Here is a 115157-nt window from a genome sequence, read left to right as displayed (position 1 = left end):
CAACAGACCTTCCCAATGTCCGCCCCTCGCCCGTTCTGGCAGGCGGGGCAGTAATGTTCCAGCGATTAACTCTGTTTCTCTCTGCGCAGCTCTGGAAGTTTCAATGAGATCCCTCCCCTCATCCGTCTAAACTCCATCAAGTCCAGACCCAAAGTCTTCAGATGTTCTTACGTACAAATACCAATGAACAATTGTTACTAAATGAAAGACAGACACTAGAAGAATTTGATGTGAATCTACTTTGTGATCTATTTTTGAAGACATTCTTCAAGAGGAGAAACCATTTCTCTCACGCAGTCAGGTTCCTGTGAAATTTTCAGGATGACCCTGATCCGTGTAACCTCCTGCAGCCCTGCAACCCCCTAAGATTTCTTTGCTCCTCCAGTTGTGCCCTCTTGCACATTCCTGATTTTTATCCGAGTCTGCAGTTTCAGCTGCCGGGAAGTCTGATACTTCCTCCCTCAAACATTCCTCCTCCTTTCACACACTCTTTCAACCCTGCTACCTTCACCAAGCTTGGCAGCACGGTGGCACAGTGGTTAGCACTGCTGCCTCACAGCGCCAGTGACCCGGGTTTGATTCCGGCCTCGACTCACTGTCTGTGTGGAGTCTGCATGTTCTCCCCGTGTTTGCGTGGGTTTCCCCTGGGTGGTCCGGTTTCCTTGCACAGTCCAAAGATGTGCAGGTTAGGTCGATTGGCCATGCTAAATTGCCCCTTGGTGTCAGGGCGATTAACAGGGCGAATGCACAGGGTTATGGGGATAGGGCCCAGGTGGGATTGTGGTCAGTGCAGGTTCAATGGGCTGAATGACCTCCTTCTACACTGTAGGGTTTCTATGATTCTTGCCATCTGTCTTAGCAAATCCTTAACTTTTTTTCAATTCCTGCATTGGGTGTACACGTTGCTGGCAAGGCCAGCATCTGCTGCCCAACCTTAGTTGCCCTTGAACTGAGTGTCTTGCTGGACCATTTCAGAGGGCAGTGAAGAGTCAACCACATTACCATGGATCTGGAGTCACACATAGACCAGACCAGGTAAAGGTTCAAATCCCACAATGGCAGCTGGTAGAATTTAAGTTCAATTCATAAATATGAAATTAAAAGCTAGTCTCAGTAATGCTGACCATGAAACCATTGTCAACTATCATTAAACCCTTCCAGTTCACTACTTTCCTTCAGGGAAGGAAAGGTGACTACAGCTTTAAAAACACTCAAGAGGGTCAACTCAAATCAGCTTGCTTAATTGGCACCCCATTTTCCACCTTAAACATTGACTCCCTCCACCACCTTGGCTAACAAAACAAGTTAAAGATTGCACTAGATTGCAAAAAGTGACTCATAAGGTTGGCAAAAAATTGATACATACAAGGGGAGGCAGAGTGATCTTAGCAAAAAATTTCTAAGTCCAAACGAAGGTGAAAACGGGAAAGTTTCACATTCGTTTTTTTCGGCAAGATTACCAACCGAATCTTACACACTCAGTGCAATAAAAAAACCTCAATCTGATTTCTGCCAGTAAGGGGAGTGGGCAGTGCCTAAATCGCTCGAAAGTCGGCTGACAGCAGTACAGGGAGCCATCGCGCATGTGCAAGTTACTGTGCTCTTGACAGCAGCAGAGGCCTGTCACTACCTCTGCTGCTATAGCCAGCCTCTGTGGCCCAGCACCTCCATTGCACCCCCTGCACTACAATGGAGCTCATGGCCCCCTCCTCCCCTCCCCTCACCCGGAACGATAAAACCGGATATCCAGTGCTGGTAAGATCGCGAGAGACAAGAAACTGGGCACCAACCTGGTTTCTCAGCTCTCTTGCAATTTTACTGGCTCACCCCACCCATCAGCCCTTAAGGCACAATGGTAAGATTTCCCCATAGGGCTGGAATTCTCCCATCTGGGACTAAGTTATCTTTCAAAATTCTATAGACTCGGGAAAGATTCTTGCACACAGGATAGTAGCAAATGTAAGAAGGGAGAGAGAAAATAGAGAACTGCAGACCTTTAAGTTTGACATGATTAAGGAGAGAAATGTTCGAAACCATTATAAAGGACATGCTAACTGGGCACTTGGAGAATATTGATATGATTTGATTGATATGATGCGATGATATATTAAGGATGTGATAAACGGACATTTAAAAAGAACGGTAAAATTGGGTAGTGACCACATGGATTTATGAAAGGGAAATCATGCTTGACAAACCTGGTGGAGTATTTTGAGGATGATGCCTGGAGCATTGATAAAGGAGAATCAGTGGATATAGTGTATTTGGGTGTTCAGAATCCTTTGACAAGGTCCTCCACTCTAGAGGTTTGTAAATTAGAACACATGGAATTGGGGCTAAAGGATTAGCATGGATTGAGAATTGGTTAATGGGTAGAAACTAGCGCTGGAATTTTCTGACTGTTCACTCCAGTGGGATTTTCCCATCCCGTTACAGTGAGTGGAGGCTTGTCACCAAAATCTCCGTCTTCGCTGCAGAGGGAGTGTAGCATGAGTGAGCGGCAAGATTGTGTTTTAGGAGTAAACAGGCCATTCTCAGAGTGGCAGGGAGTGAGCAGTGGGATACTGCAAGAGTCAGTGCTGGGGCTACAGCTGAGCCCAGTCTACGTAAATAATTTAGATGTGGGGAACCACATGGATTATTTCCACATTTACTGATGAGGAATTGTGAGGAAGGTTCAAGGAGGCTTCAGGGGGAGTTGAGCGGACAAGGTGAGTGGGCAGGAACATGACAGATGGAATATAATGTGAAGAAGTGTGAAGGACGGCATGGTGGCACAGTGGTTATCACTGCTGCCTCACAGCGCCAGAGACCTGAGTTCAACTCCTGGCTTGGGTCACTGTCTATACAGAGATTGCATGTTCTCCCCGTGTCTGTGTGGGTTTCCTCCGATGCTTTGGTTTCCTCCCACAGTCCGAAAGATGAGCTGGTTAGGTGCATTGGCCGTGCTAAATTCTCCCTCAGTGTACCCGAATAGGCGCCGGAGTGTGGGATTTTCACAGTAGCTTCATTGCAGTGTTAATGTAAGCCTACTTGTGACACAAATAAATAAACTTTACAAAAGTAATTGATTTTTGTCATCAAAAGCAGGCATGCAGGTGCAGGAAGCAATTAAGAAGATATGTTGGCCTTCATCAAAAGGGATTCACATACAGGAGTAACTATATCTTGCTCAGCTGTATAGAACCTTGGTGAGACCACACCCGGTTAGCACTGCTACCTCTCAACACCAGGGACCAGGGTTCGAGTCCTGGCCTGGGTCACTGTCTGCGCGGAGTGTGCACGTTCTCCCTGTAATTTCATTGCAGTGTCTGCGTAGGTTTCCTTTGGGTGCTCCGGTTTCCTCCCACACTCTGAAAGACGTGCTGGTTAAGTGTATTAGCCGTGTTAAATTCTCCCTCGGTGTACCCGAATAGCACTGGAATGTGTGGCGAATCGGGGATTTTCACAGTAACTTCATTGCAGCGTTAATGTAAACCTACTTGTACCACTAATAAATAAACTTAAACTTTACCCTCCACTGCTCTTGACTCCCTTTGTGATCATAAATCTGTTAACTCAGCCTTCAATATATTCAATGACCCAGCCTCCACTGCTCTCTGAGAAAGTGAATTCCGCACAACAAACACTTATAGATTTCTCTTCATCTCTATCTTCAATAGGAGACCCTCAAAATTTTAAACTGCACCCTCCCAGCTCGAGGCTCCCCCGCAAGGGGAAACACCCTTTCAGCATTCCAAATGATTAACAAACTTCTGCTCAGAAGAGAAACCGTACATACAAAATGTACACCGGATGTCACACAATTACTTGTGGCATCTAGCAATGGACCCTTTCCCATGGCGGCGCAGTGGTTAGCACTGCGGCCTCACAGGGTCTGGAACTTGGATTCGATTCCTGGCTTGGGTCATTGTCTGTGCGGAGGGTGCACATTCTCCCCGTGTCGGCATGGGTTTCCTCCGGGTGCTCCGGTTTCCTTCCACAGTCTGAAAGACGTGCTGGTTAGGGTGCAATGGCCATGCTAAGTTCTCCCTCAGTGTACCCGAACAGGCGTCGGATTGAGGCGACTAGGGGATTTTCGCAGTAATTTCACTGCAGTCTCAATGCAAGCCTACTTGTGACACTAATAAATAAATAAACTTTAAACTTTGTGTGTGGTTTAACAATTCATTTGCACGCATTCAGGAAAATACAAAAGCAGAAACAATCATTAAAAGAAATACAAAACGCAGTCCAGGTTTATTTGAAAATTTTAATCAAATAATTTAGCATTCTTTTTTTTTCAATTTAGTAAATCAAAGTATACTAGTAATATAAAACACACTAACACAGCTGTTGGAGGGTGCATTTTGCAATTCAATGTCCATTCGAGGGAAAGTCTCTATTGACTGCACTTGCTGGTTCCTACAGTTACAAGATTTCGGCCTCAGCCCAGCTTCAAGGAGCAGTTCCAAGGCTTTGGCTATGCATTAGCAGCTTCCTGGGGTTGGCAGGGCTGGGGGCGGGGGGGGTGGGGGTGGGGGGAGGTGCAAGTGTCAGCTTCATCCCAGGATTATTTCATTCAATAATTTACTCAAGAAGAATCCAAGTTGCGTCCCCAAAAGGGTTGTTAGTCTTTTTGTTTTCAAAAGGAAGCGTACTGTGTACTCCAGAAACATCCGCTGAAGTAGCTGCGTGTGAAGGTCTCGAACATTAAGAAGTGCCGCCCTTATTTGCCTTTTCATTAACAGCAAATCACTGCGGATGCTGGAATCTGAAACAAAAATGGAAAATGCTGGAAAATTCTCGGCAGGTCCGACGGCATCTGTGGAGAGAGAATAGAACCAACGTAACAGAGTCAGGACATAGCACACTACAGTGCAGAAAGAGGCCCTTCGGCCCATCGAGTCTGCACCAAACACAATCCCAGGACGACCCAGGCTCTGATGAAGAGGCATCCAGACCTGAGATGTTGGCTCTGATTTTACCGGCACGCCCACCCCGAAATGGGGGTGGGTGAGAATGGCATTCTCCATTGGCCTTGGGCACGATCTTACGAGCCTTGGGCAACCGTGCTGGTTAAATATCCCCATTGGCTCTGTTCCCTCTCCGCAGATGCTGTCAGACTGACTGAGAATTTTCCAGCATTTTCCCACCTTTTCTTTCATGTTTGATTGTTCTCCTTTCCCTTTAATATTCCTGGCATCGTAGGGTTCTTTGCCTCAGCCTCTGAGAACAAGGAGCTCAACATGTAGATGATTAAAACTCAGCATTAGTGGAAACTAAATCAAACACAGAAAGATCAAAACTCAATTCCAGCTGGGGTGTAATGTTTCTACCAAGTGCAAAAGAAAAATACCCAGCGAACTGTGCCTGATGCCATCGTGTAGGATTTGCCCCTCTCTGCCACTTTGCAGGTTACTCAGTAATACCCAGTGGCTGTCCCCTGTGGTATCACAGTTGGAAGCTCACAGTGCATTAGATGGTCATCACATGAAGTAACATTCATTCAAGCTCATGAGTTGAAAGGAAAGGCTGACTGAGAGAAAAGCACTAACGCTTTGCAAAGAAAGTAATGGAAAATGATGATCAAAGTTAAAGTGAAAGTTTTTATAACTGTACTAAAAGGAGAATGTGGACCCATTAAAGGTGCAGGAAAGACTGGTAGGCTTACATTAACACTGCAATGAAGTTACAGTGAAAATCCCCAACTCGCCACACTCTGGCGCCTGTTCGGGTACACTGAGGGGGAATTCAGCATGGCCAATGCACCTAACCAGCAGGTCTTTCGGACTGTGGGAGGATACTGAAGCACTCGGAGTGAACCCACTCAGGCATGGGGAGAACGTGCATACTCCACTCAGACAGTGACTCAAAGTTGGAATTGAACCCAGGTCCCTGGAGCTGTGAGGCAGCAGTAATAACCACTGTACCACCCATTAGCACCAGACGCCATCTAGACAGAGCGGACTCACAAGAAGGGAAAAACTGAGTGTTCCACAGCTCTAACTCCCCAACCCATCCTTCCTCCTTTCCTTGCCACCCAATACGGTACATGGGAAACTAACCGCTGTTGGAATAAGCTGTGTGGATCTGCAAACGAGTCACAGTTCTGTAAAGCAAAAAGGTCCAAAAGAAGCAATCACTTTTCAGTTGTCTAACCCTGCACTTTGGGAACTTCCTGAACCTTTAACCTTCACGACCCTCCTTAAAACCTATCTCTCTAACCAATCATTCTGCTCACCTATCCAAACTTGGTGTCACATTTTGATTGGTTAAGTGCTGATGGATGTTTTTTCTAACTTAAAGGCTCTATATAAATGCAAATTGTTGCTGGGGCAGAGAATGGGATTTTCCGTGCTCGCCGCAAGACTGGAAAATCCCACCTGAGATCAACGGCACTTTTGCATGGTCCTGTCCCGCCTACTTCGATTCCTGCGGCAGGCGGGACAGGAGAATTCCATTCCGATTGTTCAACTGGGGAGGGTGTGAATGTTGAATCCAATCCTTGCTTTATTGAATGTCTGTCCATCTGTATGTTTTAGCGTGGATTAACTGGATGGCAATCAGATGGAGGGAATCTGCAATGTCTATTCGCCTCCTTCCTCATCCAGGGACACAAAGGCCCTCAGCAATACCCAAGCACCTCCCTCGCTCAAATTACTTCACGTAGTGTTAGATCAAAGATCAAATCTGGGAGTACATTTTAGTGATTTTGTACAACACCAGACTGTACTCACTGGGCTACTGAGGGTAACAGGGGGCAGATTGCTATAGTCTGTGGTTTAGTGCAATGATTCTTACATTGAGCAGTTGCTGTAGAACATAGCAGGAATAGGGAGGCAAAGGAGTGATATTTATACCAATGCCCAACTTAAAAGACGGGGGGAGGCAGTGGTGCAGTGGTACCGTCACTGGGTTGGTGAGTCAGGGGAATGGGAACTGGGTTCAAATCCCAACCCGGCAGATGATGCAACTTAAATTCAATTAAAAATCTGGAATTAAAAGTCAATTGATGAACATGAACACACCTGGTTCGGTAGTGCCCTGTAGGGAAGGAAATCTGCTGTCCTTACCTGGTCTGGCCTACATGTGACTCCAGAGCCACAGCAATGTGACTGACTCTTAGTTGCCCTCAGGGATGGGCAATAAATGCTGACCCAGCCGGTGACGCCAGCACCCCGTGAATGAACAAAAAAAAAGTATTTACTCTTGAGAAGTGTAATTCAGCTCCTCATTGTTTGATAACTTTTCTAGCTGGTCAAATGCCTCCAAGTTTTAAAAAAAACTTGCATTAGCTTGTTCTCATTTACATTCCATCGTTCCTATCAATTCCATACCAGCAGAGAGGCCGCAACAAGCAAGATGACCAGAGGCCAGTGAGTGTATGATTTTACACATCATAGGACCATACAGTGCAGAAGAGGCCCTTTGGCCCATCGAGTCCACACCGACCCACACCAGAACTCCCACCTAATCCCCATCTGCCAGGACTTGGCCCACAGCCTTGGTTGTGACATTATGCATCACTGTGTACGCTGTAGAGTGCATGGAATCTGGTGGAAACCCATCGCCAATTATTTCCCATTTTAAGGGAGGGATGACTGCATCATGCCACACAAATATTGTTGTCCTTTTCTTGCCCTCCAAAACTACTGAGCAAGCCACTCAGTTGTTCTCACCAGCGACTCCTCAAGGGCAATTAGGGATAGGCAATAAATGCTGGTCTGGCCCAGATCATACAAAGGAATAAAGATTTTTTAAAATTTGGCGGTAGATTATTGGAAGACAAATATCTGGGGAGGGGTTGAAATAAATGAAAATGATTCTTTTCCAGTTATTTTCTCAATTAACAAACAAGTGCAATGCTGGCATTTCATCACAGGGTTCAATGGAGGTTAATAACTTCACACAATCCAATCACCTTCATTAGCCTCCAGCCTTATAACTCACACCCAGGTATTGAGTTGCCCTAATGCTATGAAATGCTGCAAGGTCTCTGCTGGTTACAATGTTGGAAGAATGGAGCTGAAAGAATGCTACAATCCTTCAGCAATAACACACCCCAACTGGACAACTCAATCCCATTTCTCTTGTGAGATAAAAGCAAAGCTCTGTGGATGCTGGAACCTGAAACAAAAACAGAAAATGTTGAAAAATCTTAGCAGGGTCTGACAGTGTCTGTGGGGAGAGAATAGAGCCAGCATGTCAAGTCTAGATGACTGTAATAAGTCCTCAGAGGCAGACGTCCCTTTACCAAAATCCCTTTATTTGCAAGTCTGACAGCAGCACACAGCTTTGACAAAAGGTCATCTAGACTCGAAACATCAGCTCTTTTCCTTCCTTACAGATGCTGCCAGACCTGCTGAGATTTTCCAGCATTTTCTCTCTTGGATTCAGGTTCCAGCATCCGCAGTAATTTGCTTTTACCCACTGAAAGTGGCACTATTGCTGGTTATTTTACTGTCCAGCCAGTTACCTTGAAGATGGTTATTTCAAAGTGCCTGCCTAAGCCTGAAGCAGTTTGGTCTTTTCCTTCCCAATTTCTTCCCCATTGGAGAGTGATTGACTCTTCATTTCGGAGCATTTCCACGGTCGACTCGTGAACAATGCCCAGGTGCCCAGTTTGCATTTTTATTTACACGAGGGAAGTGAGTATCGCTGACGTGGTCAGCATTTATTCTCCATCCCTAGATGACCCAAGAGGTGGTGGTGGTGGTGTGTTCTGATGTGAAGCAACTTGCAGGGCTCCACTAGGGGGCAGTTAAGAGTCTACCAAACTGGTGTGAGACTTCTATTCATTCATGGGACATGGGGATCATTGGCTGGCCAGCGTTTATTGCCCATCCCTAGTTGCCCTCAAATTGCTAGGCCATTTCAGAGGGCAGTCAACCACATTGCTGTGGTTCTGGAGTCGTATGTTGGGTAGGCTGGGTAAGGATGGCAGATTTCCTTCCCTAAGGGACATAATGAACCAAATGGATTTTTCCCACTATCTAAGAACAAAGAAAATTACCGCATAGGAACAAGTCTACAGCGACCATGCTTGTCAACAATGGTTTCATAGTCATCAATAGATTCTTAATTCTAGATGTTGTTTATTGAATTCAGATTGAACCATCTACCATCAGCCATGATCTTATTGAATGGCGGGGCAGGCTCGAAGGGCTAGATGGCCTACTCCCGCTCCTATTTCTTATGTTCTTATGATTTGAACCCGGATCCCCAGAACAATAACAATGTATCTGGACTAAAAGTCCAGTGATAATACCACTAGGCCATCACCTTCCCATTGAACATGTAGGCCAGAATGGGTAGGATGGCAAGTTTCCTTCCCCGAAGGGCATTACTTTACAACACTGTGACTTCTTCAAGGTGCTTTTTGCTGATATCACTATATCAGCATATCTGCTCACTGATGTTCAATGGTCCCACCAGGGATGTTGGGGACTGGGAGCAAAACAGGAAGCAATATATCAGTTGAAACTCCTCCTCAACTCAAACCTACAGTTACGTGTTTCTGACTGGGGGACTCACTGAGCAGCAGTCAGGGGGCAAGACACTGGGGGCAGAATTTTCCCATGCCGCCTGCCACGAGAATCATAGAGGACGGGACACTAACCATGCAAAGGTCCACTGACCTCGGGCAGGATTTTGGGGCGAGCATGGGAAATCCCACCCTGGGTGTCTTTCCCCACTTGAACCTTGGACTTTGAGGGGCAATTATGGTCAGCTACCCCAATCCCAGCTCTGATTGGCTGCTGTGAGGGAAACCTAGAACCTTCTTGACCTGTACGATTGAGTTACCCCATGGATAATTTCACTGGGCCATCTGCCTTTGAAGGGAAGTTTACCGTGTCAGGCAAAATTAATCCTAAAATCAAAATCGCACAAAATTCAAAATTGGATTTTTTTTTAATAAAAGGAGCTTAAGTTCCAATAGGCAACGTTGATGAAAGAACCTTAAGCACTGTGACTCCAGTAATAATATTGCCATTCTTAATATGGGTTGGGTGAAATGTTAGTTCACCAATAGGATGACGTAAATATTGATCTACCATTTCAGATGGTAACTGAAGCCCAACTGGGGTACACTCCGCCATCAACTAAAGGAAGCATTAAAGTAATGCCTAAATCTTCAAATCAAATTTTGTCACTGAATTTCAACCGAGGTAGGAGAGAATTGTCATTATCCAACATGATAGAGACATAGAAACAGACAAAGGCATCGCAGCGGGAGACTGACAATGAAACACTTAAAGAAGGGTGACAGTTCCACGCTTACTCATGCCATCCCACTGCCTAGAAAGGAGAAGGGATCCGAAAGTGTGGAGTTAGAAGTTGTTGAAAAGGGTCGAATTAACGTCAGCCAAAAGAAACCAACTGATGCATCTGCAACCACCGTTTTGGAAATCCAGGCTGGAAATGTTCACGGCACAAAGGGGCCTTTTCCCTTCACATATATATATATAAATATATATACCTGCCCCCCCTCCCTCCCTCCCTCCCTCCCCCGGCCACCGCCTCCTTCCTTCACAGAAACATATTTGTAGTGTTGTATCAAGGTGGGGTTACCCCTCAGTCAAGTGTGCACCCAGGTAAATACATTCAGCAATCAGAAGGAAAGGCTGGCTGCGTGCAACCCGCCTCCACGGACTGGCTAAGGACATTCTAGATGTTAAGCTCCTCGGTTGACGACAGCCCTGCAACCAAACATGACAAAGTTGCAGATCTGCTCGAATACCTGCACGTTTTTCCCACTCGTATTTCCATGATCCAATCCCTCCTTCACAGATCCTTCCTGGGTTTTTTTTTTCAAGTCTTCCGTTAAGAACCGCCTCAGGCAAAAAAAAATTATACTTTTTTTTTGGTTTCTCATAGCGACGCTGACTGTTAATATATGTACACACACGCACTCACTCACACACACATATATATATATATTTAAATTAGTACACTTCTCCCTGCATATCACTTGCTTGATAGTTCCTATTCTGATGAGCACAGATCTAACCCATCATTCATGCCACTTAATTAACTGAACCTACCCCTTGCTGCTTAAACCCATAACTGGATCCCAGTTCCCTCAGTAAAAATCGCTTCTTAAAAACGTTTTCTGGTACATGTCATTTTGGTTTAAACTGCCCCACGCAAAAGCGAGTGGGACAAAACTCCTTTTTTAAAAAAAATAGAATCGAATTGTTCACGCTTTTGTCTTCTGCCTGATTAGGTTCAGGGGCTCTGCTGGCATCAACAGCAGGCATTCAGGTCACAGCGGGGATCTCCTGCTCCTCGGCTCCACGCTCTCTGCGCCTCGGAAGACGCTTCTTCGCCCTGGGGCGGTAACGTTGCTCTCTCGGCGAGTGCTCCGCCTCGCCACACGGCAACGAACCACCATCGCTATCCCTCGATGGGAATGGGTTCAATCGTCCAATTCTCCCCATGTAAACAAAGTGCCACCTGAGGGCACAGGTACGAAGTTGGGGGAGGGTGGGGAGTGGGGGGGGGGGGGGGGCAGGGAAGGTGGGAGGTGAGGGGAGGAGGGAAGGACAAAAATAAAGAAACCCACTAAGACAACCTTGAAGAAAGCGAAACTTAAATAGATCCAGGTCTCGGTCCCAGTGCAAGCAGGGACTTACAAAACTATTTTACTGACCCGTTCCTTCTCAGCGGGAACGGTGGCCCAACAAGAAGGCCTTGGCTCTATTCCAAACATCAAACGTCGGCACCACCCTCACCGTTCTCTCAACTTGGGGTTCACCTGATAAGAGACTTCATCTGACAAACATTTCAAAAAACTCACTCTCGTTCTCCCCGTCCCGTTATTTACAAAGAGATAAACTTTTGCCCGCGGACGTCAATTCCTCGACTGTGGTGACCGCAAGGGGCGCGCAGGACGCAAGGCGGGCACCCCATCCTTCCCGTGTCAGTTATATCACTGTCTATTTACAGTAACGGTGCCATAACACGCACATACACACGCGCGCACGCGCGCACACACCCACACACGCACACACACACACACAAAACACAAGAGAGATTGAACCACAGCTGCAGCCTTCCAATGCAGCATCTGATCAGTCTGAGCAGCAGCGAACGGCAGCGTTAGGCCCAGAAGTGTCGAAGACTTTCTTCAGCCCGAAATAAACCACAGCTTCATTCCTTTTCTTCCAAGGTGCTCATGTCCCGTCACTCTGCCTCTGTAAAGGGAAGGGGAGGGGGACAAAAAAAAGACATCGTTAGAGACCTTCCACAAAGCATGCGTGAACGTTAGAATCATTATAGAGCAGGAGGAGGCCATTCGGCCCATCGAGCCTGCACCAACAACAGGCCCTATCCCCACCTATTTATTCTGCTGGTCCCCCTGACACTAAGCGGCACTTTAGCATGGCCAATTCATCTAACCTGTACATCTTTGGGTGCTGACTGCTACCTGACGTTTGACCAAGATTGCCAGTGTAGCCAAACGGGCCATCTAAGACTACATTTTATAAAGCACTCTGGGACAATTGGGCAAGAAACTAAACCGACAGGCTGCAGTTTAAAGACAGACAAACAGGCTGCAACCCTGATGAGTGAATAAACAGGATATGCATCATCTCCAGGATGAAAGGGATTTTACAGTCACACTGGCTTGTTTCATCTCCAGGATGAAAGAGACTTTCTGGTCACACTGGGTTGTGTACCAGACATAAGGGCACCGTGAACCCTTAGTTAGGAGGAAGGTATGTGACCTATGTGCCTCCAACACCTACAGACCTGGCCGCTGGAGACACACCCAGAGATCGGTGTGGTGGCACCTGATTGGACTCTTATCGTAAGAAGTCTGACAACACCAGGTTTAAGTTGTCAGACTTCTTACTGTGTTTACCCCAGCCCAATGCCGGCATCTCCACATCATGGGCTCCTATCGATCAGGGGGATCAAGTCCTGATCGATTGATTGGCAATGGCCAAAAAGGGGTGTGAAACAAAATGGGGTATAAAGGGTGCTTCACAACCAGGAATCTCTCTCCCTCTCTCTGACCCCACCAACGAGCTACAACAGGAGCAAGAGGAGAGCCATCACACCCGAGAAAGAAGGAAGAGAGACCAGAGCCAGACCAAAGGACCAGGCCGTGCAGGCGACTACCGAGACCAGCGCACAGATAAAGGCCAAAATCTGCTTGGGTACTTGCCAGTCACACAAAGTTAAGTCAAGGTCTTGTATTGGATTTGAATTCTAGTATTTTCTGTAAGATAACTTATTGTTGGGCGGGTGGGTGATTATTGATTATGTGGGATTAAATAAATATTGGTTGTACTAGCAAGACGTCTACTCGTAGTTATTTGTCCACCGTATAAGGGTTAAAACAGACTGTGCGGCAGGCAACACAAGGAACTACAAAACGTCGTGAATGTAGCCCAATCCATCAGGCAAACCAGCCTCCCATCCATTGACTCTGTCTGCACTTCCCGCTGCCTCAACAAAGCAGCCGGTATAATTAAGGACCCCACGCACCCCAGACAATCTCTCTTCCACTTTCTTCCGTTGGGAAAAAGATACAAAAGTCCAAGGTCACATACCAACCGGTTCAAGAATAGCTTCTTCCCTGCTGCTGTCAGACTTTTGAATGGACCTACCTCGCATTAAGTTGATCTTTCTCTACACCCTAGCTATGACTGTAACACTACATCTGCACTCTCACGTTTCCTTTTCTATGAACAGTATGTTTTGTCTGTAAAGCGTGCAAGAAACAATACTTTTCACTGTATGTTAATACATGTGACAATAACGAATCAAATCAATTCAAATTGGTGACTGAAAATGGATTTCTATTAACAGAATGCTCAATGTCTGCTCTAGATGGTCAAAGTCATAGAATCATAAATCCCCTGCAGTGTAGAAGCTGGCCTTTCGGTCCATCCAGTCCGCACTGACTCTCTAACGGAGCATCCCACCCAGATCCTAGTCCTGTAACCCCACATATTAACCCAGCGAATCTCCCTTAGCCTGCACATCTTGGGACACTAAGGGGCCAATCCATCTAACCCACATGTCTTTGGACTGTGGGAGGAAACCAGGGGGAACATGCAAAGTCCACACAGACAGTAACCCAAGGCCGGAATTGAACCTGGGTCCCTGGCGCTGAGGCAGCAGTTGTAACCAGTATACCACCGTGCTCCCCATGTCCAATGGGCAGGTAGAATGAATGCATAATGGGGATATAAAATGGTCAATGAAGGATTGCCAACTTTTCTGGATTTGTCCGGAGTCTCCAGAAGTTGAAGATTATTCTCCAGAGCAACTTCAGGGAGAAAAGCCTTGGTGAGATGTTTTTAATTGGATTTTTCCATTCTTTTTGGAAATGCATTACTTGCAAAAATATTGGGGAACTGAAAACCTGGTTCGACTAACTGACAAACGTCTTATCAGTTAACTGAGACCAGCTCCCATCAGCATGAGACTGTCAAGGATGGATCTGTCACATGGTGGCGGGGGGGGGTTGGTTGGGGGCAGGAGGTCATGTGATGAAATCTTCAGGGAGGTGGAGAATCAGGGGTTGGCAACTCCGCGCCAATGGCAGGGTGGCTTGCCCGACATATTTTTGCTACATTTCTAAGCACAGGATAAAGGTGAATATTATCAATAATGGGGAGGTATAGATCCATTCCTCAGGCCCAATAGTCATTCCGTTTCTGCATATAAATATCCATTACTTATTTAGCCATGGGCTTTTTCTTGATCTCTGGTGTTTAAGTGGCAAAGCTAAGCAAAAGGTTTATTTATTAGTGTCACAAGTAGGCTTACATTAACATTGCAATGACGTTACTGTGAAAATCCCCTAGTTGCCACACTCTGGCACCTGTTCATGCACACAGAGGGAGAATTTAACAGGGCCAATGCACCTAACCAGCACATCTTTCAGACTGTGGGAGGAAACTGGGAGCACCTGGAGGAAATTCACGCAGACATGGGGAGAACGTACAGACTTGCACAGATAGTGACCCAAGCCGGGAATCGAACCCGGGTTCCTGGCACCGTGAGGCAGCAGTGCTAACCACTGTGCCACCCTCACGTAAAAGCACTGGGATCCACCACTCACAGCCCAAGGAGCAAGTTCTGCTTCTTAACTGCGGAAGGGCAGAGTTAACCCACTTCCCCAGACCATGAACAAGAGAAAGCAGTGCAGTGAAACATGACTTCTTGTACTTAGCTTTCAATGCTTCTTTAGTAGAGACCTTTGGAGCTGGTCTCTAGTCTGGTTGTGGCCTGCGAAACTTATTCATTTATTAGTCACAAGTAAGGCTTACGTCAACACTGCAATGAAGTCACTATGAATTTCCCCTGGTCACCACATTCCAGCGCCTGTTTGGGTCAATGCACCTAACCAGCACATCTTTCAGAATGTGGGAGGAAACCGGGGCACTCGGAGGAAACTCACACAGACACGGGGAGGACTTCACACAGACAGTGACCAAGCTGGGAATCAAACCCGGATCCCTGGCACTGCGAGGCACTGTGCCATCATGCGTGCTGCCTGTGTCGGAGGCAGTATTTTGCAAGCTGCATTGCTGCAACAGTCTTCCGGCACCCTATAGTTCGTGGACATTCTTCATGTCTAAGCCTCGTATTTCTGGGGCCAATGCATAGACTAACCAAGACACACACTGAGCTCACCAATGTGTCATTCCCAACAGGGGTCACTGGGTGGCAATCAAGAGTACGAACTAGGGATTACTTATCCCTAAGCACAGTCCACAGATACAGAAGTCAGCTGCAGGCACTTTCCATCATCTCATATGGGACGTGTTGGCTTAGCTGAAATTAGGGACCGAATCTATAGGGTTTTGTATTGACATAATCACAGCTCAGTTTGGAGGCGGCACAGTGGTTAGTACTGCCGTTTCACAGTGCCAGAACCTGGGTTCGATTTCTGGCGTGGGTCACTGTCTGTGTGGAGTTTGTACATTGTCCTCGTGTCTGCGTGGGTTTCCTCCGGGTGCTCCGGTTTCCTCCCACAGTCCAAAGATGCGCGGGTTAGGTTGATTGGCCATACTAAATTGCCCCTTAGTGTCCTGGGATGTGTAGGTTAGAGGGATTAGCGGGTAAAATGTGTAGGGATATGGGGATAGGGCCTGGGTTGGATTGTGGTCAGCGCAGACTCGATGGGCTGAAGGGCCTGTTTCTGCACTGTAGGGTTCTAGGGTTCTATGTTTAAGTCTCTTAAAAGACCCCAGCGAGTTCGCCTCCACCACAAGATTGCTGTCTTACAAACTTGACGGGCCAAATGGCCTCCTTCTGCACTGTGGGGATCCCATAATTCAGGGTGTTATTTTTGCTCTTGATACATCAAAGGTTTACAGGGGTGAGGAAAATATTTCTAGCAGTTTTTAAAAACGTTTCCATAGACACAGTTAATTGTACAGACAATCTGCTAGGAGAGCTCTGCAGTGTCCAGGAATGGAGGACTGGTTTACACTGAGGGGCCCAGCAGGAATAATCAGAGGGACAATTACATTGTCATCATTTGTTACAAAAAAATGGAGGAAAGATACTGTTGGATCGATAGTCAATAATCATCCAATCAGGTAATCATAGAATCCCTATTGAGCAGAAGGAGGCCAATTGGCTCAATGAGCCTACACTAACAACCATCCCATCCAGGCCCTTTCCCCATGACCCCATCTATTTACCCCGCTAATCCCCATGACACTAAGGGGTAATTTAGCATGGCCAATCCGCCTAACCTGCACATCTTTGGAATGCGGGAGGAAACTGGAAGACCCGGAGGAAACCCACGCAGGCACGGGGAGAACACGCAGACTCCGCACAGACAGTCACCCAAGATGGGAATCAAACCCGGGTCCCTGACGCAGTGCTAACCATTGTGCCACTGTGCTGCCCTAATGGTGTCCACTTTTGTGACTGGCTTGGCAAATGTTGTGCGATGTGGCAGCTGACCAATGGTAGGAGCATTGGGGTGGGGTGGGAGGGGGGGGGGGGGGGGGGAAGGTCATGTGATCACACCCCTAGCCATCCTCCCTTCAAAAATGGCAAACCATGTGGACAATCCTTGTCACGTTCATGCTCAGGATTGCACCCACAAGACAAGTCTTCTTGTAGGTGCTGACAGGAACACTACAAAAATATTTAGAGAGGTGCACATCATTTGTTGCAGCTCTGTGTGAAGTGGGCACCGTTCTGAGTAATCACATTGATTCACAACCCACAATGTAGAAGCTACACAACTGAGTGTGTCCATCCACTTACAGTCTAAGTACAAATGATACGAGACACACAGTCCTTCCTGTAACTAGGAATTATTCTTATATGTACCATCATGTCAGACACTAGGGGAGGCTGTGGCATAGCGGCACGTCACTAGACTAGTATCCCAGAGATCCAGGGTAACGCCTCCGGGGACCCAGTTTCGAAACCCACCATGGCAGATGGTGAAATTTGAAATCAATAAAAAATCTGGAATTAAAACTCTAATGATGACCATGGAGTATGGGTGCATTGGCCATGCTAAATTCTCCCTCAGTGTACCCAAACAGGTGGCTGAGTTTCACAATAACTTCACTGCAGTTTTAATATAAGCCTAATTGTGACACAAATAAATAAACTTAAAAAAACCCAGAAAACTTGGAGGTGATTGCGACCCTACATATAAAATGCAGCGCCTAGATCCCTTGAATTGAATTAACCATGTTTGATAGACAATATAATCTACATAATTCATTTTTTATTCTTCAATGAGATGTAGACATCACTGACTGGGACAGCATTTATTGCCCATCCGCATCCGTGAGGGGACATTATAAGAATCAATCACATTGCTATGGGTCTGGAGTCACATGTAGGCCAGACCAAGTAAAGGCCGCAGATTTCCTTCCCTAAGGGCACTAGTGGATCAGATGCATTTTTAGGACAGTTGACAATGGTTCCATAGGATCACTTAATATCATAGAGTCTCTACAATGCAGGAGGCCATTCGGCCTATCACATCTGCACCGACAACAATCCCACCAGGCCCTATCCCCGCAAACCATCACATTTAACTTACCCCGCTAATCTCCCTAATCCTGGGACACTAAGGGGCAATTTAGCATGGCCAATCAACCTAACCCTCACATCTTTGGACTGTGGGAGAAAAATCGAGCACCCGGAGGAAACCCATGCAGACACGGGGAGATTGTGCAGATTCCACACAGACAGTGACTCAAGACAGGAATCGAACCCAGGTTCCTGGCACTGTGAGATAGCAGTGCTAACCACTGTGCCACCATGCTGCCCATTGGCACTGCTGCTAAAAATAAACTTATTGTCCATCTCTTAGCTGGTCAGAGCAGCTAATGGAATCTTCTTGAACAGAGGTTGTTTTTACAACTGCAGAGTTCACTATTTCACAATGAATTGCATGGTGGGAACCAATGAGGACTGACATCACATCTAATTCCTGCATTGCAACAGTGACAACACTTCGAAAGTATTTCATGGAATTTAAAACGTGTTTAAGATGGTTGGTGACCATAAAAGCCACTATAAATACTTTCTAAAGATTCATTCTCAGGATGTGGCAAGGCTGCCACTCATTGCCCATCCCCGAGTTGCCCTTGAGACTTTGATGGCAAGCCGCCTTCTCAAGCCACCGCAGATCATGAGGCACAGTGGCTCAGTGGTTAGCACTGCTGCCTCACTGCACCAGGGTCCCAGGTTCAATTCCGGCCTCGGGTCACTGTCTGTGTGGAGTTTACATGCTCTCTGCGTGTGTTTCCTCCAGCTGCTCCGGTTTCCACCCACAGTCCAAAAGACATGCTAGTTAAGTGGATTGGCCATGCTGAATTGCCCAGTGGCGCCCCAAGGTGTGTAGGTTAGACGGATTAGCTGGTAATGTGTGTGGGGGTTCGGGGAATAGGATGGGGAAAAGGGTCTGGACAAGAGAGTCGATATGGACCGAATGGTCTCTTCTGCATTAAGGGATTCTATGATATATACTAAATATAAGCCACCATTTGCAGGACTGCAAAGCACTGAGACTATTTGGATATTCCGTCAAACAGCCAGCAAAGACAAGAGGGTGAAATGGCCTCCAAATACTGTAAGATTCTGTGTGTAGTGTGGGATTGTCTAGCTGAATTAAAGGGATGTGCATTGCACACGCAAGATTTTGATGCATTCATTGGACAATTAGCATGTTCTGGCTTCACCGTTCTCCTCTGCAGCACTACAGACAAAATGTGTGGTAGTCTGAGCATTTGAATCTAGTTTAAAGTGTCTGGGACTGTAAGTATGCAGCCTGTAGTGTGACCCGAAAGCTGCCAGATTGTCAAATAAAACCCCAAGCTGGTTCACTGATGCCCCTCAGGGACAGAAACATCGCAATCTTACTTGGTGTGGCATAGAGACGCCAGTCACACTGGGTGGGATTTTACAGCCTCGCTCGGCACAGTGGTTAGCACTGCTGCCTCACAGCGCCAGGGACCCAGGTTCAATTCCAGCCTCGGGTCTCTGTCTGTGTGTTCTCCCCGTGTCTGCGTGGGTTTCCTCGCGGTGCTCCGGTTCCTTCCCACAGTCCAAAAATGTGTGGATTAGATGTACGGATCGGCCACGTTAAATTGGTCCTTAGGGTCAGGGGGATTAGCAGGGTAAAACGTGTGGGGTTACAGGGATAGAGTCTGTGGTAGGTACAGACTCAGTGGGCCAAATGGCCTCCTTCTGTACTGTAGGGATTCTATGATTCTATGACCTGAGGCCGGAAAATCCCGCCCAACGTCAACGGACCTTCCCACTGTCCGCTCCTCAGCCGCTCCGATTCCCATGGCGGGCGGGGCGGTCGAATTCTGGCGACTGTGCCAGCTATAATCAACCCATGAATGCGAAGATTGTGGGTTCAAGGCCCTCCCTCAACATCTGAAAACAGAAATCTAAAATGATACTTCAGTGCACTGCTGGGGGGGAGGTGGGCTTACATTTTTACAAGGTCCTATCTTTCAGATGGGACATTAAACTGGGGTGTCGGCTGGATGTAAACGGCGCTAATTCAAGGAACGGGGTGGCGGGGGGGGGGGGTTACCCCCAGAGCCCGGGTAAAATATCTATCCCGCAATCGACACTCCAAAGATGTGCAGGTTAGGTTGACTGGCCGTGCAAAATTGCCTCTTAGTGTCAGCAGATGAGCAGGGTAAACACGTGGGGTTACAGGGATAGGACCTGGGTGGGATTGTTGTGGGTGCAGACTCGATGGGCCGAATGGCACTCTCAGGGATTCTATGAAACAGAAATAGGCTGGAAAAGCTCAGCAGGCCTGGCAGTTCTAGTGAAGAGAGAAGCAGAGTAAATGCTTGTGAATCTGGATGACCCTTCTGTGGACCTTCCCATGCCCGCCAGACCTGCTGACCTTTTCCAGCCTTTGCTGTTTTCATTTCAGATTTCCAGCATCTGCGGTATTGTGCTTTTTTGACAGAAAACGGATCATCCGGTCAGGACCACGTTCCTGGTTATGGGAGCTTACTGTGTCCAAAGCAAGTGGCACAGTGGTTAGCACTGCTGCCTCACAGCGCCAGGGACCTGGGTCGATTCCCGGCTTGGGTCAGTGTGTGTCCTGAGTCTGCACATTCTCCCCGTGTCTGCGTGGGTTTTCTCCGGGTGCTCTGGTTTCCTCCCACAGTCCAAAGATGTGTGTGTTAGGTTGATTGGCCACGCTAAGTTGCCTCTTAGTGTCAGGGGGACTAGCTAGGGTAAATGATTGGGGGGGGTTATGGGTATAGGGACTGGGTAGGACTGTCATCAGTGCAGACTTAATGGGCTGAATGGCTTCCTTCTGCACTGATTCTATGATTTTAAGTGTTTTTGCTACATGACAACAGTTACATTCAAAAGCGTTTCATTGGCTTTGGGGTTTGGGATACTCAAGGGACGTGAAAGGCACTATATAAATGCCCATTTTTTAACTCAGTTCCACCCCAGTGTGGCTGTCTCCTGCCTGCCTGGCATGACCCTCAGTTGTATTATCATCTTTCAGGGCAACTAGGGAGAGCTAATAATCAGCCAGTCTTGCCCACATCCCATGGACTCTCTATTGATCTCTTGCTGGAGTGTGCTGTTTTTTAAATTCATTCGTGGGACATGGATGTCACTGGCTGGCCAGCACTTATTGCCCATCCTTTGGAGGCCAGTTGAGAGTCAACCACACTGCTGTGGCTCTGGAGTCACATGTAGGCCAGCTCAGGTAATGACGGCAGATTTCTTTCCCTACCAGGATGTTGCCTGGTCTGGAGGGCATTAGCTATGAGGAGAGGTTGGAGAAACTTGGTTTGTTCTCACTGGAATGGCAGAGGTTGAGGAGCGACCTAACAGAAGTCTACAAGATTACGAGGGGTGTGGACAGAGTGGACAGCCAGAAGCTTTTTCCCAGGGTGGAAAAGTCAATTACTAGGGGGCATAGGTTTAAGGTGTGAGGGGCAAGGTTTAAAGGGGATGTACGAGGCAGGTGTTTTTACACAGGGGGTGGTGGGTGCCTGGAACTCCCAACTGGGGGAGGTAGTGGAAGCAGAAACGATAGTGGCTTTTAAGGGGTTTCTTGACAAATATACGACTAGGATGGGAATAGAAGGATACAGCTCCTGGAAGAGCAGGGGGTTTTAGTTCAGTTGGGCAGCATGGTGGGTACAGGGTTGGAGGGCCAATGGGTCTGTTCCTGAGCTGTAATTTTCTTTGTTCTAAAGGACATTAGTGAACCAGATGGGTTTTCCCACAACAGACAATGGTTTCATGCTTTTAAGTAGATCCTTAATTCTGGATATGGAATATCCATTGTGGATCTTGTGGGGGGGCACGGCCCACAGCCTCACAGTGCCAGGGACCCAGGTTCGATTCCCGGCTTGGGTCATTGCCTGCGCGGAGTCTGCACGTTCTCCCAGTGTAAGTGTGGGTTTCCTCCGGGTGCTCCAGTTTCCACCCCCATGCTGGTTAGGTGCATTGGCTGCGCTAAATTCTCCCTCAGTGTACCCGAACATGCGCTGGAGTGTGGCGACCAGGGGATTTACATAGTAGCTTCATTGCAGTGTTAATATAAGCCTACTTGTGACACGAATAAGATAAACTTTAAACTGAAGGATAACGTGTCAACCAGTCCCAAAGGGAACCTGGTGAAGAAAGAATTGTTAACATTTGCTTAATTAATCTCGCAAAAGGATTTCTCCCTTTTAAACCCCACCGTCAACTTTGAGACCGATAGCCAATGTGTGGACCGTGCGTTAAGGCCTCTTCAAATCAGTTTAGTTTTGCTATAACTCAGTGCACTCCTCACCAGAGATGTTCTCTGTGTCAAACTCATTCAGTTCCACTTGGCCCTCCCGCGAGGGGATGTCCCAGTTATCACTGTTGTCCGTCACATCAGAGTAGACCTCCTCCGTCGCAAAGCGTTGGCCGCCCTTGGCCTTCTCCGCCCGCTCGCTCTCGCCGTTGGTCGACTGCTGGTCCTCGTTGCTGAAGTCCGACATGTACATGGCGTCCTCGGTCTGCTTCTCGGCAAACCAGTCCCTCACCTGCTCGTAGCCCATGCAGGACTTCTCGCAGAGGCGGTCCAGGTCCTCCTCGTGCAGCATGCGGTGCTGGGTGTAGTACTCGAACAGCACCATCTTGCCGCTCTTCTTGGACGGCGCCCGCTTGAGCCGGTAGTTCTCCAGCGGCACGTCGGTGATGAGGCTGTTGCTGCCGGAGCGGATGGCGTAGATGCCCTTCTTGTAGTCGTCGTACCACTTGAGCTGCCCGTTCTTCAGGGCGTAGCGGGCGTCGCCGAACCAGCGCACCACCTCGGTCCTGGGCAACCGCGACTTGATGGCCAACTCGTCGTACTCTTCAACGGTTGGCCACTGTGTCCGCATGAACTGCAGCTTCATCAGGTGGAGCTGGTGGACCGTCTTCTTGTTCTGCCCCTTGTATCTGACGGTGGTTGGGGACACGCCCGGGGAGGCTGAGCTAAGGTTCAGCTTGCCGGCCTGTAGGGCCTTGGGCTGGATGCACAGCTTGGAGCCGTCCTTCAGGCAGATCTTCAGGGGGCTGACCTTCAGCCGCTCCTGGGGGGGGGCCAGCCTCCTCATGTCCACCGAGCTGCTGTCGCTGGGCGTCCCCTCGCCGTCCGACTCCTCGCCCTCGTCCTCCTCCTCCTCCCCCTCCTCCTCCTCCTCGCCCCCGTCCCCGGAGTCGCCCTCCTCCCGGGGCTCCGGCTCCCCCAGCCTGGCCTTGCGCCGCTCGGCGAACCACAGGTCGATCTCCCGCCGGGTCATCTTGGTGTGGGCGCGCAGGCGGTCCACCTCCTCCTCGGGCGGGAAGGGGCTGCGGGCGAAGCTGCGCTCCAGCGCCCCCAGCTGCTCGGCGGACTTGCCCCGGAACTTGGGCGGGGTGAAGTCGCAGCTGGTCTGCCACTGGCGGCGGGGCTGGGGCGGGGGCTGGGCGGCGGCGGGGGAGGGCAGCCCTTCCTCCGGGGCCAGCTCGGCGGGGACGGCGGAGGGGGGGGCGCCGCCGCCGCCATTGTCCGGGGGCTGGTGGCACTTGAGGTTCTTGTAGTTGTAGCGCCGGTCGCTGAACCACTTGCGGATTTCCTTGCCCTGGAGTCCGGTCACCCTGACCAGCCTCTCCACCTCCCCGTGCTCCGGGAACTGAGCCCGCAGGAAGCTTTGCTTCAGCGCCGCCAGCTGCTCCTTGCTCTTCTTGTACTTGTAGGTGCCCAGCTCGGAGATCAGGGGGGAGGCAGCCGGCTGGCCGGAGGAGCTGACCGCCGGCGGCCCGGCCGAAGGGGCGGCCAGGATCTTGAGGCCCGGCACCACCGCCGTCGGCCCCCCCGTCCTCTGCGCCTGGTACTTGGGGGCGCTCGGCTGCCTGGCCACGGTGGCCAGGCTGACCGCCAGCGGGGCCCCCTTCGCCACCCCCGCCGGCTGGCTGACCACGATGCTGGCGCCCGTCGTCAAGAGCTGGCAGGGGAAGTTGGCCTGCAGGACGTGCTGCCCGCCCCCGTTGGTGCTGCCGCCGCTGCCGCTGCCCGGGGCGGGCAGCACCGCGATGGTGGGCTGCGGCACGCTCTGGATGATGGTGTTGAACATGTTCTTGCGGGCGTCCTCGATCTCCTCGGGGGTCCAGCTGATGCCGTGCTTGAGCCGCTGGGCGGTGAACCAGATCTTGAGCTGCTCCTCCGGGTACTTGGTCACCACGGTCAGCCAGCACAGCTCGGCCTTGCTGGGGTAGGGGAACTTGCTGAAGGAGTTGTTGAGGAAGCTGTTGGAGTCCATGGCGGCGTGGTAGGAGGGGATGCTGCTCAGGGGGATCATGACCTTGGGGAGGAGGCTGGAGCTGTTGCCCGAGGCTGCCCGCTGGATCAGGGGGACCATCTGGGTCACGCCCGCCTGCAGCACTGGCACAGACACCACCGCCTTGCCGTTCACGGTTTGGGAAGGGGTGGTCAACCCGTTGGCCGACAGGACCTCGGCGCCCTCCGGTCTTTTGGCCACCTCGTCCGCTTCGTCGCTGGCCTCCTCCCTCCCTGCGTGAGAGACGGTGATCCTCTTGCCTTCTGGCTTGGCCTTTAGCATCTTCATGATGGGTGTCTTGCTGATGGAGATCTCCGACTGCGTCTCCTCCTCCTCGCCGTTCTCCCTGCTGTCGTTGCCCTTGGCCTCGGAGACACTCTGCTCCGTCACCGTCTGGCTGTTCTTCTTGATGACGCTGACTTTCAGGTTGTTCTCGTTGGGGTGGCTTAAGGTGTTGTGCACCGTCAGCGACTCCTGGCTCTTGGCGCTAAAGTTGCACTCGACACACACGTACAGTTGGTCCACGCTGGTCTCGGAGTGCTCTGACTCTATGTGTACAGTAAAGGCGTGGAAATCCTGACTCGTGTAGCTGCAGTACTTGCACTCAAACCCGCCGCGCTCCGCCACATCGTTGCTGATCACGGTGAACGCCTCCTCACCAGCTGGCGGGTCCTCAGCGGGAAAAGCTTGCCGAGACGCCTCGTCGTCGTCGTGGTACTCCGGGGGGATGTCCCTGTCTGCGTCGTGCACGGCCAGGGTTTTGGCGGGTATCATACAAGGAGTGGTGGACTTTCTCTTGCTGGCCATGTTGATTGGCAATGCTTTGTGAAGAGGGAAGTGGGGCACAGGTCCTTAGCCACAAAGCACAAACCCCACCCCCCTGTTCACAGCCTTTCTCTCGCCATTAAGCTGGTGTCGCCTTCAGTCTCCCAAACGTAAGGTACTTGGAACCGCTCGAGGAGGCCCCGCCTGCAAGATACAATCAAGAAAGAAAAGTTAGATGTGCAGAAAGTTTACCAATTTTAAAATTTACATTTTACCAATGAAATCTTTATATTAAGTTATAACTTACATTAAGTTGATCTTTCTCTATACCCTAGCTATGACTGTAACACTATAGAATCCCTACAGTGCAGAAGGAGGCCATTTGACCCATCGAATCTGCCCCAACCACAACCCCACCCAAGCCCTGAACACGTAACCCCCCACATATTTACCCTGCTAATCCTCCTGACACGAAGGCTTTTCATGGCCAATCAACCTAACTGCACATCTTTGGACTGTGGGAGGAAACCGGAGCACCTGGAGGAAACCCATGCAGACACGGGGAGAACATACAAGCTCCGCACAGACAGTCAGCCAAGCCAGGAATCGAACCCGGCACTGTGAGGCAGCAGTGCTAACTACTGTGCCACCGAGCCCTCTCTATGAATGGTATGCTTTGTCTGTATTACATACAAGAAAAATACTTCTCACTGTATCTCAGGACATGTGACAATAATAAATCAAATCAAAATCAAAAATACTAAGCTCTTCACTTTCCTCTTGCTTTTTGCAAAGGAGAGTTGGTGTGAAGGGGTCTGTGTAAAATATTCAGTGTTGCCAGTGGATTATATTGACACCAATGCACTATTTGAAAAATCAATATGTGTTAATGTATCATACCAAATTTCATTCATTCATCATCTTAATTCACTCCCCAAATAATAGACCTGTAACAAGTCATAGAAACAGAGAAAACAGAAGCAGGAATAGGCCATTTGGCCCTTCGAGCCTGCTCCACCATTCATTTTGATCATGGCTGATCATCAAACTCAATATCTCGCTCTACCTTTCCCCCTCTTAGCCCTTGGTCCCTCCAACCCTAAGAGTCATCCTTGGTTCAATAATAGAACATTGACACTGGCTGACTCATTTTCCTACATTACACTAGGTGACTACTATTCAAGAGTACCAAACTGGCTCAAAGCGCTTGGGGACATCTTTGGGGCTTATTTCTAAAGACTCCAATACAGCTCAAAATACTTTTTTCAGAGCCCCAGGGTGGAATTTTCCCACTCTGCCTGCCAAGGGAATGGTCTAGATGTCCTCCTTGCCCTTGGGGGGGGAGTGGGGGCAGCTGGAAAATCCTGTCCCCAAACTCAATCCAAATTCGGGAGCAGAAAATTAGAAATTGGGAGTGACAACTGTATCCCACATTGCATTTCAAGTGGCAATCTCCTGTGGGTATTATGCTACTGAAATCTTCACACGTGACCAAAAGTCTTCAGTTTAGGCTGTGTGAAAATGGTCTGTGCGCAAGCGCATGCAGGAAATTCCCCTATAATATGTTCTCGGAGGGAGGCAGAAGTCCCTTCACCAAAATCCCTTCATTTACAAATCCGACAACAGCGTACCGAGTGCTCTCAGTCAGCGGCCTACACTCGGAGTGCCAGAGGAACTGACACGCCTGGATCAGTACAAAGCAAGAGGCTCCCTGACTGGCCCATTAATTTGGCCCTCAACCAGGGAGTTCGTATCCTAACAGGCCCATCTCGATCACCTGATTAAAGTCATTACAATCTCAAAAAGTCAATATGTGCCCTTTCTCCTGAGGAAGATGTCCCTCACACCAAGAAGAGACCATGAAGCAAAAGTAGATACTGGCCTTCTATAGCTCTGCTGTCCACCAATGGAGCTACTCCATCAACTAAGGGAGCATTTAATGATGTAACACCGAGACGACAGGGGGAGCTCTTCATGGCGGGCCACACACATGATGTGGGGCCACTTAGTGACACATGGAGGACAGAGGATGTGACAAATGAATAAAAAAAAGCAAATCCACCAAAGAAAAGATTAGATTATGATGAATTTGGATCTATAATTGCCAAAATACTTAACCAGGGACGGCACGGTAGCATGGTGGCATAGTGGTTAGCATTGTTGCCTTATAGCGGAAGGACCTGAGTTCGATTCCTGGTTTGGTCACTGTCTGTGTGGAGTTTGCATGTTCTCCCCGTGTCTGTGTGGGTTTCCTCCTGTTTCCTCCCACTGTCCACAGATTTGCGGGTTAGGTGCATTGGCCATGCTAAACTGCCCCTTAGGGTCCTGGGATGCATAGGTTAGAGGGATTAATGGGGTAAATATGTGGGGTTATGGGGATGTGTCCTGGGTGGGATTGTGGTTGGTGTAGACTCCATGGGACGACTGGCCTCCTTCTGCACTGTAGGGATTCTATGATTCATTAGAAGTTCTCCTCATGTCAAGTCTGAGTCTGTTGTAAACTTAGGGATAGATATTGCTATGATTGGTCAACAAATATTATTTCATGCAGCCACCAGACTGTAGATGGTAATCGAGTTAGTCTACTGTCTTCTTTTGCCAAGTTCCAACGCAATTTCAGATGTCCAAAAGCCAATCAGAAATGTTGGCTCCCAACACGTCTGGAAGATACTGTGGGCATAAAATTGTGGGGTCAATATAGACATGACGTTGGCTGTACACTGCTGGTGAGGGCAGTGAGGACTGGAGTTCTCATAGTGCGCCTGAACCTCCCCATACTTTCCTCTTTCCCCATTGCAGAGGAGGCATGGTGGCACAGTGGTTAGCACTGCTGCCTCACAGCACCAGGGACCCAGGTTCGATTCCTGGCGTGGGTCACTGTCTGTGTGGCGTTTGCACATTCTCCCCGTGTCTGCGTGGGTTTCCTCTGGGTGCTCCAGTTTCCTCTCTCGGTCCGAAGATATGTGGGTTAGGTGGATTGGCCATGCTAACTTACCCCTTAATGACGGGGTACCACCAGGGTAAATACATGGTGTTATGGGGATAGCGCTTGGGTGGGTTTGTGGTAGGCACAGGTTCGATGGGCTGAATGGCCTCCCCTAAGGATTCTATGATTCAGAGGTGACTGAGTTAATTGCAGCACAGTGCCTGAGAACTATAAGGGGGAGGCGCTGACCTAGTGCTATTATCACTAAACTATTAATCCAGAAACTCAGCTAATGTTCTGGGGACTCAGTTTGAAACCCGACACAGCAGATGGTGGAATTCGAATTCAATAAAAAAATGTCTAGAATTAATAACCTACTAACAATCATTGTCGATTGTCAGAAAAAACCATCCTGGTTCACTATTGCCCCTTTTGGGAAGGAAATCTGCTGTCTTTACTTGGTATGGTCCACACATGACTCCAGAGCTACAGCAATGTGGTTGACCCTCAATTGCCCTCTGAACAAGGGCAACTAGGGACGGGCAATAAATGCTGTCCAGCCAACGTCGCCCGTGTCCCATAAATGAATAAAAAAATTGTGCACATCTTGTAATAGAATTAGAATTCTACAACATGGTCATTCGGCCAAGTGAGTCTGCACCAACCACAATCCCACCAAGGCTCTATCCCCACGTATTTATCCAGCTAGTCCCCCAACACTAAGGAGCAGTTTAGCATGGCCAATCCACCTAATCCGCACACCTTTGGACTGTTGGAAGAAACCGGAACACCTGGAAGAAACCCACACAGACATGGGGAGAATGTGGAAACTCCACACAGACAGTGACCCAAGCCAGGAATCAAACCCAGGCCCCTGGTGCTGTGAGGCAGCGGTGTTAACAACGGTGCTATACATCCTCACAGGAGTGAAAGAACCTCTCCTCCTGCCTTACAATGCACCCACTGATGTTAGCTACACGTTGCATTGCTCCACTGTCTTATTCATTCTTTAACCGTTGAGGTTATGAATCATAATCTCTTTTGTTAAACTCTCTAACTCCAGGATTGATCTGAAGCAAGTAACTCACAATTTGGCTGTGGAACACTGCACACATTTATTAGTGTTCTAAATAACCAAAAAGGGGCTTCCATTCAACTTTTCATTAATGCTCATTATCCAGCCTTTGGCTACACTAAGATTAAGATGCAGACCTGTGCATTGTATTATATAGGTGTAAGTCGCTATTGCTTTGGAGCGTAACATGAGACATGGAAAAATACACTGTCATTTTTACTCCTGGTGTTATATTACTTCCCTCGCCAGCTCAGCTTTGCTAAACTGATCAAAGGCGCTAATACATCTGAAAATTGGGCTAGGATAAACAAACAAACAAACAAGTGGTTCAATAACAGGCTCCTTTTAAAAGAGGAAACTAAGAATGGTCACATTTCAAAATTTATCTATTTGGTCTGAAAGGAACATGCTGCTATGGGGTTGAATATGGTTCAAAATGGGTTAATTGCCTGAACACCAGATGTTATTTGGGATGTTGCTCAGTATAAATGAGCTGGAATGCCAGTTGTGCCTGAATTACACTGCTCACACATCACATTTGCTTTGAGACGATGGGGAAAAGCCAACGACTCAAAGGGTCGGCCACCTGCCATGTTGAATGGATGCACGTTCCAAGCTACCTTGCTAAGCCACCATCACTTTTTTTAATATTCAACCATGAGGCATGGGTGCCACTGGCTGGCCTGCATTTATTGCCCATCTCTAGTTGCCTTTGACTTTGTAGCGATTGATACAACTCTGTGGCTCTCATGGAAACATAGAAGATAGGAGCAGGAGGAGACCATTCGGCCCTTTGAGTCTGCTCCGCCATTCATTACCATCATGGCTGATCATCCAACTCAACAGCCTAATCCTGCTTTCTCCCCATAGCCTTTGATCCCAATTGTCCTAGCACTACATCTAGCCGAGTCTTGAATACATTCAATGTTTTGGCATCAACTACTTCCTGTGGTAATGAATTCCACAGGTTTCACCACTCTGGGTGAAGAAGTACATCCTTACCTCTGTCCTACAAGGCCTACCCCAAATCCTCAAAGTGTATCTCTGGTTCTGGACTCCCCCACTATCGGGAACATCCTTCCTGTGTCTACCATGTCTGGTCCTGTTAGAATTTTGTAAGTCTGTATGAGATCCCCCCTCATGAGGGCAGTTGAGAGTCACCCACATTGCTGTGGCCTTGGAGTCACATGTAGACCAGGCCAGGTAGATTTCCTTCCCTAAAGGACATGAGCGAACCAGATGGTATTTCTGACAATCGGCAATGGTTTCACGGTCATCGGTAGACTCTTAATTCCAGATATCTTTAAAAATTGAATTCAAATTCCATCAGTGGTGGGATTCGAACCCGGGTCCCCAGAACATTAGCTGGATTAACAGCCTAGCAATAATACTACGAGGCCATCGCCTTCCCGTCGCCAGGGATTTTCCTCATTCAAAGCGGATTGACTGACAGCTTGGCAAGACAATCCTCTGCACAGGGAGGGCAAGGGCCTTGTAAGGCTCTCCCCAAATCGCCCAACCAGGCGAGTCAATGGGCTACGTTACGCACCTCGTTACGGTAAGATGATGATCTGACTTCATTGAAAACGGTGTGCTAATCATTCATGTTCTACAGAAAGAGCTTGCTTTCTTTGCGCTACATGCAAAATGAATCAGTTCATCGCTTCACAATTGGTCTGGTCTCGCTGGAGTGCTCACTGGTTCATGTTTTTAATGAAATGAGAAACACACACGGTATTGCATGAGGGATCACAGAGGCCGCTGCGCACAACGAGAGGGTCTTTGTTGTTAATAATCCCTGGATCAGGCTGTCCACCTGGATATTGAGCAGTAATGGGTATATTCCTGAACCTTGGGTGGCATGGTGGTCAACACTGCTGCCTCATAGCGCCAGGGACCCGGGTTCAATTCCCGGCTTGGGTCACTGTCTGTGCGGAGTCTACACGTTCTCCCCTGCATCTGCGTGGGTTTCCTCCGGGTGCTCCGGTTTCCTCCCACAGTGCTGGTTAGGTGCACTGGCCATGCTAAATTCTCCCTCAGTGTACCCGAACAGGTGTTGGATGTGGTGACTAGGGGATTTTCACAGTAACTTCATTGCAGTGTTAATGCAAACCTCCTTGTGACAAATAAACTTTAACTTTTCAATGACAGGTAAGGTCCCTAGCTGAGCTAGGGACCACCCAGCAAAGGTTAAAGGTTTGCATATGACACATATGGAAAAAGACTACATGAAAAGAGAGAATAGCAGATACCACAGCAAAACAAAAAGTACCCAACTTTTTTTATTCTTTGGCAGGATGCAGGCATTGCTGGCTAGACAAGCATTCATTGCCCCTCCCTAATTGCCCCTCAGATAGTGGTGGTGAGCTGCCTTCTCGAACCCCTGTGGCTCATGTGGTTTAGGTACACCCACAGTGCTGTTAGGGGAGGGAGTTCCAGCAGTTTGGCTCATTGACTGAAGGAATGGCGATATATTTCCAAGTCAGGATGGTGAGTGGTTTGGAGGGGAACTTGCAGGTGGTGGCTTTCTCATCTGTCTGCCACCCTTATCCTTCTAGGTGATAGGGGTCATGGGTTTGGTTGGTGCTGTCAAAGGAACATTGGTGCATTACTGCAGTGCATCTTGTAGATGGTACACATTATTGCCAGTGTGTGTTGGTAGTGGAGGGGTTGCCACCCAAACCAGCAGCTTTGTTGTGGACGGTGTCAGAGTTCTTGAGTATTGTTGGAGCTGCACTCATCCAGGCAAGTTGAGTTTATTCCATCACTCTCCTGATTTGTGCCTTGTAGATTGTGGATAGGCTTTGGGGAAGTCAGGAGGTGAGTTACTCACTGCAGAATTCCCAGTCTCTGACCTGCACTTAGGATCATCGAAGAATCATAAAATCACAGAACCCCTCCAGCGGAGAAAGAGGTCATTCGGCCCATCAAGTCTGCACTGACAACTATCCCACCCAGGCCCTATACCCGCAACCCCACACATTCATTCCGCTAATCTCCCTGATGCTAAAGAGCATCTTAGCATGGCCAATCAACCTAACCTGCACATCTTCCGACTGCGGGAGGAAACTGAAGCACCCGGAGAAGACCCACACAGACACGAGGAGAATGTGCAGACTCCACACAGACAGTGACCTGAGCTGGGAATCGAACCCAGGTCCCTGTCGCAGTGAGGCAGCAGTGCTAACCACTGTGCCAACGCGCCACCCCAGCATTTTGACTCAGTGACAGTGGGGCTATGGGTTAGGAACTGGCTCTGTTGGAGAGCCAGTGCAGACTTGAGGGGCCGAGCGGTCTCCTTCTGTACTGTGGGAAATCAATGATGCCGATTCTAGTGTGTCTGTTGCCTGGCTGTTCTATGGGAGAATCACGTTTTTGGGCCAAGTGAACAAGAAATTCGTACTGTTACAAATTAATGCATAATGCAGTTCCAGGGGCCAAAGTGCAGGAATGGAAGGATCCCTCAAAGCCCAATGTGAAGCTATCTACACCATCTGCATTCAAAAGTCTGACTGGCAGCAGAAACTGACGGTGGTCTAAAAGGTCATAATGACCACATAAACTAGACCTATCACCAAATCGAAAAGCACTTTGGGCTGGCTGCCACTATTCCTACAAGCTATGGTTCTGTGGCCCCAGACATATGGCACCAATCCAGTTCACCATGGCTAGCCAACAATTTTTAATTTATTTGGGCCTTTTCAGACGACTCCAGCCGCAAATCCTGGTCAAATCCCCCTCTTAAAAGAGTGAGCTTCATCATCAAGGCCCATTTTTTAAAAAAAATCAAAAACATATGGGATCCGTTGAAAAGAAACATAAGTTTAAGTTCATTTATTAGTGTCACAAATAGGCTTACATTAACACTGCAAAGAAGTTACTGTGAAATTCCCCTCGTAGCCTCAATCTGGGCCTGTTCGGGCACGCTGAGGGAGAATTTAGCACGACCAATGCACCTAAACAGTACGTCTTTCACACTGTGAGAGGAACCTGGAGGAAACCCACGCAGACTTGGGGAGAACATGCAGACTCCGCACAGACAGTGACCCAAGCCGGGAATCGAACCTGGGTCCCTGGATACTGTGAGTCAGCAGCGCTAACCACTGCGCCACCCCTTCAGAGAGACAGCAGGCAGCATAGGTATGTATGACGGGCTGATAGGCCTCCATACACGCTGTAAGAATTCCACAATGAACATGAGACCCACTGACGAGACTTATGGAAATCGCTCGGTCCACAGAATGTCCTGGATTGGTCTGGGGAGAGGGGGTAATATTGTGGCGATCGGAATTTCCCTGAGCATCGTTCCCTCAATGATCCTGTGTAGTTTTTATGGCTCTCTGCTGCGAGACAACGGCTGTGGGAGTGGAGGCGGGGACGGGGGGGTGGGGTGCATGGGGCAGGTGCCCAGGTGGGAAGGTGCCCAGTCTCGATGCTCCATCCATCACATGGTTACAGGCAGCTGGAGCTCTGACAAAGGGTCACCCTGACTCGCAACGTTGGCTCCGTTCTCTCCCCACAGCTGCCGTCAGGCCTGCTGAGATCTTCCAGCATTTTCTGTTTCAGATTCCAGCGTCCGCAGCATTTTGCTTTTGGCGGACGGGCTCATTTGTCCTCTAGTGTCCCCTGCTACGCCCGCAAGGCTGCCGGACTAGTGAGTCCCTTCAGCAGAAATTTACAGGAAAACGTTACGCTGGGGAACACAATCCCATTTTATCTCCCTTCTCCTTTGTCTGTGCCTTGAGATTTTTTGCTTGCTTACTGCTGCTGACATCATTAGGTTACTGAACCTGACACAGAGAGAGAGAGAGGACAGTGCTCACAACCAGCTCTGTCGCATTCCAGTTAACTGCTTAAGGCCCAAAGATTCTGATAACAGAATCAGCAGTCCCTGATGAAGGAGCAGTGCTCCAAAAGCTTGTGATTCCAAATACACCTGTTAGGACTTTAACCAGGTGTTGTGGGACTTCTTACCGTGCCCATTTTAAGATGAAACCTTCCGACAAAAACAAAAATCGGCGCTTATTCTGTGCACATTCGTTTCGGCTAAAAGCTCTCATTCTTAAAAAGTCCCTCAGAATTGTGAAAATGCTTATCTACCATGCCTCCCGCCTTGGGCAGCAAGCTGGCACAGTAGTTAACACCGCTGCCTCATACTGCCAGGGACCTGGGTTCGATTCCAGGCTAGGGTCGCTGGCTGTGTGGAGTTTGCACCTTCTCCCCATGTCTGCATGGGTTTCCTCCCACACTCCAACAGACATTCTGATTAGGTGCATTGTCCATGTTAAATTCTCCCTCAGTGTACCCATACTGGCGCTGGAGTGTAGCGACTAGGGGATTTTCACAGGAACTTCATCGCAGTGTGAATGTAAGCCTACTTGTCACACGACGAAATAAACTAAACTAAACTTTATGATCTGCTTTTTTTCTATTCTGTCTCCCCCACCATCTCACACCCCAGGGCACCTCAGTATCGTGGCAGGAGAAGATTGTGCTCCGAGGGAGGATTTCTCCATGGAATCTGCCTGCTTACTGGCCTTTCGTTGGAACTGTTGGAAGGGATGGGGGTGTGAGTGTAGTGTGCGTGTGTATCTGTGTGTGTGCGTATGTGTATATCTGTGTGTGTGTATCTGTGTGTGTGTGCGTGTATATCTGTGCATGTGTGTATCTATGTGTGCGTGCACATGTGTATGTGCATGTGTGTATCTGTGTATCTATGTGCATGCATGTGTGTATCTGTGTGTATGTGCATGTGTGTGTGCATCTGTGTGTGTGTGCATGTGTGTGTGTGTGCATGCGTGTGTGTGTATCTGTGTGTATGTGCATGTGTATGTGTGCTTGCATGTGTGTGTGTGCATGCGTGTGTGTGTATCTGTGTGTATGTGCATGTGTATGTGTGCTTGCATGTGTGTGTGCTGGGGTGGGGGGGGTGAATGAATCTACTCAAGAGCTGACAATTAGACAGGCAAGAATCCATTGCGGCTGCCCCCCTGGCTCCAGTCAGCGCTGCGTTCGATACACAGGGGCACCCCCACCCTCTCGCCCTCTCAGCCCTTCAGTCTCTTCACAACCATGGAGCAGCATGACACACACACAAACCAGATTGGCTAAGGTTACCAATGCTGCTTGAAAGCATCGCTGGAGGTTTCATCATTGACCTCCCACCTCCAGCCATCCCGACCTGTCAAACAGCGTTTCCTTCACCATCTCCAGTGAGTGTCTGGAACAAGGTGCCAGAGGCAGTAGCAGAGGCGGGGACAATTTTGTCTTTTAGAAAGCATGTAGACAGTTGCATGGGTAAGGCTGGTATAGAGGGATATGGGCCAAATGCGGGCAATTGGGACGAGCTTAGTGGTGAAAGCTGGGTGGCATGGACAAGTTGGGCCAAAGGGCCTATTTCCATGCTGTAAACCTCCATGACTCTATCTCTTAATATTATAAGAACTAAATGCTCTAAAAAAATGACGTAAAAAAATAATTGGCACACAATTATTTTCTTTATTGGCCCTGACTTGCCTTTCACAGTTGCTTGTAGTAATGTTTGGGGGATTAATTTTAATTCTGAGAGACTCATAGGCAATCCTGGAAGGTTGACAACTCTGCAGTTTTGTTTATTAACTCAAGGGATGTCACTGGTTGGAGCAGCATTTGTTGCTCATCCGCAATTGCCCTTGAACTGAGTGGCTTGCTCAGCCATTTCAGAGGGCATTTTAAGAATCAACCACATTGCTGTGGGTCTGGCGTCACATGTAGGCCAGACCAGGTAAGGATGGCAGATTTCCTTCCCTGAAGGGAATTAGTGAACCTGATAGACTTTTACAATGATCAACGGTGGTTTCATGATCATCGTTAGGTTTTCAATTCCAGATTTTGGTGGATTCAAATTTCACCATCTGCCGTAGAAAAATCATACAAACCCTACAGTACAGAAGGAGGCCATCGAGTCTGCACCGACCACAATCTCACCCAGGCCCTATCCCAATACCCATACATATTTAACCCACTAATCCTCTAACCTATGCATCTATGGCCAATTTAGCATGGCCAGTCAATCTAACCAGCACATCTTTGGACTGTGGGAGGAAACCAGAGCATCCGGAGGAAACCCACGCAAACATGAGGAGAATGTGCAAACTCCACACAGACAGTGACCCAAGCCGGGAATTGAACCCAGGTCCCTGGAGCTGTGAAGCAGCAGGGCTAACCACTGTGCTACCGTGCTGGGATTCAAACCTGGGTTCCCAGAAAATTGCCCAGGGTCTCTGAATTGCCAGCCCAGTGACAATACCACTACACAACCGCCTCGCCACCTCAGCCCATCTGCAATAATGATGGCCTGGGGCACCACTCTGTTGTGTGCCAGTTATTTGGGTAGTCAAGACAGGAAATTTCCAAGTTGGAATTCCAACGCCCTCCTCGATATTGTGTGGTGTACGTACGTCTGTGTGTGTGTTTTGTGTGCATGCGCTTGTATGTTGTGTGCATGTGCATGTTGTGTGCATATGCATGTGCATGTGTTATGCATGTGTTTATCAAAGTTCATTGGATAGTGGGTGGGGAAGGCAGAGATTTACCCAATTCTGCTCATCCTACTCTTTCCAAACTACCAGCAAGGATTCAGCCTTTCACAACAAAACCACATATATGTGTACATTAATAAATATGTTCTGCTTACTTGTCAAAGGTGGTCTACATAAAACTGGATTGAAACACAAGTCTCCCTTTGTTACACGTCGGTTTAGTGTGGAACCCTCAGCCAGGCTTATTTTGGAGTATAGTTGTTGGAGCTACCCCGGGGAGATATTGCTTCTATTCATGAAGTCTGCCAAATAAACCATTTAATTGCTGCGTTTGATATGCTGTCTCCAACACTGAATACAAAAGAGTTTTAGGTGGATTAAAAAAAAATGCGGTTACAATTTTGTTTTAAATCTTCCTGCAGATGAGAGAGGGTGTGTCAGCTGTGGTCTACTCAGAGAGACAAGGTGAGTGAGCTTAAGCCACAGACTGCCTTGGGACATCAGATTAAAAAGCCAAATGATGCGCTGTTTGGAGCTGCCAACAACAGACTACTTACTTTCTTCTCCACACGAATGAACCACTGCACTCAAATGTTTTTTAAAAAAAAAGTGCTGGGTGATGGCTGCCCCTGGGAACCAGAGCAATTTTCTGCCTTTGGATCCAATCTGACCGACTCCAGCCAAACACTCGGCGGATCCCAGCAGAACTCTTCATGGACCAAACCCACTCATCAGCAACAGCTTGCATCGACTGAGATATACACAGGAGAAACCCCTCCCAACGTGCTTCACAGGGGGGACTGGCAAACAGAACATAACAAGCAAACATAAGGGCCGGTGACCTGAGGTTTGCTCAGCGGTTTTTGAGGAGTTCAGAGAGCGCTTGTGAGAAATGAAGCTGCGGCTGCACTCCCTTTATCGTTATCTGACAAAACCCTTTGTTAATGTTTTGTTTGCACTTCAGTCCCACGCTCCTGATCTATGGGTACCTTGTACACACTGGTGGTGGTGGTTGGGGGTGGGGGGGTGGGTGTTGGGGAGACTTCCTCATGAACTTGCTCCTGGACCAGGCCATTACCACCGTAAACAGGTCCAGGCAGTGGGTCCGACCCAACTGTCCACCCCTCTCCCGTGGCTATATTCACAGCTGGGTGCCACTGCAGGGGGAGCATGCGGTGTGCGAGAGCGCCATTAATGCCTTCTGTGTCCATTGGGCACTGCAGGGGCTTGGGGTGTATTACTGACCTCTTTAATCAGATTGTGGCTTTCAATGTTCAATGTTGCCTTTACGCTTTGCCTTTTGTGTCAGTCGGAACTCCTTAAGGGGCTGCCCCTTTGTCCCTGAGATAACTTGATTTAATTCATTTGATTTCCAAAAGACATTGCCAACTGAAGGAAAGGGATGCTGGAGTAATGGAAATCATGGATGTGTAAAAGTCCAGAATTGGGGAAGGCGCAGAGATCTTGGTGAAGGGTCCATTTTGCTCCCACTGTATTGAGGGGATTAGAATGGCAGGAGCATTTCATCATTGCCTGCATTTCCAATATTTCCCCATGTACACTGCGAGCTCCATATACTGCAACTCTAGTGAAATGAAATCCTGGAGGTTTTACCTCATGTCCCTCCTGCATTAAGTGCTCCACCTCCAAGCTCTTGCCATTGGTTGTCTAACACACTAATCTACACCAATTGGAAAGCAAACAGATTTTTCCGGATCCTAATTGGATGACTACATCTGCCAGTTAACACAAGCCTTTCCCTATCGCCAATGTTTTTAGAACTAATAAATTAAAAAACATGTTTTCCCACAACCCTGTAATCCTATTTCCCTCCCTCAGCACCATCCTGGACATTAATCTTTACAGGATTGTTAAAACACACATTCAGCCCATCATATCTACATTGGCTCTCCAAATAAACAACTCGCTGAGTGCCTTTCTTCTGCTTCTCTCTGTAAGGGTGGCATGGTGGTTGGCATTGCTGCCTCACAACACCAGGGACCCAGCTTCTATTCTGGTCTTGGGTAGTTGTCTCTGTTCTCCCCGTGTCCGTGTGGGTTTCCTCCGGGTGCTCCGGTTTCCTCCCACACTCCAAAGATGTGTCAGTTAGGTTGATTGGCCATGCTAAATTGTCCCTTAGAGTCAGGGGGATTAACAGGATAAACGCATGGGGTTATGAGGAAAGGGACTGGGTCGTATTGTGGTCGGTGCAGACTCGATGGGCTGAATGACCTCCTTCTGCACTTTAGGGATTCTATGATCTGAATGGCCTGCTAGGCCATTGAGGAGGGCATTTAAGAGTGAACCACATTGCTATGAATGTGGGGTCACATATAGGCCAGGCAGGGCAAGAATGGCAGTTTCCTTCCCCAAATTAGTGAACCGGATGGGTTTTTACAACAATTGACAATGGTTTCACGATCATCATTAAGACTTTTAATTCCAGATTTGTCTTTTATTGATCTGTCATGGTGGGATTTGGAGCCAAGATTCAGTCTGGGTCCAAATCCCACTGGATTACTGGTCCAGAGACAACATCCACTCAGCAATCAGGAAGTTCTTTCATTCATTCAGGGGACATGGGCATCACTGGTTGAGCCAGCATTTATTGCCCATCCCTGAGACAGTTAAGAGTCAATCATATTGCTGTAGCTCTGGAGTCACATGTAGGCCAGACCAGGTGAGGACAGCAGATTTCCTTCCCTAAAGGATATTAGTTAATCGGATGGGTTTTTCCAACAATCGACAATGGTTTCATGGTCATCAGTAGATTCTTAATTTTTGTTGAACTCAAATTGCATCAGCTGCCGTGGCGGGATTGGGAGAGTGATCCTGTGTTACAAATGGTGGACAAAATTCCCAATCCAAGTTTGCAACTCTGTCCACCCTTTTCACTGAACAAATGATTATTGTTACCTGCTGCGTATAGACCAGCAGGGACTGATTGGGCCGAACAGCCTTTTCCTTTGCCCTGTATCTGAAGCAAACGTTACAACGTGGGAAGGAGTCAACTCATATTACAATCCTTTCAACCTGGGTTGGATCCAGTTTATTTCTATGGGTCCAACAGTCTCTGCAAGCAGCAATGGTTCTGCTTGAAGTGACTGAGGGCAGCTTTATGCCAGATTTCCCATGAGAGTTGACACACCTGCCTGGTTGGAAGATTGATGGGAGGACAGGCTGAGGCATGTGCGTGAGTCAGGGAGATATGGGAACGTTCTTTCCCATGGGAACATCAAAGAGTGCTCGTGAGGTTGGTAGGGACAATGTTGGAGCGAGGTAGAGGGGGAGATTTATCCTACATCTGACCTATTCTACACTTGACCGTGGAGTGGCTGATGACAACACTGGGTACAAAAATAATGTTCTGTTTCAGGCTACTAGACGCTCTCACTTTGCCAAGTGCAGTTAAGGTTATTGTCCTTAACCTGATGTTTATAATGAATAAGTGGACAGGCACGTGAATAAACAAAAGGAGCAAGAGCAGAGGAAAAGCAGTAACGTGACTCAGTTTTGCTCACAGACAGAAAGGCTTCTCGCTTGGTTCTGCACTGAGCCAAGAGGCTCAGGGTTCATGTCCCACCCATTGACCTGAGCACAAAAATTCAAACTGATACTCCCAGTGCAGTACTGAGGGAATGCTGCACTGCCAGAGATGTCATCTTACAGAGGAGATGTTAATATGAGGCCCTATCTTCCTGCTGGAGTGGACATAAACATTGTACTATCTTCAGGAAGAACAGGAACAGATCCCTGGGGTGCCCACTATGTATCCCTCGATGGCGATGGCCGAGCGGTATTAGTGCTGGACTATTAATGCAGAAACTCAGCTAACGTCCCAGGGATCCAGGTTTGAATCCCACCACAGCAGATGATGCAATTTGAATTCAATAAAAATATCTAGAATTAAGAATCTACTGATGACCATTGTCGGAAAAACCCATCCGGTTCACCAATGTCCTTTAGGGAAGGAAATCTGCCGTCCTTACCTGGTCTGGCCTACATGTGATTCCAGAGTCACAGCAACGTGACTGACTCACAACTGCCCTCTGACCAAGGGCATCTAAGAATGGGCAACAAATGCTGGCCAGCCAATGGCACCCATGTTCCATGGACGAATACAAGAAAAAAAAAATCACAAAAGCAGGTTGTTATCACAGTGATGTTTGTGGGATCTTGCTGTGCACCTACTGGCTGCTATGTTTCCTACATTATAACAGGAACTACCCTTAAAAAAAAGTACTTAATTGGCTGCAATGTGCTTTGAGGGGCCTGCACTTAACTCCTGCTGCTGATTGCGGGGTTGTACGTGCTCATTTACCCCACAGTCGCTCTTAACATCATCCCGTTTAGTTTGTGTCTGAGGATGGCTGACTGGCAGTTGTACACAGACTGATTCACTGCGACTGACACGGTATCTGTGCATGTGCGAGGACTGCTCCCCCTAGTGTTGCGGCACCAAGAAACACAGCCTTCTTTCTGTTTTTTAAAAATAGCCTTCAATAAAAAAAATACTTGCAAAAGGCTGCTGAGGCCTTCAGAGAATCTCTACAGTGCAGGAAGAGGCCATTCAGCCCATCTGGGGGGGGTTGCAATGGAACAGTGCCAGGGATCCAAGTTCAATTCCTGGCTTGGGTCATTGTCTGTACGGAGCCCGTACATCTTCCCCCTGTAGGCGTGGGTTTCCTCCGGGTGCTCTGGTTACCTCCCATAGTCCAAAAGACGGGTTGGTTAGGTGCACTGGTCATGCTAAATTGTCCCTTAGTGTATCCGAACAGGCACCGGAGTGCAGCCGCTAGGGGGTTTTCACAGTAGTTTCAGTGCAGTGTTAACGTAAGCCAACTTGTGACTAATAAAGAAAACTTTAAAAAAAAAACTTTGTTAATGGTTAGTCATGGAAATTGTGCCAGAAAGCAGGAATCCATGAAAACTGACCTCCGAACCACAGGCTCGACCTGAGTTTCGAATCTTATAGCTTTGGATCCAAGGGTCATTTCTGGGTCCCTCGCAGTACAGCAGTGAGGTCTGGAGAGTTGGGAAGGGGTGCAGGGGAGGGGGTGTGGATGTACTCAAAAGGCATTGTGGATACAAGACCAGCAGAACAAATGGCACCAGAGCCAGGTCCTGCCGCACTAGAGAGGGCGGACCCGAGGGACATCACGAGGATGAGGCAGCTCTGGCTCAGCAAGGAGCTAATTACTGAGATGTGCCAACAGCCTCACGGCCGAACAACAGACGGAGGCCAGATCAGCAGCACAATTCTGCTGAATGCCACTGCAATGGGAACATAGTAGAAAGAGTCAAGAGCTTCAAGTTTTGAGGTGTGCAGGTCACCAACAACCCGTCGCCCCCATGCTGACAGCATAGTTAAGAAAACCCTTCTACTTTCCTCAGAAGATGAAGGAAATTTAGCATGTCAGCTATGTGTCACCAACTTTTACAGATGCACCATAGAAAGCATTCTTTCTGGTTGTATTGCAGCTTGGTATGGGCTCCTGCTCTGCCCAAGACTGCAAGGAACTACAAAAGGTCGTGAATGTAGCCCAATCCATCATGCATATCAACCTCCCATCCCAGTCTACACTTCCTGCTTCCTCAGAATGGCAGCCAGCATAATTAAGGACCCCACGCATCCCAAACATTCTCTCTTCCACCTTCCTCCGTTGGGAAAAAGATACAAAAGTCTGAGGTGACGTACCAACCAACTTAAGAACAGCTTCTTCCCTGCTGCTGTCAGACTTTTGAATGGGCTTACCTTGCATTAAGTTGATCATTCTCTACACCCTAGCTATGACTGAAGCACTACATTCTGCACTCTCTCATTTCCTTCTCTATGAATGGTATGCTTTGTCTGTCTAGCACGCAAGAAACAATACTTTTCACTGTATGTTAACACGTGACAATAATAAATCAAATCAAAATCAAAATCATTCGTCTGGTGCAAGTTAATTACTGTTTCTGCATCCAGAGCAAATGTTCAGAGTCAGATGTCCTCCCTGGGGTAAAGATTTAGGGTGGCACAATGTCACAGATAAAGTTCATTTACTAGTCACAAGTAAGGCTTACATCACCATTGCAAAGAAGTTAGTGAAATTCCCCTAGTCATCATAGTCCGGTGCCTGTTCGGATTAATGCACCTAACCAGCACGTCTTTCAGACTGTGGGAGGAAAGCGGAGCACCCGGAGGAAACCCACGTAGGCATGGGGAGAATGTGCAAACTTCACAGAGACAGTGACCCAAGCCAGGATTCGAACTCAGGTCCCTGGTGCTGTGAGGCAGCAGTGCTCACCACTGTGCCACCATGCTGCCTAACTGAGAATGGAAAAAGAAATACAAATGCTGGAAATCAGAAAAACAATAAATGCTGCAAAAACAGTCCAAAAGACGTGCTGGTTAGGTGCACTGGGTCATGCTAAATTTTCCCTCTGCGTACCTGAACAGAGGGTGGCGACTGGGATTTTTAACAGCAACTTCATTGCAGCATTCGTCTAAGCCTACTTGTGACACTAACAAATAAACTAAAAAAAAACTGGAGGCAAGAACATAATAAACTTGCTGATGACACAGCATTTCGTGTTGAATTAGAACAGGCTTGATAAAATATCCGAGGCCAAGTAAAATCCAGAAGCTTAACAACACGAATCGAGTGCGACTGTCCAAAAAAAATAAAGATCTGTAGTCAGAAAGATTACATTAGAAGAAACTAGAGTGAAGATTGATTTGGATGGCGCCACACTGGATGGAACAAGTGTCTCTTTAGGACAAATGAAAACAGAAGATGGTCGATGAAATTAGGAGAAACATAGAGCTAGCCAGAAGTAATTTTGTAAAGATGAAGGATATGTCAACACCAAGAAACCTCAAGCCTGTTATAAGGAGAAATTCATAAAAGATGCCACACTCTATCCACATTCCTGTCAGCCTCTGAAACCTGGGCAATAAACGAAGATCTGTCGGGGCTTCTGAAAACGGAAGATGAGCGCTTAAAAATTCCAGACACCGACCAGAGGTGACTGAAATCACAAGAGCATAAAGAACTCTAGAAAGCGACATCCAGAAAAACAAAGAGTATTTTGGCCATTTGATCAGAGCTGAAAAGCTCCAGAGATTGTTTCTGGAGGACAAAGTGGTGGGCAGCGGGAAGAGGTGATGACCGAGGCATAGTTAGGTGATGGATGTCACGGAACGATTGCAGAGGAGCTATAGTGTACGTGTGAGGACAGAGCAAAACAGACAAGTGTGACACACGGTGACAGCAGATCTCTTGGTAAGAGTAGCTGCAAACAGGGCAGGACAGGAGGAGGTGTAACCTTAGAATCACTACAGTGCAGAAGGAAGCCATTCGGCCCATCAAGTCTGCACTGACCACAATCCCACCCAGGCCCTATTCCAGTAGTGCCACGTATTTATCCAGCTGATACCCCTGACACTAGGGACAATCTAGCATGGTCAATCAACCTAACCCGCACATCTTTGGACTGAGAGAGGAAACTGGAGCGCCCGGAGGAAACCCACGCAGACATGGGGAGAATGTGTAAACTCCATACAGTGACCTGAGGCCGGAAATGAACCCGGGACCCTGGCACTGTAAGGCAGCAGTGCTAACCACTGTGTCACCGCACAGCCCCTTGTACCTGATCACTGCTGGTGATAAATCAAAGAACTTTAGCATCTTACAGTGCAGAAAAAGACCATTCGGCCCATCGAGTCTGCACTGACTCTCCAACGCAGCATCTGACCCAGGCCCAGCCCTGCTCTATTTCCATAACACTGTGTATTTACCATGGCTAATCCACCTAACCTGCACATCTTTGAGCGCTAAGAGGCAATTCAGCATGGCCAATCCACTTAACCTGCAAATCTTTGGAATGTGAGCACTCAGAGGAAACTGGTGAACCCGGAGGAAACCCACACTGACACGGGGAGAATGTGCAAACTCCGCACAGTCAGTGACTTGAGGCCAGAATCGAACCCAGGTCCCTGGCGCTGTAAGGCAGCAGTGCTAACCACTGTGCCACCATACTGCCCCAGACCCAGGAAATCAGACCCTGTGAGGCAATAATGGAAGAGTTAATGGGAACCTCTGCTCATTCTTCAATAGTCGTATGGTGTGTTTTTAAATTATTCATTGCCCCATCATTGTATATTTCTTGATAAATGGCTGTATCTGGGCTGATGCTTATTAATGCAAGATTGTCAGTGCATGTAGTGGTGGTTAGTGTTCTTGCCAATAGCTCTTCTGTGCTGAAGGCCACCAAGTTCTCTTCACTCTGTGAAGACAGAAGACAGGATACGTTAAGTTCACAGACAACTTGTCCTTAGACTTAATTTGTCTAATTCTACGGTTCCTAAGTGTACAACCAGCGTGTAAGCACACATTGATGCAAAGAGATACAAATCACAGAATACATAATTTGCATGTCATTTACAAGACTGATCCTCTAATCTTTTCAGGACAATTATCTTTGAGAGCCCCCCCTCCCCATTAGAATCATAAAATGTTATAACATAGATGGAGATCATTCGGCCTGTCATATTCGTGCTGGCAACGACGACTCAAGCTAGTCCCACTCTCCCGCTTTTACCCTGAAAATTTATCTTCAGATAATCATTCAATTCCCTTTCGAAAGCCACGGCTGAATGTGCCTCCACTACACTCTCAAGCAGCGCATTCCAGATCCTAACCGTTTACTGTGTTTAAAAAAAAAGATTTTCCTCATGCCACCTTCAGTTCTTTTGCCATTCACCTTAAACCATCACCTTCTTGCGCCAGTGGGAGGTTTCTCTTTATCTACCCCGTCCATCCCACTCACGATTTTAAATCCCCCTACCAACCCTCTCTTTGCGAACGATAACAACCCCAACTTTGCAGAAAGAACAAATGAGTCACATTTTATTCCCATTTCTGCCCTTTGTTCTTGAAATATACCAGCAATGTGGCTGAAGACTGGATTATATTAAAGGCATAATCAACGTTCCTTTGTAGTTGTTGGGTCAAAACCCTGGAATTGCCTCCCTAACGGCATTGTGGGTCAACCCACAGCAGATGGGCTGCAACAATTCAAGAAGGCAGCTCACTACCACTTTCTCAAGGGCAGCTAGGGATGGGCAATAAATGCTGGCCAGCCAGCGACACACATGTCCCACGAATGAATTAAAAAAATAAATCATTCTTGCAATATAATTCTCTGCAGCTATTATGTGTAATGTCATTTGCATTAATTTGCTCTTTAACTTGTCCAATTCCCTCGCGAACACCTCCTGACATTTCTCCGTGTATGCAGTGTTTCTTATATTTATGGCTAACTTTCCTTTTAACTTCCCCACATAGATCATCCATTTTCACCTTTTTCTGCAGGCTCTGCATGTTAAAAGATTCTGTTAACATCGCAAGACTTCACCACCACCCCCCCCCACCCCCCACCCCCATTGCCCCCGGGTACACCTTTCATCCACATGTCAAGACAGGGTAATATTCTCACCTTCACGTGATCCATTTTTTTCCAAGTCATGATGGTTCTTCGAGGCTCCTTTCCAGATTCCTGAGAGTGGTGGGTCATGCTGACCTTGTTAGTGATGTATTGCTACCTGCCGTCTCCAGGAGCAACTTCCACATTTTAAAATCCTACTTCAGTTCATTCCACACACAGGGCAAATGAAAATTTATTTCCTTTGGATAGACGCTAAAAGATCAATCAAGAAAGAGAGCTTTCTTTATTTTTTTTTTGGTTGCAAAAACAATGAACAAACGAAGGCAGGGTTGCTGCTAACTGCCTCTGTTCCACCCTGAGAATGTCACTCTGTCAAAATGTTGTCCAACAGGCTCCCCGAGACCCACTCGATGAAACGAGCTTTTATAAGAACATAAGAAATAGGAGCAGGAGTAGGCCATCTAGCCCTTCGAGCCTGCCCCGCCATTCAATAAGATCATGGCTGATCTGAAGTGGATCAGCTCCACCTTCCTGCTCTCTCCCCATAACCCTTAATTCCCTTGTCTATCAGAAACCTATCTACCCATGACTTAAATATACTTAGTGAGGCAGCCTCCACCCCTTCAACAGGCAGAGAATTCCAGAGATTCACCACCCTTTGAGTGAAGAAGTTCCTCCTCAACTCTGATCTAAACTGCGCCCCCCCTTATCTTGAGGCTGTGCCCTCGAGTCCTGCTATCCTTTCTAAGCGGGAAGAATCTCTCTACCTCTACCCTATCCATCCCCTTCATTATCTTATACGTCTCTATAAGATCCCCCCTCATCCTTCTAAACTCCAACAAGTACAGACCCAGTCTATTTAGTCTCTCTTCACAGTCCAACCCCCTCATCTCCGGTATCAACCTAGTGAACCTCCTCTGCACTCCCTCCAAGGCCAATATATCCTTGCGCAAGTGCGGCGACCAAAACTGCACTCAGTACTCCAGCTGCGGCCTCACCAGTGCCCTGTACAGTTGCAGCAAGACCTCCCTGCTTTTATATTCTATCCCTCGCTATAAAGGCCAACATTCCATTCGCCTTCCTGACCACCTGCAAACTAGGTTTTTGCGACTCATGCACAAAGACCCACAGGTCCCTCTGCACCGTAGCATGCTGCAGCTTTTCACCTTTTAAATAATAATCCCTCCTACTATTATTTCTGCCAAACTGGATAACCTCACACTTGCTAACATTATACTCCATCTGCCAGGTCCTCGCCCACTCGCTCAGCCTATACAGATCCCATATTTCCTATACTGTCCTCACTAGTTTTTCCAAATCAGCCATGGGTCACTGCCTATGTGGAGTCTGCACGTTCTCCTTGTGTCTACGTGGGTTTCCCCCAGTTGCTCCGATTTCCTCCCACAGCCCAAAGATGTACAAATTGAGTGGAATAGCCATGCTAAATTGTCCCAAGCTGTGAAGGTTAGGTGGTTTAGCAGAGTAAATGTATGGAGTTACAGGGGTAGGGCCTTATTGAGGCGCTCTGTTTTGAGGATGAGTGCAGACTCGATGGGCCGAATGTCCTCCCTTCTGCACTGCAGAGATTCTATAAGCTTGAATCATAAAATCCCTACAGTTCAGGAGGAGGCATTTTGGCCCATTGTGCCTGCACCGACAACAATCCCACCCAGGCCCCAAACCCCATGTATTTACCTTACAATTAATCCAGAAACTCAGCTAATGTTCCGTGGACCTGGATTCGAATCCCACCACGGCAGATGGTGGAATTCGAATTCAATAAAAAAAATCTGGAATTAAGAATCGACTGATGACCATGAAACCATTGTCAATTGTCTGAAAAGCCCATCCGGTTCACTAACATCCTTACTATCCCCATGTATTTACTCTGCCAGTCCCCCTGACACTAAGGGGTAATTTAGTATAGCCACTCAACCTACCCTGCACACGTTTGGAGTGCGGGAGGAAATCGAAGCACCCGGAGGAAACCCACGCAGACACGGGGAGAACATGCAAACTCCACACAGATAGTGATCCAAGGCCAGAATTGAACCTGTGTCCCTGGCGCTGTGAGGCAGCAGCGCTAACCACTGTGCCACCATTGCCCCACTCATTAGGTATTTGAACTTTGTAATAGTACTTGTGGCATGAGTGGGTGACATCCTGTTGTAAATGATTGCGTTCAGCAAGACTATGCTTAATATTTCTTCTTTTTTGGGGGGCAGGAGGGGGTGGGGGGCGGGGAAAGACACATAAAACTAAGAATAACATTTATTCCTTAATGTGGAGGCAGGGATAATTTGGGAGGATGGAGATTAAGGAATTAGAAAAAATGTTTTAATTCATTTGCGGGATATGGGTGCTGCTGGCTGGCCAGCATTTATTGCCCATCCCTAGTTGCCCTTGTTCAGAGGGCAGTTGAGAATTAACCACAATGCTGTGGCTCTGTGGACACACGTAGGCCAGACCAGGTAAGGATGGCGGATTTCCTTCCCTGAAAGACATTAGTGAATCCGATGGGTTTTTCCAACAATGGTTTCATGGTCATCAGTAGATTCTTAATTCCAGATTTTTTTTTAATGGAATTCAAATTTCACCATCTGCCGTGGCAGGATTCGAACCTGGGTCCCCAGAACATTTGCTGAGTATCTGGATTGATAGTCCAGCAGTACCACTAGACTATTGCTTCCCCAGTGAGCATGTTCATCGTAGTAGTTAACCTTAAAATTGGTATAGGCCTCTCCTCCTCTCAAACCTTTATTTGGGTGGTATAGTGGCACAGTGGTTAGCACTGCTGCCTCACAGCACCAAGCTCCCAGGTTCAATTCCTGGTTTGGGTCATTGTCTGCGTGGAAATTGCACATTCTCCCCATGTCTGTGTGGGTTTCGTCCGGGTGCTTCGCTTTCCTCCCACAGTCTGAAAGATGTGCTGGTTAGGTGCATTGACCCGAACAGGCGCCGGAGCATGGCGGTTAGGGGAATTTCACAGTAACTTCATTGCAGCGCTAATGTAAGCCTTTCTTATGACTAATAAATAAACTTTAAACCAAGTTGTGAAGGATGTAAAGGCCAAGCCCTGGTTTATAGCAGTGGCTCTCAAAGTGCGCTCCCTGAGTTTCCCCCAATGTGGTCCACAGACTGGTCCAAATGCAAATCACAGACACGCAATGCCACGATTGGGGCAGTGGAGAATGGGCCGGACCCCTCATCCCCACCACTCACACAATATTGCACAGGAGCGCCCCCCTGTATGTGTGGCATGAGTCGGCATTACCACAAACTACAACGTCATTTTCGGCAAGATTTATGTTACTATTCACTTTGCTTGACTAACAAAAATGGAATAAATATTAGCTTCTCAGAAGCAGTATACTGCGATGATTTTATAATACTTAATTGAACAGTTGCAATTTCTATTATTAATGTTAAATAAAATTAAAACATCTACACATTTGTCTCTGGCATGAATTAACAATTTACTCATTGTTAGCAAAATAATGCACAGAAATTTATTGCATTTAGTAGTGCAAAACACAGAAGGATATTTATTGGTTCCACATGTGTTTACACAATAGCCATTCTTCCCACCAATTCCAAGGGGATTTTTTTTTTGCGGGTGGCAAGAGTGGTGTATAACTCGTGGATGGTCAGCAGATGACATATTTTGAGAACCACTGCTTCACAGCAATTAAAATTCTTTGGATTAAGTACTCCGCTGATTAAGAACTCCTCTGACAGCAGAGCAGCAGGGTGGATGTTGCAATAGGGCCTAAAGCCTTGAAATATAGAAAATAGATGGTAGCCATTATGTGGAGATGCTGGCGTTAGACTGGGGTGGGCACAGCAAGATGTCTCGCAACACCAGGTTAAAATCCAACAGCTTTACTTGGAAGCATGAGCTTTCAGAGTCACGAGCATCAGGACTCACCTGATGAAGGAGTGGTAGTTATAGGACGGATGTCAGGGGTAGGTTCTTTACCCAGAGGGTGGTGAGGGATTGGAATGCCCTACCTGCTGCAGTTGTAAATGCGCCTAGTTTGGGGGCGTTTAAGAGATCCGTGGATAGGTTTATGGATGGAAAGGGTTTGGTTTAGATTAGAGAGTCATTGCTTTTTAACTGGTCGGCGCAACATCGTGGGCCGAAGGGCCTGTTCTGCGCTGTAATGTTCTATGTTCTAACACTCCAAAAGCTCATGATTGCAAATAAACCTGTTGGACTTTAGCCTGATGTGAGACTTCTTAGTAAAAAAATAGGAGTAGACCATTCGGCCCTTCGAGTCTGCTCCGTCATTCATTTTGATCATGGCTGATCATCAAATTCAATATCCTGATTCCCCCCTTCCCCCATATCCCTTTCGCCCCAAGAGCTATATCTTCGTGAAATTGCACAAAGTTTTGACCTCAACTGCTTTCTGTGGGAGTGAATTCCACACATTCACCACTCACCACTTGGGCGGCACAGCAGCGCAGTGGTTAGCACTGTTGCTTCACAGTGTCAGGGACCAGGGATCGATTCCCAGCTTGGGTCACTGCCTGTGTGGAGTTTGCACATTCTCCTCGTGCCTGCGAGGGCTTGCTCTGGTTTCCTGAAAGGTGTGCTGGTTAGGCCCCAACCAGGCGCTAGATTGCGGCGACTAGGGGAATTTCACAGTAACTTCATTGCATTGTTAATATACGCCTTACTTGTGACAAATCAATAAACTTTAACTCTCTGGGTGAGGAAATTTCTTCTCACCTCAGTCCCAAAAGGTTTACCCTCTTATCCTCAAACTATGACCCCTAGTTCTGGATTTCCCCACCATTGGGAACATTCTTTCTGAATCTAATCCTGCCAGAATTTTATCAGATTTCTAGGAGATCCTCTTTCACTTTTCTAAACTCCAGTGAATATAATTCTAACCAACTTAGTCTCTCCTCTTATGACAGGCCTGCCATTCCAGAAATCAGCCTGTAATTCTTCACTGCTCTCCCTCTGTAGCAAGGACATCCTTCCTCAGATAAAGACACCAAAAAGGCACACAATATTCCAGGTGTGGCCTCACCAACGCCCTGTACAACTGCAAAGCCCTTGAACCAAGATTATAGCCCCGTGCGCTACAACGAGTAGTGCAAAAAAAAAAGCAGGCAAGATGTTTTCAAAAAGGCAGAAGAATTATCTAACACAAAAAGCACACATCTGCCAGCTTTCCATGTTAACTGGAGCCAGCAGCAACTTACATCACATCACAACGTAGTAAAGAAAGGTCAGTAACAACCTCCCGGAGGCTACTCATGGCTGCTTCAGTAGGTTTGAAACTGTTTTTCTGGACACTGGAGATGAAGCGATAAGGAAATAAATTATGAGCAAAGAGCTGGAGGAGTGTATTCGTGGATGGTGCCTGGAATTTACCACCAGTGAGCCAAGAGTGAATTTACTGGCGACACACAGTGACCTGGCAACTCCTGCACAATTCATCAGTCAGCCCATCCCCGCGAAATACAATGCGAATGGTCTCCCCTGGATCCACACCTCCGTCCCCCCCCAGACTGCAGAGAGAGGGAGAGTGTGTGTGTGTGTGTGTGTGTGTGTGTGTCTCGGGAGATGGAGAAATAGAGTGTGAAAGATGTATGTGGATAGAGAGAGACAGGAAGTGTGTTTGTGAGAAAGAGTGAGTGCAGATAGGGAGAGAGAGAGAGAGAGAGAGAGAGAGGGAAAGGGTGTATGTGGACAGAAAGAGACAGAACGTGTGTTTGTGAGCAAGAGTGAGTGCAGATAGGGAGAGAGAGAGAGAGAGAGGGAAAGGGTGTATGTGGATAGAGAGGGACAGAATGTGTGTTTGTGAGAAAGAGTGAGTGCAGATAGGGAGAGAGAGAGAGAGAGAGAGGGAAAGGGTGTATGTGGATAGAGAGAGACAGAATGTGTGTTTGAGAGAAAGAGTGAGTGTGTATGGTGGGGAATGTGAGGGGAGAGAGAGACTGTGTGTGTGTGTCTGTGTGTGTGTGTGTGTGTGTGTCAGGAGATGGAGAAATAGAGTGTGAAAGATGTATGTGGACAGAGAGAGACAGAATTTTGTGAGAAAGAGTGAGTGTGTATGGTGGGGAATGTGAGGGGAGAGACAGACTGTGTGTGCGCGTGTGTGTCGGGAGATGGACGAAGAAATAGAGTGTGAAAGGTGTATGTGGACAGAGAGAGAGAGAGAAGGTGTGTTTGTGAGAAAGAGAGAGTGCGGATAGGGGGTGAATAGAAAGAGAGGGAGAGAGAGAAAGAAAGAAAGAAAGGGTATTTGTGGTCAGAGACAGAATGTGTGTTTGTGAGAAAAAGCAAGTATGCATGGAGGTGGGGAGGGAGGGAGAGAGGGTATATGGAGAGAGCGAGAGAGAGAAAGAGGGGCCAAAATACTACCGTCCCACCCACCATGGGAATCAGAGCGGGTGAGGGGCGAACTATGGAAAGGTCCCTTGTCCTTGGGCGGGATTTTCTGGCTTCAGGACGAGCGAGGCCATAAAATCCCATCCAGAATGTATGTTTGTGAGAAACAGTGAGTGCATAAGGGGTGGGGGTGGTGGGAGAGGAGGAGGAGGAGGAGGAGAGAGACTGAGAGAGAGGGAGAGAGAGAGAGAGAGAGAGAGGGTGTATGCGTACAGAGAGAGAGAGAGACAGAAGGCGGAATTTTCCCAGCAGGCCCGCCCGAGGCTCGTAAGATCGTGGCCAAGGCCAACACAGAATGCCGTTTTGCGAGCCTCGCCTGTCCCGACTCCAGGGCGGACACACTGGTAAAATCAGGGCCAGAATGTACGTTTGTGAGAAAGAGTGTGTATGGCAAGGGTGGGGGGAGGGGGGAGGAAAAAAGAGGGGAGGGGGGAGAAAAAAAGAGGGGAGGGGGAAAAAAAGGGGAGGGGGGAGAAAAAAAAGAGGGGAGGGGGGAGAAAAAAAGAGGGGAGGGGGGAGAAAAAAAAGAGGGGAGGGGGAGAAAAAAAGAGGGGAGGGGGGAAAAAAGAGAGGGGAGGGGGGAAAAAAGAGAGGGGAGGGGGGAAAAAAGAGAGGGGAGGGGGGAAAAAAGAGAGGGGAGGGGGGAAAAAAGAGAGGGGAGGGGGGAAAAAAGAGAGGGGAGGGAGGAAAAAAGAGAGGGGAGGGGGGAAAAAAGAGAGGGGAGGGGGGAAAAAAGAGAGGGGAGGGGGGAAAAAAGAGAGGGGAGGGGGGAAAAAGAGGGGAGGAGGAAAAAAGAGGGGAGGAGAGAAAAGAGGGGAGGAGAGCGAGAGAGAGAGAGAGAGAGAGAGGGTTAAAAAAGAAGTGTGTCTGGAGATAAGCAAGAGAGAGTGTGGGAAGAGCGAGAGAAAATGTGTGTGTATTGTGTGGAAGAGAAAAAGAGAGAGTGTGCTAGGAGAGAGCTAGATGGACAAGGAAAGCAAATGCAAACACGTAATAGCACTTGCAGGATTCTGAGCCAGAGACAGAGAGAGAGTGAAAGAGGAAAAGACAAGAGAGATAAAGCAGGAGAAACAAAATGGAAAGAAAGAGAAGGCCATGGAAGGGAAGATAGATCAGAGGGAGACGGGGACAGGTGCACCCTTGTTTTTATGCTTTAAAAAAGATTGAATTATTTAATGAATGCATTCAACAAATTAAACAAGGCAGCAAACTCAGCGCAAACAAAAGTGAATTTCAGGCCATTTGGGTGAAGAAACTTCCAATTAGGCAATAGGCTGCATGTGCAAAAATCAGGAAAATCTGCAACTCAAAAATCATCTCTAAAAGCCCACCCTGCATCAATCCATTCGACCAATCCTCAAACGTGACAGATGAGTATTCAACATGCTCAGAGCACTGGCATGTTATAAAAACTGCAATGTGTCTGCAACGCTCAGAGACTAGCCATCTATAGCTAACACCACGCTGAGCAAATCTCCAACTTTGGTTGGAATTTCAGTGCGGAGCACCCACCCCCCTCTCTGCTGGTTACAAGTTCAATGCTCGGGTGGCTGGCGTTTTGTCTAAAATTGCGGAGGAAATGTATCCACGGTAGGCCAAGATTTTTAAAAAAATCACAGGGTCCCTTTGATACTGAGATGACAGAGAACAGGGAGATGTGTATTAACCAGTGCTCAAGAAATAAAATAAACCAAAAGTTGTTTTTTGCGCTGTAACGGACTGAATGGATGCAATTTTCTGAGCACAGTCATCTTGCAGTTTTGCAACTGGGCAGATGTTTTGCCCATGTTCTGCAGCTGATTGTGAATTTGCCTCTGTAAACCTACAATGGATTCGGGGTAGGGGGATGGGGTTACAAAAGTGGATTATAGATTCTTTCGACATTTGCATGTGCTCAATTCAAAAGTTCCTTCGTTCAAAATGGTCCAACCCTGTTGACACTAAATTTGCAATTCTGCCATCTTATTTACATTGAATTCAAATAATTGGATATTCTAAGCTCAGTAGCGAATTGTTAATAATGGATGGTGTGCACACACACACACACACGCACACGGATGTGCCTGTACTTGTCTCTTTCTGTCACGCTTGGCCATCCTCTGTGCTCTTGGTCGATAACCCGGGGTCCGGGCTGCGAGCCTACCAACCTCTCGCTCCCTTTTCAAAGGGAGTGCCTGCCATTCAGAATGCTCGTCGAAGACGCTACATGCCTGAACTCACTCCCTCGAGGCTGACAAGCCACTCTGGCACAGCTCAGTTCACGTGAGACGCTCTGCTGAGGCCCCAGAGTTGGAGAGGAAACTTCAGTCACAGAACCACCCCTCCCCCTCCCCCAGCTCCCTGCCTCGGAGACTGAGAAACACCAGCCCCCTACAACTAAAAATGCAGAGGCACCCCTCCTCCACCGCCCCCCACCTCCAGACTTCAAGCAACCCCTCCCCCAACACAAAGACATAACGAACCCACTTCCCCACCGACATGATACGACCCCTCCCTCCCGACCAGCACCCACTTTCCCCTCTTCAGCTCAAATAGAAAAGTAAAAAAAAAGGTTTAAGAAATGCATATAAATGTTTTCAAAAAGAGAAATCAACATTAGTAAATGCTTGCTGACATGTCTTAGCCATTCATTATCATTATTATAGCAGTGCAACAAAACGAACTCAATCCTCAAAGCTAATTGTGGCTTTTTTTAAGACGACTTATGGTCTCTCAAAGGCATGCGTGGGGTACGCACACCAAACTGTTGTGGTATTGAGCTATTCAGACACGGTGAGGTGCCCCAAGTCCGATCTCCGATCGTACAGGCCTTTAATTCTGGGAAGCATTGGCATTTCCTTGCCTGTTTATTTCCGAAGCAATGACTGAACAAATTGCTTTAAGTATTTTTTTTTAAGTCATTTTTGTCCCTGGTCCGGTCGGTGCAGAGTTGGCTGGTCTCAGGCAGGCAGCCTTGACAGATGGGCCTCACCGTTAGGCCAGTGGGGGATATCTGTTCTCACAGAGTGCTGATCTGATTGTAACTTTAGCCCAAGCACATGGTTAAAAAGAAAGAAAGAAAGAAAGAGAAGGGAGTACAGGGAGGGAGAGAAAGAGAAAAAAAAATCATGTGGGGAGACAACAGTGAAGCATTATCATCACCTCAGCGAAAAAAAAGGCAGGCCCAGGAACGAAATATATATATAAAAAAAAATCAGCCATTTCCAGTTGCCATTAGCTAGAAAGTGCACTGGGTATTGGGCAGAATAAGGATAGTAAATGGTCCCCCCCATCACTAACATACTCCTCCCCCACCACCACCCCCCCCCCCAACTCCCCCCTCACCCCACCCCCACAAGACAATTAGTTCGCTGGCACTCTGCGTCTCTAGGCTCCAGTACCATGGCCAATCAGTCGCCAAGGAAACGGGGCCCAGCAGGAGAGGCAGCACCTTCAGGAGAGAAGGCGAGATATCTGGAGCATGTCGGGGAGGGGATTTTCGTTTTTAATTTTAAAATAACACACTTGATTCGTAAATACTGCGAAATAAACCAGTGCAAAAATTCAATAAGACTTCCAATAATTACAAACAGTGCAAAAAAAAACTAGTCATATTTACAATACTTCACCGTGTTCCATTACACTCATTTCAGTTCAGTTCTTCAACAAACTATATACATTCGTCACATTTCACTGTGCGCTGTTTTTACAGATAAGCGCACAGTTACACAGTCCGACGGTTTTTTTTAGACAGTTATTGGCCCCTCGGTCTGCCTTGGTTGAAAGGTTTTAAAACGGCGGTGAGCACAAAGGAAACTCGAATGCCATCGCAGGGCTCTTCACCTCAAATCAGGACTTTCTGTCCTTTTCTGAGCAGGAAAAGGGAAACTCATTTCCCGTGGCAGAAAACCACACATCATTCTTACGGGCAATGGATTGGTCGGTCCTTTAGATTAGCTTCCCAGTTCTAGAATTCTGAATTGGGTCGTTAACCAGAGCTTGTTCGAGGGAATTAAAAAAAAAAAGGTAATCTGAAACAGGAACAGCCGACAGCTGAGTTGGCACCAGCTGCAGTCGGGAGAAAACCATTTAAACCATCACCGCCCAGCAGAGTACAGGCCTTTAATTCTGAGGAAGCATTGACATTTCCTTGCCTGTTTGTTTCTGAAGCAACGATTGAACAAGTTGCTTGAAGTATTATTTTTAAAACCGCTTTTGTCCCTTGTGGTAGTGTACAACGATAAAATTAAAAGGGGGCTAGCTGTTACTGGAACATGGGAACAGAACAGAAGCAGACAGGTCTGTATTGAAATAGTGCAATTCACAACCACTGGAAGTCACAAAGCAAGAACAGTTTCTTCCCTGCTGCCATCAGACTTTTGAACGGACCTACCATACATTAAGCTGATCTTTCTCTGACTGGGACACCACATTCTGCTCCCTCTCCCTTCCTTCTTCCCCAGCGAAAGGTTAAATGATTCTTTAAACTTGACTATAAGCTAATAAGAGGTTAGGTTTCACAGTAAGATAATTAAACAGGTAACCATGATTTAAAACATACATGTTGATGCTTTAAGTGTATTTTAAATATTGTATGTGCTCTACGATCGGTGTATTTTCAGGGTGGCACAGTGGTTAGCACTGCTGCCTCACAGCGCCAGGGACCCAGGTTCGATTCCTGGCTCAGGTCTGTGTGGAGTCTACACATTCTCCCCATGTCTGCGTGGGTTTCCTCCCACAGTCCAAAAGACATGCTGGTTAGGTGCATTGGCCATGCTAAATTTCCTCTGAGTGTGGTGACTAGAGGATTTTCACAGTAACTTCATTGCCGTGTTAATGCAAACCTATTTGTGACTAATAAATAATTCCTGTACTCAACGTCCTGACTGATGAAGGCTGGCATGCTATATGCCTTCCTGACCACCTTGATGAGTTGCCATCTTCAGGAAACTGTGGATCTGCATGCCTAGATCCCTCTGTATGCTAATATTTCTAAAGGCTCGACCATTTAATGTATACTTTCCTTCTGCAGTAGACCTTCCAAATCACATCACCGCACATTTGTCCATCTAAATTCCATCTGCCATCTTTCGGCCCAGGTCTCCAGCCGATTTATATCCTGCTGTATCCTCTGACAATCCTCCTCACTATCCACTATTCCCCCAATTTTTGTATCCTCTGAAAATTTACTAATCAGACTACCTACATTTTCCGCCAAATCATTTATATATGTTACAAACAACAGAGGCCCCAGCACTGACCCTTGTGGCACACCGCTTTTCACAGACCTCCAGTTAGAAAAATGCCCTTCCACTGCTAGTCTCTGCTTTCTGTGCTGATGTTGGAAATTTCTAACCAGTTAATAAGGTTTTTAGATAGTAAACCTTCAAGCATTGACGGAAATACAGCAAAGAGTTAAATAATTCTTTAAACTCGATTATAAGCTAATAAGAGGATAGGTTTCACACGTGAAAGCAGTAAGAGAATTAAACAGGTAATCATGACTTAAAACAGATACGTTGATGTTTTAAATGCATTTTAAGTATTGTATGAATCATTGTTTACTTTAACCAAAGGCAAGTTACTGCAAGGTGTGATGGTAAAGGCGAATAGTTCAGAACCAAAACCCTGGGAACCCCACAGTGAGCAAACTTCATGTCAGAAAGTTTCTTATGCGGGAACACGTTGCAACATTTATGAGTAGAGGCATTCATTGGCTAGACTCAGAATGGAAATGTGCCCAGACGCAGGATCACCTGTCTACCCAGTTTGGCAATGATCTGGTGGGAACATTCACTTTGACCCCTATAATGAGCTTCTAGAGTAACCAAAACTTTAGCCAAGATGGGAGTTAGCAGCTGGATTTAATAGACAAAAGAAATATCATTATGCTGGATGATGAGATGCAATTGGCTGAGGTGCATGACAGGTATTATTATTTGATATGTGTACATTAAAGATGATCGATTTTAAGCTCATGCAAGGCAGGAACGATTGAGAAGAAAACCTACAATTGATCTGCTTAGAATTGTAAAGATCAGATCTGTTCGGCTGCTGCACCTGAGAACTGACTCGACCCTCTGATGATCTCCTAGCTGGTTAATTAAAGTTACATCTTTGGTTCAGAAACACTGGCTTCAGGAGTCTCACATTGTCTGAGTTTTCCTGACAGGAATGGTCACCTTGGGTACCCCACCAAGGTTTTTTGGCGATGAGCGATGGGATAGAGTCACAAGACTCTGACAGCTGGATGCGTCTCCTGAAGGTGAGTATTTTTACATCAGCACTCAAATTAGTTAGAAGGAGAAAGGTGTCAAGTTGTCGGATCCGAGAGTTGACCTATCCGAACATATATTTGGGGTTGCAAAGGCAGTGTTGCTGAGTAAAAGAAACCACACTTAAAGTGGAGGGGGGGAGATCACGGAATTTCACTAGCTGTGAATGGAGCCGAGAGAGAGTGTCGCGCAGTAGGGATAAGCCATAAATTGGTGGGACGCACTTAATCCGAAAGACCAGGGACGGAATCCCAGTACGGTTCGCCAAGCAGAGCTAAAAACTTCACAATTAGAACGTAGGGCTAAGACCACTCGGAGGGGTGGGCAATGATCAGCTGAGGCATTCAAAATTGCCCAGTAAGGGTGGGAGAGATAAAGCATTAGAAGTTAAGTTTTGCATTAAAAGAGAAAAACTCAGTGAGAAGTCATCAGCAGAGATGAATGAGGAAAGAGATGGTTGTTATCGTTCTCAGCAGGGACCGAGGGCTCCAACTTAGAGAAATTCCCAGAAAGGAGTCAGAAGAATCGTAAAGAAAAAATTGAATATAATCAGACAGAGGGGCAGCCAAAATTAAGATAGACAATGAAATTGGTATAAAAAGAGGGAGAGCATTTGTACAGTCTACAGTGCACACAACTGAAACCATATCCCATTGAGCAATCCAGTAATAACCAGAGCGTACAGATGGGTGAACGATCCAGTGGAACAGGGGATCATCATGGCTGTTGTAACCACGTTAATGAGAACGATGCCCAAATCAGTTTTGTATCCATCTTACCAGCTCACCTCGGAGCCCATTTGACTTCACCTTCTGTGCCAGCCTGCCACAAGGAACCTTATCGAAGGCTTTGCGAAAGTCCACGTATACAACATCCACTGCCCTGGTAAATTTTTCTTGTCACTTCCTCAGAGAACTCAATCAAGTTTGTGAGGCATGACCTCTGCTTCACAAACCATGCTGCCTATCACTAATAAGCCTATGTGCTTCCTGATGCGAGTACATCCTGTCCCTACGAATCTTCTCCAATAATTTCTCCACTAGATACAAGGCTCACAAATCTGTACTTTCCCGGATTGTCTCTTCTGTCCTTCTTAAAAAGAGAGGAATAATGTACGCTACTCTCCAATCCTCTGGTACCTTACCTGTGACTAAACAGAATACAAAGATTTTGACCAAGGCCTCAGCAGTTTTTTCCCTCGTTTCCCTCAGTATTCTGGGAAAGATCCTATCTGGCCCTGGGGACTTGTCCACCATAATGCTTTTCAAAATCTCCAATACCTCCTCCCTTTTTATCTCAACATGTCCCAGAATGTCAACATCCTCCTTTCTACACTCACCATCCATCACATCCTTCTCCTTTGTGAATACTGACGCAAAGTATTCGTTAAGGACCTCACCCACCTCATCTGGCTCCACACACAAATTCCCTCCACTGTCTTCGAGTGGGCCTACCCTTTAGCTATCCTCTTCCTCCTTATATACGTATAAGAAGCCTTGGGATTCTCCTTAATCCTGCCTGACAAGGACATTTCATAGCCCCTTTTTGATTGGCAGAGCGGGCTCGTGGGGCCAAATGGCCAACTTCCTGCTTCTATTTCTCATGTAGAACAGCAACATGCTGGGATACAGCATGGTCAAGTGTCAGCAAGCTGTTTAAATACACAAGATAACCAAGTCCGGTTACAGCTGCCCCATCTGTAAGTGCACACAAAGAGCGAGAGAGCAGCCAGCCACACCTGCATGCATGCAGGCAGTTATTTTCTAGAAAACCAGTTGGTGAAGGATAAAACTCAGTCTTTCATTTATTTACAGAGTGAAACCTTACAAGCACTGACCTCCTAACCACACCACAGTTTCCAGAAGTGTTGCTTTGTACGTGCTCAAATGAAACCCCAATTAATGCTTTTCACTTTCAGACACAATTGATATACAATGAACACAGAAAGCACACACACAGAACAGGCAGACAACACATGCTTGCATGCATTTACAAATGGACAATTCCACAAAGGATCTCCGGATAATGGCCAGGAATGATCACATGGGCAGCATGATGGCACAGAGGTTAGCATTGCAACCTCAAAGCACCAGGGACCAGGGTTTAATTCCGACTTTGGGTATCCACGTTCTCCCTCTGTCTGCATGGGTTTCTTCTGGGTGCTCCTGTTTCCTCCCACGGTCCAAGGATTAGGGTGGCACGGTGGCACACTGGTTAGCACTGCTGCTTCACAGCACCAGGGACCCAGGTTCAATTCCAGCCCCAGGTCACTGTCTGTGTGGAGTTTGCACATTCTCCCTGTGTCTGCATGGGTTTCTTCCAAATGCTCCGGATTTCCTCCCATACTCCAAAGATGTGCGGGTTAGGTTGACTGGCTATGATAAATTGCCCTTGACGTCCGGGGATTAACAAGGTAAATATGTGGGGTTATGGGAATACGGCTTGTGGTCGGTGCAGACTTGATTGGCTGAATGAATCCCCATAGTGCAGAAGGAGGCCAATGATTCTATCTGCAGACTAGGCAGCTTGGCCATGCTAAATCGCCCCTTAGTATCAGGGGGATTAGCAGGGTAAATACATGGGGTTATGGAGATAGAGACTAGGTAGGATCGTTGTTGGTATAGGCTCAATGGGCTGAATGGCCTCCTTCTGCACTGTAGGGATTCTATGATTCTCCTTGATTCAAGCTCATTGCAATTGATTGCTGTTACCTTGCTTACTGCCTCTGCTGATCAAAGCAAACCTCAAGAGTTCCTGGTCTGTTTAGTATTGATGCACAGACTGGGACCCATCAGTCTGTCATGAGAGACAGCCACTCTCTGCTTTCACACACTAGCGACATGCTGAGAATTTAAAAAAAACTCTAACCAAATGTACATTATAGGAATTGTAAAGCAAAGTTAAAAATAAAAAGTAGGACAGCTCCCTTGATAAGGGAGTATAAAAGCTCAACACTGCAGACAGGGTTTAATTCCCTCTCTACAGGGGAAGGTTCATCTCAGTGAGGGTAATGTATTAGGCTTCTGTGCCACAGGCTAAAATGGAAACAAATTTCCACCAGAATTCCCAGCTCCGACCCCCAACTGTGTGCCACCCTCCTGCACCCACCTCCCACCCCCCCAGGAGCTAATTCAGCTGGGACGCCTCTCTAGAAAAGGGCCAGCCATTAGTTACTACTGAGGTTCAGAGCTCAAGAATAGAGCGGCTACTCGATGGGGCCCCGTTCTTGGGCAAACAATACCAACTTGCCCTTAAACAGCATGTTAGTGACATCTCACAAGACGCTGGGCAGGAGCGTCAGACAGGAATACGGTCGCCAGGCCACAATAGGAGACTCCTCAAAGCCAGAAGCTCGCTTGTGGAAATGGCTCCAGGGAGGAACTTCCAGAGTCGAGGGTCAAAACTGTTGAAGCTACAGTCACTGATGGTGGGACGGAAGAAGTTGGGGGTGCACAAAGAGCCAGAAGTGGGGGGACGGTATAGTTTTTGAAGTGTTGCAGAAGTGGAAGACACCATTCAATACAATGGCAGAGCCCAAGTAGGCCTCAGCGCGCTCAGGCGCTATTGCGCCAAGCACCCCGATCTCCTACTGAACCGGGAGAGCTTCCACCCCCACCCCATGGACACTGGGCCCCCCAGCCTCCTCCCCCGCCAATCAACGGCATTGTCAAACCCCCCCACTTTGCTCCCCCCCTCCCCACCAACCCCTACACAGGTTGCCTGCATCAGGGCATCAGAACCCCCCCAATGAGTTCCCTGGCAGTCCCCCATGGCAATCCATCATGGCACCCATGCCTTTCATCTCCTAGCACAATCCCCCCCCCCCGCCAAGCTCCCCCACTTTTGAGTAAGTCCCCCTGTCATTCTGCATAACCACCCCGCCCCACGCCTGCTGCCCGCACTATTGTCCTGACTTGCTGTGTTGATTGACTGGTGCAGCAAGCAACGTACAAAGTAGGTGGTAACATCCACAGTTTCCCTGAATGAGGGCACCAGCTTAATTCCCCAAGTGATCCAAGCCACGCTGCTCCACTGATGTGGAACGCCCAGCATGGGCAACACCCACGGTCACGGCAGCTGAATGCGATGATATCACGTTGGGCCGAAAGTCTACACAAGCTTCCGACTGCCAGACCACGCAGAGCAAATGAGGTTAGAAGAATATAATCCAATATTCGGGCCCAACAGACACACAGTGATAAATAAACAAACATATTGGTTAGAATTATGCAGCCGTTTTGACTGTTTATATTATACATTATATATTCCAAGTGCTAGGAAAAACTCAAGCATGTTTGGCAGCTCCTGTGGAGAGAAAAACAGAGTTAACATTCTGAGTCTGATATGATTCTTCTTCATTATTGAACATACATCTCCTTTCCTCCAGCAGATCTGCTGTGGCACTATCCACTGTGACAACTCCGGCATCTGCCCTTTTATCTCTTTCATACATCCCTCTGATTTGTATTTATTTTTCCTCAACCCCTATAATCCCTTTCTGTAACACCTTTCCTGACATGCCCATGCAAGATCTCCAATCACACTCTCTCAGATCTGTCTGTGCTTAGCCCACTCTCTCTCTCGTCATATCTCAAGACTCTCCCCTCTCGCTGTGATGTCTTCCACCCATCTTCCTCTCACCAATGTCTTACCCAAGTCACTCACTGTGTCACCAATCTCAGACTGCATACACTCTGGTCTTTCTATTTGCAAAGTCCTCTGCCTAATATTTTACTCATGAGGGGATCTGGGCATGCAGCTACACAAGTTTCCTAAATGTGGCTACACAAGTGGCCAAGGTGATTAAAGAGACATATAAACATGCTTGCCTTCATCGGAGCATTGAATACAACAGTTGCGAAATCATGTTGCAGCTATGTAAAACCTTGGTTAGCCTGCATTTGGAGTATTGCGTGCAGTTCTAGTCACCACATTACCACGAGGACATGGAAGCTTTGGAGAGAGCGCAAGGAAGGTTCACTAGGATGTTACTGGGTCTCGAGGGCGTTGGCTATGAGGAGAGGTTGATTACACCACAATTGTTTTCACCAGAGAGGGGAGACCTGATAGAGGTCTACAAAATTATGAGAGACGTAGACAGGGTGGATAGTCAAAGGTTTTTTCCAAGAATGGAAGTGTCAATTACAAGGGGGCACAGGTTCAAGGTAAGAGGGGGAAGTGCGAGGGAGGTTTTTCCACGCAGAGTGTGGGGGGGGGGGGGAGGGGTGCCTGGAAAGCGCTGCCAGAGAAGGTGGTGGAAGCAGGCACATTAGCAACATTTAAGAGGCATCTCGATGGGGACATGAATAGGGAGGGAATAGAGGGATATGGACTGAGTAAAGGCAGAAGTTTTTTTAAGTTTAGTTAGGGCATCATGATCGGCACCGGCTTGGAAGGCCGAATGGCCTGTTCCTGTGCAGTATTTTTCCTTGTTCTTTATTTGTCTACTTTCCCCAGCTTTCTCCCCAGTGGTGCTATCTTCCCATTGCAGTCTCTTCACAACAGCTTGTAATTCAATAGCACCATTAATACACAAAAATACGGCACTTCACAGGAGATTAAGAAAGCAAAATTGACACTGAACCATGAGGAGATGCCAGACTAGAAGTAAAATACTGCAGATTTTAGAATCTGAGATAAAAAAATGCTGGAAAGATTCTGTCTCTTTTACCATGCTTATTTTCTCTCCCACTCTCCACAAACCTGCTGAGGGTTTCCAGCATTTTCTGCTTTTGTTGAGGAGATAAACTTTATTTATTGGTGTCACAAGTAAGCTTACATTAACTCAGCAATGAAGTTACTGTGAAAATCCCCTAGTCGCCACATTCCGGCGCCTGTTCGGGTACACTGAGGGAGAATTTAGCACGGGCGGCATGGTGGCACATTGGTTGGCACTGTTGCCTCACAGTGCCCAGGGCCTGGTTCGATTCCCAGCTTGGGTCACTGTCTGTGTGGAGTCTGCACATTTCCCCACCCCCCCCACATCTGTGTTAGTTTCCTCCGGGTGCTCCAGTTTCCTCCCACACTCCAAAGATGTGCGGGTTAGGTGCATTGTCCATGCTAAATTGCCCCTTGGTGTCCTGGGATGTATAGGTTAGAGGGTTAGCAGGGTAAATATGTGGGGTTACAGGGATGGGTCCTGGGTAGGGTTGTTGTCAGTGCAGACTTGATGGCCTGAATGGCCTCTTTCTGCACTGCAGGGATGCTACGATTCAATCCACCTAACCAGCATGTCTTTCGACTGAGAGAGGAAACTGGAGGACTCGAAGGAAACTCACGCAAACATGGGGAGGCGAAAAACTGCAGCAGGCGACGGTGCAGAGGGACCTCGGGGTCCTTGTGCGAGTCGCAAAAACCCAGCCTGCAGGTGCAGCAGGTGGTCAGGAAGGCGAATGGGATGCTGGCCTTCATAGCGAGGGGGATTGAATATAAAAGTAGGGAGGTTCACCACCCTTTGAGTGAAGAAGTTCCTCCTCAACTCCATTCTAAACCACCCCCCCCCCCTTTATCTTGAGGCTGTGCCCCCTAGTCCTACTGTCCTTTCTGAGCAGGAAGAGTCTCTCCACCTCTATCCTATCCATCCCATTCATCATCTTCTCTGTCTCAATGAGATCCCCCCTCATTCTTCTAAACTCTAACGAGTACAAGCCTAGTTTATTCAGCCTCTCCTCATAGCAGGCTGCCTCGCTAAATATTTTTAAGACGCGGGTTGATGGGTTTTTAATAAGAGAGGGGATTAAGGGTTATGGGGAGAGGGCGGGAATGTGGAACTGAGCCACGACAGATCAGCCATGATCTTATTGAATAGTGGGGCAGGCTCGAAGGGCTAGATGGCCTACTCCTGCTCCTATTTCTTATGCGCAGATTCTGCACAGGTAGTGACCCAAGCCAGGAATTGAACTGGGATCTCTGGCACTGTGAGGCAGCTGTGTTAACCACTACACCACTCCCTAGATAATAGGATAGCTGAGAAATGCTTGGTATGTTTTAACGAGTGTCTTAAAGGAAGTGAGAGAGGCGGCTACAGAGGGAGTGGCACTGAGTTTTGACAGTTGGAGGCATGGTCACAAATGGCGGAGCAAAAAAAAAGCTCAAGAGGCCCGAATTGAGGAGAGTTGTGGGGCTGGAAGAGATTAAAGAGACAGGGAGGGACAGAGAGATGGAGAGGTTTGAAAACCGGGATAAGAATTGTAAAACTGAGGCATTGCTTAACTGCGAAACCGTTATATGTCAACGAGCACAGGGGTGATGGGTCAAAGAGGTCTTGATATGAATGAAGACATCAGCTTTGGATGACCTCAGGTTTTACAGACTGTCGGATGGAAGAGGCTCGCCAGAAACGCACTGGAAATCCAGAGGTTAACAAAAGAACTGGATGAGGGTTTCAGCAGTAGAAGAGCTGAGGCAGGGGGCGAGTCAGCTGATGCCACCCCAGAGTAAGCAGGCCTTGTGGCACAGTGGGAGCACCCCTACTGCTGGGTCAGAAACTCCAGGTTCGGGTCCAACACCAGGACTTGTTGGCCACGGAGGAAACAGTCAACGCAATTCAACTGGCTGGTGTTCAGAAATCCTTCCCCCACTATTCCCCAGAGTGAAACAGTATGGGTGTAAAGATATGTGAACAACAACAGTGTATCTCTGTCCTCTTAATCTCCCTCTCACTGTGGTCCTACCACAGGAAATGGACAGGAAGAAGTGGCCAAGAGTGGTGGAAGAAACCCGATTCAGAAAGCCGGTACGACTGAATGAAGAATAAGATGAGAATTAAGGTGGCAAGCAAGTGGGCAGAGCTAGGGGTCAGGAATGATGACTCCAGCAAATGAGGCAGTTAGAGGGTACCTATGGTGGGAGGTGGAGTCAGGAAGAGTTGAGCAGCAAGGCAGGCTCAACTAGAGGCAACGCATCAGAACAGTGCAGGCACAAAGATTGACCAGGCAGGCAAGTCTTTGGATTGATAAGAGAGACATTGGCCACCACAGAAAGGTAAAAGAGCCAGATAAGCTTCAAGTCCAGTATGACTGGTCGCTGAATGAAACCTTGAGTAGTCAGCAGGGCCAGAACAAGCAGCCAGGAGAAAGGAGGATGCTCAAGTAGGGTAGGCCAAGGACAGGGTTGGCGTGCAGCCAATATTAGGAGGCCTGGTGAGAAGCAAAATGGACCAGATCACAAGCATAGTGCCACCTGGTGCTTGGAGGTCTGCACTGGAATTTGAGTAAGGGTCACAGTGCTCATTACAACACAACTTTTATTTATGTAATGCCTTCAACACAGTAAAGCCTACCTCCACAGGTGAAACTACCGTAAATCACAGAAGCAAAAGGGAAAACAAATGGCCTGGTGAAATCGGAAAAGTTGAGAATTTTAATACAGCCAAATTTACAACAACCAACACATTGCACAGGCAAGAGCACTCACTGAATTTCACCAACATGCCCTGTTTGACCACTCGGGGTTTCATCATATGAGGCTGTTTTTAATTAAGAGCCGACATAAAAAAAAGCCTCGTCAGTTTGGACAAAGGGATTCATCCAAAACATTTCCCCTTTCACCCACTGGCCACCTCCAGCATTTTTTGGTTTTCCTTCAGATTTCCAGCATTTGTGAGTTTTGCCTTTGCTCTAAACATACCGCGGTGAAGTGGTTTTTCTGTTCACTCGACTGTCTGCGAATCAGCCAGACAGGATTTAGCCCAAAACCGGTTCTGTTTGAAAATCAGCTTCCTCGCCGGACGATTCCACTAACCATTCACAGATGGAGGGTGGATTTGCGAGCATTGCTGCCACTAACTGAGGTTAACGTGCGGCAGAGAATGGAGTTAAAGAGCGAGAAGGGTAGAACCCAGTATGATGTGTTCGAGCATTAGAAGCAGGCGGATAAATGCAATCACCTCCCCTCGCCCCCAAGTCATCCGACTCTACAACAATGACAGACAGGAAAAGAGCCACACAACTATAATGCTTTCTACAACATTCTCCCCGTGTCTGCGTGGGTTTCCTCCGGGCGCTCTGGTTTCTTCCCACAGTCCAAAGATGTGCAGGTGGCCATGCTAAATTGCCCCTTAGTGTCGGGGGTTTAACAAGGTAAATGTGTGGGGTTACGGGAATAGGGACTGGGTGGGATGTGGGGATCAGTGCAGACTTGATGGGCTGAATGGCCTCCTTCTGCATTACTCTGCAAACACAAGACATGCTCTCTGTCCCATGTAACCTCCTTGGAAGAAATAAATAAATAAAAACACGTATGTATTTTGTTTTTAATTCTGGGGTGAGATTGAAGCTTCGTTCCTTTGCCCGGCTAAGTTCTCAGTCTGTGCAGAAGTGTGGTGGATGGTTGTAGGGTCAATAAGCACAGGCCAAGCATCTTCCGTGGCTTTCCAAGAAAGATAATGAAGAAAAAGTGGAAGTTTACAGACCCAAACTTCCTTCTTAAAAACGCCAAAGAAAAGGTTAACCACGTTCCAGACTATACTGTATTATTTTTTAAACATTGCTCGTAGACCAGACAGAGAGAAAATAAGGCTCTACCAATGACACAGTCCAACTTGGACTTACTAACTTAAAACAGAACACAACCCAGACAGTCTCATATGCATGACTCAATCAACCCCAGCGTAAAATCTCAGCCTGTCCCCAAGTTCACCGTGGCTAGTTTTCATTTTCACAGATCAAAACTATTTTAATTGGACATCCTGTGGGTGTGAATTAAGTTCAAAACTTGAATCTGGACAACATATAGCCTCGGGAAGGCAATGGCCTTAATCCAGGAACTCAGCTAATGTTCTGGGGACCCGGGTTCAAATCCCACCAGAGCAGATGGTGGAATCTGAATTCAATAAAAAAACAATACCATTGGTCGGGAAAACCCATCTGGTTCACTAATGATTTGATTTGATTAATTATTGTCACACGTATTAACATACAGTGAAAAGTATTGTTTCTTGCACGCTTCATAAAGAAGAAAAGGAGAGAGCGTGCAGAATGTAGTGCTACAGTCATAGCTAGGGTGCAGAGAAAGATCAACTTAATGCAAGTCCATTTAAAAGTCTGACAGCAGCAGGGAAGAAGCTGTTCTTGAGTCGATTGGTACAGGATCTCAGACTGTTGTATCTTTTTCCCGAAGGAAGGAGGTGGAAGAAAGAATGTCTGGGGTGCGTGGGGTCCTTAATTATGCTGGCTGCTTTGCCAAGGCAGCAGGAAGCGTAGACAGAGTCAATGGATGGGAGGCAGGTTTGCGTGATGAATTGTCACTATCTTTTGAAATTCCTTGCAGTCTTGAGCAGAGCAGGAGCCATACCAAGCTGTGATACAACCAGAAAGAATGCTTTCTGTGGTGCATCTGTAAAAGTTGGTGAGAGCTGTAGCTGACATGTCAAATTTCCTTAGTCTTCCGAGAAAGTAGAGGCATTGGTGGGCTTTCTTAACTCCAGTGTCAGCATGGGGGGACCAGGACATGTTGTTGGTAATCTGGACACCTAAAAACCTGAAGCTCGTGACCCTTTCTACTTTGTCCCCATTGATGTAAACAGGGGCATGTTCTCCTTTATGCTTCTTGAAGTCGATGACAATCTCTTTTTGGAATTTCCTTTAGGGAAGGAAATCTGCTGTCCTTACCTGATCTACATGTGACTCCAGAGCCACAGCATTGTGGTTGACCCTCAACTGCCCTCTGAATAAGGGCAACGAGAGGGGGACAATAAATGCTGGCCAGCCAGCGATGCCCATGTCCCACGAATGAATAAAAAGATAAATCAGGCAGTGATCACGTTATACGGGTGGGGAAGTGGTTGAATGGGTAACAAATGCACAATTCCGATGATCACCTAGACTGAGTTTGATTGCCTGACGGGGTGGGGGAAGGATTTTTCAGATGTATTTTGCCCTTTATTGGCCCTGGAATTTTTTTTTTTCCTCTCTCTCACCCAGGGGATGACATGACTGTGGTGGAGGTGACAATAGGAGCAGCATCTAGTGCTGATGCTCCTGAACGTGGTGCAGGGTTAATGAACCAGTTAGTCTTTGATCTGCCCATCATTTTCACAGGTTTGTATTTCCCTCCAAGCACATTTACAAGTTGGATATTATGTCAATGGAGAAGCACGTCGCTCCTTGCAAAAATGCAGCAGTGGTATTTGCAGAGAGTAGCAAAATAGAACGCAGTCCAGAGCTATAGTCGCACTGGTGAGGTGAAAAGAATGCCTCGTTCTGACCCTTTTTCCCTCCGGCTTGTGCAATATGTGCTCTTCCTCCACAGCATTGGGCCTACTTCTGCTCCAAGTTCCATGCTCCAAATGAATGGGGGTCAAGGGTTATGGGATGGGCGGGTCAGAGGGCAACAGACAGGGCAGTGGGGTTGAGGCCACAATCTGATCAGCCATTACACTCCAGATGGTGATGCAGGCTCGAAGATCTCAATGGCCTATACCTGAGCCGAACTTTCCAATCGCTTGCTTTGCCTGCTCCCATTAGGCTATTGAGTTGGATGATCAGCCATGATGGTGATGAACGGCGGAGCAGGTTCGAATAGCCTCCTCCTATCTTCTATGTCTTTATGATGTAGAAATTCTTAATTCAGCACAGCTGCCTAGCTGACCAAGGACAACTGCCCCATTTCACCCTGTCAATTCTTTAAATCAAAATTTAGGCCTCTACTTTCCCCCCCTCAACCATCCAATAAAATAGTTGGAGTAGACCATTTAGCCAATTCAGTGGTTGGTCATCTACCTCACGTCCATTTTCCTGCCCTATTCCAGCGACCACCAACCACACTCCCCCTCCCCCCCCCCCCCCCCCACCACCACTCCCCCAGAGTTTGAGTGCCCAAAAATCTACTGATCTAAATATACTCATTGACTGAGCATCCACAGCACACTAGGGTGTGGAATTCCAAAACAAATTTGCAACACGAGCGGTACGGTGGTTAGCACTGCTGTCTCACAGCAACAGGGATCCAGGTTCGATTCCTGGCTTGAGTCATGAGTGTGGAATTTGTACGTTCTCCCTGTGTCTGCGTGGGTTTTCTCTGGGTGCTCTGGCTTCCTCCCACAGTGCAAAGATGTGCGGGTTCGGTGGATTGGCCATGCTAAATTGCCCCTTAGTATCAGGGGGACTAGCTAGGGTAAATGCATGGGGTCACGGGGATCGGGCCTGGGTGGGATTGTGGTTGGTGCAGACTCGATGAACCCGAGTGGCCTTGTTCTGCACTGTAGGGATTCGAATACAGTGAACAAATTTCTCATCATCCCCATCCTGAAAGCCTGACCTCTTATTCGGACACTGTGACGGTCACGTCCTGGGACTTTCCAAACCAGGAAATCAGTCTCTCAGCATCTACCCTGTCAATGTTTCAAAGAGGCCACCTCTCATTCTTCTGAGCTCCAAAAGAATATAAAAAACATACTCTTCCACTGGCTCTCAGAGATTTGGGGGGGCAGGGGGGGGTCCAAAATGGAAATCAAGCGCATTTGTTTTTTTTTCACCCCGAGACAGTTTCCGCCAATCGCTGAATCAGATTCTGGTGTCAATGTGTGCAGAGCTGTCAAGAAGACGACATCAAAAATGCACGTCGCTTCTCAAGTTAGTTCCGTGGTTCGATCACCATCTCGGTGGGCTTTCACAGAGACGTCCACTTCACAAGACTCTTGTCTTCACAAAACCGCAACACGTCACTTTTCAAGAGAGCTTGACTGGCAACAGGAAATAATGATTCTATTAATAACAGCCTTTGACAGGCACAGTGAGACACTGTCTGTTCCCCTTTGTGTTTCCTATGAAGTCCAGGCTTCCCCATTCTGCTCCTTCCTGGTGCATAGCAAAACACTGTCCAGGGACAACAATCCACTTGTTCTGATTTAGGATTTGGCAGGTAGGGTTGAAACTGTTCAAAACTTTGCTTCTTATCGTAAGCAGGTGGTTCGAAAGATCCATCAGTTAGCAGTTTGGGGATCAAAAGTTATGGGGAGAAAGGAGGATTAGGCTATTGAGTTGGATGATCAACCATGACTGTAATGAATGGTGGAGCAGACTCGAAGGGCCAAATGGCCTCCTCTTGCTCCTATGTGGCAACGTGTTTTAGTTAGGGTCTTCTCACGACCACATTCTTGTCCGGGTACTCTCAGAAAGGCGACGTGTGATGCCTGCTGGGAAGCCTGAGGCCCTCAACATTCAATGGACACTGGAGTGACTGAAGTGCATCACAACAAGGAACGGACTCACTCAAGAAAGGACTCACCGACTGCGATGTGTCCTTTCTTTTTGTTTTATCATTCGTCATCTGTGCCCCCCTTTAAAAAGAGGCACCTTTTTTAAAAATTTAATTTCAACTGATGTCACCTTCGAGCTGACTGTTGTGAGGAGGTATCTGAGAGGCACAGCAGCCACTGCAAAAATATTACCCTTTACATAGAAACACAGAAGATAGGAGACCATCTGGCCCTTCAAGGCTGCTCCGCCACTCATCACGATCACAGCTGATTGTCCAACTCAATAGCCTAACCTTGCTTTCTCCCCATAACCATTCGCCCCCAAGTGCTATATCCAGCTGCCTCTTGAATACATTCAATGTTTTGGCATCCACTATTTCCTGTGGTAATGAATTCCACAGGCTCACCCCTCTTTGGGTGAAGAAATGTCTCCTCATCTCCATCCTAAATGGTCTACCCTGAATCCTCAGACTGTGACCACCAGTTTTGGACTCCCCCACTATCGGGAACCTCCTCCCTGAATCTACTCTGTCTAGTCCTGTCTAGAATTTTATAAGTCTCTATGCGATTCCCCCCTTATTCATCTCAACTAAAGCAAAAACAATCCTTACCTAGTCAGTCAATCTCTCCTCATACATCAGTCCCGCTATCCCCGGAATCAGCCTGGTAAACCTTCGCTGCACTCCCTCTAGAGCAAAAACATCCTTCCTTAGAAAAGGAGACCAAAACTGCACACAATACTCTAGGCGTGGCTTCACTGAGGCCCTGTAAACAATTGAGGAACATCAGTGCACTGGAATTTCCTTTCAGAATATTAGTTAAAGTTTATTTATCAGTGTCACAAGTAGGCTTACATTAATACTGCAATGAAGTTACTGTGAAAATCCCCTCCTCGCCTGTTTGGTTACACTGAGGGAGAACTTAGCACGGCCAGTGCACCCAGCCAGCATGTCTTTTGGGCTGCCAAAGGAAAACAGAGCACCCGGAGGAAACCCATGCAGACACGGGGAGGATGTGCAGACTCCACCCAGACAGTGACCCAAGCCGGAAATCGAACCCGGGTCCCTGGCGCAGTGAAGCAGCAGTGCTAACCACCGCGCCACCGTCAATATGATAAATACGAATCAATTCAACTGAACACAGTTCCCTTGAATAGAACATTGAGTATTTAATGAGCTATGTTGAACCGTTTACTTAGAATTCTGGGTGATTCACATTCGCTTTCATTTAATCTCAACAGAACCACAATAGGGACTTTATGTCAGGCATCAAGCATTGGGTGAAGCTTAATTATTTTGATTTTGAATCTTAACTTTCACTTTTTCTTCTACATTATCTATTCACAGGATTTGGGCCACATAGGCAGAGCCATTCTCATCGCTTGATAAATTGCTGGTGGATCCCATTAAAACCACTGTCGCTACCTTAATGTCAAGGTCGGTCACTCTCACTTCCCCTCTGGAATTCAGCTCCTTTTCCCATGTTTGGACCCTGGTTGTAAAGTGTTTGGGGTCTACCAGCCCTGGGAGAACCTCAACCGAGTAGGTTATTGCTGATGATCAGGAACGGTCAGGATGGAGCAGTAATTGACAAATTTGCTGCTTCCTTTGCACTCCTGAACACACCTGGGCAATTTTACACTTTGTTGAGTGGATGCCAGTGCTGGAATGGATTGGCTGATGGCACAAGTTAGTTCTGGGGCAGAGGTCTTCAGTAGCACAGCCAAGATGTGCTTGGGCCTACAGAGTTTCTTGCATTCAACGTGGTCATGAGAAGTGAACTGAAGACCAGGACCTTTGATGTTGGGGACCTCAGGAGGAAGCCAAGATGGATCAGCAGCTATGATTACAAACATTTCTTCATTGTCTTTTGCACTTGCATCATAATTGAAGATGGGATTATTCAAGGTATCATTTCTCAGCCTTTTGGCTAAGGTCAAGTGTAGTATTGACATGCTGCGCTTGGTTGAAGTCATTAGGTTACATTTCAGCTTCATCTGAAGCAATTTTTAAAAGTGGCATCTCGGCCTTTTGGCTGAGATGCAAATGAGATCAAGCCTTGGAGGAGGAGCTATGCCTACTCCAACCAGCTTGGATCACGTAGATCAAGCCCAAGACAGGAGGTGAGAGCCCTGTCTTGTCAGCTTGGATGGGACTCTGAATTGGACTTGTTTTGATTGAATTGGAATAAAAACAAACAAAAAAATTTGGGTGGCATGATAGCACAGTGGTTAGCACTGCTGCTTCACAGCTCCAGGGACCTGGGTTCAATTCCCAGCTTGGGTCACTGACTGTGTGGAGTTTGCACAGTCTCCCTGTGTGTGTGTGGGTTTCCTCCGGATGCTCTGGTTTCCTCCCACAGGCCAAAGATGCGCTGGTTAGGTTGATCGGCCATACTAAAATTACCCGAGACGTGAAGGTTAGAGGGATTAGCGGGTAAGTAAGTTCGGTAGCGCCTGGGTGGGATTGTGGTCAGTGCAGACTCGATGGGCCCAATGGCCTCTTTCTGCACTGTAGGGTTTCTATGATTCTATGAAACTTCTCTTCCTGTTAGATGTTTAATTGTCCGTTATTATTCACAACTGAACATGGTGGGACTGCAGTGTTTTAATCTGATCTATTGATTATGGGATCAGGATAGCACGTTTGCACAGTGATTAGCACTGCTGCCTCACAGCGCCAGGGATCTGGGTTCAATCCCCAGCTTGGGTCACTGTCTGTGTGGAGTCTACACATACTCTCCGTGTCTGTGTGGGTTTCCTCCGGGCGCTCCGGTTTCCTCCTACATCCAAAAATGTGCAAGTTAGATGCACTACCCATGCTAAATTCTCCCTCGGTGTACCCAAACAGGTGCCGGAGTGTGGTGACTAGGGGATTTTCACTATCGTTACAGTGTGAACGTAAGCCTATTTGTCACTTTAAACTTTACTTCACTTTAGTTTAGCTCCATCTCTAGCAGGTCACACGCACATGATCCCGTATTCACCAGGTTGGAATCCCATTTTCAGGCTCTTCTTTAGTTCTCACTGAGCCAGGTGCTCCCCTGACTGGACGTTGATGGCAAACTGTGGGATTTAGGCCTTGAGGTTAGATTGTGGTAGAAATCAGTTCTACTGCTGATGGCCCACCACTGCCTCTTTTGAGCCACAGGAGATGAAGTCATTTACAGCTTGGATATGCATGAATAACGCAGAGTGTACCATCACTTCCAGCCCACTCATGTCCATGTCAATGCAGTCAGTGTTAGCGAGCGGAGGCCAGGCCTCGGAGGTTTGCTAATCATTGTGAATACAGCCAGAAAATTTAATTTCGTTTTATTTGACAACCAAATATTTCTGTAACCCTCGGCGCCATCATTCCGATGAACAATAACTAATATATGTTGACGGGGCAGATAATCTAGTTTGCATCAATGGAAGATCTTGCATTTATGTAGCACCACCTCAGGGCATACCAAAAGACTTCACAACAATCCGAGGTGTCGCTGCTTTTCTGTGAAAAATCACACCAGCTGATTGGTGCAAGCTCTCATAATACAGCTACACAACCAGAAAATCTGCCTCAAAGATGTTAGGTGAGGGATAAATATTGCCCCAGGTTGTGGTTGTGGAGGGTCAGTCATCTCAGCTCCAGGACACCTCTGCAGGAGTCCCTCAGGGTACTGTCCTAGGCCCAACCATCTTCAGTTCCACCAATGACCTTCCCTCCCTCATAAGATCAGAAGTGGGGATGTTCGCCGATGAAGGCACAATGTTCAGCACCATTCACAACTCCTCAGATATTGAAGCAGTCCATGTTCAAATGCAACAAGATCTTGACAATATCCAGGCTTGGGCTAACAAGTGGCAAATAATATCCATGCCACACAATTGCCAGACAATGACCATCACCAATAAAAGACACTCTAACCACCGCCCTTTGACATTCAATGGTGTAACCATCATTGAATCCCCCACTGTTAACATCCTTGGGGTTACCATTGACCAGAAACTCAACTGGACTCGCCACATAAACACAGTAGCTGCAAGAGCAGGTCAGAATACTGCAGCAAGTAACTCACCTCCTGATTCCCCAAAGCCTATCCACCAACTTCAAGGCATAAGTCAGGAGTGTGATGGAATATTCCCTACTTGACTGCATGGATACAGTTCCAACAACACTCAAGACGCTTGACACCATCCAGAATAAAGCAGCTGGCTGGATTAGCAACACATCTACAAACATGCAATCCCTCCACTGCCGACATTCAGTAGCAGCAGTGTGTACTATCTACAAGGTGCATTGCAGCAATTCACCAAAGACCCTTAGGCAGCACCTTCCAAACCCATGACCACTTCCATCTAGAAGGACAAGGGCAGCAGATAAATGGGAACACCTGCAGGTTCCCCTTCAAGCCACTCAGCATCCTGACTCGGAAATATATCGCCATTCCTTCACAGTCGCCTGGAATTCCCTCCCTAATGGCATTGTGGATCAACCCATAGAACAAGGACTCAAGAAGGCAGCTCACCACCACTTTCTCAATTAGGGATGGGCAATAAATTCTAGCCAGCCAGTGACGCTGAATAAATAATGAATGAATGTAAAAAAAAGGGCACTCAGGAGATAGATGTGCCCTGGTTTTCTTTGAAGATGATATGGTGTCTTTAATATCCAGCTGGGGTGGGAAGACAGGACCTCTTGTTTAGTGTCTCATCCAAAAGGTGCTAACCCTGACAGTGCAGCAGTCCCTCAATACTGAACGGAGGCATCAGCTCGAATCCTGTGCTCAAAATGTCAAGTGGAACTTCAACCAGCAACTTTCTGTCAAAGAGGCAATGGCACGAGTAATACACCAAGGTCGAAACCTCAGAGAAAAGTGCCTTTGGAACAAAAATGAGTTTGGGGAGTGCAGGAGACAAAGCTCTCAGCTTCAAACAAAGGACAGAAGCAATTCCAAGCAGAAACATCCCAGCACTGGCTCACACAAGGGTCACCACATCAGACTAACATAACGCAAGACAGCAAATTGATCTAACCACCATTTTATATTTAACATAAGGGTTAATATTCATAGGATCGCATCAGCACTCCGAAAAAAGTTCGCACCTTTAAAGAAAGGTGAAGTTTATTTATAAGTCACAAGTGGGCTTACATTAACACTGCGATGAAGTTACTGTGAAAAGCCCTTGATAAGCACACCAGGCAATGAATTACTTTTTTGCAGTGCAGCGAGTGCCATTACATCAGCAAACTCAGCAGGCAGTGTGTGTGCCAGGAATATTCCAGAAACATAGTGCAATTTCACGTTTGATGTTCCGATGAAAAGTCAGTGGCCCGAGTTGCTAGGTCTGCTTTCTCTACCCGGAGCGCTGCCTGAGCTGGCCTGCAGGGTCTTTTCAACTCCCCTCTGCCCTCGCGCGCAGCTGATAGCCAGGTAACCTTCCTGAATGCACGACCTGAAAAGGAGAACGCTGCTCGTTCTCTGTGTCACAACTCACGGTTTCTACGTCGCGCCTGCAACCCAATGCAAGTCATAAAATTCAAAAGGTGACCAGGCAGAAACGGACAGGGCTCAAACTGGAAAATAACGCCGCTCCTGCCGTTACTGCTCTGGCCCACAGGTCTTTATAACAAGGAAAACAAGTTTAAAATTCCAACTGCTCAAGATTGAAGGTTAGTCATTTGACTTTAGTTGAAGGCGGAGGGGGGGGATGTGGTGCGGAGAGTTGGTTGGGGTGAAACAAGATATACACAAACAATTAACTGAGAAAGAGAAAGCTACTGATGGAACCTCAGTCTGTCGGGGTACTGGGTTAAGAAATGCTCGACAAAGGGGCAAATTCTAGCTCGAACTACAATCTCTCTTGCATCACCTCAAGCCTGCCCTTCCCTCCCAATGAGGTTTTTAAAGTTTATTTATCAGCGTCACAAGTAGGCTTACATTAACACCGCAACAAAGTCTACTGTGAAAATCCCCGAGTCACCCATTCGGGTACACTGAAGGAGAATTTAGCATGACCAATGCTCTTAACCAGCATGGGTTTTGGACTGTGTGTGTGTGTGTGTGTGTGTGTGTGTGTGTGTGTGTGTGTGTGTGTGTATTGGGGGGGGGGGGGGGGGGGAGAGAAAATTGGAGCACCCGGAGGAAACCCACGCAGACACGGGGCAAACGTGCAGACTCCACACAGACAGTGACCCATGCCGGGAATCAAACCCGGGTCCCTGGAGCTGGGAGGCAGCGGTACTAACCACTGTGCCACCGTGCCGCCACGGCAATTAAACCCACCCCCCCTCCCCCCTCCCCCCCCAGCTACAAGCTGGCCAATGTGGTATAAATAGCAACTCCGAGAGCTTCCAGCAAATAGCCCAGAGCTTGGTCACAGACAGCTCATGTGAAAACAGCAGATGGAATGTGTTTGAGGGGCAGAAGGAGAGTTTTACTTTGGCAGGATCTGTCCCAACAGAATCTAGTCCAGGTGGGGAAAGGAGAGCACAGGGATAGTTTGGGAATTGTAAACACATCAACTTTCAAGCCTGTAAATAGAATTGCTAATTCTTATTATAAATGGAGAGAGTCCTGTTTCAGCGGGAGTTTATATGGAATCCTCTGTTCAAATTTTTATTTTATATAAAGAAAGCGACAAAGGCAAGAAAGGCCTGGGTAGGTTTAGTTGGGAATAATGTAACGATTCCACGCAAACAAAAGCTGGTGGCTTCCTTCCCAAACCATGAGCTCAAGCTGACGCCCCCAGCCAAGTTCCCAAGAGCCAAAGCTGGCCCACCAGCCAGCCAATTGCTCGGCTGTTTTACAGGAAAGACTCCACCCACCTTCACTGTGTGCGTTCCCGGACCTGACCCAACTTCACGGCTCCAACCACCACCCACTTGGGCTTCTAATTGTTTTTTTTTCCCCTTCAACCTCCCCAGTGCGCTCAGAGGAGACACGATAATGGAGAGTTACTGGAAGGTGGTCGGAAAGCTTGCCATAAACTTCACGTCGTTCAACATTTCCATCGTCGGCAAGAAGACAGGGGGAAATCACAGACACCAATGTTAAAAAAAACACCATGTACAACCTGTACAGTTCACGTCATTCTCATCAATAAAGCAACCTTAAAAAGTGGATAGCATTTAAACAATATGCAATTTGAAAGTGCATGGGCAATGGTACTTTAATTTCATTCATTGACAAATAAAGGGATCAGTGTGGCCCAGAGATTTCTTTTGAGTTATGAGTAGGCTTACATTAACACTGCAATGAAGTTAAAATCCCCTAGTCGCCACACTCTGGCATCTTTTCAGGTACGCTGAGGGAGAATTTAGCATGGCCAATGCATCTAAAAAGCTAGGCCTACGGGAGGAAAGCCACGCAGGCACGAGGAGAATGTACAGGCGTCACACAGACAGTGGCCCAAACCGAGGATAGAACCTGGATCCCTGTGAGGCAGCAGTGCTAACCCCTAATAAAAGAGACACACAAGTTACAAGGCAACAAACTTTTTTCTTATTCATGGGATGGAGGTATCACTGGCTAGGCCACATTTATTGCCCTGCCCTCGAGAAGGTTGTTGGGAAGCTGCCTTCTCAAACCGCTGCAGTCCATCTGGTGTAGCTACACCCACAGTGCTGTTAGGGGGAGAGCTCCAAGATCTCACCCAGTGACAGCAAAGGGACGACCGATATATTTCCAAGCCAGAATCACGAGTGGCTGCAACAACTTGCATTTATTTGGTGCCTTTCATATAGCTCCAAGGTACTTTGCCAGAGGATTATATAACAATGTACGACATGTGTATATTCGATGAGGAAGAATTTCTTCAGCCAGAGGGTGAATCTGAGGAATTCGTTGCCAGAGAAGGCTGTGGATGCCAGTTCATTAAATGTATTTAATACAGAGACCGATAAGTTCTTGATTGGTAAGGGGATCAAAGGTTACAGAGAAAAGGCGGGAGAATGGGATTGAGAATCCTTTCGGCCATGATCGAATGGTGGAGCAGGCTCGATAGGCCGAATGGCCTTATTCTGTTCCCCTATCTTATGGTCTATTAGGTGGCCAAAATGTTTTAAGGAGCATCTCAAAAGGAGGAGAGGTGAGGTAGAGACGTGGAGAGGCTAAGGGAGGGAATTCCAGAGCTTTGGGTCCAGGCAGATGAAGGCAATGGCCACCCAACAGCAGAGTGATTCACAGCAGAGCCACACAAGAGGTCACAGTTGGAAGAATGCAGGGATTTTGGGAAGGTTTTAAGAGCGAAGGAGGTTACAGAAACGGGGAGAGGTGAGGCAGTGGAGGGAATCGAAAACAAGGTCGAGAATGTTTTTAAAAATATCAAGGAGTTGCTGGACTGGAAGTAGGTCAGCGAACACAGTAGAATGGAACTCGGTGCAACTTAAGATGCAGGCAGTGAGACTTTTCGATGAGCTCAAGTTTAAGGGAGCAGGGAACAGCTGGAAGCCAGCCACTAGAGCAAGTACTGATTAATAATATTCCATTCCAAGGATATGCCAAGGACAGTGTGTGGTGTTATACTGAGCCATAGAAATATAGAAGGTTCTCAGATTCAATCCGGCAGCAAGTTAAGCTGCTTCCCTATTCTACCATTCCAGATTCATTGAAGAGTCAGTTTTAGCACACAAGCCTTGGCAAATACGCCCACTGCATTTTAGTGGCGCCACTATCGTTTTAAGAGCCAGATGTTGCCAACTGGCAGCTTCAGCTTAGTCGGACTGGAATTGGGGTTTCTACAACGGCCTTCAGGTTTACAGTCTGAATTGAGGGAAAGGCCAGGAAGAAAGGGAGTTTAAGTTTATTTATTAGCGTCACAAGGCAGGCTTACATTAACACTGCAATGAAGTTAGTGTGAAAATCCCCAAGTCGCCACACTCCGGTTCAGGTACACTGATGGAAAATTTAGCATGGCTAACACATCTAACCAGCATGTCTTTCAGACTTTGGGAGCAAACTGGAGCAAACCTACACAGACACGGGGAGAATGTGCAGACTCCACACAGACAGTGACCCAAGCTGGGAATCGAACCCCAGTCCCTGGCACTGTCTGGCAGCAGTGCTAACCACTATACCACTATGGAGGGAAGAGGGAAGAAGGAAGGCCTATAGAATTGGGCCTTAGTGCAAGTGCCTATTTTCAATAGGACAAACACCTACATTGAATGCAAAGCTACTGTTGGCTGTTAACCTGGTTACCATGGCACCATGTCCTCACTGAGGCCTCAAGCATGTAAAGCACCGAATGCTCTCCAATGACAAACACCAACCTGATAAATATTAACAGTCTCCATTCCCCCCACCCCGCCCTCCCCATGTTCCAACTCCCCACCTAACTCAACAATATCAGGTCAGAAACCAGTGCCTAAATCAAACTTATTCACAATGCAAAGTGCCACTGCAGTAACAATATCTGTTCAAGTAACTATAAATATGTCTCAATGATGATATTGCACAAAGCTAGTTTCTGGGATCTGCACATTTTTACCTCATTACAAAACATACATGCAGAGAGAAAAATAACACCATAGTCGATCCAGTTGACATCTGTTTCCGAGTCACTTTGTAAATTAGGGAAAAGGCCATTAGCCCTTAAACACGTTAAAAATCACAAGGCCCAAGAACCCCAACATGTGTTACAGCAAGCATAACCCCCATCTACCTCTTTACATTTCCCAACCATCCCATTCCAGTTAAGAGTTTCCATCTGAGGAATATACCGCAGGTCAGGAAATTCCCCACATCCCATCCCACCAAAGGAAAAGGTCAGGAAGAACTAAATCCGTGGTCTCCGCTCCTCCTCCACCAACTCTCTATTACACAGAATTTAAAACACAGAACCAGGCCATTCAACCCAACTGGTCAATGCTGATGCTGAACACTTCCCATGAGCCTCCTCTTCTTCAGCATTAATCATAGAAAACCTACAGTGCAGAAAGAGGCCATTCCGCCCATCGAGTCAGCACCGACCACAATCCCACCCAGGCCCTACCCCCATATCCCTACATATTTACCCGTAATCCCTCCAACTTTACCATCTGACTGACACTAAGGGGCAATTTTTAGCATGGCCAATCAACCCAACCCGCACATCTTTGGACTGTGGGAGGAAACCGGAGCACCTGGAGGAAACCCACGCAGACACGAGGAGAATGTGCAAATGCCACACAGACAGTGACCCAAGCCGGGAATCAAACCCTGGTCCCTGGAGCTGTGAAGCAGCAGTGTTAACTACTGTGCTACCCATAAAGGGATATAAAAATGAGCAGGACAGAATCAAACATGTTTTTATTGAACACTGAAGAAGTTTTGGGGACCAAATGTTCTACTACTCACATTTCTTACACCTTATGCCCGACTTCACCCAACTCTCATTATAATTCCTTCTATTTCTTTTGCCCTCACATGCTTATCTGCCTCCCCATTTAATGAATCCACGCTATTCGCCTTAATTGCTCCATTTGGCAATCAGCTCCACATTCTAACCATTAAGTTAAGAGGTTTGTCCTGAATCCTCTATTGATTTATTACAGCTCGGACTCAGGGCTCGTTTGTTTTGATCAGTTCCAGTGTAACAACGCAGGTTGGAACACTAATCTACGATGGAGCTAGGTAAAGAGCGGCCCTGGAGCACCCGGTCATCCGCCCAGCCCACTCAGGATGAACGAGGCAGAAGCCAGAACATCTTGTTCATCTCCAGTTTCGTCCCCAGTTTTTCCTCTCCCTTCCCCGTACGCTGATGACTTGCTCAGATAAAATTGCAAAGGCACTCCCTGGTATCTCAGACATTTGGCCATCAATCACACACAAGCCTCCGCAGTTGTCAGCTGCCTATTCACCCAAAAGAGATCTCACTGCCAAGCCTGTTTCCATATGTCCACACGTCTACAATTCCAACACAGATCGGAAAAGTTAGTTTATTCATTAGTGTCACAAGTAGGCTTACATTAACACTGCGATGAAGTTACTGTGAAAATCCCCTAACCGCCATATGGCGGCACAGTGGTTAGCACTGCTGCCTCCCAGCACCAGGGATCCAGGTTCAATTTCCAGCTGGGGTCACTGTCTGTGCAGAGTCTGCACATTCTCCCCGTGTCTGCGTGGGTTTCCTCTGGGGGCTCCGATTTCCCCCCACTGTCTGAAAGACGTGCTGGCCATGCTAAATTCTCCCTCAGTGTACCCGAACGGGCACCAAAGTGTGGCGACGCGGGGATTTTCACAGTAACTTCAGTGTTAACTTGTGACACTGATAAATAAATAATAATTCCAGTGTCTGTTCGGGTGCACGGCGAAGACATCTAACTAGCATGTCTTTTAGACTGCGGGAGGAAATTGGAGCACCCAGAAGAAACCCGCGCAGACATGGGGAGAACGTGCAGACTCCGCACAAACAGTGACCCAATCCAGGAATCAAAACCTGGCCCCTGACACTGAGTTATAGGGTGGCAGTTACTGCATTGTGGAACCCTGATCAAATTCTCATCCTCTTCAGCACAGGGCTGCTGCGGTTAAGTACAATGCTCTCACCACCAGCCCTGCTACGATCAGCTAACTCAGCAAACAGCAGGGTTGATCTGAAACTCTCTTTGCTCGTACGGTCAGTCACTAGATAAGAACTCTGGGTTATAAAGGAAGAACACTTTTTCATTTTCTATATCCAAAGATGTACGGGTTAGTGGATTGGCCGTGCTAAATTTCCCTTTAGTGTCAGGGGGACTAGCTAGGGTAAATGCATGGGGTTATAGGGGTAGGGCATGGGTGGGATTGTGGTCAGTGCAGGATTGATGGTCCGAATGACCTCCTTCTGCAAATGTAGCGATTCTATAATCTGTGTATTGATTGAAACCGACACAGAACTTTCATTTAAGTAGTGCCTTTGCACCCACGGTAGTTAGCACTGCTGCTTCACAGCTCCAGGGTCCGGGGTTTGTTTCCCGGCTCGGGTCACTGTCTGTGTGGAGTTTGCACATTCTCCTCGTGTCTGCATGGGTTTCCTCCGGGTACTCCGGTTTCCTCCCACAGTCCAAAGACGTGCGGGTTAGGTTGATTGGCCATGCTAAGAATTTGCCCCTTGGTATCCAGGGATGTGTCGGTTAGAGGGATTGGTGGGTATAACATGTAGGGATATGGAGGGAGGGCACGGGTGGGATTGTGTTCAGGGCAGACTCGATGGGCTGAAGGGCCTCCTTCTGCACTGTAGGGATCTATGATCTATGATCCCAAGTCCATGCTTTACAGCCAGTGAGTTACCTTTCCTATTATACAAACAAATGCAGCAGCCAATTTGCATACAGCTAAGTCCCAGGGAAAGCAGAAGAGACTAAAGAGGAAATAATCAGTCTGGACAGTGTCTATCGAGGGATAAGAATCAGCCAGAACACAAGGTGAGAGCCACCCAGTTTACTGCGAAGTGGACAATCAAATATTTCACACCCGCTTTGGCCTCGGTTTTAACCACCCAGCCAAGTTCTGAAAGCTGTGAAACAAATCGATCCATCAGAGACCACAACATTTAAAAATAGTTATCGCAACAAGGCCTGAGCGCACTGAAATCAACAGCAACAGGTTACATTTAGATAGCACCTTTTACTTAGTCATAGAGTCGCACGTACAGAGCAGAAAAGGCCCACCAGCAACAACAATAGCGATCATTAAAAGTCTCAAATCTCATTTTCCCGCACTTGTCCCATATCCCCGAGTGTTGTGCTATTTCAAGTGCTCATCCAAATATTTATTTAAAGGTTGGAAGGTCTCCAGCCTCCATTACCTTCCCAGGCAGCACATTCCAGATTCCCACCCCCCTTCTATGGACCTCCTGCCCCCTTCCCCTCAATCTATGTCCCTTCGTGATTGACCCCACAATCAAGGGGAGCAGCCGCTCCCTACTCACTCTGTCTGTATCCCTCATGATCTTACACACCTCAATCACATCCCTCCCCTCAGCCCTCTCTGCTCTAAAAGTAAACAATCCAGTCTCTCCTTATAGCTCAAATGCTCCAATCCGGGCAACACCCCGGTTGAACATCCTCTTGTAGCCGCTTTAGTGCTATCACTTGGGGAACTGCCCCACGGCATTCCAGTGGAACATGGCTAGAGAAAAATATGCATCCAGCCATGGCATGTTGGCACAGTGGTTAGCACTCCTGCCTCACAGCACCAGGGACCCGGGTTCGATTCCCAGCTTGGGACACTGTGTGCGTGGAGTTTGCACGTTCTCCTCGTGCCAGCGTAGGTTTCCTCCGGTTCCCTCCCACATTTTGAAAGACGTGCTGGTTAGGTGCATTGACCCAAACGGGCGCTGGAGTGTGGCGACTCGCGAAATTTCACAGCAACTTCATTGCAGTGTTAACGTAAGCCTTACTTGTGACTGATAAACAAACTTTTTACTTTTAAAAGGAGATATTCAGACCGGTGACTTAAAGCAAAGCGGTATGTTTTTAAGGAGTGGCTTAAAGGGAGGAAGCAGGAAGGGGGACGGAGAATAGCAGAGCTTCAAGCCCTGGCAGTCGAAGTGCTTTCTCAGACATTAACACCACTGCCTGGGAGGAAAAGAGTTCAGGAGCAGAGTGGTCACTTGTCTCGTCTGTGAATTGTGGGATCTTGCCGTGTGAAAATTGGCTGTTACGTATGCCTGTGCAACAGGGGCTGAATACAAAAGGTAATTAATGCCTTAAAGCAGTGGGTAGGCTCCCTAAGAAGGCACTATTAAGAATAGAATTCCATTTACAAAATCACCCAGGGACAGATGTAATTCCATCCTAAAGGCAGCATTCTCCCCCATATTTTCCTATCTGTCCCATTTACTCTGGACTGGTATTTGAAAAGTATGTGGCACAGATGGGCTGCAGCAGGACGTTCTAGAAGATTCTACGCAGCGCTATCCCATCTGCCAGCTTCCTTATAGGAAAAAAAATCAAGGAGTGAGTTGAGACCAGGGAGTGAGGTTTCCAGATGCAACCCTCAAAGGTGAAACAGTGTAGTCAGGGTGTGGTCACAAACACAGGAACATGCAGCACTTCAGGTGGAAAGCCCATAGCAACTCGAATCCCTGCACACACAAACCCTCAGTGTGACTCAATCTTTTCACAAATGTCATGGCTCACTGAGATTTCACGGTGTCTCATGCGTAGCCTTGCATTTTTTTTAAATTGCACAGTGTTGTACTTGAAAAGTCATGGAATGGATTTCAGTATCTGGATGTTACAGCATTTCAGTCACAAGGTCTTCTGTCTGGAGGTTAAACCTTCTGGGCTAAGCAGCAGACAGTGTCTGCTGGCGCTGCATCTAAGTGTGAGGTCTTAGACGGCAGAACAGTGGTAATAACGCAAGGTTTCCATGATTCTGGGCTGGGCTGTAGGTAATTTCACACAAAGGCGGTGAGTTTGCAATGATTCATCCTGAACCCACCATTTCTTCCACACACAGTCCTCACCCCCCACCCAACTCCCATTCCTCACACTCCAGCTTGGATCACGCTCAGCGCAGATTCTCCCCATGTCTGCATGGGTTTCCTCCTGGTGCTCTGGTTTCCTCCTACAGTTCAAAAGACGTGCTGGTGAGATGCATTGGTTGTCTTAAATTCTCCCTCAGTGTGCTCGAACAGGCGCCGGAGTGTGGCGACTGGGGGATTTTCACAGTAACTTCATTGCAGTGTTAATGTCAGCCTACTTGTGACACTAATAAATCAACTTTTTATTATGCTGCAAAGGGAGAGATGGGGGTGGGGGGTTTGCCTACGGTGTAGAGGGAGACAACTACATCATCTCCCAGCTCCCACTGTAGGCTGAGTGGAGACGTGGAAACTGGGATGACGAGGGTAAAAAAGGCAAGATGTCTGTAGTATGAGAGTTCTCTCCTCGGCACAGGCAGAGGCACCTTCTTGTTGCCAATTATTGCAACCCAGTACTTTTGACACCCAGGCCTGGAATTGGATACAAAGACAAGACTGATAGCCATATCTTATCCAGTAGAGGTGTTCATAACGAGTAACTGGGAAATACGACCAAGTTACAGGTGGACAGTAGTTTATCACACTGAATAAGGAATGGTGATGGCGTGACTTGATGGAGGGAGAAACTTGTCCACACCATACAGATTTTGAGTACTAGTTAACGATAGAATTATAATGTGGCCATGACCAAGATGCTCTGATTTTTCAAGGATGGCCGCAAGGTCTATATAAACGGCCCTGCCAGAAAGAGATAGAGATATTCCCCATTTTCTGCATCGCTCCCACGGGTTAATCACCCCAAGTTTAAACTTAATTCCAACTTCCCTAAATTTGCATTTTGATCAGTTTGTATCTATTCTCCTTGGATTTACTATGATGATTTATCTTAAATAGCACCTCCGGGTAACATTTTCCATACAACATGCTTTCACAGAGCACAAAAACACGTCATTCACAGGAACACAGGGATTAGGAGCAGAAGTAAGCAAATTCAACCCTTCGAGCCTGCTCCGCCATTCAATCAGATCATGGCTGATCCCTTCCTGGTCTCAAAATGCACTTCCCCACCTGTTCCCCATATACTTTTTTTTTTACTATTATTAGAAATATATCCATCTCCTTCTTGAAACCATTTAATGATTCGGGCTCCACTACACTACGGGGCAGCGAGTTCCACAAATTCACCACCCTCTGTGAGAAGTTGCTCCTCCTCATCTCAGTTTTAAGTCTATCGTCTCTCAATCTATACCTGTGACCTTTACCTTTTGTTCGGGATTGCCCCACAAGAGGAAACATTTGGTCTACATTTACTTTATCAATCACTTTTAGGATTTTATATACCTCAGATCCCCTCTCATTCTTCTAAACTCCAGTGAGTATAAGCCCAAATTGTTTAGTCTCTCCTCATACGTCAACCAATTTGGCCCAGTTGGTCCATGCCAGTGTTTATGTTCCACATGAGCCTCCTCCCACCCTGCTTGATCTAATCCTAACAGCATACTTATTTTCCCTCACGCAACTTCCCCTTAAATGCATCTATGCCATTTACCTCAACTGCTCCTTCGAACGTGGTAACAAGTTCAACATTCTAATCAATCTCTGCACAAGGTTCACTCGAATTTTCTTGCTGGGTTTATTAGTGACTAGTTTGGAACTCTGCCACAAATGCAAGTATCTTAAAACATAAAAGATAGGAGCAGGCCATTTGGTCCTTCGAGCCTACTCCGCCATTCATCATGATCACGGCTGATTGTCCAACTCAATAGCCTAATCCTGCTTTCTCCCCATAGCTTTGATCCCATTCACCCCCAAGTGCTAGATCCAGCTGCCTCTTGAATACATTCAATGTTTTGGCATCAACTACTTCCTGTGGGAATGAATTCCACAGGCTCACCATTCTTTGGGTGAGGAATTGTCTCCTCACCTCTGTCCCAAAAGGCCTACCCTGAATCTTCTAGCTGTGACCCTCTTGACGTCTATCTGTCTCAGCAGCTATACCTATTGCAGTGACCCTCTCGTCTGCTTCTTCTCAAACTCAAAACGTCAGTATTTTTCCAGTTATGCAAAACAGTTTCAAAATTCATCACGACATTATTGTTACCAAGTGACAAGCAATGAACACAAAGTAACCCCGTGGCCAGTATGCACAAGTGCTTGGGCATGGGGGAGTGCATGAAATAGCAAAAAAAACATTAAAATGGGAAGAGGTGCATGAAATGGAACAAATCATTTTAAGGCTGGCAATCAGCATGGTTAGATCGGCACACGATTTTAAATGGCTATACGATTTTTAAAGAAAAGATATTAAGCCAATGTACAAGAGTGTGATTTCAATATAGGCCATAAGCTTGACACACTGTGAGTAAGCCTGGCATCAAACACCAAAAGGAAAATCAAAAAAACTGACAGCTCTCTCCCTGGTGAATGACACATAAAAACATGAGACCCCTTCCCCTCCCCAACCCATGCTCAACTTCCCCTTCCCTTCCCACCCACGTCCAATCCCAACGCCAACTGATCTCTGCACCACTTACTGCCAGGCCAAGTCTGACATACTGTACAATTTAATGCACCAGAATGTGCAGGATGGAAAGGTTAAATATTTTTAATAATTGGTTAACTCATTAGCGATGTAACTGGTTGAAGGCATTTGGCATAGTTCCCACCTTCAGGGCACAGTATGGTTGACCCTATGTACCTACTGGATATTTTGTACAAGTACAATTTATACATGGTTAAAAATTTACAGAAACCTAGCTAGAATTTGCCCTGAACGTAAAGACCTTTTGACTAACATGCAGCTGTAACGGGGCACTTTGAAGTAATAACAGTGATTAGAGGGGAAATCATTACATTTACTGAACGCAGTTAAAGAAATTTCAGTCCACATTGCAATTAGTACATGGAGCATCAGGCACTCAAAAACTAAACGCCAGCATACGCCAAAAATTGACAGAGAGAATCACAAATATGGACGGATGAGGGGAATTTGAACGAAGGATCATCCCTTTAACCCACTCCATGGAACAAGTGATTTAGTGGATCAACCCCATTATGCACTGCCTCCTTGGCTTTTCTTAAAGCACCCTAATGATCTTTAGCCATAGGCGCACAGAAAACAAAGCTTTCCCTTAAAGACGTCAATAGCTTCTCGAATGGATTGGTGTGTAACTAAACTACATGCTGTGCAGCTGAGCTAGAAAGGTCCTGGGTTCAATCCATGATCTGTGCTGACTGAGCTCGTCACAGCCAGAGGAGCAATGGAGTCAGTGCAAATCAGCCACAGTGTCCCCAGACTGTACTGTGGTGGGGGAGGGGTGGTGGTGGATGGCCAGGAAAGAAATGAACCAAGGTCACGAATTATTGTCCAGCCATTTCTGCCGGAGACCAGGCAAGCGGACATGATTGAACGGGGCAACGTGGTCCACGAGCCTGCGACGTTCACCAGCAGAGCTTGTGAAATGAAGACTTGCCAGGGCTCAGCTTCTGCAGAGTAAGCAAAGAAAGAAGCAGAGCACCGCTGGGAGTTAGCAAGCACCGAGGGGAGGAGAGAAGAATTTGTTCCCCCACACAAAAAAAAATAGAGGTTCATTTTTAAAAAATCTAAATTGTGGTCTTCCTGCTTCAAGTGGCTGAAATTTCAACTGGTGAAAAAACAATTTGTTTCTTTTGTCACTTGCTCGGTGATTTAAAATGCTCCCTGCAATACAAAACAGCTGGATGTGTGTTTAATTATGTTGCTGGAATGCATCAATAAAAACTACATAAATTGTAAGAGGCAGCCCGGTTTTAAAGCAACTTTCTTCTTCTTAAAAAAACCCCCTAAATCAGTTCACAAAAGCAGGCGACGACAGGTCTGAATATGCACGCATTGTGAAAGCGATGGCAGCAGAAAAAGTCTCAAAATGACACAGCAGTCAGCTGGAGAGATGACATGTTTATTGTAGTGTACTGAGCCTAGACCAAAAGAAAGCATGAGTGATTATCAAGCAAGCTCATTAAAACAGAGTGTTTGGTAAACAGGTAGTCAGGGGAAGGGTGTGTATGCGAGTGTGAGAGAGAGATTTTTGGGGTCGGACAGAGAGGGGACATGTCCCCTTTTCTCCGTGCTCTGCCACTTTTGGTTCACGTCCAACCCTTGTTGTTCCCTGTGATGCCATACCCCTATCTTGTGGCTTGTCGCGTTCTTGCCTCCTGGGCTTTTTTCTTCTTAAAAGATGATATAATATAATTCAAGTTAGTTTGAGAGCTAGAGAGAGTAAGTATGGGGGGGGGGGGGTGCAAATGAGGAATAAGAGCGCAGACATTAAAAAACACAGAAAAATGTTGCAGATGCCTAAAGTAATTGAAGCCATCACATCATACTCAAAGTATGTAGTAATACAGATATTGTAGACTCATAGGTTCCCAATGGTATAGGAGGCCATTCCTCCCATCAAGGCACACAACAGTCCCACCAAGGCCCTATCCCCACAACCCCATGTATATAGCCTACTGATCCCCCTAAAACTATTTGATTTATTATTGTCACATGTGTTAGCATATAGTGAAATATATCAGTTCTTGCATGCTATATAGACAAAGCATACCATTCATAGAGAAGGAAACAAAAGCGTGCAGAATGTAGTGTTACAGTCATAGCTAGGGCGTAGAGAAAGATCAGCTTAATGCAAGGTAAGTCCATTCAAAAGTCTGACAGCAGCTGGGAAGAAGCTGATCTTGAGCCGGGTGGTGCATGATCTCAGACTTTTGTATCTTTTTCCCAATGGAAGAAGGCAGCATGTCCAGGTAGACATGGGGTCCTTAATTATGCTGGCAAACCAAGGAGCAATTTAGCATGGTCAATCCACCTAACCTGCACATCTGTGGGAGGAGAGAGGTGCAGCCGGAGGGAACTCATGGGGAGAATATACAAACTCCACACAGACAGTCACCCGAGGCCGGAATTGAACCCGGGTCCCTGGCGCTGTGAGGCATCGGGGCTTGCCACTGTGCCACATGCTGCCAGACACACCTGGACACTCCAAACCTTTCCATCTATTTTACGGCTTACAAAAGCACCAATACAAAAGGACAGATGTTGCCCACAGCAGAAGTAAACGTGACGTCACGGCCAGGGAGGGGTTGGGTCCACAAAATGCAGCCAACCTGCAGCTATGCGTTGAACAGCTGCCCAAAGGCACAAAGGGGCAGAAACAGTCGAAATGGATGGAAATGGTATGGTATTGTATTGTATTACACACAAACAGAAAGTGCAGCTAAGTCCTGTTACTGAGTGCAGGATTAACTCCCTCAATTATTTAGGATTCTGCTGCAACTCAGAAGGTGCAATATTCAAGGAGCCACCCCACCAATGATGTCCAAATTTATAACTGAACAACAACAAAAAAAAGAGAAATCTTGCTTGTGGGTGAATTTGATGTACTTATTTTAATTAAATCCGGCTGCTTCATGCAGTCAGAATGATTAGCGATTCGGATCTTTGTTTCTTCCAAGGTTACCACTTATTGCAAGGTCGTTGTGGGAGCTATTTGGATGAATCTAAGATCTACTGAGGCTTCTTTGAACAGTAGTTGTCACCTGTCCTAAGATCTCCTTATGCGGCTCAGTATCAAATTTTGTTTGATAATGCTTGCAAAGGGTCCTACAATGTTCACCACTTCATGGGACGACACAAATTTGGGTTACTATGATTGTTGGGACATATTCAGTGCTTTACCCATGCAGAGCTAGTGCCTTCGCACAGAAGGGGAGACATAAAATAATTCCTTACATTCATACATCATCTCAAAATTAAAGGCACTTTTTCCTGCACAAAAAAAAAATTGAGGGAATCTGGAATTCTCTTCCCCCAAGAGGCAGTCGAGACTAGGGAGCAATTGTAAATGACGATTGGTAAAGATTATTAGGCAAATGTTATTGAGTTATGGAACTACGACGAGCAAATTGAGTTAAGATAGAGGTCAGCCATGATCTAAATTGACGAGTGGAACAGGCTTCAAGGGCTGAAATGGCCTACTCCTACTCGAATGTTACTTTGTAAGCACAGTGAAATAAAAAGGAGCTATAATACCTCACTGCTCACTTTTACCTGAAAGACCTTTTTACAATGTATGAAATCAAGTAAACATAAAGAGAGAGAGAGAGAAACAGAGTCTCTTGCTCTCTGTTTCAGAGCATGATGTAAACAAGGTCAGTTCCCATATGCCAGCAGATTCTCAGACTCACCACAACGTAGTCTGTGATTTTGCAGTCAGCACAAGGAGGCAAGTTTTAACAATGTAATGTGAATCTGGCACACTGATACTGCTCCCCTGTGTCCAAACTGCTGAAGCTTCGAGTACAAAAGTGCCACTCGAGGGGCACAGAGATGCTAAGAGAAATCTTTAGGGCAAGTCTGCGGTCCTCCTACTTTGGAGCTGAGCAAAGGGTCGGACTCAAACGCAAAATCTTAAAGCACACTGCCCACTCAACAAACTGACTTTTTTTAAAAAAAACACTCTGCATGAGGTGAGAGAGACAAAGAATGGAGGGAGGAAATGGAAAAGTGAAAGAGTAGGGCGGTGGGGGGTGCAGAGAGAGAGAGATGGAGCGCGCACACGAGCAGGGATTAGTTATTGGCAAGAAATAGCTGGTAGTTGACCAAGGAAAGGTCGGCTGACAAAAGGAGTGACAGAATGAGACGGAAGGAATGGTGGCGGTTGTGGGTGGAAAGGGACAAGGCAGGACAGAGAGAGCGTAAGGAGAGGCTGGAAGTAGAAACAAGGAGGACAAGCAGAAAGAGAAAACACACACACACACACACAGTGGAAAAGAAGACATATACCAGCATGACACAACATTAAAGAGAGTCATTCTCATAGAGAATGGAGTTGGGGCACACAGGAGGAAGTGCAAAAGGCAATACACAAAAGGAGAGAGAGGATGAAAAGACAGATTTACAGAGAGAACAGCAAGGTTGAGAAATTCTCAAGTGAAACTGAGAGTCACAGAGACCCACACAGGCTGGGTCAGTATATTATCCTGGGGGGAAAAAACACCCCTTTTCCTTGTGGTTTTGTAAACGTAGTAGATTCTGAATAATTTCCCTCCATGGTTAATATTACATTACACACACAGCCCTACCTACAATCAGCTGAATGGGATCCGGGCAAAACATGACATCAGGTTAAAATTTTCCATGGGAAACAGGCTTGGCTTTTGGGATGAGATCACAGCATCCTCCCTGCCTCCCACATATGGAACGATTTTGTTACTTGCTGCTTAGACCAAGACTGTATCCAGGGGGGCGGGGGTGGGGTGGGGGGATTCCTGAAGAGAGCGTAGCTTGCCCAAAACAACCATCTCACAGCCCTATGTGGAATGGATGAGGCCTGTGGCTCCTTCACACTCACTCCATTTCTCATGGTGATAGGGAGGAGGAGGGTTAAGAGTACAATACAGGAAGGGATCGGGGGTGGGAAGGGGAGGAAAACTTGAAACAAGTTAACCCTGTACGATTCAAAAACACCCAACATATTAAAGAGACCAAAACTAATTAATATTTGCGATAATGCAGAGTTCCAAAGATGTTGCGGAGTCCAGAAGAAACTCCTGCTGGTTTATTTTGATTTAATGCAAGTATCAATTTGACTCCCTGGGAAGTGGCTGTTTAACAACAAATACGCTTATTTGTAACTATTTTGGTGCACTTGCCAGTCTCTGTAAAAGTCAAAAGGTGTTGCACATCTTGTAATATTGCACATCTGAGAGTTCCAATCTTTTGCAAACATCCGTTCTCAGACCCATTTCTAAAAGCTTGGCGTCCCCTCTCTTACTAAACAGTCCTGTGAGAGTCACTGGCGCTTTAAGACGCATGTGCAATCTGAGAAGCCTACCCAATCTTGATTTACAGTAGGCCAGAGCAAAAAAAAGAGAAAACAAAGAAACAGACCCTGTCCCTTTAAAAAAGTAGCAAATCGGATGCTCCCTATTTGCAACGTTACACGAATGGGGTTTTCCTCTCCTTCAAGTCAGTCAATTACAACAAACAACGTCTATTTTTTAAAAAAACGCGAAAAATAAGATGTTATTTAAAAGATTTGAACCGTTTACTTTTTTTTGGACGAATCATTTAGATTTGAACGAAGGATGTTTTTTTTCTCTCACACACACTGCCTTCCAAAGATTGCAATGTTAAATACAACTGTAATATATACCATACAATGAAGATTGGTTTTAAAGACAATGTGAGGTACAGCAATAAAAAAGACATTGTGTGTGCGTGTGTGTGTGTGTATAATGGAACATGCTAGCAAACCAGATTGTTCCCCCGACACACACACACACACATACAGACATGCTGAATGGACAGTCATCTAGACGCTGCTCAATTTCGCTCTGGTCAATTTCAGCTTGTAATATCAGCCCGTCAATTTCACCTCTCCCCATTCAAATATCACAGCCTCCAGTTAAAGGAGAAAGGGGGTTGGAAACTCATGCTAATTTTCACAGCCCTGGGAGGGGAGAAGGGGGATACACAGTACACTTTCATACTTCAATCCATTATTTACCTCTTGAAAAAGGGGCAAGTAAAAAAAAACATAGAGGTTGTAATTAGAAGCCAGCCTTGTGTGTTACGTCTCTCAAGTTGGGAGTGGGGAGGAGGGGAAGGGAAGGAGAGAACCGTCCCTAAACAGAGCCGTTCCCTACCCCCTACCCTCTTTGATTTCACCCCCCTCGGATCGTTTTATACACACAGAGACACACACACACACACTCACACACACTGGCTGTGACTGTGCCGCCATTTTATTTGGGTTACTTTTCTGCCTGGGTCTGGTTGACTCATTTTTTTCTGTACTGGGGGGGAGGCGGGGGAGGGAGGGATTGAAGACAGGGGGTGTGGGAGAGAGAGAGAGACAGACAGACAGACACACACACACAAATAGACTGGGGAGCCCAGAGAAGAGGAGAGAGAGTGGGTGCAGGGAGAATTGGCAACATTGTAGCGCCTTCTAGAACGTGGCAACAATCGAGTGTATCAATGTAAAAGTAGCAATAATCAGCCCCAGTGCTTCCCAAACACAACTCACCCCCTTCCGCGATCCAGCTGCCTGCCACCTCCTCCTCCTCTTCCTCCTCACGCTCTCTGTTCTATGGAGATGTATGTATATATATTTATATATTAACTGGCTCCTTCCAAACCCGACCGAGAGGCAGCCACCCCCCCCCGCACTACCCCCTCAGCTGTGATCCGACCGCTGCTGACTCTCGCTCCTTGCAGCGTTGTGCCCGGTCTCGTCGCGTTTTCAGATGTAATAAGGAAATTCGCCAACACACACACTCAGAGCGAAAGGAAAACGATACGATTCAACCCATACAACCCCCCAAAAATCCCCAAATCCAACGCCAGAACGCTGACACACGTGATGGCCAACGTCACCAACCCTTGCGAACGATGCAAAATACTTTGGAAGTTGCTCTCACTTTGTGGGGGTTTAGAGGGTGGGGAGTTCGGGGCTTGTCTCTGCCTCCCCCACGGGGGTAATTACTTGTGTGGGGGAGGGTGCCAGAAAGGATTCTGGAAAAGGAGGATCTACCTGTCTCTCAAACATTTCACAATCCTGAAAACACAAACAGCACTGACATTTCTAATAGCTACCCAGTGGGTTGGCACGGTGGCACAGTGGTTAGCACCGCTGCCACACAGCGCCAGGGATCTGGGTTCGCCTCCCGGCATGGGTCAGTGTCTGCACGTTCCTCCCATGTCTGCTTGGGTTTTCTCCGGGTGCTCTGGTTTCCTCCCACAGTCCGAAAGATGTGCTGGTTAGGTGTATTGGCCATGCTAAATTCTCCCTCAGTGTATTCGAACAGGTGCCGGAGTGTGGTGACGAGGGGATTTTCACAGTAACTTCACTGCCGTGTCAACTGACACTAATAAATAAACTTTAAACAGTGAAATCCACTGTGCAGACCACCCCGATCAAGTTAATACCATATATTGAGTTATGATGTGGAGATGCAGGCATTGGACTGGGGTGGGCACAGTAAGAAGTCTCACAACACGAAAGTTAAAGTCCAACAGGTTTATTTGGAATCACGAGCGCTGCTCTTTCATTAGGTGAGTGGATCTTTCCATCTTAGCAATGACTGTAGGGGATTTTCACTTCACTGCAGTGTTAATGTGAAGCTTACTTGTGACACTAATAAATAAACTTATTCTTAAAAATCGTAACACTACATTCTGTACCCTCTCCTTCTCCCCTATGTAATCTGTTTTGTCTGCAAGAAACAATACTTTTCACTGTATCCCAATAATAAATCAAATCAAAAATCAAATCAAAATGTCACAACTGCGCTTGCTGTTGTTACATTCCAGTATTTCTCTCTCTCTCTTAACGCCAGATCAGCAGAAATGTTGCGGAAAATAAGCAAGTGTCAACCTTGGAGCCGGAAATAACCTTGGTTATTTCTGGGGCCAGTTATGGGTTAAAGCGGTATCCCTGGGTCTACTGCCGGCGCGGCCAGACCAGAGGGCGTGTTTTGTGTTTGAAATAAGCGCCGTGTACCTGTTGTTCTTGTTCCTGATGTTTCCTTTCTGCTGAGTGGCTGTGATCGCTTTCTCTCCAACTGGCTGATGGTCACGTCTCTGTCTCCTTGTTGCTAGGGTACTGGTTTGTTCCAAAGGGATTCCCCCCACCCCGCCCCTCCTGTCTTTAAAACCTCATAACCTGGGAATTCCCTCTGACACCGAGAGTCTCAGGCATTTCTGAGTGTAAAAAGAAATCACACGCCGCGAAGTAACGGCGAGCAGCATTGCACCCGCTCCTAAGATCCTTCCCCCTGGCCGCATCAGACATGGGCTAACCTTGACCATTCTCCCTGTTGGCGGAAATTGTTATCAAGAAAAAGAAAATATTGTTTTAAGCCTGTCGTGTGTCAAAGTAAACACGTTTAGTAAAACACGAGATTGTTGTCTGCTGTAATTAAATGCTTGCTGTGGAATTAAAAGTTGTGATCTCTGAGATGAGGCATTTGTAGCGTTCCACTGTCCCCACCGGTGAGCCAGTTTTTGACATTGAAATTACTGCGATTAAAGAGGATTAGACGCAAGCGGAGAAAACGCTGGCAAATCTCAGCATTTGGGAGGAGAGAGAAGAACTGACGTTTCGAATCCAGGTGACCCTTTGTCAAAACTGAAAGGCATAGAAACATTTGGACTCGAAACGTCAGCTCTTTTCTGCCCTTACAGATGCTGCCAGACCTGCTGAGATTTTCCAGCATTTTCTCTTTTGGTTCCAGATTCCAGCATCCGCAGTGATTTGCTTTTATTTAGATGCCAGCGGAATAGTTATTGACTAATAACAAAAGTTAGTGCAACTGTACAATCAAACAAAACTCTACCAGAAATACAGAGCATAATAAAACCGCTTCAATAAAGCCAAAATGCTGGAAAATGTCAGCAGATCTGGCAGCGTCTGTAAGGATAGAAAAAAGCTGACGTTTCCAGCTTTGACTAAGGGTCATTTGGACTCCAAACGTCAGCTCTTCTCTCTCCTTCTAGATGCCGCCAGACCTGCTGAGATTTTCCAGCACTTCCTCTTTTGATTTCAGAATTCCAACATCCGCAGTAATTTGCTTTTATCACTTCAATAAAATCTCGGCGTGCTGATAGAGCCTCCTAACTTCACGCACAATAAAAAAAACAGAAAGTACTGGAAAATCTCAGCAGGTCTGACAGCATCTGTGCATGTTCACCTGACGAAGGGACTAACCCGAAAGCTTGTGAGTATATTAGCAAATAAATAGGTTGGACTAAAACCTGGTGTTGTCAGACTTTTCACTGAGCATCTGTGCAGCCAGACTAGAACCAACCTTTCGAGTCTGGATGTCCTGGCTGAGATTTTCCAGCATTTTCTGTTTCTGTTTCAGATTCCAGCATCCGCAGTATTTTGCTTTTATTCTATCCTTATAATTCCTTCCATCAAATATCAACTCTGATGCAAAATACTGCGAGTGCTGACAATCAGAAACAGTGGCCTGAATTTTACCGTCCCGTCCACCACAGGAATTGGAGCAAGCAAAGGGCGGGAAGTGGAAAGGTCCGTTGACCTCGGACAGGTTTCGGGATGAGCGAGACCGTAAAATCCTGCCCAGTAACAGTAATACTCAGCGGGTCAGGCCAGCACCTGTGGAGGAACAGAGTTATTTTATTACTCACTAGTAGGCTTACATTAACACTGCAAAGAAGTTACTGTGAAAATCCCCCAGTCGCCACACTCTGGCACCCATTCGGGTACACTGAGGGGGAATTTAGCATATTTTCTTTGAGAAACCATCATTTCACCATCTCTCGAAGAAGTTATATTTGCATGTATTGTGTCCATAATTTGTATGTGGCTCCTAGCATCTGGTTCCCAACACGAACCAGGGAGTCAAAGATAAAAGTTTGATGGCATGTTCCAATTAACTTGCATGTTGCTGGAGTTGTTGATTACTGACCAATCTCTGGAATTCTCTCCTGAACCTCTCCACCTCTATCCTTTAATTTGCTCCTTGCCATCCACCCCCATGTCCAGGGTGGCCACCTACCCTGAATTTGATGATCAGCCATGATCAAAATGAATGGCGGAGCAAGCTCGAAGGGCCGAATGGCCTTCTCCTGCTTCTAGTTTCAATGTTCCTGCATCACCTCAGGTGGTTTGGTGTTAAATATTGGATGCAAATGCTCCTGTGACGCATGTTAAGAGACATTGGGCAGAATATTCCCAACCCACGCGCCATGGGAATTGTAGTGGGCAGGACACAAGACTATGCAAAGTTCCATTGACCTCGGGCGAGATTTTCCGGTGTGGAGTGAACACGGCATGGAGAAAATCCCGCCCATTATCTTCTTCTGCAGTTCTCTACTCAAATGCAGTTGGGACATCATGACCTTCTGGGAATGGGGATTGAACATTGTGCTGCCAGTGCCAATTCAGCCTTGGTCAGCTGGCACCAAAAGAGTCTGAACTGCTAAGGCAGCATGCATTTTTACAGGTGACAGTCTGGAGCTATGAATTGTGATGGTAAGGGGCTCCCCACTTTCTTTTCATCGTATGACTGGACTAGGAATCTCTCCACTCTTACCACCTGCCATTGGCATTTGTTATTCGGAAGGATTTGCAATAGAATTCCTACCATGCAGAAAGAGGCCATTCAACCCATCAAGCCTTTACCAACAACAGTCCAACCCAGGCCTTATCCCCGTAGCCCTGCGTATGTACCCTACTAAACCCCCGACACTAAGGGGCAATTTTAGCATAGCAAATCCACCTAATCTGCACATCTTTGAAATGTAGGAGGAAACCGGAGCACCTAGAGAAAACCCACACAGACACGAGGAGAAGATGCAGACTTCACATGACATCTACCCAAGGCCAGAATTGAACCCAGGTCCCTGGCGCTGTGAGGCAGAGGTGCCAACCACTGTGCCACCAACTCAACCTGTGTGGCTGTGTTATGATCACACCTTCATGGCCACCATGACTTGAACCCAAAGCTTTTGGCCAAGCGGTAAAATGAAACTAGGTAAGAAAAATGAATGCAAATACTATCCGGACATTCAGAGCTAATTTGCCAAGGCTTGCGGGGGATCTCATAGAAACTTATAAAATTCTAACAGGGTTACACAGGGTAGATTCAGAAAGAATCTACCCAGTGGTGGGAGAGTCCAGGACTAGGGGTCATAGTTTGAGGATAAGGGGTAAAACATTTAGAACTGAGGTGAGGGGAAATTTCTTCACCCAGAGGGTGGTGAATGTGTGGAATTCACTACCACAGAAAGTAGTTGAGGCCAAAACGTTGTCTGATTTCAAGAAGAAATTAGATTCGGCTCTTGGGGCTAAAGGGATCAAGGGGTATGGGAGGAAGGGGAGATCAGTGATGATCAAGTTGAATGGCAGAGCAGGCTTAAAGGGCTGAATGGCCTCGTCCTGCTTCTAGTTTTCTTGTTTCTACGTAGGCTGGAGTTTGAAACTTGGAAAGTCCAATACTGGTGAAGAATGGCACAAGAGATAAAGAGGGACAGTATTCATTGTTACCATTGCACTAATAATAGATTATGATGGTGCAAGAACATCAAACTGAGTAAGATGCTAGAGATATCCCGCACAGTACTTCTGAAAATTCTCCCATCTGCTTCTAAAGACATTGATGGAATATGCAGGCCACAAAACCGCGGTGGAGCCGAGGGAAGTGATTTTCTGTGCTCCGTTGTGAAAGGCTCAGTTTTTGGCTGTTAAGTCAGTGCGAGACTCCTGCAGTCTTGGGTCACTTGGTATGTAAGATGCAAACAAGAAAATGCTGGAAAATCACAGCAGGTCTGCAACTATACAAAGCATTGGTGAGGCTGCACCTCAAATATTGTGCACAATTTTGGTCCCCGTATTTGAAGAAAGATGTAGTGGCATTGGAAGCAGTTCAGAGGAGGTTCACTGGATTGATTCCAGAGATGAGGGGTTTAGAACCGTAGAAAATTACAGCTCAGAAACAGGCCTTTTGGCCCTTCTTGGCTGTTCCGAACCATTTTTTGCCTAGTCCCACTGACCTGCACTTGGACCATATCCCTCTACACCCCTCTCATCCATGTACCCGTCCAAGTTTTTCTTAAATGTTAAAAGTGACCCCACATTTACCACTTTATCCGGCAGCTCATTCCACACTCCCACCACTCTCTGCGTGAAGAATTCCCCCCTAATATTCCCTTTAAACTTTTCTCCTTTCACCCTTAACCCATGCCCTCTGTTTTTTTTCTCCTCTAGCCTCAGTGGAAAAAGCCTGCTTGCATTCACTCTATCGATACCCATCAAAATCTTATACACCTCTATCAAATCTCCCCTCAATCTTCTACCTTCCAGGGAACAAAGTCCTAACCTATTCAATCTCTCTGTAACTCAGCTTCTCAAATCCCGGCAACATCCTTGTGAACGTTCTCTGCACACTTTCAACCTTATTTACATCCTTCTTGTAACTAGGTGACCAAAACTGTACACAATACTCTAAATTCGGCCTCACCAATGCCTTATACAACCTTACCATAACACTCCAACTTTTATACTCAGGTTTGTCATATGAAGAGAGATTGAACAGTTCAAGCCTTTACTCTCTGGAATTTAGAAGAAAGAGGGCAGATCAAAGTGAGGTATACAAGATGATAAAAGGCTATGGATAAAGTAGATGTGGAGCGGATGCTTCCTCTTGTGGGGCATCCTAGGACAAGAGGTCTAGGATAAGGGGTAGCAAATTTAAAACAGAGTTGAGGAGAAACTACTTCTCCCAGAGGGTTGTGAATCTGTGGAATTTACTACCCTGAAGTGCGGTGGATGCTGGAACAGTGAGTAAATTTGAGGAGGAGTTAGACAGATTTTTAATTGCTAATGGGTTGCAGGGTTATGGGGAGAGGGCAGGAAAATGGGGATGAGGAGCATATCAGCCATGATCGAATGGTGGAGCGAACTCGATGGCCTGAATGGCCTCATTCTGCTCCTATATCTTATGGACTTATGAAGGTCTGACAGCACCTGTGGAGAGAGAATAGAGCCAACATATCAAGTCTGGGTGACCCTTCATCAGAACCTTTCCAAATAAAGATTCATCCAGACGTGAAACGTTGGCTCTATTCTCTCTCCATAGATGTTGTCACCTCTGCTGAGATTTTCCAGCACTTTCTGTTTTTGTTTCAGATTCCAGCATCTGTAGTGTTTAGTTTTTTTTTATCTTGGATGACTTCCTGTTGCTTCTGCGCCAAGACCTGACCACAAGCTATTTTTCATAGGTCCAGGATGCAGAAGCTCTGCAAGGAAGGTCACTTCACTGTTTCCCTGCCTTTGTGCATGTACAGATAGCCCTGCAGAGGGATCACATAGTGTCACATTGATGTGATGCTATCTGAGATCAGCAGGTTAACTGTTACATCAGTGAGACAAATAGATTAGGACTTTTTTCATTTGCATTTCATGTTATCAGTCAGAGTGGACTATTTGTATAGCAGGGATGACCTACAAGGGCACTTGCAGCAATGCTTTCTTTCCAGCACACACTGCTAGCACAATGTCACTTTATTAGATTGAATTTGATTTATTATTGTCACATGTAATAGTATACAGTGAAAGGTATTGTTTCTTGCGCACTATACAAAGCATACCATATATAAAGTACATTGGTGGCACAGTGATTAGTACAACTGCTTCACAGCGCCAGGGAGCTTAGGTTCAATTCCTGGCTTGGGTCATCATCTGTATGGAGTCTGCACGTTCTCCCTGTGTCTCCGTGGGTTTTCTCCAGGACCTCCAGTTTCATCCCACAGTCTGAAAGATGTGCTGGTTAGGGTGCGTTGACCCGAACAGGTGCCAAAGTGTGGCGACGAGGGGAATTTCACAGTAACTTCTTTGCGGTGTTAATGTAAGACTTATTTGTGACTAATAAATAAACTTTTACTTTAACTTTACAAAGGGAAGAAGGAAAGGAAACTGTACAGAATGTAGTGTTACAATCATAACTAGGGTGTAGAGAAAGATCAACTTAATACAAGGTAGGTTCATTCAAAAGTCTGACGGCAGCAGGGAAGAAGCTGTTCTTGAGTCATTTGGTACGTGACTTCAGACTTTTGTATCTTTTTCCTGGCAGAAGAAGGTGGAAGAGACTGAACATAGAACATAGAACATTACAGCGCAGTACAGGCCCTTCAGCCCTCAATGTTGTGCCGACCAGTGGAACCAATCTAATGACCCTCTAACCTAAACTATTCCAATGTTATCCATACGCCTATCCACTGACCATTTGAACGCCCTTAAAGTTGGCGAGTCCACAACTGCTGCAGGCAGGGCATTCCACGCCCTTACTACCCTCTGAGTAAAGAACCTACCTCTGACATGCGTCCTGTAACTACCACCCCTTAATTTAAAGCTATGTCCCCTCGTGTTCGCCATCACCATCCGAGGTAAAAGGGCTCTCACTGTCTGCTGACCATTCACAGACTGTGTGCTGGGTGAGTGGGGGTCCTTGATTATGCTGGCTGCTGATCCACTCCAGAATAGGTATCTGCTGGGATGCAGTTCCATGGATGTGCTGGGCAGTGTCGGGAGTCAATTTAGGAGCAGAGGAACAGCAGTAAGACATTCAGCCACTTGGCCCTCCTCTGTTGCTCAATTAACTCATTGCTGATTTGCACCTCAACTCCACTGACACAACTTAGATCCATATCCCTTGATACCCATCAAATCACAAAATTCTATCCCATTATCTTCACATTCATAGACTTTTTTTTGGAGGGGGGATGGGGAAAGAGTGAGTTCCCAATTTTTGCACTTGGCCTTAAGGCAGCACGGTGGTTAGCACTGCTGTCTCACGGCGCCAGGGACCTGTGTTCAATTCCTGGTTTGAGTTGCTGTCTGTGCGGATACTGCATGTTCTCCCCGAGTCTGCGTGGGTTTCCTCCAGGTGCTCTGGTTTCCTCTCTCAGTCTGAAAGACACGCTGGTTAGGGGCATTGGCCATGTTAAATTCTCCCTCAGTGTACCCGAACAGGCGCCAGAATGTGGTGACTAGGGGATTTTCACAGTAACTTCATTGCAGTGTTAAGAAAATACTTCCTGATTTCACTCTAACGTCAGTGAAGAACATCACTGGATGAACTCAATGTTTCCTCTCACCAGTTGCCCACTTTCCAACACACACCACAGGATAGCAATCAGGAAACCCTGCTTTGATTATGACAGCTGATAGCGTTCTGAGTCAGGAAGTTCCAAGTTCAAATCTGGCTTCAGGACTTGGGCACAAAAACCAAGACAGAAACTATGGAGCTGCACTATCAGGGGCTGACCCTGAAATATCAGAGACACTGTCTGCACTGTCAGACACACTGTCACAGACACTAACTGTCTGTCACAGACCCTGTCTGTACTGTCAGAGACCCTGTCTGCACTGTCAGATACATTGTCTGCACTGTCACAGACACTGTTTACACTGTCACAGACTCTTCCACACTGTCAGAGACCCTGTCTACACTGTCAGAGACTGCCTACACTGTCAGAGACACTGCCTGCTACTCTGGTACTGTGTTGAAGAGCTTAGGGAGATACCTTCAATGTTCTGGCCGTTATACAACTGTCAGATAACATTGCTAAAACACTTTATCTGATTGTCATCACACTGCTGCCAGTGGGACCTTCACAGAATCTCTACAGAGCAGGAGAAGGCCATTCAGCCCATCGAGTCTGCTTTGACACTCCAACAGAGCCTCTTACTCAGGCACAATGCCTGTAACAGATTTACCCCACTAACCTATACATCTTTGGACACCAAGGGGCAATTTAGCAGGGCCAATCAGCCTACCCGCACATCTTTGGACCCTGGGAGGAAACCGGAGCACCCGTAGGAAACCCATGCAGACACGGGGTGAATGTGAAAACTCCACATATAAATGACCCAAGGTTGGGATTGAACCCGGATCCTGGTGCTGTGAGGCAGCAGGCTTAACCACTAGGCCACCGTACTGCTTCTTATCATGAGGAAATTGGCTCTTGCTTCGCAACGGTGACTACACTTCAAAAAAAAGAGCTTTATTGGCTATATAGTTCTTTGAGACACCTGGTATTTGTGAAAGGTGCTATATAAATGCAAAAAGAGAAGATGCAAAAAGAGAAAATGCTGGAAAATCTCAGCAGGTTTGGCAGCATCTGTAAGGTGAGAAAAGAGCTGATGTTTCGAGTCTAAACGACCCTTTGTCAAAGCTAAAAGGCATAGAAAGTGGAAGATATTTATACTACAGGGAGTGGGAATGAAAAATGAATAAATTGAAGCTTTTTTTTGATTTTTAGGGAACTTTTTTCTGCCCCTCACTTAACCCAGGGAAACTGAAGCAAATTGTAACAACAAATCCAGCCTTGGCTGGGGTCAGCATGTTAAAACAGTAATGATCAGTTTATGAACTAGCAAAACCAGACCTCCTTCTGTCCACACCCAATATTGTCTACATTCTCAGATGTTAAAAACCCGACTCAGCGGGGCAATATGGACTGATCTCAGGTGAAAGGTTTGCTCTCCTTAGAGAAGGTTACGGGGAAACCTAATAGAAGCATTCAAGATTACAAATAATATTTATTAGTCATAAGTAGCCTTACATTAACACAGCAATGAAGATACTGTGAAAATCCCCTAATCAGCACACTCCAGCTGTTTGGGGAGAATTTAGTATGGCCAATGCACCCCAACCAGCTCATTTTTCCAACTGTGGGAATAAACCAAAGCTCCACACAGACACAGGGAGAACGTGCAAACTCTGCACAGACAGTGACCCAACCAGGAATCGAACCTAGGTCCCTGGTGCTGTGAGGCAGCAGTGCTAATCACTGTGCCACCATGCCACACTTGAGGAGAAGGTTAAATCAGGAAACCTCTGAAGCCATTGAGAGACTTTGTCAGGAACATGCAGTGAAGTAGAGGCATCATGGGAGCTCATGCACAATCCTCCAAACAACTTGCCTACACAATCCTCCAAACATCACCTGTCCTACATAAGGGACCTGGGTCCAATTCCAGCCTCGGGTCACTGTCTGTGTGGAGTCTGCACGTTCTCTCCATGTCTTCAAATCATGCAGTAGTCTTATCAGCCATCTCAGAACTCACCAAACCAAAGTGGAAGCACATCACCCTTGATCCCAAGTGGCTGCCAAAGAAGATTATTCAAAATGATGAAAGATTTTGATGGGACAAAATTGTTAGTAGGGAGATAGGGAAAAACTGCACTCCTTGATAGGGGCAGCATGGTGGCACAGTGGTTGGCACTGCTGTCTCACAGCTCCAGAGGCCCGGGTTCAATTCCCAGCTTGAGTGACTATGTGCAGTTTACACGTTCTCCCTGTGTCAGCATGGGTTTCCTCCAGGTGCTCTAGCTTCCTCCCACAGTGCAAAGATGTGCAGGTTAGGTGCGTTGGCCAGACTAAATTGCCCTTTAGTGTCCTGGGGTGCATGGATTAGTGGGGTAAATATGTGGGGATAGAGTGGGATTATTGTCAGTGCATATTCAATGGGCCAAATGGCCTTCTTTTGCACTGTTGGGATTCTATGACATGTGGGTCAGGACTCAAGGACATAGATTTGAAATAATTGGCAAAGAAACTGGAGGGGAATTGACAATTTCTTTTGCACAGAGGGTTGTTGAGCTCTGAAACACATTACCTGACGGAATGGTGGGCGCAGATTCTATAGAGCCTTTCAGAAGGCAATTGGACATGTATTTGAAGAGGATCAAAGTGGAAAATTATGAGGGAAAAGCTGGACTGTGGGGCTAAATATGATAACGGTCTCCTCATATGGTGCCAGATTTGATGGTTCCCTTTCTGGTGCAGAAAGACCACTTATCGTGTCCCTCCTATTGGCCCAGACTGAACGTTAAAATTGGGGACATTTTTGACCCGTGTGGTTCAGTTCCATGTCTCATCAAGTCATGGAGAGAGGTTTAAATTTGGAATTTTTTATAAAATGTCCATCGGTAGCATGGATCATACATTGTGTATCTTTGTAGTGATCATTTCAGTTTCATAGCTGTTACAAACAGTTTTAATTTCCAATCCATACTTAAAAAATTAATTATGAATCATTTCAAGTCACAGGTTTCCAGGAGTCGGGAGCAATAATACTTCCACACAGATTTATTTCACCCCCACAGCCAATAGCAATCCTGCTTCCCTTACTGTGTGGCGCCCTCATTACTAAAGCTTAGCTTCACGCCTCAGCAGGGATAGTTACATGATGTAATTGTGAATAGACTACTTTTGCATCATTGGATGTGCCAGTCTTTTGAGTGTGAATGAAGTTGTGTAATGGCACAGAATAAGTTTATTTGCTGAAGTACCTCAATAAATAATCTATTTAATAACATGCTCGTTTGTTTAAAATGCCAATTATTTCCATTGATGGAATGGATTGACAAATATTGTTCCTGGCAGAAGTTCGAAGGCTGGTCTTCTGGCTTTGACATCAGGTGTTGGGAAACTGTAAGATTTGACAACACATTTCTTCCCAGCGCACAGACTAAATATAGTCAAGTATCAGCAAATTCAAACCCGTCAGCAAAAAAAAAATCCTATTTCAGCGACATAGTTATTTCTGATCGATAAGGGAATTAAGGGTTATGGGGAGAAAGCGGGTAAGTGGAACCGATCCACTTCAGATCAGCCATGATCTTATTGAATGGCGGGGCAGGCTCGAAGGGCTAGATGGCCAACTCCTGCTCCTATTTCTTGTGTTTTTATGTTCTTATGAGCTGCAAGCTATGCTGCACTCTATAAAGAGTCCATTCTTATCAACTCACTATTTGGCCACATGTAGGAAGATTACAAACTGAACCGCAAACCTATCATCACCTGCCATCCACATGTGTGCTTTCCAGAAGAATAGGAGAGACCACTGAATAATGTTTCTTTCATTGTTATCATTCATTTACAGGTGGTCTTCAGACATGCTGTATAAGGTGCTGGTGAGGCCACACCTGGAGAACTGTATACAGTTTTGGTCTCCTTACTTGAGAAAGGATATACTGGCACTGGAGAGGGTGCAGAGGAGATTCACTAGGTTGATTCTGGAGTTGAGAGGATTGGCTTATGAGGAGAGACTGAGTAGACTGGGACGATATTCATTGGAATTCAGAAGAATGAGAGGAGATCAAAAAGAAACATATAAGATTATGAAGGGAATAGGTAAGATAGAAGCAGGGAGGTTGTTTCCATTGGCGGATGAAACTAGGACTAGGGGACCTGACCTCAAAATAAGGGGGAGCAAATTTAGAACTGAATTGAGGAGGAACTTCTTCACCCAAAAGATTGTGAATCTGTAGAATTCACTGCCCAGTGAAGCAGTCGAGGCTCCCTCATTGAATGTTTTCAAGGTAAGAATAGATTTTTAAACAGTAAAGGAATTAAGGGCTATGGTGAGCGGGTGGGTAAATAGAGCTGAGTCCACAAAAAAATCAGCTATGGTCTTATCGAATGATGGAGCAGGCTCGAGGGGCCAGACGGCCTACTCCTAATCCTAACTCTTATGTTCCTGAAACCCATGTCATACTTCGAAACATTGTAAGTCAGAATCAATTTTCCCATAGGAACAATGTTGTAAATGGGGGATTGGTTCCTGATCCAAAGCTGGAAACCACTCATGATACATTGATGATTTGTATCAGTGCATTTTACTGTTCTCACCCGAAATTTAGTCAACATTGCTCCCAATTTTCAACCTTTCCTCACTTTCACATAATCCATCTTTGACTCCTCCCTTTCCTTGGCATCTGTATTTCCATTTCAGGCGATAGACTGTTGACCAACATCTACTCCAAGCTCATTGTCTCCCACAATTACCTTGACCATATTTTCTCCTGCTTTACATTCTGTAAGGACTTTATTCTAATTGTTTATTTTCTCTGCTCCGCTATGTACGTTCTGGCAATGCCACCTTCCATAGCAGCATGTCAGATATGTTTTCCTGTCTCCTCCATTGAGGATCCTTTCTGCTATGGTTGACAAGACCTTAGACCATGTCTGGCCCATTTCCCACATTTCCATTCCCACCCCTTCCACAATAGGGTTTCCCTTCTCCTTAAAAGCCATTCCACTAGCCTTTGTATTAAAATGGATTATACCTGCACTATTTTGTCACCCGCCAACTTGATGCCACCACTAAGTACTTCTTCCCTTCCCTGCCTCTTCCTGTTGTGACACTCTTCAAACACTCACACCACTTCCCACAGCAACTCCCCATGCAAGCATAGACATGCAACATCCTTCCCACCATTTCCAGGTGAACAGTGACTTATTTATACTTGATAGCTTTGCTGAACGCTTCCACTCCATCCCTGGACACAGTGGCACAGTGCTTAACACGCTGCCTCACAGCATCAAGGACCTGGGTTCGATTCCTGGCTTGGGTCACCGTCTGTGTGGAGTTTGCGCATTCTTCCTGTGTCTGCCTGGGTTTCCTCCTTTGACTGGGTGGAACTCTTCACCACAGGGAATGGTGGAAGCAAATAGTGGATCTAAGGGAAATCCAGAGCATTTGAGGGAGAAAGGAATGGATGATTCTAATGATAGATTTAGGTAAGAAAAATAGAGGGTAAATGATAGCCAGGATTGGCTGGGCTAAATAGCCTATTTCTGTGCCATATATATTCTATACATTTTATAGTTTTTCAGATTCAATATTGAATTCAATAATTTCATATATAGAGGTTCACAGCATGGAAACAGGCCCTTCGGCCCAACTTGTCCATCTCACCCAGTTTTTACCGTCTGTATGGAGTCTGCACTTTCTTTCTGTGTCTGCATGGGCTTCCTCCAGGTGCTCCAGTTTCCTCTCATGGTCCAAAACTGAGCTGATTATGGTTGGAAATTGGGGTGGAAATTTCCTGTCCCGCCCACCATGGGAATCGTAGTGGACGGAGGGCAGAAGATGCGAAAGGTCTGTTGACCTCGAGCAGGATTTTCCAGTTTGGGGCAAGCACGGCTGGAAAATCCCGCTGATTATCACTGCTACCATTCTTTTTCCAGGCAGCCTCTGTTGGTAAGGATTCTATTATTGCTGTAGGCACCTCCATCTTTTGTTTCATTCCTTGATCCATTTCCATTGACTTTGTCTTTCACCACCATCCCCGTTGTCATTTAATCTTTCCAATCACTCATGGTACCTTACATGGTACAACGTGACAGTAATAAATCAAATCAAATCAAAACCTCTCATGGGCCTCCTGTTTCGTCCCTTTCCTTCCTTGCCCCTTCTCTTCCTCTACAATTCCTTAACACCAATTACATTAGTAATTTTTTCTTGTTCTTGATTTGAAGTCATTGAAGTGCTAGTTGGTTTCTCCCTCCACAGATGCTGCCAAGCCAACTGTGTATTTGAGATATTTTTTTCACCTCTAACCAATTAAGGTTACAAACACAAAACACACACGATTGCTTCTGAACTGAACTGCCCGCCAAAACAGGAAGTCCTTTACTCTCTTCCACACATAAAAGAAATACATTGGGGTCTCTGCCTCCAGCACACCCTACTGGCAGGTTTTTAGACAGCACTTCTTTTTAGCTAAAATAGCCTTTTACAAAAGCATAAGCTTTTGACATAAACATCATAGCATTTCAGCGTTTTCAGATTCCTAGAATCCTTATTGAATCATAAAATCTCTACAGCACAGAGGAGGTAATTCGACCCATCAAATTTGTACTGGCACTCCGACTGAGTATCTTACCCAGATCCTCTCGTCCACTCTATCCCTGTAACCCTACACATTTACCATGGCTAATCTATTTGGCTTACACATCTTGGGACACTAAAGGACAATTTAGCATGACCAATGTGTCTAACCTGCACATCTTTGGACCTTGTCCACCCAAAACCTCCACTCATGCACTTTCCACTGGGGATCACTGACTAGCAATCATAGAATCCCTACAGTGCAGAAGGAGGTCATTCTGCCCATCGAGTCTGTACTGACCACAATCCTACCCAGGCCCAATGGTGAACAGCAACCTTGGCTAACATTTTCCTTCCAGAGAGAGCGAAGTATGTTGTTCTCCACTCAACTGGCACTTCTTTTTAATTCATTTGTGGGACATGGACATCACTGGCTGGCCAGCATTTATTGCCCATCCCTAGTTGCCCTTGGAGGGCAGTTGAAAATCAATCACATTGCTCTGGCTCTGGAGTCACATGTAGGCCAGACTGGGTAAGGATGGCAGATTTCCTTCCCTAAAGGACATTAGTGAACCAGGTAGGTTTTTCTGCCAATCAACAATGGTTTCATGGTCATCAATAGATTCTCAATTGTAGTTTTTTTTATTGAATTCAAATTCCACATTCTGCCTTGCTGGGATTAAAATTGGGAATTCCGGTCTGTCTGCAGTTGGTTATTGCTTTAAATCCTACCCCTGCTCTGTCTTTCCATATGTCTATCATTTCCATATGCTTATCTCAGTTTCTATGAGCCTTTGTAACACAATGGTTAGCACTGCAGCCTCACAGCACCAGGGACCTGGGGTCGATTCCTGGCTTGGGTCATTGTCTGTGTGGAGTCTGCATGTTCTCCCCGTGTCTGCGTGGGTTTTCTCTGGGTGCAATAATTTCCTCTCACAGTCCGAAAGACATGCTGATTAGGTGCATTGGCCGTGCTAAATTCTCCTTCAATGTAGCCAAACTAGTGCAGGAGTGTGGCAACTAGGGGATTTCCACAGTAACTTCATTGCAGTGTTGATGTAAGCCTACTTGTGACACTAATAAATAAACTTAAAAATTCCTCTCCATATAAGGTCTATAAAATAAGGAGGTCTATAAAATAATGAGGGGCATAGATCAGCTAGAAAGTCAATATCTTTTCCCAAAGGTAGGGGAGTCTAAACCTAGAGGGCATAGGTTTAAGGTGAGAAGGGAAAGATACAGAAGTGTCCAGAGGGGCAATATTTTAACACAGAGGATGGTGAGTGTCTGGAACAAGCTGTCAGAGGTAGTAGTAGAGGCAGGTACAATTTTGTCTTTTAAAAAGCATTTAGACTGTTACGTGGGTAAGATGGATATGGAGGGACATGGGCCAAATGTGGGCAATTGGGACTAGCTTTGAGATTTTAAAAAAAGGGCCTGTTTCCATGCTGTAAACCTCTATGACTCTCTGACTCTATATCCAGACAGCTCTAATTTTGTGTCCTTGCTGCAGTTTGCTTAATGACCAAAGGTGTCACTACAGAGCAGCATTTACAAACAATGCAGAGTGTGGAACACATTATCCAGTGATCCGAATCAGAACATTAACTTGGATTCCAATTCTATGACAGCACTCACCCTTTCTCAATCGTTATATGAAAAACTTTTTAATTTCCATTACTAGCCCTTTGAATGGACCTTTGTGGCCGGACAAGCTACTGTCTGCACATTACTATAAACACAAAGGATGCTGGTGAGAACTCCAATTTACAATTTCTTCTTTCCAGAGTTTCTCAACTCATTATTGAGTCAGTGGGGTTGTAAACTATAGACTGAATTATAAAGCCAATTTCTTCACGTTGTTTTATTTAAAGCTAGTGGCATAACAGCGGCATAGTGGTTAGCACTGCTGTCTCACAGCTCCAGGGACCTGAGTTCGATTCCCAAACTTGGAATCAATGTGTGGAGTCTGCACATTCTCCCCATGTCTGCGTGGGTTTCCTCCAGATTCTCCGGTTTCCTCCCACAGTCCAAAGATGTGCAGGTTAATTTGATTGGACACGCCAAATTAACCTTCAGTGTTCCAGGATGTGATATCTCTATGAACAGTATGCTTTGTCTGTATAGCGCGCAAGAAACAACACTTTTCACTGTATATTAATACATATGACAATAATAAATCAAATCAAGTCAAAAACCAAACCAAAAGGTTAACAGGATAACTAAGTCGGGATAGGATCGGACTGTTGTCAGTGCAGATGGGCCAAATGGCCTCCTTCTGCACCGTAGGCATTCTTTAATCCTATGGTTTCTATAATGTATAGAATGCTAAGATACATGGAATAAGAGTGAACAAGATAATTAAAACAAAATGGGTTTTGTTTTCTCTACTCTTGAGCTTGATAACTTGACATATTTCTCTGCAATGGGATGTTTATGATATTAAGAGTGCTATAGAAATAAAAAAAACATTTTATTCCACCCTTTAAGTTACAAAGCCAATGATCAGAATGAACCGGGGAAACCCAAACCGATTCCTTGCTTGCTCCAAAAACCAAATTCAAAATCTAATTGAATCCAGTTTATGATGTTATAAAGTGGAAATGGATCTCCCCCACCCCCAGAACTAACACCCAACCACTCAAAGAGGAGAACCTCACCTCATAACCTGTTAAAGTCCTCACCTCATAACCTGTTAAAGTGAGTGTGAAGTGATATGATCCACTCTTCAGCAACTTTTAATGGTTAAATCAAAATAACTCCCTGACATTCTCTCTAAAGTCAACAAGTAACTATTTATTTATCTAACTAATAGTGAACAGGTTAACTAAATTATTAACAATAAAACTCAATTCTAATAGAATGCTGTGTAGATAAATACAATTCCCACTTATTGACAAAAAAAAATTTTAGTCACTCTCTAAATTAAACCAGGTTTAGCGTCTTCCAGAATACTCTGGGTTTTTTCTGTTGATTCTTTTGTCTCGAACTTCTGTCTTCTTTGGTACCTTCACTGTCAAGATGGAGCTTTCTCTAAGAAATGGATGAGGCTGTTACTCTGGCAGTTGCTCTCCCTCTATTTATTTTCCCACTGTCTTCTTCTTTTATACCTCTGATGACATATCAACATCCCCTACAATATGATTGGTTCTAGATTGCCAAAACCATCACATTCAAATCTAATAGGTTGTTGGTATCCAAGTGCCTGATTTAAACTGATTGGCTGAATTCAAAAAGATTCAAAAACCTATTTGTTGTCTTGACAACACTGCTGCCTGACCCTCCGATTGAAACGTTTCATTCTGGGACCCCATATGCACCTGAATTTTTTTAACTTCCTAAGCACAAAAAAACCCATCTTTTAACAGACCATTCTACAAACACCAACTTCATAACAATGGTCCCCACAAGAGAAGCCAACCAGATACAAGCTGACAAGATAAGGCATTGTTTCCACACAAGAAGAGAAACATTCTCTCAGAGAGTTTTGAGACTTTGGAATTCTCTTCCTCAAAAGGTGGTTGAGTCAGAATCCTTAATCTTGATCAGCAAAGGGAATATAAAGTTAGCAGAGGTAGGCAGCAATGTGGGGTTGAAATTACAATCAGGTCAGCCATGATGGTAGACCAGTGGTTAGCACTGTTGCCTCACATCACCAGGGACTTGGTTTGATTCCCAGCCTTGGGTCACTGTTTGAGTGGAGTTTGCACGTTCTCCCCATGTCTGCATGCATTTCCTCTCACAGTCCAAAGATGTGTGGGTTAGGTGGATTGGCTGCGCTAAATTGCCACTTAGTGTCAGAGGGACTAGCTAGGGTAAATGCATGGGGTTATGGGGATAGAGCCTGACTGGGATTGTGGTTGGTGCAGACTTGATGGGCCAAATGGCCTCCTTCTGCACTGTAGGGATTCTATGATCTTATTGAATGTTGGAGTGGCAGGTTCAAGTGGCCTACTCCTGTTCCTAGTTCCTACATTCACATAAAAGTTGAGAGGTCACAGACACCGGGTTATTGTCCAACAGGTCTATCTGAAATCACAAGCTTTCAGAGCACTGCTCCCCCGTCTGAAGTTATTGTTGCTGATAGGTCTGGAGCAGGTTACAGAGATTGGGAGCAGTGAAGTTATGGGGTGGTTTGAACATAAGGATCGCATTTTACAATTATATGAAATTATTTAAATTGTATGGATGGAACTAGTTAATGTGAACATAATGGCTTGAATTTTATTATCTTGCCTGCCCCAGAATCGGGGCGGGCAAGGCTCACGGAACAGTATTCTCTGTTGGCCTTGGGGTGGGTGAGATCGTAAAATATTGGCAAATGTCCACAATTTCACAAGAAGATAACAAAACATAAGTTGAAGAAATACTTCAAGATTTTAATCAGAAACCTGTCAAGAAACATGTTGAACTAATATATTCTCCAATTGTTTGTATGTCATCAGAAAATGCTGTATAAATTTACAACGGTAAATTAAACTTAGAGACTTTACATGAAAATATGGGTGGGATTTTCCAGCCACACTTAGCCCGAGACTGGAAAATCCCGCCTGAGGTCAATGGACGTTTGCATAGTCCACCCTCCCCGCCCACCCCCCCTGCCCTCCCTCTCTCCCTGCCTACTATGATTCCCATGGTGGGTGGGACAGGAAAGTTCCTCTCTTATGTGTTTTTG

The 115157-nt window shown here is 46.6% G+C and overlaps 1 protein-coding gene and 1 non-coding gene across 4 annotated transcripts; one reads left to right on the top strand and one right to left on the bottom strand.

The window, feature by feature from the left end:
• Positions 1 to 11487: 11487 nt before the first annotated feature.
• Positions 11488 to 95667, bottom strand: zhx3b (zinc fingers and homeoboxes 3b). Of its 3 annotated transcripts, none has more exons than XM_080204686.1 (3): positions 95357 to 95667; positions 22274 to 25238; positions 11488 to 12179 (listed from the first exon to the last, which is right to left on the bottom strand). In XM_080204686.1, the coding sequence occupies exons 2-3, from the start codon at positions 25074 to 25076 to the stop codon at positions 12169 to 12171; spliced, it is 2814 nt and encodes a 937-aa protein (XP_080060812.1). In that variant the 5' UTR covers positions 25077 to 25238; positions 95357 to 95667; the 3' UTR covers positions 11488 to 12168. The 3 variants fall into 3 exon arrangements, with proteins under 3 accessions (XP_080060812.1, XP_080060813.1, XP_080060814.1); XM_080204687.1 differs by lacking the exon at positions 95357 to 95667 and adding an exon at positions 55995 to 56022; XM_080204688.1 differs by lacking the exon at positions 95357 to 95667 and adding an exon at positions 56005 to 56015.
• LOC145354127 (U2 spliceosomal RNA) lies at positions 73758 to 73956 on the top strand. The gene has a single exon (XR_013888806.1). It is a non-coding gene; the product is annotated as a U2 spliceosomal RNA (small nuclear RNA).
• Positions 95668 to 115157: the final 19490 nt, after the last annotated feature.

Source organism: Carcharhinus amblyrhynchos, chromosome 16 (genome assembly GCF_965287045.1).
Source record: "Carcharhinus amblyrhynchos chromosome 16, sCarAmb.v2.hapA, whole genome shotgun sequence".
NCBI lineage: Eukaryota > Metazoa > Chordata > Chondrichthyes > Carcharhiniformes > Carcharhinidae > Carcharhinus > Carcharhinus amblyrhynchos.
Note: the sequence above shows the minus strand (reverse complement) of the source record. Positions and strands in the feature narration are given on the sequence as shown.

Bases quoted from the DNA above. Each gene is read 5' to 3' on its own strand.
- zhx3b (XM_080204686.1), bottom strand. From the start codon at position 25,076: ATGGCCAGCAAGAGAAAGTCCACCACTCCTTGTATGATACCCGCCAAA.